Source organism: Nicotiana attenuata, chromosome 2 (assembly GCF_001879085.1).
Source record: "Nicotiana attenuata strain UT chromosome 2, NIATTr2, whole genome shotgun sequence".
NCBI classification, from domain to species: domain Eukaryota; kingdom Viridiplantae; phylum Streptophyta; class Magnoliopsida; order Solanales; family Solanaceae; genus Nicotiana; species Nicotiana attenuata.
In genome coordinates, this window is record NC_031990.1 from 63,998,046 (window position 1) to 64,120,050 (window position 122,005).

Consider the following 122,005-nt stretch of genomic DNA (forward strand, 5'->3'; position numbering starts at 1 on the left):
TTGTGATTCCCCGATCGAGGGGCGAGAGGTAATCTTTGTGAGTATGTTGGGCCAGTCTGGAGGACTTGAGGCCGGATCTTTGCCTTTGACTTGAGCACCGAGGTGCTGATTATGTGAGCAAGTGTTTCGAACTAATATGTTCAGTATTGTCCTTATTAGCCGGAATGGCGGTTGGATATCCATGTGAGGAGTATGTAGTACTGCGAGATGTATCTATGTGATCTTGGTAGTGACGAAGGAGTCTGCTGAATAATAGATGAGCTGTTAAGTGTTCGATTCCTATTGTGATTTGATGTGTAGTCCGAGTTATGGGCGCGTGAAGAATATTTTCGTGTCTTCTAGTTGGGGAGTGAAGGGCATTACGTGTGGCGGTATGAGTTCAGGCTCAGGAAGACTAAATGACTGTGTAATATGTATGACGGTGGAAGGTATACGGAAATACTAAATTGAGGCGAAGCAGGTGGGTTATCTCCTGCGGAGTGTTCTTAAGTGGTATGATCCTTATGTGTATGTTAGAAGATCCCGTATGTTATTTAAGGGTACGTGTTGTAATTTGAAAATTCGGGTCGCTCAAGAGGGTGGACTCAATTGATGTGGGGATGAATGCGAGGTTTGTAGAGGATTACAGCACTAGATGATCTGTTTTTTCACAAACTTGTACATGATTTGAGTTTAATCTCACTATGGCACTGTGGCATCATTAGAGCAAAAGTGTTATGAGTTGTTGAGTGTGTCCTGATATATGGCTTCGAGCCAAGTTGGAGAGGTTGCTGTTGATTAGCTGATTGCACGGTTATGTGCTATGTCGGTTCCGTTTCGAGGTATGCTGGCAGATCAGTTCAGGTTGCAGAAATTGAGCCGAGGATGGCACGAGTGAAGAAAAATTTTGACAAAGGTTATATTATGTTCCATAGGGTATGAGAATCACGAAATGTCTAGAGTTGTTGTTGGTAAAGAATGCTCGGTGCATAGAGCAAGAAGTTGCTAGGCTGTATTGGGATGAGGATCTCATTTTGCGGTATCGGAGTGCCAATAAGGCACTAGTGGTTCTGTTCGTTAAGTCAGGTAATTTGCAGTTGAATAAGAGTGAATGACTCTCAAGAATGGTTTATTGTGTTCAAGATTCTACATGTAACAAATCAGGTGTCTTAAGGTTGTGTATGTGGTCAGAGACTGTGTTTTCATTGGAAAGGTCAAGACTTGTGGTATTTTATGATAATTATGGGATTCTATGTATCAGTATCTGGAAAGTAAAGGTAACGAATTTAGATTCGCAGGAAGTTCTTCAGAGTAAAGTATTCTGGAATGTGGTATTTCTGGGAACATTTGAGAGAGTATTCAGTGGCTTATAAGTCTTAGATAGTGTGGTCTTGTGCTTGGGTCTCGTGTAGTGAGCCTGGGTTAAGGAACTGTGGTGCTACAGCAAGAGGGGATATCAAGCTGAAAATGAATCAGAAGGAAATCTAGATAAAGGAAGTAGCTTGTTAGTGGATCGAATCGGTAAGATAAGGATATGATTAATTCTTCGTATGTGTTCGAGGTAATGAGCTTTTGCAGGTATTGTGCAGCAAAGCTCTTGAGTTCTGACAGCTTGCTTAGCTTGGTTTGGATAGAAGGATTCAGTCCTGGCAGTTTAGCTTGTGCAAATGGAATTGGGAGAGAGTTCTTGTTGAGTTTTATCGTGGATTGGAGATGTATATATCTTCTATGGGCATGCGAAGCATGGAATGTGTAATGATTTTTCTTCTAGATGGGATCAATAGAAGTTCTTGACTAGTCGAGCGAGTAGATTTCTGTGGCTCGGAAGGGAGATAAAAGTTTTCATGTTATTCCTGGATGGTATGGTATATGCGGTATGTTGTAGAGGACCGAGACTGGCGTGTGCTAGGTTATAGTTCAGTTCTGAAAGGAAGTTCATAAAACCCTTAGGCAACGGGTAGCCTTAGATAATCAAGGAAATGGTACTGCTAATTGGAAAGGTAATGTGATTAAACCGATGATGTTTCGGTAGTGTTGCGACATTTTCTTGTTAGATCGACTGTTGATATCTGAGTTTGCGTGATGGCTCAGGGGAATGTTAGAATATCTTTCGTGGAATGACTGGGTACTTGAGGTGTAATATGCATTCATACTGTGGAATTTGGGATCAGGTATAGAGATTCGTGTGCTATATGGAGTTGGAGACTGGAAGTTCTCATGTACAGCCTATGTAGTGGTTGTGGATCGTGTGTATCGGCATTGTTTAGCAGTTATTGGGATTTGGAGGCCCGAGTGGATCTTTCTTTGCTTGGTATGTTAGATTTTGGATATGATGTTGGGATGTAGACTGGCTGTCTCAGTGTTGGGTTATTCCAGACTATTGTGCTATGGGTTATGCCGGAAAATGCCACAGGCTGCGTGGCGAGGTACATCGGATTATGTTCTAGCAGAGTGGTTTGTATTCCAAAGACCAGCGGACGGCTGGGAAGGATTGCTTTTTCTTGATTGGGATTTCGTGATGGATGTCAGTGCAGAGGTTTCTATCATTGATTCAGTTCCGGTGTTGGGGACTTTTCGGATGCGTTTCTTGTGGCCGGGCACGTTACCGGGCGAGGTTGTAGATTTCGATGTTGACTTGGTGTCGGGCACCGCATCGTACGGCTCCGGCAGGAGTTATAGTAGTGGAAGGAGCAGCTTCAGGCTTTTTGGTATTGAATTCGTTGACAGGCCGATGTGGCTACGTATTTAGCTTGAGTTAGCTTGGTTGGTCCTGAGTTGTATTGTTGAGGGAGAGGTTGATTCGATCGTTATTGAACTTGCTAGTGATCTGGGGAGATCTATGAGTTGCTTTTCTGTGCTGTGAGATGTCATGATTTGTTTGTTATAGGCACATGTGGTGCGGTTCTATTGGGGATTCATAGTGAAAGTCGAGCGGGTAGAGTAATGGAGTGTTGGCTATGACCTATCGGGTTGCGTGTCGTATGTTATTTGTTTCACCGTGAATGTAATGAATTGTTTTGGATCCAGACATCAAATTGTGCGTGGCTGTCGATTTTGGGCATAGTGACTTGAGTTGCTTCATGTGTAACAGATTTTGGTTAGGATCGCGCGTTGTAGCGAGGTTGCATGAAGTTATGACCTTTTGGGGTAGATTCATATGTTCTATTCTATGATGTGAGACGGGGTCTCAGCCTTGTGTTGTAATGGTATTTATGAGCTTGAGGTACAGCTCTTTCGTTTGAGTCATTTTCATGATTTGAGTATGTTCAAACCGTCTCTTATTGGTGCGTGTATTATGCGAGTTGTGGCTTAGGCCGGTGTTGAGGTGTCATATCACCAGGTGCAGTGTTGGACCTGAGGTGATCGTTGGGGGTCATTAAAGAATACGAACGGATTTGGTTTCAGCATGTTGGAAGGTTAATATCGAGGTTCGGCTCGGAAATCTGTTGTGGTATTAGTCAGAGGAAAGTGGCCTCGTGAATGTTTGATCTGAGGAATGGTTACGGTTTATCGCGTGTTTCATTTGTTGTTGGCAGTATACGAAAGTGTTGGAATAAGACTTTAGCTAATAACAGGGTTTTCTATCTGTATTTGGTTGTTATGGGTAACTACTGTGAATAGAAGTTACCGTTTCGAGTGTTTGGATTATGTGGTATATCATATGATCTCACCTGAGGTTGCAGGTGTGGGTTGTTACAGCTGGTTCAGGCTTATTCTGAGTATAGATGTGAGGTCCTGACCTTGTGTATGATTTCGGGAAGTGCAATGTGGTTCTACGGTTTATGGTATAGATGGACTGTGAAATTTCAGCTATATTGTGTTATCGGACCTATGCGAGATAGGGTGACGGGGGATCACCCCGGATATATGCTTGGTAAGGTCATTCAGCTATTGGTTGGCTTCTAGGACAACTCTGAGTACGCTCGAGGACGAGCGTTTATTTAAGTTGGGGGATGTGACGACCCGACCCGTCGTCTCATGTGTTATTGCTCCGTTTCCCCCATTTCATGCTTCTTCATGTTTCGTTATCGGTATGTGGTGTGTTAGAGTTGATTTGTATTGGTTTTGATAAGAAATGAGACACTTAGTCTCTTTAAGGAAAGCTTAAGTTGGAAAAGTCAACCGAATGTTGACTATTGAGTTAGAGGGCTCGGATGTGATTTCCGGTGATTCGGTTAGCTTTCGGGGATGATTTGTGACTTAGGAGTGCGATCGAAATTGATTTTGGAGGTCCGGTGTAGAACTAGGCTTGAATTGGCGAAGTTAGTATTTTGGCGAATTCCGGTTGATAGGTGAGATTTTGATCCGAGGGTCGGAATGAAATTTCGAGAGTTGTTGTAGCTTCGATATGTGATTTGTGATGTGTGTGCAAAATTCCAGGTCATTCGGACGTCGTTTGGTTGGGTTTTTGATCGAATGCGGGTTTCGGATGTTTTAAAAGAACTTAGGCTTGAATCCGATAACAATTGATGATTTTAGTGTTGTTTGATGTGTTGTGATGATTGGAACAAGTTTGGATAATGTTTTAAGACATATTGGTGCTTTTGGTTGAGGTCCCGGAGGGTCTCGGGGTGATTTCGGATGGCTAGCGGGATGAAATTTGAATTTGGAGACTTCAAATGTTGCTGATATCTGGTATTCTCGCTTCTCCGAGTCTTGGATCGCAGAAGCGGACCCGCTTAAGCGATGGGTTGACCGCAGAAGCGGTGAGAAGGCCTGGGCGCCTGGTTCCGCAGAAGCGTTGGTGTAGCCGCAAAAGCGGAATCGCTTATGCGATGTTGTGACCGCAGAAGCGGTTTGGTTCGAGAGTGGGATTTCCGCAGAAGCGGAAGGAATAGCGCGGAAGCGGTCCCGCAGAAGCGGGATGGGGACCACATAAGCGAAAGTGCTGAGCTGATTATTAAATATTTCCTCCGCGAGCTAGGTATTATTTTCCTCCATTGTTGAGCATCTTGAGAGCTTTTTGGGAGCAATTGAAGAGGATTTCGACTGGAGTTTATTGAAGGTAAGATTTTTGAGTTAAAAACATGTTTATTATGTGAAATTAACCTAGAAATTCAGGGAATTAAGCCTAAAATTGATGGACTAGGGCTTGAGTTTTTGATATTTCAATTTGGGATTTGACAGGTCATTTGAGCTCGGATTTGGGAGTTCTTGGTATGTATGAACTCGTGGCGAGACGAGGAATCCGGTAATGTGAGTTTTGTAATTTTTCGAGAAGTGGGCCCGGGGCTCGGGTTTTGCTAGTTTCGAGATTATTGCTATTTTTTGACTGTTTTCGATTGGGTATTGTCCCATTGGCATATTGTGATGTATTCGCCCTGATTTTGGTTAGATTCGACGCGTTAGGAGGCCGATTTGAGGGGCAAAGGCCTCGCGGGCTTGAGATTTCGCCCGTTCGAGGTGAGTAATACTTGTAAATGATATCCTGAGGGTTTGAAACCCCGGATTTGCACATCATAGTGTTGTATTGAGGTGACTTGCACGCCGGATATGAGCGTGGGGTAAAGCACCATTGGGGATTGTGACTTGGTCCGTCCCGATTGATGAAATTACTACGTATATGACTGAAACTACTTGTTATCATCATGATTTGGGCTGATTGCCATGTTTTGGGCTTCGTGCCGATTATTTGAATCCTTCAAGGATTGATATCACTGTTTTTGCATTACTTTGCATGTTATTTGATCTCGGTCCAGGGTTTTAATACTGTTTTGCAAATTCAGCCATTTTTCATGATTTGAAAACTTAAATGATATTTTACTGACGTTTTGAACTGAGAACTGCTATTTTATTATTGCCCAAGGGGCTTATGTGCATTTCTGGACTGAGGATGGATCGGGCTGCGCGCCGCAGCAGTGTTATAGTGATTTCTGGTATGGATGGCTCGGGCTGCACGCCGCAGCGGTGTTATATTGATATTGGGCTTGGGCTGTAGGAGCCCCTCCGGAGTCTGAACCCCCACAGTGAGCGCGGGTACCCAAATGGATCGGGCTGCACGCCGCAGCGGTCATATGCATTGCATTGCACTCATGCATTGGTTCCTGTTTGTATTACGTGTCATGACATTCAGCACTCTCATCTCATTGGCATCCATGCTACTTCTTGCACCGTGTACCAGACGCCCTGGTGTTAATTGTTTGTGGAGTGCTGTGCCCGAGGGGCTGACTTATGTGCTGACTTGCACTATCTGATTTCGCATTCATTTGCTTAACTGTTGGAAAGGATATTTTTAAAAGAGGTTTTAACTGAGCCCAGATATTTTCTAAAGGATTTTTATGGTCTCACTGTTTTTCTCAAAGATTTGCACTGTCCTATACAGCTTGATGGAGTGCTTTTACGTGATTTCTTACCGCTCAGTTATTATTTACTTTTATTGCTCACTGAGTTGGAGTACTCACTTTACTCCCTGCACCTCGCGTGCAGTTGCAGGTATTGTTCACCCGGTAGCGGGTTATTAGCTAAACGAAGGTATTACCATTGTAGCTGAGCAAGGTGACCGCCAGCGTTCGCGGCACCGGACTTAGTCTTTTGGTTCCAGATTTTATTTTGTATATTATTGACCCTGTAGTCGTGTTCAGACTTCTTTAGATGCTCGTGACTTGTGACACCCCGGTCGGGTTGTGTTGGGTTGTAAATACTGGTTATTATTGTCGTTAAGCTGTATTTATCTATTCATTTATGTTTAATAATTATTAAAGAGACGATTTGGGTTAGTTGGTTGGCCTTGTCTTCACGAGAGGCGCCATCACGACCGGGTTGGAAATTGGGTCGTGACACCTAATTACCTAAGCCTATGTTTGAGTAGATTATTGCGTTATGTAATAATATATTCTTCTTCAAAATTGTCTTTCTTTATTTGTTTAATTCCAAGGTCGATGCAGAGTTATCATGTTACACGGTGTTATTGACTTATTGTCCAAGTTGATTATTAGTATGTACCACGACAAATTCTTAAATATTAGTAGTTGAGTATGAATCCTTATAGAATTTGCTATCTACTGGATATTCTTTAAAGTTTTTGTTATAATCTCACTTAAACTGCACGACAGAGTTACATTATTGAAACTAATTTTAATTAATTGAAAGGATAAAAAAATTTATGTGTCAAGATAATCTACAAGAGTTAAAGCGATTTCGTAATTGGATTTAAAGTCATACGTATTAATCCATCCAAAAATTTAAAAATTAATTGTAATGTCCAAAAATTAAAAGAACTAACTTTAATTAAAATAATACCAATTTTCAAATGCACTCACGAAGGATAAAAAAATTGATCAATATTTTATTTTGCAATTGTGTGCTGCACGAATACTAAAACAATGTTGAACAACAAAAATATCATCAAAATATTATTCAAGTTCTATACTTTCATTCACATTAATCTCAACATAAATTTATTAGTTATTTTAGTAAAATAGAATGGAAATAAAGTTCTAATTAAGTACAATATGGGATTTTTAGTGCCTAACCAAGGATTAGCTAATAATTATCTCTTGGATTAGAAAAGTACATTAAAAAAACTAAAATCTATCATCGGTTAAAGTATATTAAACCTCCTGTACATATTTTTTATAAAGGAAACAATTATAGAAGTACAGTCGAGTACTTTCTCACTCAATTTAGCACGTATTCTTGTTTTTTTCTTATCTAATTTAGTGTATTCTTCATAGTATTTGAAATTTATTTGCATCTATTAATAGCGTATCAAGAAGATCTATATTCAAAACTAATTTTAAGGTGATATCCATGTTTCTCATTATATATTTAAATACTGTTTTGGATGATTTAAGTGAAAAATTTTAAAACTCTATTATTAGAGTTTAATGCTTGAAAAACTCATAAATGAATTTTAGGACTTGTTGAATTTTTTTGACAATTGATGATTGGCGTTCGTTGTAGGGGTGTGCATTCGAATCGGTTTATCGATAAATCGAATCGATTATTTGTTATCGAAATCGAAATCGAAAAAATCGAAACCTTATTGAAACGATAACGATAATCATATGTACAAATCGATAATCGATAAGTAATTATCGATAAGGGTCAAAATCGAATCGATAAATCGAATGCACACTGATCACGCCCAACTATGCCTTATAAAAAGGACAATGCGGTCGTTGCAAATATAACCCGAGTATTACGCCCAGGGTCGAATCCACAGAGAGTTAACCCATCAACCACTATCTTCAGACCCAATAATTCTTCAGAACCAGCTTCCCAAATATTCAAATCTCAGTTGAATGTTCTTTAACAACTACGCTTGCAAGTAATTAAATAGCTGTAAACTAAACTAATGAGGTTGTAAACAATTATGAGAAAAAGCTAAGGCAATGATTTCCCCTATTGATGGAATCCCTTCTGTTTATGCTCATACAAATTTACCAACACATCTCTATCAATCATGAACGCTAATCTTACCGTAAATCTCTCCCGAGTAATCACAATAATTTACTATTGCACTCTCCCGAGATACACTAGCTTACTTTATTTAGCACGATTCACTTTAGATTACACCCAAGGCTTCGTTACCCTAATCCCGCCTTTAAACCCGCAATTATAGATTCCTCTAATAATCTAGGAGTGGTGTTGTTCAACAATACCCTAAATATGCACTCTTTTCCAAGTTATGCACACTAAATAGGCACAGCTAATTGAGGATCCTGTCAATTAACTACAACAAACACGAAGTTGAACAAATAGAGATTAAACTAGCAATTTGTATTCACATAAACAAGAAGTTCATCACCCAATAGGTTCCATCAAAACCTTAGACAAGGAATTTAGCTACTCATGGCTATGGGAAGATAAACTAAGATTGAATTCATCATAAAAATCAAAAGTAAAGAAGAAAGACGTTTGGAGTATTCTCTCCCAATGGTTTTCCTTGCTAAGAAACCTTAAAAATCAATACATGCCTCTCTTGGGCGAAGTCTAATGTTTTAAATAGGGTTTAGGTCTAAAAATCCCGTGTTTTACATTTTAGTCCCTGAAGTTTTCGGCTTTCGCCGCGGTTCTGCCGCGGTCGCGGTCAAACCGCGGCCAAAAGCCTTCTCTGATTCTGAATTTATCCGCAGCTGTCTTCCACCGCGGTTCTACCGCGGTCAAACCAGTGCTCTGAATCTTCGGCCTGTTTTGCGTGGTTTACTTGGGGAATTTCACAGTTGGCCTCTTTTTCATCAATTTTTACTCCAAAACTGCTCCTTAGCCTTCCTTATACATATATCACCTGCAAATCATGAAAAGCAATAATAAGAGCATTTTGTTATCACTTTTAGCATTAAAACTACACAAGAAGGTGATTATTTAAGGTGTGATTATAGTCAAATTCACCTATTATCACTTCTGTTATCACTTTTAGCATTATCCCGATTTCTTCTATGTGTTAGTTTTATTATTTTACATGTTAGTTTGTAAATTAAATAATTATTTTTTATAAATAAATATTCACATATGGGTTCCAGGCTCCATATTTTGAGCCCAGTGAATTCTTCTATGTGTTAGTTTTATTATAATTTTATATGTTAGTTTGTACATTAAATAATTAATTTTTATTATTAAATATTCACATATGGGTTCCAGGCTCGATATTTGGAGCCCAGTAGCACCAATTTATCCTGAATTCTTCTATTTGTTAGTTTTATTATTTTACATGTTAGTTTTACAATTTTATATGTTTGTTNGTGATGATGTGTTTTGTTTTGTTTTATTTTTTTTATACCGTTGGAGTGTTGGTGGCATACATTTGATCCCTTACTTTAGTTTTGTTGCATGTGCTTGTTGACACAATTTTTACATTATAAATGGTGTTCGTCTTATTTTAGCTTCTTTTTGTCCATATTAGTTAGGCGCGTTTATAGCGATATACTTTCCGTGGAATCCCGCAAATTTTCTTATTGGTGTAATCGATAACCGAATCGATAAGCCCCCAAAATCGATAAATCGAAATCGAAAAAACCGAAACCTTATTGAAACGATAACGATAAGCATATGTACAAATCGATAATCGATAAGTAATTATCGATAAGGGTCAAAATCGAATCGATAAATCGAATGCACACCCCTAGTTCGTTGGGATGTCATTATAATATTGTGGTTAAAATTTGAAGCTCTTCGGTGAAGACTCGATCGATTTAGTAATATTTGTTTGCGAGTTAACATTCGTAGAAAATGCAATTCGATTTTTATATACAATATGTCACGATCCAAAATCCAATAAAGGTCGTGATGGCGCCGGACACCACTGTCAGGCAAGCCAACACCAAGAAGTTAATTAAATTCTCATTTTAGTATTTTTGAAATTATTTCTTTTTCTTACATTAAACAATAAACAATGAACTTCACTGAGTAAATAATAATGTCTTTAACAAATTTTCAATACTGAATAATCCCATATACATCCCAGAACCAGGTGTCACGAGTGCATGAGCAATTTCTAGGAAATAAAATGTAAAACAATAACTGTCTGGAATACAAATTGAACAGAAACGAAAATGCAATACTCTGAAAGAGACTCTGCTGGCTGCGGGTCGTCACGTGAGATGCAGCTCACCTAAGTCTCTGTATCAACCATGCTGCTGCGCCCAACAAGGACACTAGACATACATGTGTCTGTGAAACAAAAATGCACAGCAAGTGTAGTATGAGTAGGAAAACAACGCGTACCTAGTAAGTATCTAGTCTAATCTCGAAGAAGTAGTGACGAGAGGTCGACTTCGATACTTACTAGTGGTCCAATAATATAATAAGATTTATTAAAAATAATAGTAAACTCAAGGGAATTATGTAGCAAGTAAACAATCCTTTTGATAATAAGAGAATTTCCAAGTTCATATTTCCTAAATTACCAATTTATCTCAGGCCAGGGAGGCAATATCATTATTTATAATTTCAAGGCAAGCAATACAAGCATGCCCAAATCATGCCGAGGTCGTACGGCCCGATCCAACAAATATTTAAACTGTGCACTGCTAGAAGGTCGAATGGCGCGAACCATAGATGCATCTATTTAATCTGCCGAGGTGTTTGGCCCGTTCCACAAAGATAAACACATACAAACAGTCAATCAAGAATTCATTAGGAGACAATTATCCAAGGAAATGGAAATTTCTCTTTTAACAGTCAAGAAAGTGATGTTTAGCCTTTTAGAAATTCATTTACCAAGTTCGATGTGATTTAAGCATTCTAAATTGACAATAAGGTTGCACATATTACAAGTAAAGCATGATTTTGGGTCCTAGACTACCCGGACTTAAGCATAATAATAGCTACGCACGGACTCTCGTCACCTCGTGCGCACGTAGCCCCCATAAATAGGAACACATATTTAATTATTTTACCTATGGGGTTAATTCCCTCTTACAAGGTTAGAAAGGAGAATTACCTTGCTCCGAAATTCCATAGCTGGCTTCCAAGCCCTTCCGACGACTCAAACCGATACTCAACGCTCCAAAACTAGCCAAAAAAATGGACAAACCAATAAAAGTATACCCTAATACTTATAACAATTCAATTTATATAAATTCCCAACTCCGCTCGAAAAGTTGACAAAATTGCCCTCGGGCCCACGTGCCCGGATTCCGAAATTTTTTGAAGATACACTTTACCCATAACCTCACGAACTCAAATATATAATTTTACTCTCAATTTCATGCCCAAATTCGTGGTAAAAATCTAAAAATGCAAATTCTAGGTTTTTTCACCAAAACCCCAAATTTCTACCAAGTTCCACGTTAAGATCTATACATAATAGATGTATTTAACTCAAAACTAGTATAAACCACTTACCTCATGCTTGGTGGTGAAAATGGCACTACCAAGTTGCTCCAAATTTGGCTCCCATGGAGGAAATGGGGTTGAAATAAGCCAAACCCTCGTTTTAAAGAGACACACTGCCAGCCCCGACTTTCGCACCTGCGGTCACTTGACCGCTTCTGCGGTTCCGCAGGTGCAGCCCCACTACCGCTTATGCGGTCTTTCACCAGGCCCTCAATTCTGTATCTGCGGCTTCCCGCACGCAGGTGCCGTCCCGCTTCTGCGGACCTTGACCGCATCTGCGGTCCACGCCTCCCCCAGCAAAAATCCGCTTCTGCGAGTCCCTTCATGCTCCTGCAGTGCTCTTCACGCAGGTGCGGTTACACCAGAAGCCCAGCTGCTTTAGCCCTTCCTCAAATTCCATTTTCAATCTGTCAACCACCCGGAATCCACTCGAGGCCCCCCGGGACCCCGTCCAATCACACCAACCAGTCCCATAACATAACGCAGCCTTCTCGAGGCCTCAAATCACATCAAACAACGCTAAAACCATGAACCGCACTCCAATTCAAGCTTAATGAACTTTAGAACTTCAAACTTCTACATTCGATGCCGGAACCTATCCAATCACGTCCGATTGACCTCAAATTTTGCACACAAGTCATATTCGACATTATGGACCTAGTCCAACTTCCGGAATCGGAATCCGACCCCGATATCAAGAAGTCCACTTCCGATCGAACTTCTCAAAAACCTTCAAATTTCTAACTTTAGCCAAATGACACCAAAATGACCTATGGACCTCCAAATCCACTTTCGATCGCGCTCCCAATACCAGGATCACCATACGGAGCTATTCCTAGACTCGGAATCCCAAACGGACATCGATAACACTGAAATGCACTTGCACCAAAATTTATGAAATTCTTCCCAAAATGCTAACTTCCACAATAGGCGCCGAAACGCTCCCGGGTCATCCAAAACCTGATCCGAACATACGCCCAAGTCCAAAATCATCATACAAGCCTGCTGGTACCTTCAAATCCTAGATTCCGAGGTCGTTTACTCAAAATCAACCCTTAGTCAATTATTCCATCTTAGAGCTTCCGAAATGAGAATTTTCTTTCCAAATCAACTCCGAACTTCTCGGAATTCAATTCCGACCACGCGTACGAGTCATAATACCTGAAGTGAAGCTGCTCATGACCTCAAACCACGGAACGACGTGCTAGAGATCAAAATGACCGGTCAGGTCATTACACAATATTATTCCATATTATAATATTGTATATCAGGTGTGGAAATACTGTTGCAAAAAAAAAGGGTTATGCGGCTGTATACCTAAAATCAAGATTACATAAGTGCGATGTAATGTATTGGACTGTACTTTTATGCAAATTGCTCTTTAAGAACACTCATATTCCTGATTACATATGAAAGAACTTAAATCCTATTAGGTTGTCACGATCCGGATTTCCCACTCTCGGGATCGTGATGGCGCCTAACCTTTCTGAATGCTAGGCAAGCCAACATATAGAGATTTGATACGCTAACCACTAACCAATTCAATAAATAGCAGCAATTTAAACCAAAACAGATTAATGGAGTGCGGAATTTCATAATAATCCAATTCCTAATACACGACTGCCCAAAATCTGGTGTCACAATCCACGAACTTCTAAGAGTCACTATAAATACTGGCTGAAAGGAAATACAACTATCCTCGAATCTAAAGAAAACAGAAATCTAGGATAACTGGCATTATTGGTCTTGGACTGAAGGCAACAGCTCTGCTCGGGTTAACACGGTCCAGTACCGAAATCTGAACAGAAAGTGCAGAGTGCAGTATCTGTATAACCGACCCCATGTACTGGTAAGTGCCGAGTCTAACCTCGGCAAAGTAGTGACGAGGCTAGGACAAGACACATACATAAACCTGTGCAGTTAAGCGATATACGGGCATAATAACAAGTAATAAAAGCTAAACACGTAATAATAGGAGGGGAAAACATGCCGAGGGAAGTACGAGATCATGAGAATAGAACAGTAAAGAAACAGAACAAACAAGTGCACGGCATCACCCATCGTGCTTTTACTCTCGTCCCCACCATAACAAATGAAAGGAACAATGATAATGAATATAAAATTGCATAGCATCACCCTTCGTGCTTTACACTCTTCCTCACATGATAATGAATATGCAATGGCACGACATCACCCTTCATGCTTTATACTCTTCCTCAACCAAACAACAAAACAATAACAACCAGGCAATAGAATTATTAATAACAAGCCCCATTTCAATATATAATTTCACAACGTTTACCTCAACTTTGAGTCAATACTCAACCAATATCCAATTCTAGGAAAACATGATAAGATTTGCTCAACATGGAGAATAACCAGTTCAAGCATGAACAATACGAATAAAGAATATAACAACCACAAGAATAAGACTCACTCGCATACTATTACCCGACAACAACGCATAGGTACTCGTCACCTCACCTATACGTTGTACTCAACAATCAAACGCATAGCAAATAGGCAACAATATCTAATCCCTCAAGTGAAGGTTATCCACAACACTTACCTCGCTACCATGGCCAAACTCAAAGCTCAAATACCGCTTTCCCTTCTCATGAGCCTCCGGACCAATAGAATCTAGCAAATACCCACCAAACAATTTAATTTAAGCCCTAGGAACTACCCACGATTGCAAGGAATTCAATTTAGGACATTTTAGAAAAAGTCAACATCCGGGCCCGCTTGGTCCAAACTCGAAACTCGGACCAAAACCCGATTATCCATTCACCCCCAAGCCTGGGTATACAATTGGTTTTCGAATTCGACATCAATTTGAGGTCTAAATCCCCAAATTTCGAAATCCCTAATTTCTACCCAAAAATCCCCAATTCTATCATGAAAATCCTAGATTCTAGGTTGAAATCTTGTTATAATAAGTGAAAGATTGAAAGAAAAGAGTTAACAATCATTTACCTATGATTTGGGAAAGAAATAGCCTTTGGAAAATCGCCTCTTGAGGTTTAGGTTTTGAAAATTTAGGAAATGAATCAAAAATCTCGTCTAAGTCCCTTTTAAACAGCTGCAGATGTAGCATTTGCGACCTGAGCTTTGCAATTATGAAGCTCGCAAATGCGAAGGTACCATCGCAAATGCGAAGTCCTCCACACCTCTGCTGCCTTCGCAATTGCGAATGTAAGTTCGCAATTGCGAACATGATCCTCCGCAAAAGCGACAAAGTGATCACATTTGCGATCACTGTCCTCCCCAGTTTTACTTTGCAAATGCGAAGAAATCTTCGCAATTGCGAAGACTGCATGGCCCAGCTTCTTATCGCAATTGCGATGAAAGCCTAGCAAATGCAGAATCTACAGGGTTTGCAATAGCGATGCCTGATCTCGCAATTGCGAGATCAGAGGCCTGCAACAGGTTCAGTCATACCAGCAAATTTTCCTAAGTTCCAAAACACTTCGTAGCCTATCCGAAACCCACCCGAGCCCTCGGGGCTCCAAACCAAACATGCACACAAGTCTTAAAATATCATACGAACATCATCCATTGCATCATCGCCCACGTCCTCCCCCAATGGCACATTTCCAATGGGATCGTTGTTGAGAGCCATTTTCATACCTAAAATCAATTCAAACACTAAATTAGTGACTCTGAAGGAAAGAAAGACAAAACACACAAAAACCTAGATATACAACTAAATCCGTTTAACTCCCCGGCAACGGCGCCCAAAATTGATCTCGCCCAAACTCACACCACAATTAGGTAGTGAGGTGGTCGAAGCAATAATAAACCCAACACGAGTTGGGATCGAATCCACAGGGAGTTTGAATTTGAATTAGGTATATAACTAAAGTAAATGTATGATGTGCTCTTAGATTGCACTTCCATATATTCATTGGTTGTTTCTATTTCTACTTTTAACTAATGATTGCAAGTAATAAACTAGAAGAAAATGTTTTTAGTTTTGGTTGTTTTTCAAATGATAAAGGAATCTAGGGCAGTTACTTCCACCTAGGTGGCTACCTAATGGGTTGTAAACTATAGGGCAAGTTTAATTTATCAGGGTCGTGGTATTGCAACCACACGCAATTGCTCACTCTATACCTCTCTGTAGTTCGAGTGATTTTGCCCAATTTGGCTTCTCAAGCCCAAATGAGTATTGCACAAATCAAGTGATATATGCTCAAGTCGGGTCTTACTATCTCTAGATTGACCCTTTAATTGGGGCTATCAATTTCTTGATTTCACCCCAATTCCTTGTTAGCCAAGTTTTCTTAAACCTAGTCTCTCTTTCTCAAGCAAAGACTAGGCCAAAAAGGCATGAATCAATGTTTACAACCATTAATTCTAGCATTTAAGCATAGACAAGGCTAAATATCACTAACCAATCACAAACAAGCTCTAAAATTATATACCCATGAAGTACCCACACTAGGGTTGAGCCACAACCCTAGCTAAAGATTTAGCTACTCATGAAAAATAAAGAAATTCAAGAATAAATTAAGATGGAATGCATAATCATTGATTAAACAAATAAAATCTAGTGTTAAGAAGTCAATCTAATACAAAATTACTCAAAGAAGTAAAGAAAACCGCTCAGGTGCACCTCTGCAAACTAAACTTAACCTAAAAATGATAAAAATTACTACTTATATTAAGCTAAAAATATCTAATAAAAAAGCCCCTGCGAAGGTTGTGCGGCCGCATAATTCTGGTACGGTCCGCACAATGGGCTTCTACGGCCGCACAAAAGTGTTGTGGTCTGCACTCTTGGAACTTGAGGTCTTCTGCGATCCGCATAAAAATGGTTGCGGCCGCACAAAGGTCCGCACTCCGTAATTTTCCAGCTCTCTGAATCTCAGTCGTGCGGACCCCATAATAATGGATGCGGCTGCACAATTTCAGTGCGGTCCGCACTCCTTGAGCTGGCCAAAATGTAGTCTCTGAATCTTCTTCTGCGGCCGCACTAGAATTGTGCGGTCCGCACTGCTAGCCCTTTTTGCCCTTTTTTGGTTCTTGTTCACTTTTGACTCCTTTATGAGTTGATCTTGACTTCTTTAGCTCTCCCAATATTCATGCAAGTAAGAACATTGCGTTAATTTCTGAAAATAGCTTTAAGCTTTTTTGAGCTAAAACGCAATTGAAAAAGAGAAAATAAGCGGTCAAAATCCCTACTTATCAGCTTGGCTGGAGGTCATCGCAGATGCGGAGGAAGACTCGCACCTGCGAGTGAGCAAAAGCAGAAATTGTTTCGCAGGTGCAAGGGATCGACTGGTTAGTTGTGGTCGCAGGAGCGAAGAAGTTGCCGCAGATGCGACAATTTGTCCGCAAATGCGGAAAGTGCTGGGTAGAAGCTATAAAATCGAGGGTTTTTGTTCTTTCTTCATATTTTGAGGTGTGGGACTCAGATTGAGGTGATGTTTGGATCAAATTTCATCACAAGGATTGGGGTAAGTGTTCTACACTTGGTTTTGATTTTACTCCATGAATCTATCTTCATTTTTGGCAATTGGTTGATGAATTTTAAAGAGAAATTGGGGGTTTTAGCCTAAAGTTTCATGAAATGAATTTTTGAGTTTTGAACATCGATTCAGAGTCGGAATTGAGTGAAACTAGTATGGTTGGGCTTATAATTAAATGGGTTGTCGGATTTTGTGAGTTTTGTTGAGTTCCGAATCGTGGGCTCGGGTGTGATATTTGGCCGGTTTTGGGTTTTGATTAAGGATTCGATCTTTATCATTTGGAATTGTTTCCTTGGGCTTTATTTGATGTATTTGAGTTGGTTTTGACTAGTTTTGAGCCATTCGGAGGTCCCTAGACGCGTGATGACATCCTTAGAGCATCGCTTGGCTTGCTCGATATTGGAATTGGCTTTTTCGAGGTAAGTAACTCTTCTAAACTTAGTGATGAGGGTATGAAACCCCGAATTACATGCTATATGATTGATGTTGAGGTGACGCACATGCTAGGTGACGGGCGTGTGGGCGTGCACCCTGTGAATTGTGACTCTGTTGTTTTCATGGCACTGTTTAGTGGCCTTATTTTGTTGATATCTGTATTTTCACCATGTGATTAAGTAACTGAGCTATCAATCATGCTAGATATCATGTTTAGGCTTTATTTTGATATTGTTAGGACCCATAGTGGTCGTTTCTTACTGTCATCTCATTGACTTCATTGATATTTCGTACTCAGTCATATTCATGCATTCATATCATACCTCAGTCTCATTTGTTGTTTATTGATACATCATATCATTGTTGTCGGGCTAGTTTCATGACATTGTGAGCCCATGAGTGAGACTGGAGAGATTGATGACTGAGTGAGGTTGAGAGCCTGATTATGAGTGACAGTTATAGGATCGGGTTGCACGCCGCAACATGTTATATTGATTTATGCCTGGATCTGGCTTATGATAGCGCTTGGGCTATAAAAGCCCCTCCGGAGTCTGTACACACCCCCAGTGAGTGTGGTTGATTATATTGAGGGATGATCTTCCCTGGACATGGATCTTGTTCGAAGCATTTATATACCTGGAGATGGATCTTCTCCATGGGGCCAGATTTGCCTTCCTTGGTACTGAGTAACCGATGGTCAGTGATGTATATATTCCGAGATGGATCTTCCCTAGGCCGTATGGGCCATAAACAGTACCGAGTGGTCGAGCATGATGAGTGGAAAGTGTGAGACGGTGAGATTGAGTACTCTGAGAGTATGAATACATGATTCATCTCTGAGATACATGGCATTGGCATGCACACATGATATACAGGCATAGAGATGCATTTTACCTCATGTTGTACGGTATCATGTCATTCATGACTTTTTACACACATTGATATGTGGACATAGAGAGGTATTTCACACTTGCTATCTGGAAAGAAAATGAACCATCTAATTTATTGTGGAAAGGTTTTTTGGAAAAATTTACAGTTTTCAAACTATCTCATACTTTACGACGATTTCGGTAAAGGATTTGAGTTTTCATTGATATTCTTGAAAAGCGGAACTATTTTCGGAAAACTGTGAAAAAGCTTAGCGTTTTTATCTCTGAGTTACTTCCTTATTTATATTCTCTACGTTGTTATAAACTGCTATTGGTTATTGGTGTTGGACCCGACCTATGTTTCAGCTCGTCACTGCTTTCAACCTAAGGTTAGGTTTGTTACTTACTGAGTACATGGGGTCGGTTGTACCGATACTACACTTCTGCACAGTGTGTGTAGATGTTGGCTGCTGAGGTTGTTGTGTTCGATGGGAGCTGGATTTGAAGATGTACCTGCGTTCCTATTGTAGCTGCCTCTTGTTCATCGTAGTCTTAGATTTATAAAACTCTGTTTATGTACTTTTCAAACTGAAAATGTATTTACTTCATATCAGCTTTGTAAACTCTATTCTTAGAAGCTCATGATTTGTATTACCAGTCCTTGGGGAAATGTATAAGATTCAGATGATTTTCTTTGATTAATTGTCCTGTTAAATATTATTGAAATTGGATAGTTATTAGTTGACTTACCTAGCGGGTTGGGTTAGGTATCATTACGACTAGTGGATTTTTGGATCGTGACAATTATTATGTTATTATAATCTCCAAATAACTTGTTCCCAACCACACGACCTTGAGTGTCTTGTATATAAGTGTGCAAATCAAGTAGAACAAGAAAAGTAAATACAATATTGCTGTTAAAACAACGGAGCAGCTGATTTTCCTCTTTGATTTCTACTTTTTCCTCTTGCAAAACCAGAAAAGATGCTAATGGATCCAGACAAGCCTCCAGCATTTTGCATGATTTTAAGTAGAGAAGCTATATCATATATGAATAAAATGGTAATTTTCAATTTCTCTTTATTCTTTGTCTTTTCTTTTTATTCTTTCGTAAGTCTAAAAATTCTCTTCCAACTGATTTGTTAGATACTAATACCGTATGCTTTCATCAAACAAGAAGATTTTGGCCAAGACCTGCTTACTGAAATGGATGTAGATGGGAAGTTATGGAAAGCAAAGATAGTGAGGAAAAAGTCCAAATACGGAAAATGGCCAAATTAAGTTTGTAGTGCATTACAAACCGGAGGTGGGAGACATTTTGCTCTTTTTTTCTCATTGAAAAATATACGTTCCATGTCCTGCCCTACACCTAGAATTGTTGTGAAAATCTTCGTGAGAGGCAACTTTCTATTCATGAGCAACTCAGCAGTAGCTCATAAGAGGATAAGACCTTCAAGAAAAACAAAGAAAGTTAAAGTAGATACAGTAGAAATATCAGATTACGAGGAAGAAAGCATTGACGCATCCGGTGATGCCCGGCAACGGCGTCAAAAACTTGTTGCGACCAAAAATACTCACGCAAGTATACGTGGTCATCAAGTAATAGAGTAGTGAGTAGAGTATCGTTCCCACGAAAACTTATGATTAACTTTTGACTAATTCAAACTCAAATAATTTATTGATTCAAGAGATTTCTCACAAAATATATAAGTGACTAATTTACTACCTAAAACTATCAAGCAATGAAATAACTAGAAATCAACCGCAATACTTAAGCAATGTTGGATAACAATCAGTAGGAGAGAATATTCCAGGGTCACAGGTTTGTTTAACCAAAAAATTAGATTTTAGGTCAAAGCTTGAATTTAGAAGAACTCGGGTTACTGATAATCGGAAAAGTATATAAGAAAGAGATTTTGAATAATATAATCAGAAAGCAAATAAAACAAAGTATATTCCAGTAATTTTTTTCGTGTGTCCACAGTTGTTTGTGACTTTCCCTTTTATAGCTGTTTTGGGAATACAGATTTTTCCTTTGTCATAATAAGACAATTATGGGTAATTAACGATCTTAAATGTTACGTTATGCAATCATATACATTAAATACATATTCTCTAACGTTTCTAGTTTTTAATACTCATTAAATGTTGTATCTGGGCTTTTTTTTGCTGTCAGATTCATTCCTTGGTCTCTTCTCGATCTTTGACCCTTGAATGTCTTGAATAGGTACGAGCGTTGAATTATTTGTATGACTGCTCATGCCTTCTTCATTTAACTTGCTCGTATCTGTTGTTGCTCGTGTCTGTTGTTGCTCGTATCTGTTAACCAACCTTATTTCTTTGACTGTTTGACCAATATATACGTCATGACACGTCACCATATACATAAATATAATTTTCCCCAATACAGATAGTCCTCCCACTTTCCATTTATTCATCAGTTTGAATATTTGGGAAGTGGAATTCATTTAAAGGAGAATTTTTGTCACCATTAATGCTCTGACAGAGTTTGACGCTTCACTTATTACTTTCATTTAATGCACTAAACACGTATCATCTTCTTATTGGTCATATAATTGTATAGCACTTTCTTAGGCTTTCTTTTCGGCTTCCCTGTCCACGAAGTGTCAGTTATCATTATTATGGACTTTCCATCACTATACTCTTTACTTCTGAGGTCATTCATCGGTATAAATATAACTTCCATCTTTGTCTTCTACCATTTAAAGCGTATTGAACACTTTAATTTTTCAAAACTTTTATTCACTTCTTCTTCACTTCAATCTCCTTTGTCATGGCTTCTCCGAACCCTAACCCTAGAAGAACTCCTATTTTAGACAGCTTTCCCAATGCTCCCGTTAGGCATAGAAGAGGTGGTGGTGGTAGACTCCGTAGTTTGGGATCTGCCGTGGTGGTAGTTCACTCACACCTTCTTCTAGTTCTGGCCCTTCTTCTAGAACTGGAGGTTCCCATTCTCAAAGGTTTTCTTCCAGAAACAAAGAATCCTCTGAACCTTTACGCGAACCTTTAGTGGAAAAAATAGTTCTAACGGACTTATCTTTTTACCATGACAGGGAATCTCTCAGAACTCAAGTCGCCTCTTTAAATCGAGTTGATACTTATCCTTCTCAAATTACTGACCCTTTAATCCCCATAGTTCGTAGAGATTGTCATTGGAGTGATGATTTCCCTATCATCATTCCTAATCCAAATCAGAGAATCACCTCTTACATTATTGGATTTTCTTTTGTTTATACGTATCTCTTTACTTTAGGGTTTAAACCAGCCACTGATCCAATTATTCTGGATTTTTGTCGCTTTTTTAATGTCAGCTTGGGTCAAATTGGCCCAATTATTTGGAGGGCTGTCGCCTGCTTAAGGCACCTCACTAACTTGGCAGATGCCGAATTTACTTTTCCCCATCTAATTCATCTCTATTCCCCTAGACTTTTTCGCAACGGCGTTTTTACCCTAGCAGCCAGAAGCAAAAGGGTTTTGGGAATACAGATTTTCCCTTTGTCATAATAAGACAATTATGGGTAATTAATGACCTTAAATGTTACGTTATGCAATCATATACATTAAATACATATTCTCTAACGTTTCTAGTTTTTATACTCATTAAATGCTATATCTGGGCTATTTTTTGCTGTCAGATTCATTCCTTTGTTTCTTCTCGATCTTTGACCCTTGAATGTCTTGAATAGGTACGAGCGTTGAATTATTTGTATGACTGCTCGTGCCTTCTTCATTTAACTTGCTCGTATCTGTTGTTGCTCGTGTCTGTTGTTGCTCGTATCTGTTAACCAACCTTATTTCTTTGACTGTTTGACCAATCTATACGTCATGACACGTCACCATATACATAAATATAATTTTCTCCAATACAAGGTTAGCTAACAATCACGTTGCGTTCTTGGCTTAAAATGACTAATTGATCTATCTCGATTGTTGGTTGACAGAGTTGTATTACTCATAAAAATCCGTCGAGTTCTTACTCGCCTATTCAAGCTAACTTAATGCCTATATGTCTATGGAATTAAGACTATAAGAATGCATTTACAATTTCTGTATTTCAACCAAGCAAGGCAATTAGGTATATATCTATCCTAATTGCAAATCCGTTCCCCGATGCCCAGGTTCAATAACTTGCTCTATTTAATTCTATATGGAATCTAGAATTTTCACTTTCGAGTTCAACTCTAGATTCGTAGATAGTATTTCACTGTTAGCTACTCAGCAAAATAATTAAAAACAGAATTAAATAAACAACCCAATATAATAAACTCAAATTCATCAAATTAAACTTCAAACATCACATTCTTGTAGCACCCATGACCCCAGAACAATATCACATTCTTGTAGCACCCATGACCCCAGAACAATAGGGTTCTTAGCCACTCATGTTCATACAATCATCAAAAATCATGTTTTCAAACATAGAATCAATGATATTGGAAAAGGAATGGAAGAATTGATCAAATCCGTGCTCCCGAGTGATCAAACTTGTTCTCTTAACCTTACAACATATATCAAAATATCCCTACACCTTCTCGTAGCTTCGACCCTTTGAAACCCTAACCCCTCCGGCGAGTCACTCCTGCAAGGCACTCTGTCAAGGCTCTAGCACATCTCTTCAACCTCACAGAGCCTAGGGAAAGTAATATTGTGGTAGCGATGAAGAGTCAAGGTCTGGTTCTTTCAGGTTTCCCTTCTTGAAGGGCGTGCTTTATGGTGCAAGAGTCCCTTTCCTCTGAGATCCATGTAGCTGCCACCAGCTGAAGTGAGACCATCAATGTTCTCTCTGCTTGGGTAAGTTACCAATCTTGTTTTATTAAGATTTTATTTTGTAATTTATCTCTAAATTGGTGAATAAATTATTTGGTTAATATCCAATTAGGCACCCCTAACTGTGTGGGTAGAAAAAAGAATTGGAATTTTCAAAGTGTGTCATCTGATTCTGTTTATGGTATTTGCGAGCTTGTATGCTTGACTGATTTTTCACTCTTGAGCTTTTGGATTTCACTGTATTATGTCTACTTTGTTATTACATATTACCCCTTGTGCTATTTCAAGAGACGTTTTGAAGTAAATGGGTATAACTGTAGATTTAATTATTGGCACTATGTAGGAGTGAAGTATTTGTAGCGTATTGAATTGAAGTTTCAAAATATTTGGGGGAAAATATGCCCCATATTTGTTGAAGCAGTATTATAATTTTTAGGCTCACAAGTGTTTGAAATTAGTTCTCAATGAATTCCTTTGAGTGTCCTATACAAATAATGCTGCAATTGAAGAAAGGTTGAGTGCATATACGCATGATAATTTGTATTTTAAGCTTATTGTATTGATCATTCTATCTAGTCATTCATGAGACCAAAACTCAAAAACGAGATTTCAGTAAATGGGAGATTCCACCCACTTATAGTTCGCTGAAAATAGCACCAGTAAATTACTTCCTTTTTTCACTACTATGCATTAATCTGAACACGTATATCGCATTTCTTGGCATGCCAAAACTTATATTACCAGTGTGGTTGATGAAGAGGATACGGGAGAAGAAGAAAGTGATGAAAAAGAGATTAAAATGACTAATGAATGCTACTACGAAGATGGATCTTCAGATGTAGACATAGGTGGTGGTGAAGGCTAGTATTCCCCGAGAGGCAATTTATTTTCGAAAATAATACAGAGAGGAAAAGCTCTTGAGGTATCATGACCTTTTTTTAACTCTCTTTCTTGAGTTGTTATATTGGTGTTGATTGGACTACATGGATGTATGGAAATAACCATCTGAAATGCAAGGTTATTTCCATTAGTTGAGTTGTTATATTGGTGTTGACGAAACTATTATTTTGTTGTTAGGTTAATAATTTTTTAAATATTGTCTTATTCCAGCACTTAGTTCATCTCTGGGACTGCTTTGAATTTGCAGTTGGGAAGTTTTATTCACATCCTTGATCTGAATTGCATTGTTAAACATTGCAACACCATTTTGATTGCAATCAGTAATCTTTCTTTAACTGGCCGTACGGAGGGCCTTTAGTTCATCTCTGGGTTGGTAAATTTGATTTGAGTTATTTTTCGCAATAAGTGCTGACATATTTAAGGAGGGATTTGCAATCACTGATCTCTCTTCTAACTGGCCATATGTAGATCCTTTAGTTCATTCCTAGGACTGCTTTTAATTTGAATTTTGCGAAGCTTTATTGACTTCTTTGAGCTGGATTGCACTTGAAGTTTCAAGGTACTACTTAGATTGTATAATGTATGTTAAATTCATTTAAAAATTTACTAAATCATTTATTTTCATCTTTTATAGGTAGATCGGATGAGCAAAGAGTGGATGAAAGCGGCAAAAATATTGCTTAGAGTTATGGAATTATTTTGAATGTATCAAGATATTTTAGGAATATTTTATTTTGGATTTTCAATACTTTGAGAGCTTATGTATGCTTTTGAATTTTTAGACAATAGTATAAAGTTTGTTTTTATGGAAAGTCTAAATAAATTGTTGCAATAGCTTTAACAAATTGTTTGCAAGCCTTCATGAACCGTTGCAGTAGCTCCTAATAACTGTTGCAATAGTCTCAATAAACTGTTGCAGTAGCTCCTAATAACTGTTGCAATAGCCTCTAGTAACTGTCACGTAAACTCCTAATAACCGTCGCAATATATCATCTAAACCGTTGTTATAGCAGAAAATACCGTTCCCTAAAATGATATTGAGACGATTTCGAACCGTCCCATTTGACTAATTAACCGTTACAATAGATAGACCTATTGCAAGGGTTCCAAACCGTTACCATACATGGACCTATTGCAACAACTATGCAACCGTTGCACAAAACCGTTGCGATAGAGCTATTGGTACGCGATCAGATGTGACGGTCCCTAAACCGTTGCAATAGGTCTATGGTAACGGTTTTCGTATCTATTGTAACGGTTTTGCCACTGTTGCCGTAGATCAATTTTCTAGTAGTGTGTGTCGCGCCCTACGGTGCCCCATGCGGCGCGACAGTATTAATTTCTCAGAGTGAAGTTTTTTCATCCTCTTTTGACATCCAAACTTGGTACACGACCTCCGAACACGATCCCGGCTTAATTTATTGGGCTTTTACAAAGACTTCAAAGCTTCAAATTGATCGATTGAGCTCCAAATTAACTTTTGAACTCGAAATCACTTCCTGCAAGGCATAAAACACGTACTAATTGTAATTCACTATCATTTAAGCTCAAACACACATAAAATACAATAACTAGAGTGTAATACTATGACTAAAATACAGGTTTCTAGCTTAGCATCAGTGAGTCCAAAGATGGAAAAGATACATCCAATTTGTGGGGTCCATCCCATTGGTAATAGGCATGTGCCTATGATTACTTTGGCCCCGAGTTTGGAAATGAATGGAGGAAAATTGAAGCTCCTCCTGTAGCATTTTTGGAGGCTACGTATTTTCTCCTATAAAAGGAGAGATCTTTCACTTCTTTTAAACACATCAACAAAGAGAGAAAGAAAGAGTGAGGCATCACAGACAGGGTATAAGAAAATAGTCTGTGAGAAAAATAGAGAGTGTGAGAGATATTGTGGTGAGGTAGAAATATCAAAAGAGGGTTATCTCTTTTGAGTGTTGTAGTGATCTTTGGAGTATTCTACTCGGGCCTACAAAGTGTAAAATTCCTTGCTATAGTGATATCAGTTGCTCCTCTCGGGGTCGTGATTTTTCCCCTTATTCAGAAGGGTTTTCCACGTAAAAATCTTGGTGTCATTGTCACTCTTTTATTCTTGTTGATTACTGTATCTCAGTGCTACATTATTATTCCGCTTTTATTACTGTGAATATTATTACTGTGGGGGGATTTATTCCCAACAATATCATGCAAAATACTCCAGAAAGCGTGAGGAGGAGTCAGGTTATATCATGATCTCTTTATTAAATTTGGGGTATTGAAATTATTTTCTTATCTGTATCTGCATGGGAGTCGATGCAGACTTAGTTTAATTAAACAGACCATAATGAAAATAAATGATTCGTATAATAACTAATTAGTGAGAATAGATGTAATTGTTGTTATACTGTTAAGTTTGCTCAGTATTAATTAAATTTAAAAGTTTATATCTTTTAGTTTAGTTAGATACTTGTATATCAACGTGAACATAACTTATAAGAGTGAGATCCCTTAATCTGCCTTAAAAAACAAGTAGAGTATTTATCGTTGTACATTGATCAATGTGTCCTAATATACCAAAACAACTAGCTGGTTAGATATTGAGGCACTGTTAACTGATTGTTCAATAGATGCATGAGAATGTGTTAGTAAATACTGAATATCATTAATAGAAAGACAGGTACCGAAGAGGAGAAGGAAGCTGAGAGTGGAAGTGATCAAGAAGATGGTCCAAAGAAGAGAAGATGGAGTGTGATGAACTTCAAAGATAAAGCACCATCCTATAAAATGGTTGTAAGAAAGTCACACTTGACTTTATGGTAAGGTTGAACCATGATCTGTTCTCTTTCTTTGATTATTTTCTCGTTCATTAGGTAGATTTTAAGTTTTTACTTTCCCGAAATATAATGTAACATTGTTGGCCAAGTAAATGTTAGTTTTGAAGACTGATAAAGGAACCGAGACATGGACCATGTCCATCTTAGTGGAGCGTAGATATGAATAGACTCGAGCATGTGAGATGCACGTGAAGGAGATAGACTTAACTTGAAAGAAGTAATATCTCCTGATCCTGATCGAAAAGGTTGCATATTGGATAAGGAGGAGGACTCCTTACTCAAAGAGAACACGGTTTAAGAAAAGGAAGGAGTTAGAGGTTGAGATCAACTAGAACTCTTCCACCAAGGAAGAGTAGCATTAGAATTCTAGTCAATCTCTATTTACTAACTCTATAAATATTAGTGTTGTTCTCTTTTACATGCAACGCACATAAGCAGAAGTTAAACGTGAATTGAGAGCAAAACATCAAGGCAATTTTGCAAGCAATTCGTGTGTGATTCAAGCGTGCAAACCTGAAGCTACTTGAACCAGATCGAAGAACCAGTTCCAAGTGTCTATCTTTTATTCTAGTTCAATTGTAGTAGGTATTTTCATATTGTACCTTTCGGCTTTATCTAGAAGCAAGTGTATTAGGTACTCAGAGTTTTCAAGTTAGAGTTAACTTGAAGTTGTCGCAACAGTTGAGGCTGTGTGCTACAACGGGATTAGAGTTAATCCTAGGTTTACAAAAGAGTTTTTGTAAATGCAGTTTTTGTCTCAATGATTTTAGTGGAGAGTTTGGGAAATCCCTACTGGAAAGTAGGTCGTGGTTTTTTCACCTTTTGAGCCAGGTGTTTTTCACGTAAAATACTTGTGTTCTTTACTTTCTGCATTTATTATTTCTTCAATAGTAGGTTAAGGAACACATAGAAGAACCAGGTCCTTCCATAAATAACGTAAGCAAAAAATTGGTCACCACACAAATCACTCCCTCTAGTGCGGTTCAATATTAATTATCGGTGATAAATTATTTTGTCAACTAAAATTCATATTTCGTCACAAAAGGTCTTTTGTGACGAATTTCTTTTTGTCAAACTTTTGTCCCTAAAATACCGTCACTAATTGTATGCAAAGACAACTTTGTGTTTCGTCACTAAATAAAGTTATATTAACTGCAAAATCTTTTTTTGTCTCCAAATATGTAATATTTATGACGAACTTGTTTGTCATAAAAAGTGTAAAGATTTTGTAGTTAAAAACATTCTATCGTCGCTAAAAAGGTCTTTAATACTGACGAATCCAATTTGTCACTAATTATAATTTTAATTAGTGACGATGATGATTGTCTTTAAAGCTATGCATAATTTGTAGTTAAAGGAATGTGATTTTGTCACTAAATGGTTATGCTTTACGTACGAAAAAAATTCGTCTCTAAATAGATAAATTAGCGACAAATTTGTTTGTCCGAGAAGTCGGCAATTCCGTAGTTGAAACTATTTTTGTATCTCGACAAATGATACTATTTGTGATAAGACTAATTTGTCACTATATGTTGTCTTAATTAGCGATAATTTTAATTGTCATCAAATATTAATTAATTTGTAGTTAAAATATGTTTATATTATTATTATGAAGGCTATTTCCGGACAAATTATTTTGTCACTAAATGTTATCAATTTTGGGGGAATGAAATGTAGCAGTACGATTTACATTCTGTAGATTAAAAAAGATATTTTGTGACAAAAATATCCTAAAATATATAAATATTTAAAGATAAAAAAAATTGTGGCAAATTGTATATATATTTAGTGCTCACAAAAATAAAAGAGAAACGTAATATAAACATTCATACAAAATCAGATACTAATACATATGAAATTATTCTAAGAAAACATGTAAGTACAAACTCATTGGGTAAATAAAGTAAAATACCTAAAATATAAAAAGTCTAATTGAAATGTGGGAACAATCGTAAACTAAAAAAGACAAGCATATTGCTTCCTGTGCTAATGTAGCGTCCCTTATCTACAAACTTTCCAGACACTTTTGACACCTTCATATATACCTATATATACAAAAAAAAAAATTAAAATACGTCTTAATTTCATGATTTAAAAATTATATCTTCAAACGGAAATCAAAAACTAACTTTAATTAGTGAAGCAACAATAATAAAATGAGAAATAGATAGTAACTTCTATACAAAATCATTAACTACACGAAGANACAACACTTCCAACAATCGCAACAATCGCCGCCAATCCTGCAACAACAACTCCCAACCATGGCGACAGAATACTCGCTCCAATTCATCCATCCAGTGGCAACCCCAAAACAATAACCCCATGGGTGTTCTTCGTTGCCAATTATGCAACAAGATTGGCCACAGTGCAAATGTATGTCGATCCAAGTCACATGAATCTATACATTGATTCACACTTTTTTTGAACCGTATGCATCCAAAGGCGCATGTACGGTTCCTAAGGGATACAATTTTACCCTAATCAACCGACTTTATCGAGAAAGATTACTTTTTTTAGGCCAAGAGGTTGATAGCGAGATTTCGAATCAACTTATTGGTCTTATGGTATATCTCAGTATCGAGGATGAGACCAAAGATCTGTATTTGTTTATAAACTCTCCTGGGGGCTGGGTAATACCTGGGGTGGCTATTTATGATACTATGCAATTTGTGCGACCAGATGTCCATACAATATGCATGGGATTAGCCGCTTCAATGGGATCTTTTATCCTGGTCGGAGGAGAAATTACCAAACGTCTAGCATTCCCTCACGCTTGGCGCCAATGAGGTTTTTATTTGAGAGAAAAAAGAAGACTATGCCTTCGCCATATGAATACTAAGTAATAATAGCATGGNATAGATTTACTTTCAACATATTTTTTTAGTTATTTTATTCAGACAAAATGTGAGCACGTTGAAAACTATTATGTGTATGATTGATATTATGATATGCACTTGACCAAGCTTAAATATGCAGCTAATTGTAGATATTAATTTTAAAGTCCCAAAAATTTATATACTTCCTCCGGTCCACTTTAATTTATTTTTAAATGTTTTTACATATATTAATAAATTTACTTTTTAGCATTATCTAACAATAAAATTGACCATATTAACCTTAGTTTGTTCATTGAAAATATAACAAATACTCCTAGGCTCTTTACTCCAAGAGAAATTTTGAAATAAAATAGTTAATTCTTTCTTGGTATTTGAAAAAATTAAATATTATGCACCACACAAAAAGGCCAAAAAAAAATCAGTTAAAGTCTATCGAAGGGGGTATTTAAAATAGTTTAATTACAGGTTTAATAACGTAACTAAAATAATCGCATAAATGGGCGTACCAAGAATAAAGTTAGTTTAATGCATTGAGTACCTGTTACGTCCACTTAATTTGGAGCGTGACATTAATATTGAAGAATCTTTAAATAGATTAGATTGAGCAATAATATTATTTAATTGGAAGATACTTACTATTGGAACAACAGTTGTACCTAGTTGTTTTGGATTAGTTATTAGATTTCATGCTTATCCTTAGATTAGATATAGATTTAGAGTTATCCTTTTAGTCCATACTTATCATTCAGTTAGTTAGCTTTAGATGGTGTTTTGATTTGAATAAGTCTCCTAATTCAAGGAGTACTCTTAGTAAGACTTGTATTTAAACTGACCTTGGCATTCAATACACATACAGTTTTCCATCATATTCTTGAGTGTTTATATGGTATCTGAGCCTATACAACTCTAACGAGCACGATCCAATATTTTTTTTTCTTTTTCTTCTTTCCAATGACGAAAGATGGAAACACTACCAGAATTATCAATGCCGACAACACTACCGGCACCACAACCATCACCCAATTCAACCCTGCTTCCCAACTACCTATCAAACTTAGTGGCATTCACAATTTTGCCACTTGGAAAGCTCAGTTCTCCATGCTTATGCACGGCCATGATCTCTATGGTCACCTTGATGGGTCTACCCTGATTCCCACACCGAGCACTACGTTTGGCACCAATGCAACTCCTAATCCTACTTATACGCTTTGGTTCCGTCAGGATCAACTCATCCAGAACGCTCTTATGGCATCTGTTGACCCTACCATTGCTTCCACAGTTGCTGCTGCCAACACATCCAAACATGTTTGGGACTCCTTGCACACTACTTATGCAAACAAGTCCCAGACTCGGATCTTCAGCCTTCGTGACCAACTTGCACGAGTCACAAAAGACAACATTCCTATTACTGAGTACCTTCAGCGTATTCGGTCCCTCTCTTATGAACTTGCCACTGCGGGTGCTCCGGTTACTGACTCTGAAATTATCGTCAAGATTCTTAGTGGACTTGGCCCTGAGTTCCGTGAGATATCTGCTGCCATACGAGCCCGTGATACCACCGTCACCTATGAGGAATTGTATGAAAAATTGCTCGATCACGAGCTCTTTATCCGACATGAGGATGCTAAGAAAACTCTTAGTCCTATCACAGCGGCACTTGCTACTCACAACAAACAGAACAACACTTCCAACAATCGCAACAATCGCCGCCAATCCTGCAACAACAACTCCCAACCATGGCGACAGAATACTCGCTCCAATTCATCCATCCAGTGGCAACCCCAAAACAATAACCCCATGGGTGTTCTTCGTTGCCAATTATGCAACAAGATTGGCCACAGTGCAAATGTATGTCGATCCAAGTCACATAATCATTTTGAGGCCAAAGCCAATTATATCACAAGCTTCAACACTACTGCCGACCCGTCGATAGTGGACTCGGGTTCCACACATCATGTCACAACCGAACCTCATAACCTACAACCATATCACGGCAACGAGGATGTCTCTATGGGTGATGGTAACAAAATTCCCATCTCACATATTGGTTCTACTCAGTTAAATGCATCAAATAATGTTTTTAAGCCAACTCACACTCTATGTGCTCCAGCTATCAAACGAAATCTTATTTCTGTTTCTAAATTTTGTCAGGACAATCTAACTTCTGTTGAATTCTTTCCTTTTTCATTTCTTGTGAAGGATCTGAAAACGCGAACCCCGCTGGCACGAGGCCGGACCAAAAATGGACTGTATGAGTGGCCCAAATCACATCCACAAGGTCACATATCTACCACTTCAACTTCCCTGACCACTTGGCACCAAAGATTGGGTCACCCGCATTCTAGAGTTCTTGCATATGTATTGAATAAATTCTCGCTCCCATTTGTTGAGCGAGACAAGTTTCTTTATTGTAATTCTTGTCTGTCTAATAAAGCTCATCGGCATCCGTTTCACACATTAACTCTGGAAAGCTCTAAACCTCTTCAAATTATTTTCAGTGAATTATGGGGATCCTCTCCTGAGTTATCTGTTGATAAAAAATTATATTACTGTATTTTTGTTGATCAATACACAAGATACACTTGGCTCTACACACTTAAAAATAAATCTGAAGTCAAGGACATTTTTCAAAAATTCCATCCCTTGATAGAAAAACATTTCGATACCAAAATTCTATCGCTCTATACTGATGGTGGAGGAGAGTATAAAAGTCTTGAACCTTATCTCTCGCTTCACGGTATAGAACACCTTTCCGCTCCACCCTATACACCTCAAAGAGTTGCTCTTGTTGAGCGCAGGCATCGTCACATTATTGAAACTGCACGAACACTCTTACATGAGGCGTCTCTCCCATCACCTTTTTGGTCCTTTGCCTGTCACCATGCGGTCTATCTCATTAACCGACTCCCTACCACACTTTTAAACAATAATTCTCCTTTTGAAAAATTATTTGGTAGAACACCTGATTATGCTTCGCTAAGAATTTTTGGGTGTTTATGTTATCCATGGCTTAAACCATACTCTAAAAACCTTGAACCAAAATCCACCCCATGTGTTTATCTCGGTTTTTCATTGTCCCATCANNTATTCTATCTCAAGTAAATTATATCAATGAAATTCTAAGTGTAGAATTGATGTCTGATTGTAAAAGTGCTAAAACACCAATGAGTAACTCCGACTTACTCAAACTCAATGATGGGGCTGACCTTATAGATGCAACTCGCTATCGCCGAGTCCTAGGCAGACTTCAATATCTGTCCTTTACAAGGCCAGACATTTCCTACGCGATCAATAAACTGTCACAATTTATGCAATCACCATCAGACCTACATTGGAAAGTTGTGAAACGTGTTCTCAGGTATCTTCGCGGTACAATCCAGTTTGGCCTCCGAGTATCCCCAAATTGTGATTTTAATCTCCACATGTATTCTAATGCCGACTGGGCTGGAGATCTCACTGACAGATCCTCCACATCTGGCTATATTCTGTTTCTTGATCGTAACCCCATCAGTTGGTCTTCAAAAAAGCAGAAAACTGTCGCTCGCTCATCAACTGAAGCTGAATATAGAGTTGTTGCCGACGCTCTTGCTGAACTGTTATGGGTGAAAAACCTATTGCTTGAGATGAAGCTTCCTATCAAAGATACTCCCACAATCTACTGTGACAACATTGGTGTCACTTACCTAAGCGAGAATCCAGGCCTTCATAGTCGCATGAAGCATGTTGAGGTGGACTTTCACTTTGTTCGCAACCATGTTCAACAGAAGGGGGTTCAAGTTGTTCATGTTCATTCTGCTGACCAGCTAGCTGATACGCTCACCAAGCCACTTGCCAAACCAGCCTTTGACCGAAATTTGTTCAAGTTAGGCTTAGTTACACATCGCATAACTTGAGGGGGACGTATTGGAACAACAGTTGTACCTAGTTGTTTTGGATTAGTTATTAGCTTTCATGCTTATCCTTAAATTAGATATAGATTTAGAGTTATCCTTTCAGTCCATACTTATCATTCAGTTAGTTAGCTTTAGATAGTGTTTTGATTTGAATAAGTCTCCTAATTCAAGGAGTACTCTTAGGAAGACTTGTATTTAAACTGAGCTTGGCATTCAATACACATACAGTTTTCCATCATATTCTTGAGTGTTTATACTTACTACCTTTACGATATTATTTATTAATTTATTTATATATTATTAATATATTTTGGTAGGTTAATATGAAAAATAATTATTAAACTATGTAATTACACTTGTCCAACCAAACATAACTATTAGAATTATATTGTTATTACATTTTGGCAAACAAATAGGCCATTGTAATTACTATATTATGTAATACAGAGTGTGTAATTATTATCCTAGTAATTACATAGCTAGATAATTACACATGACCTTTTAAACAGACCCTAAAGAACCAAATTAAATAGCCTGTCTCCCGATATGGAGTTAAACAAACTTGATGCTTTCCAATAAGAACTTTGAATTGTGCTCAAAGTAGAAAAAAGTATTCCGAAAATTTCTAAGTAAAATCGGGATTTGAGTTTCTCGAACTTGATAATTTTTATAAGATGGTTGTTCCTATCACAAGTACAATTAATCTTAAAGTACCAATAAGTATATGTATCTTGCATGAATAAACTTAGACTTATAGTTAAATACGAAGTATGAGTTTATGGTTTTTAACTACAAACTTTTTTCGTAGCGAATATTTAGTGATAAAATATTATTGTGACTAAATTTTAAGTTAAATAGAGACAATAAAGTAATTGTCACTAATTGTTTGCACTATTAGTGACAAAAATTAAGGTCACAATTAAATATAAAATTTTATCGCTAAATTTTAAAATCTTTAACTACAAATTTTAATTCGTCGCTATAGTAATAACATATTTTTTGTGACGAAAATTTTTCGTGTCCAAAATTTAACTAATTTTAAGACAAATAGTGGTTCGTCGCTAATTGAGCACATCATTAGTGACAAAATAATACGTCATCAATAATTTTAAATTTGTGGCTAATATTACTCAATAAGTGGCGCCAAATCGTTTTCTGGTGGAAAATTTTAGTGGACGAAACTTTGCTACGAAATTTTATGTTTCGTCACTAAATGTATGTGGTTCATATATTTAAAGACGATTTATAATTTTTGTCACAAAAAGTGGATAATTAGTGACGAATTTTGTATTGTAGCTAATAGTTTCGTAGCTAAATTTCATATTTGTTGTAGTGATAAAACATCAAACATGATTGATGAACATATACTATCCCAATGATTTTCACGAAAAGGGCTGGTGTAATTGCCATGAAGAAGATGATATTGGTAAATGAAAAAGGAAAAGAGTGGGGAGTGGATATAGTGCATATTAGGTCAAGCGTACGCATAACAAGATAGCCAGTGTTCAGACTACTTCAAGTTGATTCAGGGCCGCCACACTGGACATGGTGATGATGTTTAACAGGTTCAAAAGATTCCCAGACCTAAATTCCTTGCAATAGGGCTACAATATGGATGGTTTATGCAGAGAATATTCATGCTATATATATGGATGGAATGAAATCAGAGAACCTTCGAACAAAGAAGCAGAGATGTGGAGAGCGTTGCTATAAATATTGCCTACATTATTTGTTGATGTAGGCAGTTAATTAGATACTTTGGGTTCTAGTTGTAGTCTGTCTACTTTATGGAAGAGAAGAAACCCTCCATTAGGAGGTGTGCTTCTACTTTCTTAAATAAATGGCATAGTATTCTAGTCTACTTTGTGGTTCCTCTTTTACAAGTTGTCTGCGCTAACTATAGCTTTCTTTTGTACTTTCAAACTTGGTGATTAATAAAGTTAGATTTAACTACTTCTTCCATCTCGATTTATGTGATAGTGCTTAGATTTCGAGAATTAAATGAGTTGTTTTTTTTATACATATGCTTTTAAATTATTAACTATTGTAATTTATAATACTTTCACATAATTTCTAAATATGTAAGTCTTATTTCTAAAAACTTAAACATTCTATGTTCAAATAAACTACCAAAATATGTAATAGTATAATAATTGAGGAAAACCAAAAAATTGGTCTTGGTGTAAGAATTGCTGGCTTGAGAGAGGAATTAGTACTTGGTAGTTAGTGGTATGACATCCACTTTTACTCCTAAATGAGCCCATTAAGTGCTAAACTACATCACTTCAAAAAGAAAAGAGTTCCACGAAAAAATAATTAGAGCAATCATCACTTATAGCCATGCGGAAAAAATTAAATGACAATCGGTAGCCACAAAATAAATCATACAATTAGTAGTCCAAAATCTATTACAAGGGCTAGCCCAAAACCACTGCCACTCTTCCCCTTCAAATTTCAAACTTTTCAACTCCGTAATCACTAGATGAACCACAGTTAAAAAAAAATCAAATACATTTCCCTATTTCAACTCCTTTTTAGATAATTTTTAGATAAAAGATAATTGGATTGACACTAATTTGCCTGAAACAAAATTTGAGAGCAATATGAAGCATTTGAGTGAACAGTCGCCGGTAACATCCCGAAAATATTTTTATAGGGTGGAGAATACGGTGACGTCTCAGGCGGATAATCTGGTTCTGTGTGTGAAATCGGTGACGAACCGGATTCATCCATACAAAATAGACTGTCACTATACAAAATATATACAAAATAGAATGTCATTATACAAAAATATACTAAATAGACTGCCACTGTACAAAAAATATGCAAAATAGACTGTCACTATACCAAAAATATATAAAATAGATATTTCGGGCTATTATGTTTGGGCCGGAGGGCCATTTAGTGTCAATGGGGAAAAATATGGGCTATTAAAAATTTTGAGGGGCTATAGAGGGTCAATTTCTCAAACAATTACCCCCTCTTTCACTTTTACTTGTCACGTTTCGCTTTTAGAGAGTCAAATTGACTAATTTTTTAAGCTAAATTGTACTCCCTCCGTCTCATATTAACAATCGTGGTTACTAAAAATAGTTGTATCAAATTATTTGTCATTTTAGAAGTTCAAGACAAAATTGATTGTTTTTTTTTTCGTTTTTACCCTTAATAATAACTGTTCTTGAAGATGGATATAACACATAAGTAGAATAAATATTTAATGAAGAGAGATTATATCTTAAGACATAAATAAGAGTAGAATAGTTAAATTCATTTTCTAATTAATACTTCTTAAGGGGCATATAAAAGAGAAACACGACACATAATATGACAGAGAGGGAGTATTATATTTTCTTAATATTTTAAAATTAGAATTTAAATATTCGAAAACTATATAAAAAGTATTATAATTTGTAATTTTTCTCATATCAATATAGTAAAAAAACATATATTAAAATATTGATCAAAATTTATGTAGTTTGATTAACCAAAATTAAAACATGACAAAGTAAAACTTAACGGAGGGAGTACTACTAATATCTCTAATGTGATGTTGATTTCTTTGTATTCGTAGAAATGGCGGCAACTTATCATGATGAACCAAAAGCCACTTACAAGTAATTTATTTGTCTCCTCGATCCCTGGGTTAATCTATCACATCAATGATCATAATATCTCTATTTACCTACCTATTAAGCATTAATCAATTAAGAAACAAAGAGAAGTAATTCTGTTGCTCTACTATCACTTACTCCCATTGGCAAATTACATCAGTCAGTCATGGCAGCTAAGCCCCAATTGCAAAGTGGTGAAGGCTCTTCCCATTGGAAATCTTCTACTGCTAAAATTGCTCAACCAAAGTTCTTCAAGATTATATTATCCCGACGTGAATGCAGCCATCTAGTAATCACTTTCTTCCTTCTTCTTTTCCTGCTATTTGTAATCTATATGTCTTATGTGTGTTGAACCTAAGATTTTGGTATACATGCATCTGCTATCATTTTCTTTTTGTATCATTTAGTTCTTCTTATTTCACCTGTAATAAATCCCCTCTTAGACTATTTGGGTGGAAGTTGTTTTGTTATACTTGAATGATTGCGCAATGAATGTGGACGTTTTTGTTAAATACTCAGTGTTTGACTTGCTACCGAATTTGAAGAAAAATAAAAGCTTTTGAAAATGAGCAACTTTATGAAGATATATAGTTCATCTTATAGGAATACGTTATTTTATTTTCACACACGTCTTGCTTAGATCGTCTGATATAGAAGAATGAAATCATATCTGTCTCCTAATCGATCGTACTCCCTCCGGTCCAAAATAAGTGATTTTTTGGCCTTTTTCTTGTGGTCCAAACTAAGTGATTTTTCCATATTTCAAGAATGAATTAATTATTTTTTTCCTACATTGTCCTTGGAGTAAATAGTGTTGGAATATGTGTTAGGAGTGTTTATGTGACATAGTAAAGGTTAATATGGTCAATTCTATTGCTAATTAATGTTAAAAGATGAATTTCTTAATCTGTGTGAAAACATCCAAAAAATCACTTATTTTGGACCGGAGGGAGTAAAACTGAGATTACTTACATCCAAAATATCCGCTAATCTTTTCTAGTTGGCCTAATTAGATTACTGTGGGTATTTTTGTTTTAGTAGTTAATTCTGAAAGAACTGAGAATACACTATGCAAGTATATTGCAGGATTTTCTCAAGAAAACAGGCACTACTATTTTACTGTGATTCCAGATGTATGAAACTGAGTCCAGATCTTCTTTGTATGCAGAGGATTCCGGAAGACTTTGCGAGCAGATATTGCAAGAACATGCTAAACCCTGTGTATCTTGAGGTTCCCACTGGAGAAGTATGGGAGGTTGAAGTGGTTCATTCTCAAGGCCAAATTTGTCTAGGCACTGGATGGCAAGATTTCAGCGATTTCTATTCAATAAGCTGCGGCCACTTTTTGATGTTTGGATACAATGCTCGTTCTCATTTTAATGTCACTATATTTGATTTGAGTGCATCAGAAACTGAATATCTATACAGTTCTGCACATGGTATACACACTCCCATGTTCCATTGCCATGAAACACGCCATGTACCAAAAAGAGACCAGTCCGAGTCGGATGATTCTGTAGAGATCCTGGAGGATATTCCCAGAAGCCAGAAAGCGAAAGCAATAATTCCTGATACGGTTGAGCATTCTGTTGACCTAGGCCATTGTCCGTTAGGACAGTCCAGCAAAAGAAAAAGACAAGAAGGGGATGCGGAGCATGATGTTTCAGTTGACGTGCATGTCAGAAGAATGAAGGTTGAGAAGTTGCAAGAGGATGTAGCTTCACCTTCTTTCACAAGAGAGGGCCAAAGTGAGTATTTTATCTGCTCTTTTTGGCTATGAACTGAACTGAAAAATGATAATTTAATAAAGTCTAAGTTCTATGCACTGACAGTGTAAAATATATTTACACAATCAAGTCACTTATTAGGTAATTGCCGGTAAATCTTTATGATAGGCATCTTAGTAACTCGATGAAATGGTATCTGCTTACTGTCACAGGTTAAACTACATTCATGGTGTAAAAAATCGTTACACTGCAGGTTGTATATAACTTAAATCGAATTAGTATTTACACAATGATCTTAATTTAATGTATGAACAAGATAGTAATGGATAAAGAGTGGGACATAGTATATCAAAGAGCAAAAGCTTTTAAATCTTAGAATCCATTTATTGTATCTTTTATGCAAACGATCATACGTCTACTTTCCTTTCAAACTGGTAAGCTACAAGCTAAAAATGAATATACTGAGCCATCTCCTTTGGCAGTCCATACCTTTGAAATTTGGTAGGAAGTATTTCCTCAAGAACTATGGTGATTTAGTTCTTCATGTTCCCGGCAGGGGAGGCATTCGTGCTGGACAACAAGTTAAAATTTGGTGATGTTTATATTTTTGAAGTTATTAAGGGCACCATGCTCGTCATAGATGTTACCAAATTTCCAGCAGCTGGGGAGCACACCAGTGTATGAAACAGATGGCCGAGAAGTGCCTGAGATTTCTGATAGTAAAAAAAAGATTTTCAAAACTGATAATTCTGTTCCATGTACTCAGCCCAAAGTAGTTCAAACCAAGAAATTAAAACAGCGGAGAGAAGTTTCATATGGTTTCAATTAAAAAATTCAAGAAGATAAAGTTGAAATCTCTCTATAAGATAGTCTGGAGTATACAAAAAGATCATAAGCTGACTTTTTAGTGTCCATTGTGCCAGTTAATTTTCTTGATGGTTTCGATAAAGTTATGTCGACTTGAATTTCTTCAGAACATGGGGAAGGCACTGAGATTGAGAATTCTGTTGAGATCTTGGACCATTGTCCATCAGTACATGGCAGCAAAAGAAAAGGACTAGAAGGGGATGGAGAGGATGATGTTTCAACTGACATTCACACCAGAAGTATCAAGGTGGAAAAGTCACGAGAGGATGTGGCTTCGCCTTCTTTCACAAGAAAGACTAAAAGTAAGAAACTTTTTATTCTAGCTTACTGGCTATGAGCGGACTTGATAACTGATCATTTACTTACACGGCAATTTAGTAGTGATATTTTGATTTTGAATTTCTGTTTGAAGAAAGCGGAGAAAGTTGCACGATGCACAACAAACAATCCAGGAGTGTTTATGATCAGAACAAGACAGTAACGGACAAAGAGAGGGATATAGCCTATCAAAGGGCAAAAGCTTTTAAATCTAAGAATCCATTCATTTTAGCTTTTATGCAACCATCATATGTCTCGTCACCGTACATTCTGGTAAGCTATAAACTCTGTGTACTTTCCAATACTCTGATCTTTATTCAATCCATATGGATCGCATAATTTTAAAATCAATTACTGATCCATCTCCTTTGGCAGTCCATATCATTGAAATTTGCTAGGAAGTATTTCCTTGAGAAATATGGCAATTTAGTGCTTTGTGTTCCAGGCAGAGGATCTTGGTCTGTCAAATGCACAATCGGACCAGGAAATGCTAAAGTTTTTTGGAAGAAATTCGTGCTTGACAATGAGTTAAAACTTGGTGATGTTTGTGTATTTGAAGTGATTAAGGGCAGTAAGCCCTTGATGGATGTTACTATATTTCTAGCAGCTGGGAGCATTCCAATGCATAAGATAGCTCGCGAAGAGACAGGGGTTTCTGATGGTAAAAACAAGATTATCGATACTGATAATTTTGTTCCATGTTCTCAACCCAAAATTGTTCACAGCAGGAAATTAAAGCAGCGAAGAGGAGGTTCATATGGTTCCGGTTCAAATATTAAAGGTGATAATTTGGATTCTTTATAGGACATTAGAAAACTTACATTATGTTCCATCTTATAGTAAATTATCTTGATCATATTGATGAAATTATATTGACTTGAATATCTTCAGAAGAAAATGGGGAATGCAGTGGGATTGAGCATTCTGTTGAGATATTGGGCCATTACCCGTTAAGAAAGAGCAGCGAAAGAAAAAGACCAGAAGGGGAGACAGAGGATGATGTCTCAATTGACATTCATACCGAAGGTATCAATGTGGAAAACAGACAAGAGGATGATGTAGCTTCACCTTATCTGCTTACATGACAATTTAGTAGTAACACATGGATTTTGAATTTCTGTTTGAAGGAAGCAGAGAAAGTTGCAGGATGCACAAGCAACAGTCCAAGGTGGTTTATGCTAAAAACAAGATAGTATTGAACAAAGAGGGGTCTATAGAATATCAAAGAGCAAAAGCTTTTAAGTCTGAGAATCCATTTGTTTTATATTTTATGCAACCATCATATGTCTCAAAAGCATACAGACTGGTAAGCTAAGCTAAACTTTATAGACTTTCCAATACTTTGATCTTCATTCAATCCATATAGTGCACGCCATATACTCAATTTACTGCGTCCATCTCTTTTGGCAGCACATATCGTTCTTATTTGCTAGGAAATATGTCCCCGAGGAATGTGGCAATTTATTAGTGCTTCGTGTTCCTGGAAGAGGGTCTTGGCTTGTCAAATATACCCTGGGTATATCAAAAACACAAATTTGTTTCTCTTGGAAGGCATTCGTACTGGACAATAAGTTAAAATCTGAAGACGTTTGTGTATTTGAATTGATTAAGGGTGGCTCTAAGCCCATTCTAGATGTCACTATATTTCGTGCGGCTGAGAGCAAACCAGTGCATAAAATAGATGAAAAATTGGCAGGGGTTTCTGATTGTAAAAACAAGACTATCAAAACTGAGAAATCAGTTCCATGTTCTCAACCCAAAATAGTTCACAGCAGGAAACTGAATCTTGAAAAGAAGCAGAACGGAGATTCAGATGGTTTCACTTCAAAAATTAAAGGTTATTGAATGGCTCGCTATAAATTATTCTGTTGTATACAGAAAATCATAGCTTTAAATTTAGAATCCACTAAAGGTACTTTCTTGATCGTTCAATGTGGTTGTGTTGGCTTGAATTTCTGCAGAAGAATTCAGTGAAGACACTAGGAAGCATGTGCAACAATCTAAGTCTTCTTGTAAGGGCAAAGCGGTGGACAAAGAAATGGTTATAGCGTATCAAAGAGCGAAAGCCTTTACATCTGAAAATCCATTCTTCATATGTTTCATGCATCCATCATATGTGTCTTCTGCCAGCGGCCGGATGCGATTGGTAAGATAGCTATTCTTAGGATAGCGACCTAAAGCTAATCCTATTTATTAATGATGAATCTTTTGTTATGTATGATAATGCATCCTTCAAATTGACAGTCCATAACACTGCCGATAGCTAGGAAATTTTTTGCCACTAAACATAGTGATGTGGTACTTCAAGTTTCAAGCAAGAAATCCTGGGCTGTAAAATGCATTCTTGGAACAGCAAATGCTAAGTTGACCTCCGGTTGGAAGAAGTTTGTGCTTGACAATAGCCTAAAAGTAGGTGATGTTTGTGTCTTCGAAAGGGTTAGTAGATCCAAACTTTTGTTCAATGTCATTATATTTACTTCTGCTGAAGGTATGTAAGATGGTTCCACTTGTTTAGTACTTTAAACTCCTATGCATATTTTGTTTAACTAGTCTATTTTAGTTGCTTGTTTTTGAAAGGGAGGAAACGATGTATATTATTCTCCCTAAGCACAACCTTAGCTTTTGGTGTATTTGAATTTGTAAACTTGAACTTGTTGTAAAGAGTTGAGCTTGCTCGACTCCATGTTGTATAGAATGCAGCTCTATGTGGTTGTATATAGCAATAATTTTAGGTCATTTTTCTTATGGAATAGTTTCACAGTTAAACATGCACATCTGATCATCTACAGGAACCTTCTTTAACAGGTTTTAGGTCATTTTTCTTATGGAAGTCGAGGTTTGTATCGGCTTATCCAGAACTAGTGAAAGTTTGAAAAATTGAAAAAGAATTCAGAAAGAATTTCAACAATTTTTTTTAAACAAACACCACATTGAATCTAGTTTGGTATTTTGGGGTAAACTTTCTTGAAGAATGCTTTATTTTTATTTTTTTTGGTCAACAGACGAAATTATATTAATTTAAGCGGTAACATTACAAGGAGCTTGTTGCAATACATTACTAAAAGTGTAATCAAAAGGGTGATCGTTGGAGTGCTCACTTTCAAAATAGGGGGCTGGTAGATGAACAAGGGCTTGAGCTGCAAAAGATGTGTCAAGTTCACAAGCATGCCCCCAAGTTGTCTGGGCTTGTGATCTTCACAAGTCTTGGGTATGCAGTTCCTTGTTGATCAGCCAAAAGATGTGGTAGCAAAAAGGTTGGTGGCTGGGTGAAGATTGTTGTGTAGTCTTGCACATTGACAGTGGTGCCATTCTGAGCGAGAGTATGTGCAACGTAGTTTTGCTCCCTGTATGTGGATAATCGGAGGATTACCTAGCTGCTGGATTAAGTACCTGCATTCCATTAACGTGGATGAGTAGTGTAAATTATTTTTGTTAAGCATTGATATTACCTCAGTAGAAACCACGTTCACTTCTATTGGTATTGATGAAGCCAAGCTAATTGCAAATCGTGTAATAATGCATTTAATTCCATAAAAGTGGAGTTACCTGTAGGTCTTGTACCCATGAAGCACCCATGAAGCCCAGTAAACAGTGTCCCATTGCATTGCGGAATACTACTCCTATAATATTTTTAGTTGGATTGTCTTTGGCGGCCCCATCAGTGTTTAATTTAATTTTACCTAAAGGTGGTGGGCGCCATTTGACATACATGTGTGTGTGTGTTGGTGCTTGTGCTTTTTGTTGAATAAGGTAGTGATATTCTACTGCTTGTGATAGAAAATTCTGTCTTGAAGGAGGGGGCTGTGATTGTCGTTTAAAGATATAGTGATTTTTGAGCTTCCAAATATGCCATACTATGTGTGGGATAAGAATGCGTGATGGCAAGTTGAAAGGGACGCTCTTAGAGTTATTGATTAACTGCTGGATGATTTGGATGGGTGTTGAGAGTAGGATGTCACAAGCATGTAAGGTAGTGGCAATCCCAATTAAGACCATATAGTGGCTGTGGTAGGGCATTGGAATAGAAGGTGGTTAATTGTTTCTGCACTTTGAAGACGAAGATTGCATGTATTGGATTGTGTGACATGTATATGGTGAAGGTAAGTAGCTGTGGCTAATCTTTGATGTGAGATTAGCCAAAGAAAATGTATTATTTTTGGAGGTAAATGTAATTTCCAAATCCAATTGTGTGCGTTAGGCTATTTTTGGTTCTTCTAGAGTATGATATAATAATTTAACAGAGAATTGGCTATTGGGAGTGAGCCCCCAAATGATCTGATCAAAAGCGTGGGGGTTAGTTAAAGTTGGAATATGGATTTGGTTGATCAATGAAAGGGTGTGTTCTGGAAAGACAAAGGATAGTAAAGTGGTATCAATTTGAGTGTTGATTATGTGGTGGCTGACTGTGGCATGTAATTCATGAGAGGTTAGTGGTCCCTGTATAGAATTTCGAAGGATAATATTTGGTCCAAGCCATGGCTCATTCCAGATGTTTATGTGCGTTCCTTTCGCAATATGCCATACTAAACCTAGTTGGCAATGTTTCCATTCTAGTTGTATATTTTTCCATGTAAGTGATGTGTTAGAGCCTTTTGTGTTCTTTTTATATTTATTCAGTAATAGAGATGCCCACAGGGTGGGTGGACATTTAAAAAGACGTCAAGCTAAGTTTCCTAACAGGGCATTGTTTTTAGTAGTTAGGTTTTGAATACCTAGACCACCTTGATGCTTAGGTTTTTGTACTACTGATCATTTAATCAAGTGAAGTTTCTTTTTGTGTTCAGTAGTACCCCAAAGAAAATTTCTTTGATAGCGATTCATTCTGTTGACTACTTGGGCAGGTATTTTGATGTATTGCATAACATGGTTTGGTAGTGTGTTTAAGGTAGATTTTATTAAGGTAGTACGTCCCGCCATCGAAAGCATATTGATTTTCCATCCTGACAACTTAGCTTTGAAGTTGTCTAAGATGTATTGAAAATCACGAGATGTTGGTTTATTAACAAACAAGAGAAATCCAAGATATTTACCAAAAAGGACACCCTCCCTCATGTTAAAAGAACTTAGGACAAATGATTTGTCCATTGGTGTGACATTACTGGAGAAATAAATTTTTGATTTAGTGAAATTGATACTTTGTCCTGATTTTTGAGTAAAAAAGAGTAAGGGTATCAATTATTGTGTGGACACTAGATGTAGTTATTTTGGAGGTAAGAGTAATATCATATGCAAAAAGTAGATGTGAGAATTGGGGACCTTTGTTGGATAATTTGATTACTTTCCATTGTTGATAATCCACTAGTTGGTGGATTTGTCGTGAGAGTCTTTCCATGAGATATAAAGGTAAGGTGATAAAGGATCTCCTTGCCTGATTCCCCTTGAGGGAAAGAAGAAAGGTGAAGGGTGACCATTGATAAGAATTGAAATAGAGGAGGTTGTGGTACAAGACATTATTAAGGAGATGATATTATGAGGGAAATTAAAGAAATGTAATGTTTCTTTGATGAAGCCCCATTCCATCTTGTCAAAGGCTTTTTCGAGGTCAACTTTAATCAAAAAATTTGCTACATGACCTTTCTTCTTACGGAAGTAATTTAGAATTTCTTGAACGATTATGGCATTATCCGAGGCTTTACGTCCTTTTAAGAAGGCAGATTGCTCCGGACTTATTATTTTATTTATGAAAGGTTTAATACGTTGCACAATTATTTTAGTGATTATTTTATAGATAGTATTGCAAAGCCCAATTGGGCGATATTGAGTGATCAGTGAAGGGTTTTTGACCTTAGGAATGAGGCATATGTATGTTTCGTTAATTTGAGTAGGTATTTGGCAAGTAGTAAAACCTCATTACAAAAGGAGACTACTGATTGGGCAACTTGAGGCCAATAAGTTTGATAGAAAAAGGGGTGTAAACTATCTGGCCCTGGAGCTTTAAGGGGTTGGAACAAACGAATAGCATGATGTATTTCCTGAGGGGTTAATGGGCGTGTCAAGATGGTATGATCCATGGCAGTTAGTGTATGAAAATCATGGTTAGGCTGTTTAATGTAGGAGCGGTTGTGTGAAGTGGTGAATAAAGTGGTGTAATAATTATTGATTAAATTATTTACTAGTGGTTGTTCCATAATCCAATTACCTCCTAGATCCTTAAGTGTTGTGATCCTATTCCTCCTCCGTCGTTAGAGGGTTATGAGATGGAAAAACTTAGTATTGACATCCCCTTGTTGAAGCCAATTGATTCTGGATTTTAATTGCCAAAAGTCCTCTTCCATTTTAAGCAGTTGATTAAATTCATCTATGAGTTCCTTTTCTAATATTTGAAAGAAATGAGTAGTGGGGTAACTAGGTGATGATTGAAGACCATTTAGACGAGCCAATAAGTTTTTCTGTTTTTTTAAAAATGTTCTCAAAAGTGTGTTGATTCCAGTTTTGGACATCTTCAGTGAAATCAGTAATTGCTTTTAACAAATATTTATTAGGAGTCCAGTGATTGGTAATAAGAGAAGGGAATGACGGGTGGGATGACCAAATGGTTTCAAATCGAAAGACTCTTTACATGGAAATTTTAGTTTCAATTGAAGGATTAACGGATAGTGATCTGAATGGGTTCGTGGAAGATGTTGTACATTGGCTTCAGGAAAGAGGTTAAGCCATTCATAATTACAAACAAATCTGTCTAATCGTTCCAAAATTCTATTAGCTAGGAATCGTTTGTTTGTCCATGTATATCTGCTCCCTCTAAAGCCTAAGTCTAATAAGTTACAATAGTCAAGACATTGGATGAATTTGTCACATCTTGAATTATTTATAGGGTTACCTCCATATTTTTCATTTGCACGAGTTATTTCATTAAAATTACCCCCGATTAACCAAGGCATATGGATATTATCATGCATGGTCATTAAATGAGCCCATAATGAAGTACGTGCATGCAAGTCATTTTTTGCATATATAATCGAAAATAACCAAGTAGTAGGGTTAGGAGGTACCTGAACAATAGAGTGTATGGCTTCTAGGGTCACCTCTATTTGATCAAGCTGAAGCAGTTCTTCATGCCATAGTAATGCGATACCACCTGAGTGTCCGTGTGTTGGTGCTTGTGCCATTTTTGTAAAACCAAACTCTTCCTTCAAGTGAGTATGGAATTGGAGATGAGTTTCCAGTAGGGCCACTAGGGCAGGTTGGTGATAGTTGAGTAATGAACGAAAATTTCTCTTGAAGTCTTGTGACTGAGCTCCACGAAAATTCCATATGATAAACTGCATTTGATTACTGTGGAGGGTGAGGGTGGTGGAGTCTGTGTTGTCTCCACTTGGGGCACTGTTGTTCCCAGTAATGAGGGGATCAATACTAGCCCGTACTTTCCTACCTCTGGGTTGTTTGTTGGACGGAGATTGAGTGAGCAGCTTTGGAGTTCCAGCGGGCACATGATGATCACCTTTCTTGCATATTGTTCTTTGAGGTCGTAGTATTTGTTGTTGTTGAGGAAGCACAAAATTGGCTGAGTTTCCCTTATGTCCTCCATTGTTGCTGCCACCTCGAGTTTCTCTATTTCGTCGAGTACGTTGGGAGTAGCTAGTGGTGGATGCACTGGAGTGGGTTGATATGGTGTTGCTTGTGCATGCAATGGAGATGGGATATATATGGTTGACCTTTGTTGTATCCATGGAACTAGTGAGTGGGTTGGAACTTGTGGTGGATAAAATGGTAGCTCCATGGGAGATGTTTTATTGTAGTATAGTGGGGGGAGCGGTATGTGTGTCTGGAAATGTTGCATGGACGAGAGTGGATGCATGACCCATAGATACTGGTTGTAGAGTTCCACCCCCATCCTCATGCCTTCTGTTACTACTATGCAATATCTGCTGGGTTCTGGAGCATGAGTATCACTTCCTGGCCTTCCACCTCCATCGTGAATGTGAGTGCATGTTCCAGTAGGCTCATTTCTATCCATGATTGAGGGTAAGCTTTTGTGGGTAGATATTGAGTGATGTAAAGTGGTGGTAGGTGTCGAGGTGGGTTGTTCCAAGGATGGTTGATGTTGCGATTCATGGTTATGGGATGGTTGAGGAGGGGTGTGTTGGAGTAAGAGAGTGTTCTCCTGTGTTGTAGGTTTAATGGTAGATGATTCATTTGGGTGTTGGTTAGTTATATGAGGAGGTTTTCGTGTAGTAGTAGGGGAAATATTTGGTGTTTTAATTAACGGTATGTTTGCAGGCTTGGGATTTATTGGAGTGGTCAGTGGGTGCAGTTGATTTGATGGTGTAATTGATGATAGTTTGCTGGTAAGGGTAATTTCACAGGGAGGTATTGCATGTGGCGTGGGTGATAGGTGTTGGGCTGAGTGAAGAGTGTGTTGGTTGGAAATAGGCTATTGAGTTGGTTGTGGGCTTGGGAAAGTCGATTTGTTAGGGCCATCATGAGTTTGGGTATTGGATTGTGTAGAAGTGGATGTTGGGGCTAGTTCTGACGGAGAAGGCGAGGTGGCTTCCATGTTTGTAGTCTTATCCACGTGGCTTGAGGTTGTATGGGATTGGGTTGACGTGGAAGGAGGAATGGATGCTTGGTGGCCTTTGGAATGGGTAGGCGTGCCTATAGTCATTTGGGTTGGGCTTTGGGTGGTTTGATCTGATTTAGGAGATATCGTGGTGGGCTTGGAAGTGGTTAACGTTGGGCTAGTTTGAGTAGTGACTGAGTCCATCATAGCAGTATCCGTATTTTCTTCAATTAGGAGTAATGTTTTATTATTAGAGAATTTTGGAGGGGTATGCATGTCTTTTCCTTTAGGAGAGGGAGTAGGGATTGGGAGTGATTTGTTAGAGATCTTACCTGTAGGGCCTATGTGGTCAATCTCTAGTGGCCCAGCCGTCTTGACACTGCGAGGGGGGTGACTAAGTTCCAGTGATTGATTTGAGCGTGGTGATAGAGTTCCTTTGCCGCGTGATGGACTTTTGTTTTTTGATCTTGTGGGGAAAGTGACTATTTTCCATTCGTTGTCAGTAGATGTAGGTGATGCGGATGGGGTTTGTGTAGCAATTGTGTTGATGTTTGGTGTGGACATTGTGGCTTTTGGAGTAGCTGTGGAAATGGGTGAGTTGGTGGTGGAGGCTGTAGGAGAGTGTGTTTGGGTGCATAAATTTTTGTTGTGTCCTAAAAGTCCACATAGTGTGCATAACATAGTGAGACCTGCATAAAGTATTTGTTGACGATGATTGCCAATGAATATGTGAGTTTTTACCGGACATTCTAGGGGGACTTCAATACATATACGTGCATATCTACCTCTAGTGGTTGTGGATGTGCACGTATCTAATTTAAGTAGCGTCCCATGTTTGGAGCCAACCCTATGTAAGATCTCAAGGTCATAAAATTCAGTAGGCAGCTCTGGTAGACGTATCCATATGGCTAAGTAGGTAAGTTGTGCATTGGAAGTTATGAACTTTGGTTCCTATTTACGTACCGATAGAAAATGGTTAAAGATGAACCAGGTAGTACGACAACTTCTAAAAAATGAAAAGAAAATATATTCCTAGCATTAGTAAGGATCGGTATTAACTGTTAAGAATAGGACGTGCATAAATGGTAAGACAACTTAGGAAACAGTTAATAAACAAATTTGCGGCTCAATAATATTCCTGGCCTAAAGTAAATTTTATTAAGATGCCTAAAGAAAATTTAATATTCATTTATTTGATTTTTTTTTTTAATTTTTGACAAGCGTTCTTCTTTTCTTGGATTGATTAGCGTTAACTCAATTAGTTCGGCGAATTGTTTATTTTAAGAACACTACTTATTTTATTTGGTTTTTTTTATTGATTAATAGAAATTTATTAAGAGTACTTTTTGATATTGTATTAAGTTTTAATCATTCTCTTTCTTTGAGTTTTCAGTAATTTGATTTATACTGATTTTCTTGTTAATCTATTTAAATTCTAATTTGAAAAGATAATAAAAATTTAGAACAGTTAAAACTTGATTTTGAAAGTTGATAACTTATTGATTTATATCAAAATAAATTAATCCATGAAAGAGTTTCACTACTTCAATTTACTTAGACGCTTGAAAACATGAGAAAGTATGAAAATTCATGTGCAATTCAAATTATTCAACGTTTTTTTTGACAGAATATTAGATGTAGACAATAAATTGCGTCGAGAAAACAAAATCAAGACCGAAAAATATTGCAACAATCGTAGTATTTTATTTTGAATATTTGAGTGTTACAATCTCTATGAATCCTCTGATTCTTCTTTCCAATAATAAATAAATTCAAGGGCCTTTGAGCTTGATCTTGAATCTATATTTGTTTCCACGAACGACGATCTTGTTCTTGAGCTTTAGCTTGATCGCTTGAACTTTACCTTGATTTGTTCTTCGTTCTTGAGCTTGAACTTGATTTGTTCTTCGTTCTTGAACTTGAACTTTATTTCTTGAACTTGAACTTGATTGCTTGAAGCTTGAAACTTGTAGAAAAATTTGCGGTGTTTGATCCACGAGCTCTCTCTTGCTTCTTGTTATAACTCCTGGTCCCCTTTCTGAGTTATGAAGACCCCTATTTACAGTTGTGGAAGGGAAGAGTTATGATAAGAACAAACTCTTTTCGACCAATCAAATTGAAGTGTGACATGGCCGCATTTGATTGGCCAGAACATGTCACTTGCACACATGGCACGATTTCATTGGCCTTTTAGTGTGACTTGGCATGCCTTGTCATTTTGACATGTGGCACAATCCTATTGGCTCTTCCATTTGACTAGGCGCGCCACGTCATTTGACACGTGTCACCAAACTAGGCCTCTAGGAAGATGACATTTTGGGCTTAATAAAGTTGGCTCATCTTTTTAGCCAAATTAAATGGGCTAGCCCAATGGATTAAGACTTATTTATTTAATCCATATATATTGGACTCATATAATTACTTCAATTATATTAGCCCGTAGTATTTATTGGACCAATATATCTTGAATTTAAAATATAATCCAAATTATTTCATGGATTTAATTTTAATAAAATTTATATGCCTACATTAGATGCATAGGAAGCAGAAAAAAAACATATGTACAAATATGAATTTGGAAGACATGACCTATAAAAGAAAATGTGGCTTTGCCAACAGATTATACAATTTTTTACACGTAAAGATTCATTATGCCCATGTCTCCTCCTTTAAGCTGGCCTATTTCATAATTCCTTCTTTCTTTTTACAAAGATTTTCTTTTCATTACAAGATTTAATATTTTTACAAAAATATTAAGACATAAAAATAATTACTAGTAATATTTATGTGTGCGTTGGTTGTGTGGGTGTTGGGGGGGGGGGGGGGAGCAATTTTTGAGGGGCTTAAAGAAAGGGCCTCACTTGCTTGGCCGTTGAGCCGGCCCTGTGAATATAAGAGGGGTATTATCACTTTTAGCCCGCGCCAAAAACTATTTACATTTGGTAGCCAAAAAAGTGTATGAAATTTGTATAAATTTTGTATATAACATACAAAATGTATGTATATTCAAAACATGTATATTTTTTCGGCTATTATTTTGAGAGCGGCTATATAATGTCATTTTCCCAATCAGAGGCGGAGCCAGGATTTTAAGTTTATGTGTTCGGGATTCTAATCGTTATAAGTTACTGGGTTCTAAATTAACAATGAATTTTTTTAAGACTAATACAAGGTTCGAACCAAAGCTATTGGGTTCGGTCGAACCCGCTCCCGACACTCTAGCTCCGCCCTTGTTACCAATATAAGATGCTCTCTATTAGATCTCTACATATATGACATTTGTAAATAGTATAGGCTCATATGTAAGTTTATCAAATATTCAAAAAGATTTTAGCAAGTGCAGTATGCACATAAATTGGGATAAAAAATGGAATAGAAGGTATATTGAGAATCATAAAAGCAAAAAAGTTATGGAATTATTGTAGACTATGATGTATATTTGTACTTTTTAATATAAGGAATGAACATGATTTGGGTCGAATAAAGAAAAAAGAAATGCTACGTCTTCAATTTGGGACAAACACTATAAACAATTTGGACTATTACGTTAGTTAACATCTTAATGACTTAGAAGCTCAGCGAGTTGACATTCATGATTCAACACAGAAGTCAGAACGTCCCTTCTTTCTTTTTTTTCTAAAACAAGTTCATAAGAGAAATGTTAAATTATATTTTGAATTAATATTTAGAATGACAATTCAGAAAAACAAATGGCGCCAAATTACAACAAGCGAAATATTCAATGTGAAAGTAATGAAAGAAAAAACATACAGTTAAGTAAATCAATTTCATGGAAATGAAACTAAAAAAAATAATATAAAAATATAATAGAACCTTTTGGGGGGAAATGGGAGGTTGACAATTAGAGGGAGGTTGACAATTAGAGGCAAAAAACATTTTCGTTTAAAATTACCAATAACGACTGAATATTAGAATATGAGGAAGTGAATGTTGACAGTATAAAGTTGTCAAGATGTGAGTGATACGAGTAGAGAGAGAAGCTCTTCCATCTCTCTGGTCTACCCTTTCTCAAATTCGTGTCACACACTCAAGTTCCCCTTGAATTCAAACCCTTCCAATTTAGATACTACCAAAATCCCCCCAAAACCATTGGATAATTTATAGCCCGTTTGGATTGACTTATTTTAAGTGCTTTTAAGTCATTTTGTAGTGTTTGGATAAAGTAAAAAAAGTACTTTTAAGCACTTGTTTTTAAGCTAAAATGACAAAAACAAGTCAAAAGCCAAAAGCTAGAAATCCTAACTATGGCTTAAAAGTTATTTTGACTTAAAAACTACTTAAAATAAGCTCATCCAAACGGGCTCTTAATACCAAGCAACTTAACCAGGGATCCAAACAACCTAGTAAATCCAAACGACTCCATTCCGGCTATTTTTAAAGAAAAGCTAGTTGGAAATGGGGAAAGAATTAATATCTCCACTGACCCTCTATCTTCCCTCATTCTACCAATGGACATTCAAGAAGAGGAGTTTTTCCCTCACCCAAAAGAGGATCATGAAAATCTATCTATCTCCGTCCCCATCACACTTGAAGACAAGCAAAAAATATACCATCCATGGAAATACTCCCTAATAATAAAATTTACATGCTAAAGGAATCCTCCATCAAATTCTGAAACAAAAAATTCAAGAACTATGAAAAATTAAAGAAAAATTTTCTCTCATTGCCTTGGTAAATGATTACTTTATTGTCAAACTACAAAATGAAGGAAATATGAACCATATCTCCAAGACGGTCCATGGTTTATCTATGGTTCCTTTTTATCTATTCAACGCTGGCAACCAAACTTCGTAGCCAAGAATGCAAAACAAATCCATACTGCCGTTTGGGTAAGACTACCCCAATTACCTACAAAATTCTACGATAGCCAAATATTGCAAAAAACTGGGGAAGCCATTGGAAGACTCCTAAAGGTAGACGCCTGTACATCTTCGTCCCTAAGAGGAAGATATGCTAGACTATGCATTGAAGTGCCAATGGACGAACTAGTAGAAAAATTTATCTTCATCGAAAGTCATAGACAACAAATCCATTATGAAGCGGACAATCATCTTTGTTAATCATGTGGTCGCTTGGGACATAGAACCACAGATTGTCAGGAAAAGCAAGTTACAACAAAGGAAACAGATTCTACATCTACGATTCAAACAAAGAAATCTCAGCATCAACCAACAGATTCACTAGACGAGGGATGGCAAACAGTCACCTTCCCACGAAGCAGGAGGCTTCAACAAAAAAAATCAAAAGAGGTTGATACAGGGATTCAAGAATCAGGTATTAATGCCAAGATAATCAATGCCACAATGGGTAAGTATTTTATTACTCAAAAACTTAAATATATTCTAAAAGTTTTTAATAATGATTTTGATAATAATCAACAACTAGAACCTCATCATTCTTCATCCCAAATCACCCCCAAAAATAATCTGATAGATGATTCTAAAAGTCCTCTAAATTCAGAGACCCAACAAGTGGTTTTAAGTAATACCACCTCTCAACAAAACCAAATCCATTCCAGTATATATTATTTGAACCGGGCTCGAAAAACAAATCCTGACAATAATCTTCTAAATCCACTTGAAGACAAAATATCTAATAAGCAAGACCACCCCTAATTAATCCTAATAACCAATCATGGGTTACTTTTTTAAACAATAATGATCATAACCTAGGTTTTAATCCCTCTACAAACGACAAAAATCTACAAACAAACAACCCTCCTTTGCATACGGAAGCATACTCGTCCAACCACACACACCTTTCATTACAAATGGAAAACAACCTTATACACGTGCCTAGCAAATCCCATTATATATCTCCAAATACGCTAAACCTCTCCGGTGACATGCAAATAGAGGTAATCATTCCCTCTACTCCAACCCATCAATCCTTATATTACCAAACCTCTTCTCCTAAAAATGCCAAGACTCCCACTAAACAATCGGAGAAGATTCCGACTAATTCAAATACTGAGAAACCAAAGAACTCACCTCATGGATAACCTTCCTCCCTTCCCCCAACAAATGCCTCCTTTCCTAATAGTTTATGCTCAACCACCTCTTCCACAGAACCATCACCCAACCTCTTGGATAGAGCTAGGTCTAATGGGGAGGGGGGTATCACTCCAAGTGAACATCAACGGGCAAGAGAGTATAATAATAATCAACACCCCACAATTCCTAGCACAAATTGTGTTCGATGGTCTACACTTATCAATGAGCAACTACTTGAATCACATTTGGGTGAACAACATCATGCAACCTCTAGCACCCGGGATGAACAACAATCTAGTCCAAACCATGCGTGCCCAATGGAACATGCCCCAACACTTCTCTCAAAATCCTTATCTCTCTCAGAACATGGGTCTAGAGCTACCCTTCTTCCCCCCCCCCCCCCCCCAAGAGTTAATTGCCCTAAATCCAATCTTGATGCCTTGGGAACTCCCTTAGAACCCCATGCAACAAGAAATTCCAATGAACCCAGGTCCAATGGACCAACAGGTTCCCCAACCCCATATGCCACAAGATATAGGAAATCAAGACGGGGGGGGGGGGGGGGGATGGAGTGGGAGATAGATCTCATAGAGGAGCTAATGGTAGAGTCTTCAAACCTAGACGAAGTAAAGGTGTATCTATTCAAGGAGAGGCAGGAGGAGAGGCTTATTCTAGCATGTCCACCTTCACTATTCAAATGCACAATAGACTTGAGGCCGCCCCAGGATCCCACAGTAGGGAAATTAGCCATGATACTAGTTCCCTCGTTAAGGAGGAACCCAGTATTCCTACAAGGAAGTCAGTACAATGGTCCTCCACAACATCCTCACCACCCAATGAATCGTGCTAAAAATATTATTATCTAGAATATTAGAGGAGGAAATAATGTAGAATTTAGAAGAAATTTTCACGAATTAATTGCCACTCACCATCCTTGTATGGTCACCTTACTTGAAACAAGGATGACAAATCACGGTAGTCTCATGAATGGATATGGTTTTTCGGATATGATAGAAGTCCCAGGAGAGGGACAATCAGTTGGTATGGCTGTGATATGGGATACTTACATGGTGAATGTCAACTATTTCGTCAAAAGAAACAATGAAATTCATGCACTACTTGAGGTAATCCCTTCTCAACAATCTTGGATATTTTCATCTATTTATGCAAGTACAAAGATTTCAAATAGAAACAACATGTGGGAAAATATTACAAATATTTTTGATAATTATAAAAATGCTTGGCTATTGGGAGGGGATTTCAATGATGTTCTAGTAGCAGATGATAAACTAGGGGTAACCTTATAAATATAAGAAGGGCTGCCAAATTATGGAATATGATTAATTACTGTAAACTAATGGACCTAGGCTTTAAAAGTTGTAAATATACCTGGTCAAATTACAATAAAATAAGCAATAACCGTATTATGGAAAGATTAGATAAAGTACTAGCTAATGAAGCATGGGTAAGGATGTTCCCCAAAGCATCCGTAATTCACCTGCCAAAAACCCATTCGGACAACAATCCTATTCTTCTAGAATTAATTCCTAAACAGGCAAACACCCTTACAAAACCTTTCAGACTAGAATCTTATTGGTGTGGCCACCGTGAATTTGGTAGCATTGTTAAAGAGTGTTGGCTTGACTCCAACTTTGTTGTAGCCTCTACAATTTTTAAGAATCGTATTATTGATTGGAAAAATATAACATTTGGAGACCTTTTTAGAAAAAAGAAAAAAATTCTGGCTAGGTCAAAGGGTATACAAAATTCTAGCTCCTATGGCCTGAGCACCTTCCTTAATAATCTAGAAATTACCCTCAAGTCTGATTATAACAATATCCTAAAAATGGAAGAAGACTTTTAGAAATTACGCTCTAGAATAAACTGGCTCAATGAAGGGGATTTGAACTCAAAAATTTTCCACATTTGTGCCACAAATAATAGAAGAATTAATAAGATTGTATTTCTCAAAGATATTGAAGGTATCTGAATAGATGAACCACAAAAAATCATGGATCACACCCTCAACTATTTTGAGCAAATTTTTACTACTGACCACATCTATTCCAATTGGTCCGCTATTAAGACTGACCCACGTAGTTACAAAATTTTTAACTTATGTTCCTTAGATAATCCATTATCTGAGTCAGAACTCAAAAAAGCAATCTTCAATTTTAAACTGTTAAACCAGATGGTCTCCACCCGTTCTTCTTTAAAAAATATTGGCAACACCTAAAAACCTCTGTCACACATCTTTTCCACCAAGCCTTTGAATCAGGCAAACTCCCAGAGGGGATAAATGGAACTTACCTCTGTCTTATCCCAAAAATTCTCAATGCAAATAATTTAAAAATTTTCTGACCTATTGGGATATGTAACACAATTTACAAAATTAAAAACCATAGCCAATAGACTAAAACCCTTTTTAGACAATATAATTTGCCCTTACCAAGCTAGTTTTATCAAAGGTAGACTAGTGATAACGCTATTATTATTCAGGAACTAATGCTTAAAATGCACAAACAAAAAGGAACAAATGCAAATTTGGTTCTGAAAATAGACCTAGAAAAGGCTTTTGACCGATTAGAATGGTCTTTTATATACAAAACTCTTCGTCATTTTAATTTTTCTCCAAAAATCTCTTCCTTAATTATGTCTTATATCACAACCAGCGAGATATCAATCTTAGTCAATGGTAGCAAGAGTAATTTCTTCTATACTAGTAGAGGTATTAGGCAGGGAGACCCCTTATCTCCCTATATTTTTACCTTTTGCATGGAAATGCTTTCCATTCAGATCAACCACCAAGTTGATATTGGTATTTGGTCTCCCATCAAGATGGGAAAGAATCAATGTCAATTATCCCATCTATTCTATGCAGATGATCTGACTCTAATGTGCAAGATTGACAAAAAGTCCCCCAAAACAATTCTCAATTGCCTAAATTCTTTTTGTAAATTGTCAGGCCCAAAAATTAATTTCTCAAACTCTCAAATTATTGTCTCCAAGAACTCCTCCACTCATACTTCGAAGTCTTTGTCAAAACTATTCAATATAAAAATTAGTAATAGTTTTGAAAAATACCTTGGTTTTCCAATTACAAACAACAAGCCTAGACCTTCCGATTACTAGTTTATCCTTGATAATATGGCAAATAAATTGGCCTCCTGGAAATCGAATTTTCTTAATATGGCAGGGAGAGCAACTCTTGCCCCTACTTCCCAAAACAATATTCCTAACCACGTCATGCAGTATAACTACCTTCCCACTAGAATTACCAAACACATTAACAAAATACAGAAAAATTTCATCTGGGGAGCCACTATGAACTCAAAAAAAGTTCACCTAGTCTCTTGGGATACTCTGACAAAGGATAAAAACAAAGGGGGGCTTGGCATCCACTCAGCAAAAGAAAAAAACCTAGTAACCCTGGCTAACCTCTCCTGGAGACTCATACATAACTCTAAGGTTCCTTGGTCAAAAACTCTTACCTCACTTTATGGCTCCTCCACTAATTTAAAAAATACTTCTTTTATTTGGAAAAGTGTAGTAAAAGGGTGGGAAGTTTGAAATAAAAGTTTAAAATGGATCCCACGCACAAATTCTTCTATGAACATCTGGAAAACAGACTGGATCCCTAAAGTTTCTTTGCTAAGAAATCAATTAGAGGGACCTCTCACAATACCTATCAACAACCTTACCATCAAAGACATTTGGACTAATAATAAATGGAATTTATCAAAAATTTCCTTTGACCTTCCTCAACACATTAAGAATGACATCTTCTCAATCCATCCTCTTCATAATGCTTATGACTCTTGTTACTGGGAATTAACGGGAAATGGAATTTTCTCATCAAAAAGTTGCTACAAACTAATTCAACCAAATGAAAACAACTCTGAGGATTTTAAGTGGATTTGGGATGCTCACTGCACAAATAAGATATATTTTTTACAGTGGAAATGCCTTCACAATAGGCTGCCCACACGCTCATACCTTAACCATATTGGCTTGAATATTGATCCTTTATGTCCTGTGTGTAAAAGGGAAACTGAAACCATTGAACACATTTTTACAGCTTGTAAAGCAGTTATGCATTATTGGGCAACATTGGGTTTAAGTTTCTATACCAGTCATAATGGCACACACTGGCTCCATAAAATTAAAAACCTAAATTCTTTCACCCCCCCTCCTTACCTTAAATGGGAGGATCTTTACCCTTTAATGGCTATTACTAAATAGTAGGACATTAATTAAATGAATATTCCCAAATAATATGGAATTAATTAAATGACTATTCCTAAATATTAGAAAACTAATCAAATGACTATTTTGTCCAGTGTGAACTCTATTTTTAAAGGGTTACGAATAATATTTCACTAAGGGTCTTCGTGCTTTTAATACAGTATAGATATGGATTATTTTCTTATTTGTAGGGAAAAAAGTCATATATGTCCCTCTACAGCAGAAAATGAGCTGTATCTACCCCTCGTTTTAGTTTCTTAGTATAATTATCCCTACCGTCATACTTTTAGATCGTATTTTCAATCCACTGTTAAATGACTTGGTCCCATCTTTAAAAAGGCACGTAACTGACCTTGATTGGATAAAAAAGGCCCCGCCCATTTCTAATAAAAACCCACCCGACCCGCACTAATAACCGACCCATTCCGAAAAGAAAAGAAAAAAAAAAGAAAAAAGAATTGAACCCATTTCACCCTATCTCCTTCCCCTCTTTCCCTCAAAGCATAAACACCGGTTTATAAAATGTAAAACATAAACGGGAGCTTAGCACTCCAGTTTCAATAAATGGACCTTGTTGTTGATTCCAAATTTTGCTATGAATTCTTATCAATCCAATATTAATCCCTTTTGAACAGATTTTGTGAGTCTTTGAACTAAGTCTTGAAGAAACTAAACAATTAGTGTAGTATGAATAGGTTTTATATTATTATTATGCTAATCATTCTTGATAAATCTTCTGATGATTTCTTTGTGAAAATTAGGTCTCTAGAAAATGAGGATATGAAAATGTCGTGATAGCTTTATCTTAGCTTAAGTATGAAGTGAAAAACTAACCTAAACATCTTCTAATCAGCCAAAATCCTACTTCTACGCTATAATAAGTCCAAACTCCTTCAAAGATAATCTCGTTGTGGTCGCAAGGACATATTGATACTGGTAGGCGGTAGCACTAGAGGAGTCAAATAGATATGATAGCTTCATATAGTGTTCTATGTAGATGTAAATAACATAGTAAACGAAACTCATTATTGTCACCCTTTTTCGGATCAGGCATATACTTGTGATCTAAAAGGATTTTTTCAATTAAAGTAAGTTTTTGAATAGGGATTCTTTTATTTAATTAGGAGTCGCCACTTGTAATTGAGTTTTGGTATTCCAAGTCACTCTTTATTGAATCCCTAGTCAAATAAAAAGTTTGACTCCTTATTTATGGTCCGTAAAAACAAATGATTGGGTAACGAATTTTGTTGACCGCAAGGAAGGTGTGAGGCACCCTCAAATCTTATGGTCCTAGCACGATTGCTTTATAACTATATTTAACTTGAAATTAATTTTATATACTTCTGTGCTTTGTTGGATTTGTGTTTTGCCTCTTATTATTTAACTAGATGGCCCGAGCCCATGCTGTGCATGGGCATAAGCCCAACATTATTGTACCTCGGCATTGTTGTACCAAAAAGGTTCATACTTATTTCAATTGTTTAGCATAATAATCATGTGCATATAAAGAAAACATATAATCATGCTGATTAGATATTTACATAATATCTCCATACAATGTACATTCATTTCAGTAATTATGTCATACACAATATGAAATATGCAAGGGCAACCGTACAAAAGAAATTGCACTTCTTGTAAAAGTCAGTCACTCAATAGAACTTCATTGCTATAAGCCTTCTTTTTGCAATAGTATTTGATGAAAGTATCAAATTCAGCCGCATGTCCAATTCCGAATTTTTAGATTCTCTGGGAACAAAGAAGAGGAAAAAGATGTTAAACCTAGGTAGAGCAGGTGACCATACTTTTAGTATTTTGCTAAAAGTTGAATATACAATTTTAATAGAACTTTATCCCAGATGCAGAAAAATATGAGTTGAATTGCAAAAAAGCATGTTAAAATTGCAGGTAAATACACCCAAAAAAGAGCAAAACCCGTAAAGCAAGTGCAGAACACATGAATGAAAACGCATGGAGTGCAAAAAAAGTGCAAAATGCAGGAAAATCTACCAAAAAAATTAGAAGAATATGGTGCAGAAACCGAAAAGTAAGTGCATATTGCACAAATATGGAGCAGAAACTGACAATAATGTGAAAAACAGAACAAAATAACGCAGGAAACCCCTCCCCACAAAAAAAATCAACAATTGAAACTTTGTTGGGAAGGTAAACTTGTAGGAATCAATACTAACAGAGTATGAGAAGAACTGTTCTCTGGAATGAGGGTCAGTGGACATTTTGTATCAGTGGAAACTTGTCCCGCTTCTCTTTTCGCAACTGGTATTAGCTATGAAGTTGAGATCCTTCCCCTTCTCTCCTCCCCACTTGCTTGAGCCAACAGTGATTACTTGGAATTCGCCCATGAAGTAAAATACCAGTTATGGATATGTTTTCTGAGAAATACTTAAGCCATCCCTATACGAACACGTCTGTCCAAGAACCTCATTTCCTTTTAGTAAGAGCTCATTTCTACAGTATTATCTCTTGGTAAAGTTGTCTACTCTTATCTACAGATATTGAAAGAGGAAGAGGAAATATTATTGATTAAAAATTAGTCGTTTCATCTTGACTGGCTTGAAATTCTTAGATCAAAAGCTCAACGTCCGAGGAGATATCTGCAAAGGGTTTCTGTATTTTGTATACTGCATGTTTGAGAGTTTGCTCTTTTTGTGGAAATAAAATATGTGATCTTATAGAAGTCCATGATTATATTCAAATATCAGTTGAACTACACTATCAGAGTTATAATGTATGAAGCTTAATGCCTCCGTGAAGGAAACTATGAAAAACTTTAGAATTATCATCACAGAGCCTAATAATATTTGGACCCTGTCTCATCCAACATTAAGAACCTTTTAGATTGAACACAGCATCTCTGGTAACCAACTCTGACAAACTTCATGGTGCAATTACATTATGTGTGACTTAATAATTTAATGCTTTGACTAAAAGTCCCCTATCTCTCTTTTTAGTTGCTTCAATTCTATAGAGTCTTTATCTCTCCTATATGTAGATTGTGAGATTTATAATACTCTAACCCTTTTAACCAAATAAGAGAGTTAAACAGTTTGAAGGGGGACACAATACAATACCTCATGGTTTCCATTTAAATGAACACATCAGGTGTTTTGCTGTCCTTGCTAAGCATCTCAAGAAGTGTATCGATCGCTTGCCACAAAGATTTATGTCAAGAGCTTCTTTTAGCACCTTCAAGCCACTTCTTTTCTGCTAATGGTGGGGTTAGCTGCAAAAATAAAATAAATTCAACACGACTTCACTAAACTATATAGCTAACAATTGCTTGTTACTTTCTATAACAGTGTGAAAATTTAACATGGCTTAAAATAGTATTCACTAAATTGTTTAAATGTCTAGATTATGCAGTAGCTTTAAAGTGAACTCCACACAATGACCTCACAAGAGATGGCACATATATCAACCAACGAACAGATTCAAGAGGATAAGCAATCTTTCAAGTTTATTCCAGAATAATCAGGATTCGGGATAAGAGATGACGTATAGGTTCTGAAGCTAAACTATGAAGTTTAGCATCAAGGTTACATATTGCTTATTAAGTGACATCGTGGCTGACACCTTCTCAAGCTCAGATATCTATTCTGCAATTATAGGTTGCACAAAACAATTGTGAGCTATGATTGATGTAGAAATGGACTCTTAGAAAATAAGAAAGATATTGAAGACAGAGATCTTTGCTTCTAGAAAATTAATTAGAAAATCTTTGCTTCCAGATAAAATAGATATGACTATAGCTAATGAAATGTGTAGCTATTTGCAGCCTGATAAACACCTTCATTACTATCTTGTTTCTTATTTTAATAGTGAAAACTCTTAAATAGATGCAAGTTCCATTTGTTCCAATTTCCGGCCATCGATGACAGTTTCACGAACCCAAGAACCAACAGAATCTCAGTTATTTTCACAATAACCATCCTAAGTTTAAAAAGATGTCTGCATAACCTCATTGTCAATGAAAAGAAACAGAGATATTTATTTTAACGATTTTCTGGCACGAATTAGATTTCACACACTGATGCAAGCGCTTTGACAACAAGCATTCGCGCTTTGGCATCTCTATAATTTCACATACTATAAAGCATAATTGTCCATCAAAGAAGAAATGTGTACTTCGTTTCTTATCAGTATCCAGTCAAAATAGAAGAGGCACCTCTTAAAACCTCAATTTCAAGCTTCAGAATGATATGTAAACTATCATTTAGCTAGAAACTTAAGCCTTTACTCCCCATAGCCACAAGGTAAGCAGGAGTAATGGACTTTACTGCTCACTATTCAATTTATTAACATTGAGTAAGTGCCAATATCAACAGGTTAATATGGTTTTATCTCACCTTTTGCATTCCCATACGACGCTATATTCCCATTGATTGCGCTAAAGAAAAAGGTCAAATGAGATGTTTTATTATTAAGAGATTATTATAAAGATAATTCAACTTCTGCATCAATTACATTAAAGTAACTACTCACGTTGATGTCACATTAACTTTCGTTACTCAATTATATTTTTTTCCTTTTTCTTTGTTCTATATTAATTGCCTTAAGTAGTAATGTACCCTTTCGTATTCTAAGTGACACAACCACATTCAAGTTAATTTGATCTAACAATGAATATTTCTTCACAAACATCCAAATTAAATTAATAGAACCTTCGAAGAAAGGAAAATGGATATAAAACTGAGTATTGCTCCCCCAACATCATTTTGTCGGCAGATCCTACAATAAGTTTAAGGAAGAAATAACTAAATTAATCTAATAATACACCTTAACCAATCAAAATGAGTGGCAAAAAAGTCTAACCTCATAACTGTGACATTTAGCAAAGTTACCTAAGTAAATTTCAGGAATTCTTCAGACGCATGATCCTTGAACTTTTTTTCATCTTGGTGAATCGCTTCAAACTCAGTCAAAAAGCTACTAAAAGCTAGTGAGCTTTCCAGCTCTCTTTCCATAAACTTCAATCCTGTAAAGCCAAAAACCAGTCTAAATAACATCATATACATATTCTTTTTCAAACACAATCTACTGATCTAAATCCACGCCAACAATATTGTAGAAAATACTAACTAAATCTTTCTTAGGAAACAAGAACACAACGTAGGGGTATACCTTGAAAGAAGCAACAATGTCTCATTTTGGTAAAAGAAGATTGATTATTCCCCAGATTTCCGGTTAACAATAAGGCCCTTATCATTGAATCACACTCTTGTACCTCGCATTGTTGAGCTATTTTACCACCAATGTTGAAAATAAGCAAGATAAGGGCAACCAAAATTATTGATAGAACATAAATGCGTGCATTACTGACCTTTGAGGATTTCGTTCATATAGCCTTTATTTTAATTGAGTTCCTTTCAGTGCCAGTTTTTACTACCAAATTGACACAAAATATTCAGAAGTAGACATGCATAAGCAGAAAATAATATAGTCAGGAATGAAATATCTATAGATAGTGAAAAATTAAGAAATAATATTGTGCATATCTTAAATACAACATAATTTTCTTACCTTCTGAGTTATGGTAAATACTGCATTCAAAATCTCACTATTTGAAAGGTTATACAACACATTGATAGTTGACCCGGCATTTTTTTCCAATCTGTTTGTCACCAGCATCAACATCATTGCTAGGGCTCAAAAAAATTCAATCGTCCCTGAATCTAGAAGTCCAGCGATTTAGTTTTATCATTCTATAATATTTTACTGCATAGAGAAGTCTTTTAAATAGAATTTATTTTACATTATTACAGGTCCACCATACTTGGCCAAGAAAAAGATTAATTGGTAGACAAAAAAAGAATCATCAATGACAGCTTATTAACCATCTCAACTTTAATACCATGGTCAATTACCAAACACAACAAATCCAACTGAAATAACAAGAAAATGCAAAACGCTACTATTGCTTCTAGCCTTCTATAAGTATTTCTACATTTGTATAACTTTTATGAAAAATGTTCCCCAATTCAGAGGAATGTAAAACTTTGTATAGTTGAAGGTAGTCCTAATTTGCTCAATAATACAAAAGAGAAACAGAAGAAATTCTTACCAAATAATTTTGTGTTGTTTCAGGCATATCGCCGAACACTTTGGATTCATCAGTTTGCACAGTTTGAAATCTCATCGTCTTGAGTCAAAATTGAAAAATAATCGAAACAATAAATAAAATAAGAGTAAAAAATAAAAAACAATTCAGATGGAAAGTATTATTAACTATAAGATATATTAGATTTACTGAAAAAAGAAACACAATGAAAGTATGTTTTACAATAAAACCGATATTATCACCATTAAATCTTTGGTATTGTAGCACAGACCCACTTACTTCCTAACAAAAAGACATAAATACAATAGATTTTTTGCACTGACATTTCGATTTACAGTTAGTAATTAGTTCAAAAAGACGAACAGATATCAACGATGAGTAAGCCAAAATAATATAAGCTTATATGCACCAGGTACAATCTCAAACATGCATGTGCACATCAGATAGAGTAGACTTACTGACATGCATATAGAAAATCAAGCTAGAAATTATGCGGAAGAGTAAGAAAACTAAAATTGAAGCAAAAATAGATAAACTTTTAAAGGAATTCCGAAGTGAACGGCAGAAATCACTGCAAGAAAGGCAAAAAACAGGGGAAAACTTACCAGAAGTAACGAATAAAATAAAAGCTAGAAAATTAGAAACCGAAAATGGATAATTTGGGAAATGATACCCAGAAGCGATGAGCAATTATCAGATAGAGGAAAAAGAAATATAGAGGAGTTGAAGAAAGATATGAAAATGTTCCTTGTAACCTAAAACATACAGAAATATGAAATTTGCAGGTGCTAATCAGTATAAATTAACTTCCGACATTCAACTGAAAGAACTCACACATGCAAGACATAAAATGTAGAAAGCATAAAGAAATCAAGAGAAAAAATAGGAAAAAAAAAAAAAGAAAGACCAAGAGGAATCCAGCATAAATAGAAACAAAGACATGAGGAAATTTTTTAGGAAATCACTTTAATTGTTATTACTAACAATCCCAATAACAAAGAAAAAACGTAAAATTGCTCTCTGTCGCTGTAAATTAACACATGCATGATTGGAAAAACATAGGAAAGACAAATAATATTTATCTCCCTGCCTTTTTCTAGTGAGAAACTTGAAAAGCTACAAATGAAATCCAAAAAGGAGTACCAAAAGTTAAAAAAAATAAAAAAATAGAAAGGCAAACAGAAGAAAATTAAACGGAAAGGAAAAGAATCTAGCAAAAATTTACCCACAAATTAGACAAAATGGAGAACGTTGAAACCCAGATAGAGACTCACGAAATGAAATAAACCATCAAAGAAATGCACTGCTAGAATATAGAAGAGAAATAGATGAATGAGAGAGAAAAACCATTGAAATTAAAGTGGGTAGAAGACCGTACCTTTTTCAGTGAAGAAGATAAAGTGGCTGGATAGTAGACAATGGAAAGTGTAAAAGAAAGGAAATAAATGGTAAAGTAAAAGTTGAGCACGTGGAGAACAAAAGGACACATGTGGTCCACTTTCAATGGGTCTTGTATTAACATAATAATGGGTCCAGTCCAGGTTCTAGAAATATTCATGTATCAAATTACCAAAACACCCTTGGTCGTCCAAGGAACCTTTGCTTATTACATAGTTATTATGTCATGACCACACCACGTAAACGAATCCGTGATCAACACTTGATTTATTAATTTATCATAATCGTGCTATACAAGAAAATCCGCAATCGATAAATAATTGTTTATGCCTTAAACTTTTGAGATATTATCACATTTTACGGTTGATGTGAATTTAACTCTGGAATTCTATTAATAAATGTTAGAACTACGCTACGCAATCGAATGTGTAGTTACGACAAAGGTTTAATAAAATTAATGTAACGGCCCGACCGGTTGTTTTGAGCTCTAGCACGTTGTTTGGCGGTTTGCGGCCATGAGTAGCTTCACTTCGGGTATTATGACTTGTACGCGTGGTCGGAATAGAATTTCGGGAAGTTCGAGTTGATTTGGAAAGAACATCCTCATTTCAAAAGCTTCAAGTTGGACGAATTGACTAAGATTGGATTTTTGAGTAAACGACCTCGGAATCGGAAGCTAAAGCTCCCAGCAGGTTCGTATGATGATTTCAGAACTTGGGCGTATGTTCAGATCGGGTTTTGGATAACCCCGGGAGCGTTTCGGCACCTATTGTGGAAGTTAGCATTTTGAAAGAGTTTCATGAATTTGGGGTAGAGGTGTATTTTATGTTATCGATGTCTGTTTAAGATTCCGAGTCTGAGAATAGCTCTGTATGGTGATTCTGGTATTGGGTGTGCGTCCGGAAGTGGATTTGGAGGTTCGTAGGTCATTTTGGGGTCATTTGGCTAAAGTTAGAAATTTGAAGGTTTTTGAGAAGTTTGACCGGAAGTGGACTTTTTGATATAGGGGTTGTTACATCCCATATTTTCGTACATGAAAGTACTCCACAAGTAAATTGATGAAAGCTCGGAAATGAGATGTTACGTCTCGCATTTTCGTACGTTAATGTTCCGTCATAAGTTAATCGACGTAAGTTCGGGAATGAGATTTTCTTCAGATTATAAGCATTATGCTATTTCAAACACGTGATGAGTAAATTCGTAAAGGTAAAAAGGTAAGCAAATAGAAAAAAATGAGTTCGTCAAAGTTTGGAAATTCGGGATAAAATACGGTCCAAGGTATAATACCCCGTATTTATGGACTATTGCCATACAAGGTACCATATGACCATGATAGTATGATGTGTATTAAAAATAAGTAGCATTTTAAGTAATTTGAGATAATTCTTGATTACGTGAGTAATTGGTTAATTATTGATTTAATGAAAAATTAACCATGTAATTAAGGATTTGTGGATAATTGTAGGAGGAGACAAAGCCCTCTCCCCCCGTGGCAGCAAGTAGAGGAGGATTAAATATGACTTGACTTTGGACAATTAGTTAAGATGACACATGGATAATCTTCTAAGACAGTCCTTGCGAACACATAGAAGAGAATGCATAATACTTATCCCTATATTTGTCTTGAATTAATACCAAATTCATTTGATAAGTAAGTTATACAAAATGCAAAGCCAAGAACTCTTATCTTGAATGAATACAAAGAATCCATTTCGTAAGTGGGTTATACAAATGCAAAGCCAAGAACTCTTATCTTGAATGAATATATAAATTCATTTGGCAAATGAGTTATACAAAATACAAAGCCAAGGACGATAGTTACTCCATAATATAATAGCAATGGGATTTTTCGATTCTAAGGAAGTACGGTGTAATCCTTCCCAAGAATATCACACGAATTTTTCCCTACTCCAGGTATGTTAAAGCTATCCCTTTTTTGGCATGATCCATATGATACAAACGAAACGAGCAAAGGCACAACTTCCATAAATGAATTCCAAAGAAGCCTATGTTCTTGATTCCCCATGTATCCTATTATTCTATCATTTGTTCATGGGTCTCAGAAAATACATTAGTTGATAAAGTTTATTTCATGATATTAATCAGAGGTATAATGGTCTTATGACGTGCCGAGAGATTTTAATGACGTACTTCTCATGCATTGCAATCATTTATACATGTACATTGACCCATGACCAGATGGCGTTATATACGCATATTTATATGTATATATATGTATATGGGATATGAGAAAAGGTTACGGCATTATATACGCACCACCACCTGATCAGCTGGTATACGATGATGATTTTGCCCACAGTGGCCGAGATGTTATGAACACATGTACCTATGCACGACATGACATTCATACACATATGCATGACACTATAAGTATTTCATGATTTACAGAGTTATCCAGACTTACAGGTTAAGTCATTTAATCCATGTTTCTTCTATGTCTTTTATATACTTATTTATGTGCCTTACATACTCGGTACATTAATCGTACTGACGTCCCTTTTGCTTGGGGATGCTGCGTTTCATGACTGGCGGTCCCGATAGACAGGTCGAGAGTCCTCCAAGTAGGCTATCAGCTCAGCGGAAGATGTTGGTGCGCTCCATTTGCTCCGGAGTTGCTTGTTTGGTCAGTATGATTTAGATATGTATTGTTTGGAATGACGGGGCCCTGTTTCGACCTTTATGATAAGTATGTACTCTTAGAGGTAGACAGATGTCATGTATACAGATACTTGTATGGCCTTGTTGGCCTATATTTTAAATATATAATGGATCACATTGACCTTATAGGCCCGTATGTCACAGGTATGAGTTTCTACATCAGGTGGGTCGTTCTATGTTGGGTATTCCCTCATGTTTACTCTAGTTATTTCATGACGCCCCTTCTGGACCACTTAGCTATGATGATGTAATAAGAAAGATACATTACTTTGGTACTCGGTTGAGTAAGGCACCGGGTGCCCGTCACGGACCATCGGTTTGGGTCGTGACAAGGGTCTTCCGATTTTGGAAATTGGAGTATGCCCGTAATATCGAATGTACTTGTGTACAGAATTTGAGGTCAATCGGCCGTGATTTGATAGGTTTTGGCATCGAATGTTGAAGTTTGAAGTTTTAAAGTTCATTAAACTTGAATTGGAGTTAGATTCATGGTTCTAGCGTTGTTTGATGTGATTCGAAGGCTCGACTAAGTTCGTAATGTGTTTTGGGACACGTTGGTATAATTGGTTCAGGTCCCGAGGGCCTCGGTGGATTCTGGATGGCAAACAGATCGATTTTGACTTGAAGGAGGAGCTGAAGGGGGTTCTGGTTGCTGGTGTAACCGCTTAGGTGGAAGCTTCATCGCAGAAGCGAGGCAGTGAACCACAGAAGCGGCTGGGAGTGAGTGGGGCAGAGGCCACAGATGAGAAGGACTTTTCGCACCTGTGTGATCGCAGATGCGGTCTTGGCAGCGCAGAAGCGGACTGGGGCAGCTGGGGGCTTTCTTGCAGAAGCGGAATGCCGCCGCACCTGCGGAACCGCAGAAGCGGTCCAGTGATTGCAGGTGCTAAAGCCGGGGCTGGCCAGTGTCATCTTTAAAACGAGGTTTTGGCTCTATCTCACTTCATTTAGCCCATGAGAGCCGATTTTGGAGCATTTTTTGTTACACCCCATATTTTCGTACATGGAAGTACACCATAAGTAAATTGATATAAGATCGGAAATGAGATGTAGCGTTCCGCATTTTCATACATTGAAGTTTTATCGTAAGTTAATCGACGTAAGTTCGGGAATGAGATTTATTTTGAGATTATAAGTATTATGCTATTTCAAACAAGTAATAAGTAAATTCGTGAAGGTGAGAGGGTAAGCGAACCGAAGAAAATGAATTTCGTCGAAATTTGTCATTTTGGAATAAAATACGGCCGAGCTAAAATGCCCGGTATTTATGGACTAGTGTCATACAAGGTACTACATGACCATGATAGTACGGTATATAAAGTGTGCTAAAATTAAATAGTATTTCAAGTAATTTGAGATAATTCTTAATTAAGTGGATAAGAATAATTTTTGGGCTGCCACATGGCATTAAGCCAAGCCAAGTGGCATGAATATGCATGATGAGTCAAAAGGCTTAATTTGCCACATAAGAGTCTTATGGATAACCACCTTGGTTGATGTCTTAGTTGGGGAATGTGAATTAAATAAAATCAGCCACGTTACCAAATACTTTTCCCTAGTAATACCATTACAAATTAAAGAAGTAGTGATAATCTAGTGCTACTCCATTTGTGAAGCAAGCTAAAGAACATGGCTTTATTCACCATTTCACATTCAGTCATTCTTTCACATATTCTGATTGCTTTAGTTTGTTTCACCAACCCATGCTTCAGCTTCAGAGCTAAACATTTTAATTCTAACGGAGGAATTCTCAACAAATGAATTCGTTTGAATTTAACAACGCTACAGCAGTGTGAGACGCAATTCGGAGGAAGCACGGTACAATCTTTCTCAGGAATATCATACAGGTTTTTCCCTAATTCGATCCGCCGTTATGTCTTCTTCACAAAAGACATGTGTTAGAGGAATTGTCAAGAGAATCGGTCCAGGTATGTTAAGGCTATCCCTTATTTCTTTTGGCATGATCCATACGACGCGAACGAAACGAGCAAATGCACAACTTCCATAAATGACTCTATTCATAGAAATACTAGGGGTGTCTATATTCTTGATTCCCCATGTGAATTATTATTATATCTTTTGTTCATGGGTCTCAGAAAAATACGTATTCGATAAAGTTTATCTGACAGGTATGTTACTTTTATGACATTCCGAGATAAAGTTTATCTGACAGGTATGTTACTTTTATGACATTCCGAGGAATCTTATCGTATTTCTTATGCATTTCATACATTTATACATGTACATTGACCCATGACCAGATGGCGTTATATATATATATATGTATATATATATATATATGGGAAAATGTTACGGCGTTATATACGCACCACCATCTATCAGCTGGTATACGTTGATTATTTTGCCTACAGTGGCCGAGATGATATGATGGGATGCCCTCAGAGGCCTGATGATGTTATGAAACATGTATGCACGACATGACATTCATACGCATATGCATGACACTATAATTATTTCATGATTTGCAGAGTTATCCAGACTTACAGATTGTATCATTTACTCTATATTTTTTTCATGTCTATTATGTATTTATTTATGTGTCTTACATACTCGGTACATTATTCGTACTGACGTCCCTTTTGCCTGGGGACGCTGCGTTTCATGCTCGTAGGTCCCGAAGGGTCTTTTGGATAACCACCTTGGTTGATGTCTTAGTTGGGGAATGTGAATTAAACAAAATCAGCCACGTTACCAAATACTTTTCCCTAGTAATATCATTACAAATTAAAGAAGTAGTGATAATCTAGTGCTGCTCCATTTGTGAAGCAAGCTAAAGAACATGGCCTTATTCACCATCTCACATTCAGTCATTCTTTCACATATTCTGATTGCTTTAGTTTGTTTCACCAACCCGTGCTTCAGCTTCAGTGCTAAACATTTCAATTCTAACGGAGGAATTCTCAACAAATGAATTCGTTTGAATTTCACAACGCTACAGCAGTGTGAGACGCAATTCGGAGGGAGCACGGTACAATCTTTCTCAGGAATATCATACAAATTTTTCTCTACTTCGATCCGCCGTTATGTCTTCTTCGCAAAAGACGTGTGTTAGAGGAATTGTCAAGAGAATCGGTCCAGGTATGTTAAGGCTATCCCTTATTTCTTTTGGCATGATCCATACGACGCGAACGAAACGAGCAAATGCACAACTTCCATAAATGACTCTATTCATAATAATACTAGGGGTGTCTATATTCTTGATTCCCCATGTGAATTATTATTATAACTTCTGTTCATGGGTCTCAGAAAAATATGTATTTGATAAAGTTTATCCGACAGGCATATTACTTTTATGACATTCCGAAAAATACGTATTTACTCATATGATTAATTTAAAAAATAATTGAATTGGATTCTCTTGCTAAATAATTGATTAAAAAATTTAATTATTTGTTTTTAACATAAAAAATAATTTATTCTGTGTTGATTCAGATCTTAATATTATTTCATCTCTTGTTTTAAATATTTAACCTTAATTATAATTTTATCCACCATAAATTTTATTTTCAAAGAGTAAAAGATTGATATGACATTTCACTTTTAGATCTTTATGCTTGTAGAATCATTAGTAGTATTGACTCTTACCAACCATTTTTTTTTCTCTTTCTCATACATTTATATTCTTAAATATTATCTTAGTTGTTATTTAATAATTGGGTATTTTTTAATATTACACGAAAAATTGATTAAAAATATTATTTGAGTAGGAAAATAGTTCAAATATAATATAAAAATATATTACCGTGGGGGTATTTTTTTTTTCTCAATTTCAACTCTTTATGCAGTCCATTTAATATTACTTTTATTTTTTTTGGTATTGAACATTATGGAGTGGTAATGTATTGCCAATACGGATGATTCTTATGAAATTGATTTTATTAAACCTTTCTACATATTTTTAATAAGAATTTAATAGACAAAATTATTAATTTTAAAATATTAAATATTAAAAATTAGCATAGAAGGTATTGTAGTCCAAAAAATTGGTTAGTGCAGTTAGGTCCTTTCCCTATGAGTTATTCCGTTTAATATTTTAGGGCTATTTTGGCATCTTAATATTGTATTTATGCTTTTATAATGATATAGGCTATCCTTTTTCTAAATAGATTTGGACAATACAATACATTCTCAAATTAAATTAATAATAGGACATTATAATACGTTTTCAAATTAAATTAGTAATAAGAACTTTTAAGAAGTATATCCTAAAAGTAATAGGATTACATGACTAAAGATATTTACTTGTTCAATTTCATATGAATTAGACAGCCCGAAAGTATTTATAATAATAGAATTCCTAAAGGTAATCATGTAGGATTCATAACGTGTACTATTATGTCCTAAAACTAAAAGGATTATAAGGCTCATATCTAGAATTCCGATTATGTCCTTTTATTATGAGTTATTATGCTTAATATTGTAAGGTTATTTTTGTAAACCGACATTGTATTCATGCTTTTATAATAACATAGATAATTAAAGAAAACCAAAAATTTGGTCTTGGTGTAAGAATTGCTGGTTTGAGAGATGAATTAGTACTTCAGTACTTGGTAGTTAGTAGTAGTATAACATCCACTTTTAATCCTATAGTAAAGGTATACACCTTATTTATTATAAACCAAAATTATTTTAAAATATTATTTTCTATAACTACCTTTTATATTTAATAGCAAAATAAGTATTTATGGTATATACTACCATTGAGGCATGAAATAAGGCATGAAATATGCTATTTAAGTCTTTCCTCTCTCTTAGACAGCTGGACATACCTATTTTTAAGGTGATTGTCGTTACTGTATTCATGAATACATGACGCGAATACATGTGAATACATGCGCGTACAACTAGACTGCCTTGATTTTAGGCGCTTTTTATTGCTGTATTCATGAATACAGCAGATCGACGCTTTTTGCTATTGTATTCATAGATACATGGCGCGAATACATGTGAATACATGCGCGCACAGCTGGACTGTCATGATTTTAGACGCTTTTTATTGTTGTATTCATGAATACAGCAGCGCGACGCTTTTTGCTGTTGTATTAATGAATACATGGCGCGAATACATGTGAATACATGCGCGTACAGCTAGACTGCCTTGATTTTAGGCGCTTTTTATTGTTGTATTCACGAATACAACAGCGCGACGCTTTTTGCTGTTGTATTCATGGATACATGGCGCGAATACATGCACGTACAGCTGGACTGTCCTGATTTTAGGCGCTTTTTGCTGTTGTATTCATGAATACATGGCGCGAATACATGTGAATACATGCGCATACAGCTGAACTGCCCTGATTTTAGGCACTTTTTACTACTGTATTCATGAATACAGCAGCGCGAATACATGTGAATACATGCGCGTACAGTTGGACTGCCCTGATTTTAGGCGCTTTTTGTTGTTGTATTCGAAAATACATGTGAATACATGTTCGTACAGCTGGACTGCCCTGATTTTAGGCGCTTTTTGTTGTTGTATTCATGAATACAGCAGCGCGAATACAGCGAGCACACTACCGTAACAACTGGATAGTAGCTATAGGAAGTTAATAGCCAATCTTAATTACAGGAAGTTAAGAGCCAGTAAACAGTAGCGGTTTCCGAAAATTCCTCTGTTGAAAAATCATTACTAATTCTATACTAATATCTTCAATTTGATGTTAATTTCTTCTTCATAGAAATGGCGGCAACTTATCATGATGAACCAAAATAAGTAATTTATTATTTGTCTCCTCGATCTTGGGTTAATCTATCAAATCAATGCTCATAATATAATTTTTAGTTGCCTCCCACTCTGCACTCCATTAAGCAATTAATTAAGAAGTAAAGGGAACTAACTCTGTTGCTCTATCACTTACCATCTTCTTCAATTGGCAAGTCATGGCTGCTAAGCCCCAATTGCAAAATGGTGAAGGCTCTTCCCATTGGAAGTCTTCTACTAACATTACTCAACCCAAGTTCTTCAAGATTATTTTATCCCAACATGAACGCAGCCGTCTAGTAACCAATCTCTTCCTTCTTCCTTTTTTTCCTTCTTTTGCTGCTATTTTGAATCTATGTCCTATGTGTGTGTAGATGTGTTGAACCTAAGATTTTTGTGTGCATACATCAGCTATAATTTTCTTTTTGTATCATTTAGTTCTTCTTATTTCACCTGTAATCACATGTCTTGACTTCATGCTAAGCAAATTAAGACTGAGATTTAGATCCTATGAGTTCTTTAGAAGAGAGTCTGAGATTATTCTTTCCATGTAAACTCGTTAATTCAAGTATCACAAATTCACAATATAAAGGAAAAGCAAGAAATAAGAGTGATGTATGCATTTTTGTCTACACTTCCTCCATATCATTTGCGTGATAGTGTTTGATTGGCCACAGAATTTTAAGGAAAAAATAAAAACCTTTTAAAACTTGCAGTCTTAAACATCCTATCCTATGACATTTTTGTGCATTCATTTCGGAACACACTAAAAAGAAAATAGTGTCACATAAATTAAAATGAAACAAAGCAGTAAATTTTATTTTTCCAATTTGAATATGGGCAATGACTCTGAATTTACAATTTAATTTCTCAGGGCTAGTAGTTCAGATCATTAGAAAACATTTGTAGGTCAGTGCTGGCAGTGATACAAAATGAGAAATAAGTTATATAAAAGTTGGGAAAAGAGTATAATGAAGAAACTAACAAAGGCTGTTAACAAATTTAGGCCTATGATTTTGTATGAGTTACAGGAATTCATGGTCAATTTTAGGTCTAGACTTCTATGAAAGAGTAAAGTAGCTACATTAAGGGGAACAGTATGAATGAGCAACTTTATGAAATTGTTAATCTTATTGGAATACATTAGTTTATTTTCCACATCTGTTGCTTAGATCGTCTGATACAGAAGAATGAATTCATATCTTCTCATAATCTATAGTAAAATTGAGATTTCGCAATTCACAGGTTAATTACATCCAAAAATATCCGCTATCTTTTCTAGTTGGCCTAATTAGATTACTGTGGGTATTTTTGTTTTAGTAGTTAATTCTGAAAGAACAGAGAATACACTATGCAAGTATATTGGAGGATTTTCTCAGGAAAATAACAGGTATATTTTACTGTGATTCCAGATGTATGAAACTGAGTCCAGGTCTCCTTTGTATGCAGAGGATTCCGGAAGACTTTGCGAGCAGATATTGCAAGAACATGCTAAACCCTGTGTATCTTGAGGTTCCCACTGGAGAAGTATGGGAGGTTGAAGTGGTTCATTCTCAAGGCCAAATTTGTCTAGGCATTGGATGGCAAGATTTCAGCGACTTCTATTCAATAAGCTGCGGGCACTTTTTGATGTTTGGATACAATGCTCGTTCTCATTTTAATGTCACTATATTTGATTTGAGTGCATCAGAAATTGAATATCCATACAGTTCTGCCCATGGTATACACACTCCCATTTCTTATTCCCATGAAACACGCCATGCACCAGAAAGAGACCAGTCCGAGTCGGATGATTCTGTAGAGATCCTGGAGGGTATTCCCAGAAGCCAGAAAGCGAACCCAATAGTTCCTTATATGGTTGAGAATTCTGTTGAGAACCTAGACCATTGTCCATTAGGACAGTCCAGCAAAAGACAAAAACAAGAAGGAGACACAGAGGATGATGTTTTTGTTGACATGCATATCAAAAGAATGAAGGTTGAGAAGTTGCAAGAGGATGTAGCTTCTTTCACACGAGAAGGCCAAAGTGAGTATTGTATCTGCTCTTATTGGCTATGAACTGAATATTCTGTACAAGTTTAAGTTCTATACACTGCCGGTGTAAAATATATTTACACAATCATGTAATTAGGTAATTACAAGTAAATCTTTATGATAAGCTTCAATTAGTAGCGGGGTTAAATGGTAACTAATCTACTATCACAGGTTAAACTACACTGATGGTGTAAAATATCTTTACACTGGCAGATGTATATAACTTAAATCCATTTAGTATTAACAAAATAATCTTAAATTTCTATTTGAAGAAAGCTGTGAAGGCTGTTGTACGCACATGCAGCAATCCAAGAATGTTTATGATGAGAACAAGACAGTAATGGACAAAGAAAGGGCTATAGCCTATCAAAGAGCAAAAGGTTTTAAATCTAAGAATCCGTTCATTATATCTTTTATGCAACCATCATATGTCTTCTCTCCATTCAATCTGGTAAGTTACAAGCTATAAACTGACTGATCTTTCTTGTTCCATCCTGCACAACGTTAAAATCGATTTACTGAGCTATCTCCTTTGGCAGTCCATGTCATTGAAATTTGCTAGGAAGTATTTCCTTGAGAACTACAGAAATTTAGTGCTTCGTGTTCCAGGCAGGGGATCTTGGTCTGTCAAATGCACTTTCGGAACAACAAATGCTAAGATCTTCTGGAAGGCATTCGTGATGGACAATAAGTTGAAACCTGGTGATGTTTGCGTCTTTGAAGTGATTAAGGGCGCTAAGCTCTTGATGGATATCACAATATTTCCAGCTGCTGGAAGCACACCAATGCATAAAATAGCTGGAGAAGTGCCAGGGGTTTCAGATAAATCTGTTCCATTTTCTCAATCCAGAATAGTTCAGACCAAGAATTTAAAGCAGCGGAGAGGAGGTGCATGTGGTTTCAATTCAAAAGTTAAAGGTGATGAAGTTATTCTCTTTATAAGATATTCTGAAATATACGTAATGATCAGATACTTACATTTTAGCGTCCATTGTACAAGTTAATTTCTTGATAGTTTTGAAAAGGTTATATTTACTTGAATTTCAGCAGAACATGGCGAAGGCACTGGGATTGAACATCCTTTTGAGATTTTGGGCCATTGTCTGTTAGGACAGTACAGGAAAAGAAAAAGACTAGAAAGGGATGCAGAGGATGATGTTCCATTTGATACTCACACCAAAAATATCAAGGTGGAAACGTCACAGGAGGATGTAGCTTTGCCTTCTTTCAGAAAGACCAAAAGTAAGATAGTGTTTACTCTGACTTACTGGCTATGAACAGAATTGATCATCTGCTTACATGACAAATAGTAATACATAGATTTTGAATTTCTGTTCGAAGAAAGCGGAGAAAGTTGCAGGATGCACACGCAACAAACCACGATTGTTTGTGGTAAGAACAAAGCAGTAATGGACAAAGAGCAGGCTATGGCATATCAAAGAGCAAAAGCTTTTAAATCTAAGAATCCATTCATTATATCTTTTATGCAACCATCATATGTTTCTAAACCATATAATCTGGTAAGCTATAAGCTATATACTTTATAGAGTTTCCAGTATTCTGATCTTTAGTCAATCCATATGGATGCATGCTGTTATACTCAATTTACCATATCCATCTGTTTTGGCAGAACATATCAGCCACATTTGCAAGGAAGTACTTCCGGGATGAATATAGCAATTTTGTACTTCGTGTTCCAGGCAGGGGATCTTGGTCTGTCGAATGCTTCCTGGGAACATCAAACGCACAAATTCGTTCTGGTTGGAAGGCATTTGTGCTGGACAATAAGTTAAAATATGGAGATGTTTGTGTCTTTGAAGTGATTAAGGTCACTAAGCTCTTGATGGATGTCACCATATTTCCAGCAGCTGGAAGCACACCAATGCTTAAGATAGCTGGAGAAGTGACAGGGGTTTCTGATAGTAAAAGAAAGATTATCAAAACTGATATTTATGTTCCATGCTCTTCTCCAAAAGTAGTTCACACCAATAGATTAAAGCAGAGGAGAGGAGGTTCATATTTCACATTTTTAGCGTTCATTCTTCTAGTTAGTTTTCTTGATCTTTTCAACAAGGTTATATTGGCTTGAATTTCTTCAGAAGAACATGATGAAGGCACTGGGATTGAGAGTTCTGTTGAGATTCTAGGCCATTGTCCATTAGGACATGACAGCAAAATAAAAAGACTAGAGGAGGAGACAGAGGATGATGTTTCAATTGACATTCATGCCAAAAGTATCAAGGTGGCGAACACACAAGAGGATGTAGCTTCACCTTCTTTTACAGGAAAAACCAAAAGTAAGAAAGTGTTTACCCTGGCTACTAACAGAATTGATCATCTGCTTAAATGACAATTTAGTAGTAATACATTGATTTTGAATTTCTCTATGAAGAAAGTGGAGAAAGTTGCCGGATGGACAAGCAACAGTCCAAGAGGGTTTACGATAAGAACACGACAGTATTGGACAAAGAGAGGAGTGTAGCATATCAAAGAGCAAAAGATTTTAAATCTGAGAATCCATATGTTATGTATTTTATGCAACCATCGTATGTCTCGATACCATACAGACTGGTAAGCTAAGCTAAACTTTATGGACTGAGAATCCATTTAGTGCATGCCATTATGCTCAATTTACTATGTCCATCTGTTTTGGCAGGACATATCATTCTTATTTGCTAGGAAATATCTCTGGGAGAAATGTGGCTTTTTAGTGCTCCGTGTTCCTGGCAGGGGATCTTGGTCTATTAAATACGTCCTGGGAAAATCAAAAACAAAAATTTGTTTCTATTGGAAGGCATTCGTGCTGGACAATAAGTTAAAATTTGGTGATGTTTGTGTATTTGAATTGATTAAGGGCACTAAGCCCATTTTAGATGTCACTATATTTCGTACAGCTGAGAACAAACCAGTGCATAAGATAGATGGAAAATTGCCAGGGGTTTCTGATTGTAAAAACAAAACTATCAAAACTGAGAATTCAGTTCCATGTTCTCAATCCAAAATAGTTCGAAGCAGGAAACTGAATCTTGAAAAGCAGCAGAAAGGAAATTTAGATGGTTTCACTTCAAAAACTAAAGGTGATTGAATGCCTCGCTACAAAGTATTCTGATGTATACAGAAAGATCATACCTTTAATTTTTAGGATCAATTAAAGGTACTTTCTTGATTGTTCAATGTGGCCGTGTTGGCTTGATTTTCTGCAGAAGAACTCAGTGAAGATGCTGGGAAGCATGTGCAACAATCCAAGTCTTCTTGTAAGGGCAGTGCAGTGGCCAAAGAAATGGTCTTAGCATATCAAAGAGCAAAAGCTTTTACATCAGAAAATCCATTCTTCATATGTTTCATGCAACCATCATATGTGTCTTCTGCCATCGGACCGATGCAATTGGTAAGATAGCTATTCTTGCATATATATCTTAGTGACATAAAGCTAATCCCTGATTATAAGGATTATCACTGTTAATTAATGATGAATCTTTCGTTCTGTATAATAATGCATCCTTCAAATATACAGTCCATAACGCTGCCGATAGCTAGGAAATTTTTTGCTACTAAACATAGTGATGTGATACTTCAAAATTCAAGCAAGAGATCATGGGCAGTAAAATGTAGTCTTGGAACAGTAAACGCTAAGTTGACCTCCGGTTGGAAGGAGTTTGTGCTGGACAATAACCTAAAAGTAGGTGATGTTTGTGTGTTCGAAAGGGTTAGTAGATCTAAACTATTGTTCAATGTCATCATATTTACTTCTGCTGAAGGTATGTAAGATGGTTTCACTTGTTTAGTACTTTAAACTCCTATGCATATTTTGTTTAACTAGTCTATTTTAGTTGCTTGTTTTTGAAAGGGAGGAAACGATGTATATTATTCTCCCTAAGCACAACCTTAGCTTTTGGTGTATTTGAATTTGTAAACTTGAACTTGTTGTAAAGAGTTGAGCTTGCTCGACTCCATGTTGTATAGAATGCAGCTCTATGTGGTTGTATATAGCAATAATTTTAGGTCATTTTTCTTATGGAATAGTTTCACAGTTAAACATGCACATCTGATCATCTACAGGAACCTTCCTTAACAGGTTTTAGGTCATTTTTCTTATGGAAGTCAAGGGGGAGAAATTCATAAATAATCAGATTTACGAGTGGTCATTCAAAAATAGTCACAGTTTTAAAAGTAATCGAAATTTAGTCACGTAAAGATAAATCTGAATGAAAACACTGTTCAAAATTCGGAAAATACTCCAGTATATTATAATGGAGTTCCAGCATAAGTATACTAGAATTTGTCTGCTTTAAGGAAATCATGTTTTCATAAACTATATATAGAACTAAAAAGTTTTTTAATACTTATTTTTCTATTTTGTGTATTAGTACATGACGTTAGTCTCAATTAAAAAAGTCTCTTAACATTAATAAATTAAAGTTTTTTCTCCCAACGAATTAGAGTCACGTTCTTTGCTTTTTTAATCCTTATATGGAAATTTGTTTGAGTAGCTAAAAGCTAGTAGTTTCCATGAATATAAAATTCTAATTGACGTCTAATTCCTAAATGTTTGAAAAGTTATAAATAGTACAATTTTATCCAATATGTTTAGAAAAATTGTTCAATATTTTATGGGAAAGAAAATAATATGGATTCCCGTATATCTATATGTTATTATCCTACTTGAATCTCAAAGTGCTTAACTATGTACACCTGGAAGTATTTAAACCAAAACATGAGAGTACTTAGAGTGCAGAAAATTATAGTTATAAATGTTGGGAAATATTCTACCCTATAGACGCTGCAAAATTTCCATATGATGGTGGAAGAAGTCGAAGCAACACATAAATATCACACAATTTAATTTATATCAATGATATAAACACCGCCCAAATCAATTGTCTAAGGACATAATCCAAATCGATATCAACAGAAAAAAGGAAGATACAAAATATTCTATAATATAGCCTGCAAGCATTTTATTATTCAACAGTAGAAGGTACTTCATCAAATTTAGAGAAAGCGGGACTAAATTGAATTCAACTTTAAACTGCACTAAATATATTTATATTCGATCGATTTATTCCTTTAAATTCGGAAGTAGAATTTATTTAGAAATCTATTTTTATTATGTTTACCAAAATATCATATAGATTTATGTCAAGAATATTGTAAGTAACATTTATCCTTCGCGCTCTTTTATAATCGGGTTTTCGTATCCTTCTTTAGTGAGAATTTTGATAATTTTAGAATTCACTACCATATTATCGGCTTTCACGCTTGAAATCTCCAACTTAAAAGTAAAAACGTCTTTGCATGTAAAATCAATAGACACTGACGTATTATATGGTATAAACTTAAAGTTTTTGGCACTCTTCTTGAGGAAATTTACTGTGTAATAAAAAACAAACAACATTCTTGGCATTGGCAAAAATTCAAAGTAATACTAAACTTTTAATTTCAATATTCATAATAATATTTTGCATAAGAATATAATTAAGCTAATTAAAGAATCAACTTAATTTTAGAGAAAATATTAAGCTAAAAATAAAAATTCTAGGAGCATCATAATGCGTGTCATGTTTAATCTTTAGAAGAAAATGATTCTCTTCGTTTCCCTCGTCTTGTAAAACATTGCATCATAATGTTAATTATGTTTTATTCTCGTGGGTTTTTGAAAGAACCCTAATATGCTTGGTTAAAGGGTGCAGAAGTCGGTATACATGAGGTATCTCAAATAGCTGAGAAACTGAATTTGATTAATATTAGAAGTCCATGATAATCGTAGTGTTAAGCATAGTTTAAAATATCAGTTTTACCCTACTTGATATTATTCGTCAATTAATATCCTAAGGATATTTTGGTAAACTAATATTATATTCATGCTTTTATAATAGTACTAGTTACTATGTACGTGCGTTGCACGTAAATATTTAGTCAGAACTTTTATGTGAAAGAACAACTAAGTAAATTTAGTAACCAATTATTTACAAGATGATATGATCATTATAAAGTTATTAACGTGATAAAAATACAACTGTTTAAATGCTAAAAACTAATGTTATTATATTAATAGAGTACTTGAATTCAAAATGATATCGTCTTAACTTATAAAGACGATCAATTTAGTTAAGTTAAATGATGTCCTATTTATAGTGTATATTTAGTGTGGTAGTATCATATATAATACTTCTTTATAGAGGACATTCTTGGTGTATATTTTCTTCTATAACTTTGGCTTCTCCATCTCAAAAGTTTGTCCCTCTTTGAATCACCTCTATAAAGTATTACTTTTCACAATTGTACTTTGACATATTTGTGAGGTTTGTAATTGAGAGTTATGTCAAAATTAAATTATGTCGATATAACCCGAGTAAAATTATTATTACTTTATCATATTCAAAGCAATAAATATTAATCAAACAGGTGTTTTGATAAATCAAGTCCATGATTAATTAAGATATATATATATATCTGCTTCCCAAAATAATATCAGATAAATCTTTCTTTTTGTATATATCTATAATATTTTTTAGCTAGCTAATGCAATAATTTTCAACAAAGCAATCAATTTTGTATTTTGACCTAAATTTAACCATTTTATACTACGTGATTATTTAGTAAATTGCAAAGAATTTTAGTTTTATACATTTTTTCATCAAAATGATCACCCCGCTCATCAAATATAACAAAACTAATATTCATAACCATGGGAGAAAACAATTACATGTGGCACCGATTAAGATGATTTGTTTTCCTTAACATATAGTATAACATTGAAAAGTTTTTGTCACAATTTTTTGAACATATATAAGAGTAATAAAATATACGCTAATTACACGAATCACAAAATTGCGTCGAGTTTACAGCTTTTTACTTGAATATATTCAAAAATTACGAAGAAGTATAGGATAATTTTAAAATTCATTCCACGTCGTTTGAGTTAAAATAATTTAAATTTTTCTGGATAAATCTCCACTATTTAAATATTTACTATCAAGAATAATTAAGAATTACGTGAACATGAAGAATAGTTACATTTAATTATATTACTCTATTGCTCTAAAAGTATCATACGTATCCATCAACAGATCAATACCTTAAACAATACAAATATTTATTTTATAAGAAAAAAAAATTATTATCTAGAATAAGGTAAATATGAAAAAGATAGATAATTTGAAAAAAAACTTAAATTCATAAATCCAATATCTTCAAAAGGAATCAAGTACGCGTATTGAAGTAAAAATAAATAAATTAAAGAGCACAATCTCATTTGTACTATTAGAACCACTTTATTATCATGTAAAAGAAAATATTCGTATTAACTTGCCCCTGTTTTTTTAATCCGTTAAAACTAGATTTTATATATTTTAAAAAATTATCATTTAATTTTTTCGTATTATTTAATATTTTAAAAATTAACTCAATTTATTTGAAATATGCAGTAACTCCTAATATTTAGAAAAAAGATACTAACTTAATTACGTTTTAGCTTTCTATGAACTATATACAAATTAAGACTTTAAAAGGATAGTAAGAATTTTTAACATTGTTTAAAATGTTATAGATGTTTTTAGAATCTAGTAGTAAATTTTTCTTTTACTACGTGCCTTTCGTTTAGTACTTACCTTGTTTATGTAAAAGATTTGTAATTACAAACAACAATTCTTTGAAAGAAAATTATGGACGTACTTTTCTAATTTAAGTAGGATCAACGTTGTAGGGTCGGCAGATGTATACTTTAAATCGAAAAAGAATTCCATCATTAGGTAATTTACCATTTAAATCCTTAAATTATACAAATATTTAAGGGCATAATAGTCGATCAATGTTTCAGGGATATTTTAGTCGTTCAACATTTAGCATAAATTATTCGTGCTTTTATAATAATATAGATAGATAGATAGATAGATAGATAGATAGATAGATAGATATAGATAGATATATTATTTTCTTATTATTTAGTTTTAAAGAAAATAGTAGGGAAAAAAGTCATATATGTCCCTCTACGGCAGAAAATAAGCTATATCTACCCCTCATTTTAATTCTTAGTATAATTATCCCTACCGTCATACTTTTGGGTCATATTTACCTTCCACCGTTAAATGACTTGGTCCCATCTTAAAAAAAGGCACATAGCTGACCCTGATTGGATAAAAAAGGCCCAGTCAATTTCTAATAAAAACCCACTCGACCCATACTAATTGTCACACCTCCTTTTTATCCGAGGAGGATATAAGGGAGTTTTTTGTGACGATCCAAAGGGTCATCACCTGTATTCCTACTCCCTCTGTACTTCTGAGGCCCTGAAAACCTCATTTGGGGTTGCCTCGAGTTGTGCGCGCAGTCCGGGCGCGTAGCCGGAAAGCTTAAATATGAATTCTATGTAAAAAAATTGATGAATTTCGATCTTAATATGATTAAAGTTGACTTTGGTCAACGTTTTGGGCAAACGGACCCGGACCCGTGATTCGACGGTCCCGGAGGGTCCGTAGGAAAATATGGGACTTGGGTGTATGCCCGAAATCAATTCCGAGGTCCCAAGTCCGAGAAATAAATTTTTATGTGAAATTGTTTTCTGAAAATAATTAAGGAATTGGAAAGTGGAATTTGATTAAAAGACTGTGGTATCGGGCTCGTATTTTGGCTCCGACGCCCGGTACAAGTCTTATATATGGTTTAAGCACTTGCTGTAAAGTTTGGTTGAATTTGGACGTCGTTTGACGTGTTTCGGACTTAAAACTCTAAACTTGATGTTTTATGAAAAATTGGAAGGAAATCATGGGTCTTGAGGTCTAATTTGATGTTTATGATGTTGTTTGGGCGATTTGATCGCACGGATGAGTCCGTAGGATGTTATTGAGTTTATGTGTATGTTCGGTTTGGAGCCCCGAGGGCTAGGGTGAGTTTTTGAGTAGGTCCCGGGAGGTCTTAGACTTAGAAAATAACAGATGTTGCAGGTTCGGGAATTTGCAGGCTCCAGCGCGCCCGCGGTCGCCTTAGCGCGGTCCGCGTGGCAATGTTCAGAGAGCCAGTATTTCCAGGTTAACCAGCGTGGCCGCGTTCCAAATCAGTGCGGTCCGCGCTGGAAGATTGAGAGAGTCGGGGGGGGGGGGGGGGTTGGTCCATTCCCTCAGCGCGGCCGCGTGCCAAATCAGTGCGGTCCGCGCTGTGTGGGTTCAGAGAGTGTGAAATTCCAGCTCCTCAGCACGGCCGCGGTGCACTTTTGCGCGGTCCGCGCTGAGTCTTCAGAAGGGTATATAAGGTCGGGATTTTCAGTTATTTTTCACTTTTTCAAAACCCAAAACACNAGACACGGTGCAGCGTGGAGGTGCCACGAAGGTGACCTTAGATGATGATAGTGTTTTGAGATTGCAGGGGCGAGTTTGTGTGCCCAATATCGATGGGATTCGAGAGTTGATCTTAGCGGAGGCCCATAGTTCTCGGTATTCTATTCACCCGGGCGCCGCGAAGATGTATCAGGATCTGAGGCGGCATTATTGGTGGCGTAGGATGAAGAAGGATATTGTTGCATATGTGGCTCGATGTTTGAACTGTCAGCAGGTTAAGTATGAGCATCAGAGGCCTGGTGGATTGTTTCAGAGGATTGAGCTTCCCGAGTGGAAGTGGGAGAGGGTTACCATGGATTTTGTTACTGGACTCCCGTTGACCCGGAAGAAGTTTGATGCGATTTGGGTCATTGTTGATAGGCTGACCAAGTCAGCGCATTTTGTTCCTGTTGCAACTACTTATTCATCCGAGAGGTTAGCTGAGGTCTACATCAGAGAGATTGTTCGCCTTCATGGGGTGCCGGTATCTATCATTTCGGATGGGGGTATGCAGTTTACCTCGCGCTTCTGGAGAGCAGTTCAGCGAGAGTTGGGCACCCAGGTTGAGTTGAGCACAGCATTCCATCCTCAGACGGACGGACAGTCCGAGCGGACTATTCAGATTTTGGAGGACATGCTCCAAGCTTGTGTTATTGATTTTGGAGGTTCGTGGGATCAGTTCTTGCCTTTGGCGGAGTTTGCTTACAACAATAGCTACCGGTCGAGCATCCAGATGGCTCCTTATGAGGCTTTATATGGTAGGCGATGCCGGTCTCCGGTTGGATGGTTTGAGCCGGGAGAGGCTCGGTTGATAGGTACGAATTTGGTTCAAGAGGCCTTGGACAAGGTCAAGATCATTCAGGAGAGGCTTCGTTCAGCTCAGTCTAGGCAGAAGAGTCATGCAGATCGTAAGGTTCGAGATGTAGCTTTCATGGTTGGTGAGCGGGTATTGCTCCGAGTGTCGCCTATGAAGGGCGTGATGAGATTTGGGAAGAAGGGAAAGCTCAGCCCTAGGTACATTGGCCCGTTTGAGATTCTTGATCGAGTGGGAGAGGTGGCTTATAGACTTGCCTTGCCACCTAGCTTGTCAGCCGTGCATCTAGTGTTTCATGTGTCCATGCTTCGGAGGTATCACGGCGATCCAGCCCACGTGTTAGATCTCAGTACTGTTCGGTTGGACAAGGCCTTATCCTATGAGGAGGAGCCGGTAGCTATTCTGGACCGGCAGGTTTGTTAGTTAAGATCCAAGAGTTTTCCTTCTGTTCGTGTTCAGTAGAGAGGTCAGCCTCCTGAGGCATCGACCTGGGAGTCCGAGTCTGATATGCGGAGCCGTTATCCCCATCTTTTTCCCGACTCAGGTACTCCTTTCTTTTGTCCGTTCGAGGACGAACGGTTGTTTTAGAGGTGGAGAATGTGACGACCCAAAGGGTCATCACCTGTATTCCTACTCCCTCTGTACTTTTGAGGCCCTGGAAACCTCATTTGGGGTTGCCTCGAGTTGTGTGCGCAGTCCGAGCGCGTAGCCGGAAAGCTTAAATATGAATTATGTGTAAAATTTGATGAATTTCGATCTTAATATGATTAAAGTTGACTTTGGTCAACGTTTTGGGCAAACGGACCCGGACCTGTGATTCGACGGTCCCGGAGGGTCTGTAGGAAAATATGGGACTTGGGTGTATGCCCGGAATCAATTCCGAGGTCCCAAGTCCGAGAAATGAATTTTTATGTGAAATTATTTTCTGAAAATAATTAAGGAATTGGAAAGTGAAATTTGATTAAAAGACTGTGGTATCGGGCTCGTATTTTGGTTCCGACGCCCGGTACAAGTCTTATATATGGTTTATGCACTTGCTGTAAAGTTTGGTTGAATTTGGACGTCGTTTGACGTGTTTCAGACTTAAAACTCTAAACTTGATGTTTTATGAAAAATTGCATGGAAATCATGGGTCTTGAGGCCTAATTTGATGTTTATGATGTTGTTTGGGCGATTTGATCGCACGGATGAGTCCGTAGGATGTTTTTGAGTTTATGTGTATGTTCGGTTTGGAGCCCCGAGGGCTCGGGTGAGTTTTTGAGTAGGTCCCTGGAGGTCTTAGACTTAGAAAAAATCAGATGTTGCAGGTTCGGGAATTTGCAGGCTCCAGCGCGCCCGCGGTCGCCTTAGCGTGGTCCGCGTGGCTATGTTCAGAGATCCAGTATTTCCAGGTTAACCAGCGCGGCCGCGTTCCAAATCAGTGCGGTCCGCGCTGGAAGATTCAGAGAGTGGGGGGGTTTGGTCCATTCCCTCAGCGAGGTCGCGTGCCAAATCAGTGCGGTCCGCGCTGGGTGGGTTCAGAGAGTGTGAAATTCCAGCTCTTCAGCGCGGCCGCGGTGCACTTTTGCGCGGTCCACGCTGAGTCTTCAGAAGGGTATATAAGGTCGGGATTTTCAGTTATTTTTCACTTTTTCAAAACCCAAAACACAAGAGGCGATTTTCCAAACGATTCTTCTTCTCCAAAACGATTGGTAAGTGATTTCTAACTCATTTTCTTTACTCCTTATCATCTTTAAACATAATTTCAAACTTCAAAACAAAGATTTTAATGGGGAAATTGGGAATTTAGGGTAGAACCTAGGTTTTCTTAAATTGGGGGTTTTGGACCTCAATTCGAGGTCCGATTCCAAAATAACTTACATATTTGAGTTCATGGGGGAATGGGTAATCGCGTTTTGATTCGAACCTCGGGTTTTGACCACGTGGGCCCGGGGGCGCTTTGGAAAATTCATTTTTCACGCATTCAAATTGATTCGATTAGCATTTGTTGATACATTCGAGTAATATGTGACTAGATTCGAGCGGTTTGGTGGTGAATTCGAAGGGTAAAGCTATACTAGAGGCTTGAGTTGAGTTTGGAGCATTTGAGGTAAGTGTTTGGTTTAACCCTAGCTTGAGGGAATAGGAGTAGAGTCTTATTTGTTAATTGCTATTTGTCGAGTACGGTGTATAGGCATGGTGACGAGTATCTATACACTGGTGTCGAGCATGACCGTGGGTCCTAATTTGCTAAATTATCGAATTTGTAATTGTTATTTATGAGGAATTGGTTGGAAATCCTTAACACTGAGCCAGTAATTGTTGAGACTAAGTGGGGATGTAATTGTGTTGAGTAGAGATTGAATGAGTTTGGTTACAGCTGGTTCTCCCTTGCCGGGATAGTTTATTATATTACGTTGCTCCCTTGCCGGGATAGTTTATTATATTACATTGCTCCCTTGCCGGGATAGTTATTATAACATCTTTCTCCCTTGCCGGGATTATGCTGTGCATTGTGTTGAAGGAAATGGGATCGTGTGGCACGCCGACCACGAGTTATTATGAAATGGGATCGTGTGGCACGCCGACCACGAGTTATTATGAAATGGGATCGTGTGGCACGCCGACCACGAGTTTTTATAAAATGGGATCGTGTGGCACGCCGATCACGAGTTAATATGAAATGGGACCGTGTGGCACGCCGACCACGAGTTATTATGAAATAGGAACGTGTGACACGCCGACCACGTGATATTATTGTAATGGGAGCGTGTGGTACGCCTACCACGTGATGTAAGGAAATGGGATCGTGTTGCACGCCTGCAATGAGAGGAAATTGAAATAAATGAAAGTGGTTTGTTTTCCTTTATTCTGTGTTAGAAGAAATCAGATGTAGTTTCTCTTGTTAATCCTGATATTCCGTTTATCTGTTTCCCCATAAGCATGTTCCCCCTTCCCAGCTTTAATTGCTTACGTTCCGCTATTATTTTGTTGTACTCGTATATGTATATCTGCACAGGTTTATCTGGTAGTCTGGTCTAGCCTCGTCACTACTTCGCCGGAGTTAGGCTAGGCACTTACCAGCACATGGGGTCGGTTGTGTTGATGCTACACTCTGTGCATCTTTTTGCACAGATCACAGTACCGGAGCAGCAGCTTTTGGACAGCAGTAGGAGCATTCGGGAGCTGACTTCAGTCCAGGGACATTCGAGGTAGCCTTGCTGACGTCCGCAAGCCCAGAGTCCCTTTCTATTTTATTCAGTTTGTTATCATTTGTACCGAAGCAAACAGTTTTATGTTTCGTTCGAACCTTGTATTTAGTATTCTCTAGACGTTCGTGAGTGTTGCGACACCAGTCTTGGGTAGAGAATTTTGTTAAACTTCCGCATTTCTTTCAGTTAAATATATTTGAGACTTCCGTTTTATTATCAATGCTTTATTGCTTTCTAATATTGACGATGTTCGCTAAGAGAGGTAATTGATAATTGGCTTGCCTAGCTCCTATTAGTAGGCGCCATCACGACTCCCGAGGGTGGGAAATCCGGGTAGTGATATTTTTCCAATTAAAGTGACAATAATCGAAATGAGATTATTTTATTTAATTCAGAGTCGCCACTTGGAATATTTATGGTGTCCCAAGTCACCGGTTTATTTTAAATCCCAAATCGATGAAATTGACTCTTATTTATGGTCCGCGAACACAGATGACCGGGTAAGGAATTTTGTTAATCCGGGAGAAGGTGTGAGGCACTCCCGAGTTCCGTGACTTTAGCATGGTCGCTCAACTATTAATAATTGACCTTATTATCTGATTTATTACATGTTTTAAACCTATTGTGCATTTTTAAACCTTTAAACCGCTTTTAATTATTTGTTGAATTATTTCTGGAACAAGTTACGATTGTTGTACACTTGTATGTTTTTATACATGTTGCGAACCGTGTCACGGGATTCGTGCCCACAATTTACAACAAGTGTATTCTATTATTGTTCGAAGTTATGGTCGGGTCATGAAATGTACACTCGAATTGGGGATTATGTATCACAACTATGCCACGGGAACCGTACCCATAGTCACGATGGTTCATTATTAATCGCGCCTAAAGCAAACTACGATGTTCATAAGATTATTTTTCTAAGGTTTGAGATTATCATAAAAGCAAAGGATTTATGGAGGGGAAATTATAGGGTAGTCAAGAAATATTTTAGCCATAAAAAGCATTGGCAAAGTTATTCACACTTAGAGATATTCGCGGCTTACTACTCTATCTTTGAAATTATGAGACACTTATCTATTATGGAAGAATTGACTAACCATTAATCCATTAACTAAAATCATTGGGCTTAACAGGTTAAACTTGTCCAAACCATATGTCGCTGAAACAGAATCTCCCATATAAGCCCATATTCTATCATAGAGACTACCAATCTTAACTAGTTAATGCTTTTTTTTGGAAATCTTTCCTACTTCTTTCTTTTACATTTCTTAACGAAATTTGCTCGAATATTGTAAGACAGAGGATTGGGCTTTAACGTCAAGCCCATAGCACCAAACCTTTTCACTGTCAAATCGTTACTCTAATTGTAATTGCATCACACTAATTTGACAAATTCATCACTGATTCTGTCATACTTATAATAGTAATATAAATTAATTACAATAATCAAATTCAACATCTATCTAATTACAATAGATAATACAATGCATTCATACTCAGTATTACGTAAAAATCCTAAAAATGTATATCTTTCGACATGGGCAAATTTAGACTACAGCTGTTTGAAACATTCTTGGCACAATCTTTTGGCTTTGGGGGTTTACAAATTTGACCAATCAATGGTCAGATCCATGAACATCCGCCATATCTGTGGCAACAATGACCTTTTCTGTTACACATTAACACAGATAATCACCCAAACAACATATTATAGATGTGTCAAATTCTGAATTCATGCTTAATCAAAGAGATCTAGAAACTAAAATTAACAGAAGAAAACCATGATTTCTCAATTTATCCTTACGTCTGCGTAGAAGAAATGACAACAGATACATTCAGAGAGAACTTGCATGAGCTCATTTGATTTAACAACAACCTTACATCAAGATAAGTGAACAAAAGTAACAAATAGCCCAGTTAACGAGTCAACATGGCATGTGTATTCGACTTGAACTAGACAACTGAACCAGATTTCAACCATAGAACAAAGATGGATCAAATTAATCCTACAAACATCATAGAGCACATAGAAGTAAGCATAAACAAAGTATCAACATGTTTATTCTGTATTTCTACATTCATGAGGGTTACAAGGAGAGAATCTCACATACCTTTTATGAAAGATAGTCAATAAATGCCTAATAAAGGCTTAAAACTGGAGGAATAGATCAGCAAGCTCAAAAACAACAACAATCAAGCATGCAAACAGCAAAGAATAACCCCAGAATAAACTTCAAACTTCAATCCAAAATCATCTCAAGAAGGATCAGAAATGAATGAAGAAAACCAGAACTTCTTACTGATATCTAGGAACTCTATGTGTGTTTTCTGCTAAGAATGCAAGAAAAAGGAAAACGCAGGAGTTTTCTGTGTGTATTCAGAGGATTCCTTAAAGTGAATATGCTGATGAATGTGTGTATGAGTGAGTGAGGGTCTGCCTCCTTATATAGGCTGTATAAGGATAAGCATATATTCTACCCTAAAATTCAGAAATGTCAGATAGTACATCATATTTTTTAACAGATTTGGTACAGCTGTCTGTCCTTTTATCCAATTTCAGCATTTTCACACCAAAAAGAGGGACAACTGTCCAATACTAGAACCTTCGGATATTTTTACCTAAAGTGTATCCATTTTTACTTCCAAATTAACCCATTTAAGTTCTGCTTAACCCTAGTTTCTGATTTTCTATGCCCTAACTTTCCTTATTCTCTTTTAGACCTCTTTTGCTTTTGTTAATTACAAATAGCCACCCAAAGAATTGAACAAGCTCAAACAAACTGAATTAACAAATTACTTCCGTTCCCAAACATCCCTTTTAACATTTTAGTTAATGATGAATGAACAAAACCATATAGGTAAGAATAAAAATAATAATGCAAGAGCAAAGCTATTTAGAAACTAAATTATTTTAATACCTAATTAACCTAAGATTGATTGAACTAACAACTCATGCAATTAAACTAATTAACAAGTAATTAAACTAATTAGGCTATTACTTCAAACAAACAGGCTTAAAGGTGTTTAAGGCTAAACCTAGTCATTGGATTCTAAACTAAGCATTGATTAATCCGAAATCATGAAATGACCTCAATTAAACACAATGGCCAAGCACATGCTAGTCAGAAGAGGAAGAAAGAAAGAACAGAAGAAAGAAAAAGAGGGGAAAAGAAAAACAGGTATACCTAACACAGACAACAGGGACGACTGGCTTGAAAGGACTCCGGCGAACCCGAAAATCTTCGAAATAGACCAAAAAACGCTAATCAATCGTTCTCGTCGAAAAAGATCAACTAGCGTAGGTTTCGATCAAATCGAGTCTTGAAAACTCAGAAAAAATTAGGAAAAAAAAGGCATGCTAGGGTTTCTGTATTTTTCTAGATCTGGATTTGGAGGAATTTGGTGGGGTTTTGGGGCAAATTGATGGTAGATATGGGATGAGGAGATTACGGTGGTTGTCTGGTGTGAATTTGGGTGGTATTGGAGGTGGTCCCCCACCGTAAGGCGATTTCCGGACGGCGGAGGCGGTGAAGGGTTTGGGGGTGGCTAGGTTTAGTCTGGTGAGGAGAGAAATGAGAGGTCTTTAGGGTTTAGGGCTCCGTTCGGACCGTTATAAAGGGGGTGGAGATCAGTTGTGAGCAGTTGGATCAAAATGATCCAAAGGCTGGGATTAGGGGAAGGGGGAAACGACGTCGTTTCGAATAGTGAGGGACTGGGTCGGATCTCTAAGTGTTTGGGCTAACTTTTGGCGGATTTGGGCATTGTTTGGGTCATTTTAAGCTTTGGCCCAATTTTCACATTTCTTTAATTCCTTTTGTATTTTCTTCTTTCTTTTTTATTTTAAATCCTATATTAATTAATTTAAAAACCTAGATTAGGCCCTAAATCAAATCTAAATAATGAAATAAACCTAATTAACTATTTCTGATATTTGAACAATTAATTAACTTTAAAACTAATGGAGGAACTTACTAATTTAAAACTAGAAACTAAAAATATAAAAATGAACAATATTTTTTGTGATTTTTAATTAATAAAGCAATTAATTAACATTTTAATCCTAAAGTACAAACACAAAACCTAAGATGCAATGCATGAAATTTTTGACATTTTTGTGGTATTTTTTCATGATTTTAAGGATATTAAATGTGCACAAAATGCAAACAATTAATTAAGAAAATCCTACAAAATCCTATAAAACTAAAAATAATCTAGAAAACCTATTTTTAAATTTTTGTAGGAGTATTTGTAGTCGGGCAAAAATCACGTGTTCACAGCTGCCCCTCTTTGCTCGGAAACATAAAAGTTTTTGGGCAAAGATAAAATGAGCAATTACGAGCGATTTTTGCCTGTTTGGATACTCCCTGGGAAGCATTTGAAAAAGTTTGACCGAACCTTGCTTTGGAGGTTGCCTATATATCCTTGGTTATAAAGGAATCAGGTCAGTGTAATTCTGGAAGTTTTGGTAGCTGAGACTACCGAATAGCTGTGATTTCACTGTTGTTGCTGCTGTTTCTGCTTGATGAGCTCCGTATTACACCAAAATCATAATGAAAAACTAAACTAACTAAGCCTATCAGCTACAAGTTACAAGATTCCTATCTATAAACCTTCTAAAGCTTGATCTTGAGTCTTGGCTGGTTCTTCCTGCAGACTCTGATCTGAATCTTGATGCTTGTTAGCTGCAAGTGCTAGTTCATTCTTCTTCAGCTTTTCGGATCAAGGCGGGACATGCAAAGCTTGTAACTTCAATCATGTCTTGAGCAGTCCACATCTTTCTCCACTTCTCCACTTTGAGTTCACTTCTTTTTCTTTTCTTCTATTTCTTTTATTCTGGATTGAGACTTATTCTTTTGGTCGTCTCGAACCCTGTGTCTCGAGGTATAACCTGCTCAGACACCAAAACAAACAAACAAACAGAATTTTTCTGCCCCAGTTTTCACTAGGAAAAATTTTGTGAGTTATTTGTAAGAAACTCTATACTACTTCATTATTGAAAGCGATAAAGATCAGGATTGTGTATCCTTGGGAAAAAAGATTAGGGAGTGGACACCCTGTATACAACAACAACAACAACAACAACGACCCAGTGAAATCCCACTAGTGGGGTTTAGGGAGGGTAGTGTGTACGCAGACCTTACCCCTACCACGAGGAAGTAGAGAGGCTGTTTCCGAAAGACCCTCGGCTCAAGATAAAAAGACAAAAGGAGACAATATCAGTAACACCATAGAAATTCATAGGAAAAATAAGAACAACATGAAAGTAAGAAGAAAGATACAAAGTAAAAACGAAATAATATCCCTACCAAACTAGTCTCTCAAAGTAATGACGTAAGGCAAGACTCAACTACCTCCTAACCTTCAACCCTAATACTCGCCCTCCACATGTTCTTTATCTAAAATGAAATTAACTAGGGGTTGGAGACCCTAGATTTGAGAAATAACCAGGTTATGCTGGCCTCAACTAGGGAGTGAGACCCTATGTTGGAAGAGTCATCAGGTTATGCTGGCATCAACTAGGGAGTGGGACCCTATGTTGGAAAAGTCATCAGGTTATGCTGGCATCAACTAGGGGTGGGACCCTATGTTGGAGAAGTCATCAGGTTATGATGGCATCAACTAGGGAGTGGGACCCTATGTTGGAATAGTCATCAGGTTATGCTGGCATCAACTAGGGAGTGGGACCCTATGTTGGAAAAGTCATCAGGTTATGCTGGCATCAACTAGGGAGTGGGACCCTATGTTGGAAAAGTCATCAGGTTATGCTGACATCAAAAAGGGAGTGGGACCCTATGTTGGAAAAGATGCAGTTAGGGGTTGGTGACCCTATACTACCATGGCTTCGAACTTTTCTTCTTTTCTTTCTTTGGATTTCACTTTTCATTTTTATTTAAGAGAATGAATAAAGAATTTGGAGGGGACTTTCCTTTTGGATTGACTTTTGCTACAGAACTATTTTGGTCTCTGCGTATTTTGCTTTTATCGCACTGCTTCTTGCAAGGTTGCTTTGAATTGCACCTGTTTTTCCCTGTTTTTCCAACAAAGAACAATTTGTCAGTTTGAAACGGTAGTTGGTTTTGTGGCCTTGAGCATTTCAATCACTTGATCTCGGCCCGTCTCTTTCAATAAAGATCTCCATTGCTTGCTTGCTTTCTGGGAATTGGTTTCATTCCTAAACCCCGGGGATCTTGACTTTTGCCAAACTTTCACATGATGGTTAACCCGTGTGGTACTTGGCCTTTTTCCACCTTATTTTGCCTTTATGGGCATTTGACTTTGATTTCCTTTCTTTTCAAGAGTTTTTGACTCCGAAGCATCGGCCATCATGGCCAGTCGAGGTCGACTTGATGCACCTGCTGAGGCTAGGTGCCTTTCTTGAATATTGGCTTTTTGTCAAACCAAACCCTGTAAACCAAATCTTGCCATCTTTTCTTTATTTTAATTTGGAACAGAATTAGGCAGAAAGGGATTCAAAGAAAAATAAACATTGGACAGGATAATAAATTTAAAACGAGAGGTGTCCCTTTCGTGGAAAGGAAAAAAGGACTTATCTGGAGTACATGCGGACTTCAATGAACATGACATGCCTCTTGGATTGGATACGCGATCTGTGTAAACCGTCTAACTCTCATAAACCCATCATAACTCATACCTCAAAAACCGAGACCTTGCCAGGACTCTGTCGATACCGATGACTTTGAGGATCCCCTTTTCGATCAGTGGTGCCCTTTGCGGGTCTTCACCAGCTGACTTCTCTCACTTATCTTCTCACTGTCGCCTTATAGTGCTCTTTGCGGGTTTTCACTAACAAGACTCTCTCATTTCCAGTTTCTCTACTTACTATCGCCCTATGGTGCTCGTGTGGGTTTTCACCAATAAGAATCTCTCATTTTATTTCTCTTATTTGATTGCATCAAATCCGAGTAACCACATTCTCCAATTTTGAATATCTTTACCGATTGATCGGAAGGACTTGAACAGGATTGAATTGAATTACAACTTTGGAACCTTTCAGGCGAAACCATCGCCGGTCATTGTAATTTCTGCCCTAGTTTCAACTTGGGGATATATGGATTTTTGTTTTGGTGTGACTGAACCCCAGCGAGAGGCTGCCTACGTATCCTTTCGGAATCAAGTCAAACATAGTTCAGGGAACTTTGTTTTTTTACCTGTTTTTTTCTTAAACAAACATTTTCGAGTTCCAAAAAGGGTAATCAAAGAAAAGTAACCAGAATCAAAGGGTTTGCAAAGGGTTAACAGTGTTTGGGTAGCGAGAATGAAAGCCTTTGTCATCCCAATCGGAAAATATTAGTACCGCAAAAGGGTTAAACATAATACCTTTTGACCATATCTGCATTGATAGTTATTTCGGGGTCATTTCCTTCAATGTCTCCCAAGTACAATGCCCCTTTTGGCAACAGTTTTCTTATAATGTACGGACCTTTCTAATTTGGAGCGAACTTTCCTTTTGCTTCCTCATGATGCTGGAGAATACGTCTTAGAACAAGCTGCCCCACTTCAAAGCTTCTAGGCCGCACTTTCTTGTTGTAGGCACGGGCCATTCTTTGTTGATACAACTGCCCGTGGCAGACTACGGCCATCCTCTTTTCATCAATCATGGTTAACTGTTCTAAACGGGTCTTGACCCATTCATTATCCTCAATCTCAGCTTCAAAAATGATTCGAAGAGAGGAAATCTCAACTTCTGCAGGTATTACAGCTTCAGTGCCATAAACCAATAAATAGGGTGTTGCCCCAACTGATGTGTGCACGGTTGTGCGGTATCCTAACAATGCAAAAGGCAGCTTTTCATGCCATTGTCTAGAACTTTGAATCATTTTCCTGAGGATCTTCTTGATATTTTTATTTGCCGCTTCAAGATCACCATTAGCTTTGGGTCGATAAGGAGTAGAATTTCGATGCATGATCTTAAATTGTTCCCATACCTCCCTCATCAAACGACTGTTCAGGTTTGCAGCATTATCCGTAATGATAGTCTTAGGAATACCAAAACGACAGATAATGTTGGAATGCACGAAGTCCACCACCGCTTTCTTGGTGACGTCTTTGAAAGTGACTGCTTCAACCCACTTTGTGAAATAGTCAATGGCAACTAAGATGAATCTGTGCCCATTTGAAGCTTTCGGCTCGATTAGCCCAATGACAATAATAGTACAAGTCCGTATGATGTTTTTAGACTTGTGTCCATGTTTGGTTTGGAGCCCCGAGGGCTCGGGTGAGTTTCAGATAGGCTCCGGGATGTTTTAGACTTGAAAATTCTGGTGTTTTTGGCTTCAGCTGTCATCTGGTATCTTCTTCTTCGCGTTCGCGAAGGGACTCCCGCGAACGCGAGGAGTAAGTTGGCCTGTAGGAGAATTCCTTCTACGCGAACAAGAAGTGCTGGTCGCGAACGCGGAGCATTGGAGGCATTAGCCTTCGCGAACGCGACCAGGCTATCGCGAACACGAAACAGTGGGACCTGGGGGAGGGGAAGATAACTCATCGCGAACGCGGCACATGGCTCGCGAACGTAGAGGCTGGGAGGAGTATGCCTTCGCTAACGCGAAGGGTTTCTCGCGAACGCATAGGCCAGTATGTCCATAGCTTCGCGATCGCGACAGGCCTCTCGCGAACGCGAATAAGGCCTGTCTAGTGATTTTAAAACAGAACCAACACGGGATTTCTTCAAAAATTTCACAATTCTTACATTAGAACTCCACCTAGGAGCAATTTTGAAAGGGATTTCAACACCAAATCATATGTTTGTATTCTTTAACTCATTTTCTTCAATTTCCATCAATACCATTAGATTTCTAGCCCTAAATCTTGTTCTTTCATAGTAGAATTAGGGATTTTTGGAACAATTAGTTTTTTTATAAATTGGGCATTTAGACCTCGATTTGGGGTCGGATTCCGGAACTAATTACATATTTGGGCTCAGGGGTGAATGGGTTGGTCCGAACCTCGAGTTTTGACCAAGCGGGCACGGGGTCGGTTTTTGACTTTTTGGGGGAGATGTTGGGAAACTTATAATTATGTATTGGAATTGATTTTTTTAGCGATATTTGATGTTATTAAGTTAATTATGGCTAGATACGAGTGGTTCGGAGGTGGAAACTAGAGGAAAAGCGATAATTGAGCAGTGAGTGGCCTGTGGATCGAGGTAAGTATTGTGTCTAACTTTGACTTGAGGGATTAGGGATCCCCGACTTAATTGCTATGTGAAAATCCATGTGTGTGACGTATAGGTAAGGTACACGAGTACCTATGCGCCGCCAAATTATCTGTTTAGCCTGTTTTTTTCCCTGTTCTTAATATATTGTCTTCTTGTCTTAACTGCTGCATGCTTATTGGTGTTTCCATGTTTAATGGCTTCTTGTTAGATGTTATTCTTTTTATTGAAGGTATTAACTATTCCGTAGTTTCATTGTATTATATTATTGGTTTAAGTTGGTTTATCGGTGTTTCATGGTATATTTTGGTTGGTCTCGCTGTGTAGTATTAATTGAGTGTAGTTTCATAATTGTATAGCTTCTGTTTGTTTTGGTTTGAGGATTAAATATTGTGGAAGGTTTTGAGCTAAATTATGAAATTCATGTTCTTATTGTGTGATTGGTACTGATATGGTGGGATCGATTTGCGCGCCGCAACAGGAGGAATAAGGGTGATATTGAGGAGGAATAAGGGTGAAATGCTATTGTCTGGTGGGATCGGGTTGCACGTTGCAACAAGAGTAATAAGGGTTGTATGTTGAGGAGAAATAAGGATGAATTACTATTGTACGGTGGGATCGGGTTGCACGCTGCAACAGGAGGAATAAATATGGATTGAAATGGAGTAATAAGGGTGAATATTTATATTGATATTTGTTATATGGTGGGATCGGGATGCGCGCCACATCAGTTTATGTGTTTACGTACCTTTCTTCTACTGTGTAAGTTATTCTGTAATTTGGCTTTACATTTAAAGATTGGTTATAGCTGGTTACTGATGAGACACCGGAATTCTGTATTCTTTCCTTGCCAGTTACTATTTTTTTGTTCCGTTCTTCTTTCTGTTTCATTATGCATTGAATACAGGTTATATTGTAACTGCCCCGCCGTAGCCTCGTCACTACCTCGTCGAGGTTAGGCTCGGCACTTACCAGTATATTGGGTCAGTTGTACCGATACTGCACTCTGCACTTTCTGTGCAGATTTTGGAGCTGGTAGTGGCTGATCGAGAGGTCGGTTGCAGACATTTCATCCAGGCGACCCAAAGTTGTCCTGCTGGCGTCCGCAGGCCCTGGCGTCCCCTCCTATGTTTCTACATTCCTGTTTTCTTTTCTTTCGAGACAGATGTAATTTCTTTCAGATCAATGTTTGTAGATATTCATAGTATATTCGTGGATTGTGACATCAATTTTTAGGTAGTAACAGTTATGGTATTGTTAATAGTATATAGATGACAAGTTAATTACGTATTTCCGCATTTATTTCAACTTGATTTAGTTTTGTTAACTTCAATCTATGAAATGCAAAGGAAAAAGATGAATAAAACTCTAACGTTGGCTTGCCTAGCGAGTGCGATGTTAGGCGCCATCACGGTCCCGATGGTGGGAATTTCGGATCGTGACACGTTTATTATACACGGTTTGAAGGAGTGTAAGTGTTCAATTGATAAATTGTTAAGTTTGGACACCGGCATGACAAAGTGGCACAAGTATAGGTACCATTTAGGCTATTCTGCCTTTATAAAAACAGTCATTTTGAGTTTTTAGCCATGACCACTTATTAATCAAACTAAATTTACAGAAATAACCACAAGGCTACTCTTACAAATATAGCCACTCAGAATAAATCTCAAGGAGCATACTCATGCTAATCAAACACCAAGCATTCAATACATCAAAAGCATGAAACAAATGCGATGAATCGCTATTACCATTGATTTTGTATAAATGTACAAATTTGGCCAATCAAGTGATCAGATCTGCAAATTTTACCTCTTCAGCATTTCAACACAAGATATAATAACATTTGGTAGGAAGTTCATATGCAGCAATACTCGGACTTTAGCATGGTACGAAATTGAGAACCATTAAGTAATAGATTTAACATCCATTCATTTCACATATAGCATTCATTTATTTGTCTCCTCGATCCCTGGGTTAATCTATCACTAACTGTGTTGCCATCATCTTCAATTGCTCTACTGTATCACATACCAATTAGATCAGTCATGTCAGCTAAGCCCCAATTGCAAAGTGGTGAACGCTCTTCCATTTGGAAATCTTCTAGTGCTAAAATTCCTCAACCAAAGTTCTTCAAGATTATACTTTCTCAACATGAATGCAGCCGTCTAGTAATTACTTTCTTCCTTCTATTTGTTTTCCTTCTTTTAATTTGCTGCTACTTTGAATCTATGTCCTCTGTGTGTGTGTGTGGGGTTGTTGAACCAAAGATTTTTGGTGTGCATCCATCAGCTATAATTTTCTTTGTGTATCATTTAATTCTTCTTATTTTACCTGTATTCACATGTCTTGACTTCGTGCAAAGCAAATCAAGACTGAGATTTAGTTTCTTTGTAGGTTAACAGAATCTACATGAGTTCTTAAGAAGAGAGTCAGATTATTCTTTCCATGTTAGTTGGTTAGTTCAAGTATCCCATGATAGTGTTTGATTGTGAACGGAATTTTAAGAGAGAAAAAATAGAAATTTTTTGACACTTGTGATCCTAAACATATTTTTGTGGCTATAAAAGCATGACATTAATTAAATTGTTTTCATATATAGAAGGTGTATCCTTTTCAGAACATACTAAAAATAAATAGTGTCACATAAATTTAAAATGAAATCAAGTATTAATTTTTATTTCTCCAATTTGAATATAGGTTTCCGACGACTCTGAATTTACAACTATTTCTTTTGAATAAAGAGAAATACAATTTAACTTCCCATGGCTAGTAGTTGCAGATCCATTAAAAATACTTGCGCGTCAGTGCTGACAAAATGAGAAATAAGTTATATAAAAGTTGGAAAAAGAGTAGAGTGAAGAAACGAAACTAACAGACGTTGTTATAAATTTAGGCCTATGGTTTTGTATGAGTTATAGGAAATCATGGTCAATTTTAGGTATAGACTTCTGTGAACGAGTCAGGTTAAGGGGTTAAGGCTTCACTATTAGTATGAATGAGCAACTTTTTGAAGATATATTGTTAATCTTATTGGAATACATTATTTTATTTTCATACATCTGTTGCTTAGATCTTCTGATACAGAAGAATGAAATCATATCTTCTCCTAATCTATAGTAAAACTGAGATATCGCAATTCACAGGTTAATTACATCCAAAAATATCCACTATCTTTTCTAGTTGGCCTAATTAGATTACTGTGGGTATTTTTGTTTTAGTAGTTAATTCTGAAAGAACAGAGAATACACCATGCAAGTATATTGCAGGATTTTCTCAGGAAAACAACAGTTATATTTTACTGTGATTCCAGATGTATGAAACTGAGTCCAGATCTTCTTTGTATGCAGAGGATTCCGGAAGACTTTGCGAGCAGATATTGCAAGAACATGCTAAACCCTGTGTATCTTGAGGTTCCCACTGGAGAAGTATGGGAGGTTGAAGTGGTTCATTCTCAAGGCCAAATTTGTCTAGGCACTGGATGGCAAGATTTCAGCGATTTCTATTCAATAAGCTGCGGGCACTTTTTGATGTTTGGATACAATGCTCGTTCTCATTTTAATGTCACTATATTTGATTTGAGTGCATCAGAAATTGAATATCCATACAGTTCTGCCCATGGCATACACATTGCCATTTCTTATTCCCATGAAACACGCCATGCACCAGAAAGAGACCAGTCCGTGTCGGATGATTCGGTAGAGATCATTGAGGGTATTCCCAGAAGCCAGAAAGCGAACGCGATAATTCCTGATATGGTTGAGAATTCTGTTGAGAACCTAGACCATTGTCCATTAGGACAGTCCAGCAAAAGACAAAGACAAGAAGGAGATGCAGAGGATGATGTTTCTGTTGACATGCATATAAAAAAAATGAAGGTTGAGAAGTTGCAAGAGGATGTAGCTTCACCTTCTTTCATAAGAAAAGACCAAAGTGAGTATTTTATCTGCTTTTATTGGCTATGAACTGAATAGGAAATCGATATTTAGTAGTATAAGTTAAGGTTGTGAAATTTATTTGGTAATTGCAAGTAAATCTTTATGATAAGATCAATTAGTAACTCAAAGGAGTGGTAACTAACCTACTAGCATAGGTTAAACTACATCGATCTATTTACTATTAACACAATTATCTTAATTTTCTTTTTGAAGAAAGAAATAAAGGCTGCAGGATGCACAAGCAACAATCCAAGAGTGTTTATGGTCAAAACAAGGCAGTAATGGACAAAAAGAGCACTGTAGCATATCAAAGAGCAAAAGCTTTTAAGTCCAAAAATCCATTTATTATATCTTTTATGCAACCATCATATGTATTCTCTCCATTCAATCTGGTAAGCTACAAGCTATAAACTTTTGTGGACTTTGTGGTGCTCTAATCTTTCTTTATTCCATTTTGCACTATGTCAAAATCAATTTACTTAGTCATCTCCTCTGGCAGTCCGTAGCGCTGAAATTTGCCAGGAAGTATTTCCTTGAGAACTATGGCAATTTAGTGCTCCGTGTTCCAGGCAGAGGCAGGGGATCTTGGTCTGTCAAATGCACTACCAGAGGCACAAATGCTACAGTTTATTCTGGTTGGAAGGCATTTGTGCTGGACAATAAGTTAAAATGTGGTGACGTTTGTGTATTTGAAGTGATTAAGGGCACTCGGCTTTTTATAGATGTCACAATATTTCGCACAGCTTGGAGCACACTAATGCACAAGATAGTTGGAGAAGTGCCAGGGGGTTCTGACAGTAAAAGCAATGTTATCAAAACTGATAACTGTGTTCCATGTTCACAACCCATAGTAGTTCACACCAAGAAATTAAAGCAGCGGACAGGAGGTTCATATGGTTTCTACTCAAATATTAAAGATGATAAAGTTGAATTCGCTCTATAAGATAGTCTGGAGTATACATACAGCTTTTGTTGTACTGGTAATATTATTGATTGTTATATTGCCATGAAATTTTTCAGAAGAACATGGTGAAGGCACTGAGATTGAGCATTCTGTTGAGATTTTGGGCCATTGTCCGTTAGTACATGGAAGCAAAAGAAAAAGACCAGAAGGGGAGGCAGAGGGTGATGTTTCAATTGACCTTCACACCAAAAGTATCAATGTGGAAAACACACAAAAGCATGTCACTTCACCTTCTATCACAAGAAAAACCAAAAGTAAGAAAGTGTTTACTCTTTCTTACTAACATAATTGATCATCTGCTTACATGACAATTTAGTAGTAACACATTGATTTCAAATTTCTGTTTGAAGGAAGCGGAGAAAGTTGCAGGATGCAAAAGCAACAATCCAAGGTGGTTTATGCTAAGAACAAGACAGTATTGGACAAAGAGATGTCTATAGCATATCAAAGAGCAAAAGCTTTTAAATCTGAGAATCCATTTGTTATATATTTTATGCAACCATCATACGTCTCGAAACCATACAGTCTGGTAAGCTAAGCTAGAAATTTTATAGACTTCCCCAATAATCTTAATTCAATCCATTATACTCAATTTACTGTATCCATCTTGGCAGCAAATATCACTCTTATTTGCTGTGAAATATTTCCAAGAGAAATGTGGCAATTTAGTGCTTCGTGTTCCTGGAAGAGGATCTTGGCCTGTCAAATACGCTCTGGGAAAATCAAAATCAAAAATTTGTTTCTCTTGGAAGGCATTCGTACTGGACAATAAGTTAAATTTTGGAGACGTTTGTGTATTTGAATTGATTAAGGGCGGCACTAAGCCCATTCTAAATGTCACTATATTTCGTGCAGCTGAGAGCAAACCAATGCATAAAATATATGCAAAATTTGCAGGGGTTTCGGATCGTAAAAACAAGACTATCAAAACTGAGAAATCAGTTCCATGTTCTCAACCCAAAATATTTCACAGCAAGAAACTGAATCTTGAAAAGAAGCAGAAAGGAGATTCAGATGGATTCACTTCAAAAATTAAAGGTGATTGAATGGGGCTAGCTATAAAGTATTCTGATGTATACAGAAAATATACCTTTAGTTTTTAGAGTCCACTAAAGGTACTTTCTTGATCGTTCAATGTGGTCGTGTTGGCTTGATTTTCTGCAGAAGAATTCAGTGTCTTCACTGGGAAGCATGTGCAACAATCTAAGTCTTCTTGTAAGGGTAGTGCGGTGGCCAAAGAGATGGTCTTAGCATATCAAAGAGCAAAAGCTTTTACATCAGAAAATCCATTCTTCATATGTTTCATGCAACCATCATATGTGTCTTCTGCCATCGGACCGATGCAATTGGTAAGATAGCTATTCTTGCATATATATCTTAGTGACATAAAGCTAATCCCTGATTATAAGGATTATCACTGTTAATTAATGATGAATCTTTCGTTCTGTATAATAATGCATCCTTCAAATATACAGTCCATAACGCTGCCGATAGCTAGGAAATTTTTTGCTACTAAACATAGTGATGTGATACTTCAAAATTCAAGCAAGAGATCATGGGCAGTAAAATGTAGTCTTGGAACAGTAAACGCTAAGTTGACCTCCGGTTGGAAGGAGTTTGTGCTGGACAATAACCTAAAAGTAGGTGATGTTTGTGTGTTCGAAAGGGTTAGTAGATCTAAACTATTGTTCAATGTCATCATATTTACTTCTGCTGAAGGTATGTAAGATGGTTTCACTTGTTTAGTACTTTAAACTCCTATGCATATTTTGTTTAACTAGTCTATTTTAGTAATTACTTCTGTTTGTTCAACCTTGGGATCTCTGATTTTGTAAACTTAAACTTGTTGTAAAGAGTTGAGCTTGCTCGACTCCATGTTGTATATAAATGCAGCTCTATCTGGTCGTGTATAGCGTTATGCTAGTGAATTTTATTAACGATCAAACAAACATAGATAGCGTTATGCTAGTGATGGACACAGTCATATAGCAACACTTTCACTGTTATACACACACATCTTATCCATTGCTAGAGAATTTTTTTTGGAAATTAAAAAAGAACTCGAAAAAGAAAAACTCAACTTTTTTTAAACAAACACCACACTGAAATCTCCTGTTTGGCCATCTTGGAATACACTTAATCAAGATAGTATGATATGTCATCTTCTCAAAAATCAAAAGTAAAATATATTTCTAGCAATAGTAAGGATAGGTAGTGTTAACAAGGGGGCAATGTGGCAATGCATAAACGATAAAAACAACCGAGAAAATGGTTAATAAACAAAATAAAGTAATTTACGCTTTATATGATCCTCTCGATTAAGATAAAATCTCCAGTAGTACTACAACCATCATCTTACACCCTCTTGGTGGACTGTGTTTCGATCATAATCGACAACTTTAACATTCGGTTAATCTGTATATTTTTTAAATTTGTAAACAGTATAGACGTGTATCAAATATTTCAAATGAATTTAGAGTGAGGATTCAGAAAAACAAATGGCACCAATTTATAATAAGTGAAACATTTTAAGGTGAAAGTAATGGAAGAAAAAACGTACAGTTACGTTAATCATTTTCGTGGAAAGGAAACTAAGAAGGATGATTACAAAAAGAGGATAGCGTCTTTGTCGACACTTTCGAGATGAAAACATTGTTGTTCTAAAATTATCAATTTTATTGGATGTCCCCGAAGGGACTTTTTACAATTACCAATTAACAACTGAATATTGGAGTAGGATAAGTGAATGTTGATAGTATAAATGTCAATGCAAGAGTTTTGAATTCTAGAAGTTTTTTTCAACATTCCTTGCCCTATTTCCCATGCATCTCCATCAACCCCCACCACCCTTACCCCCCACCCTACCCATCCCCACAACCGACCCCTCACCCACACCCTAAAATAGAAATATTATTTAGATTACTTTCTTTTCATGTCGTTAGCAAAGTACTTTTTTTTTTTTTTTTTTTTTTTTTATCTCAACAAAATTAGTATATTCTTTTCATGATGTAGAAAAGATAGTTTCTTTCATTTCAACAAATGAGTAGAAATAACAACATGTAGTCACTTTAAAGAGCTACTATTTAAAAATTAGCCAATGCGTCCTGAATTTCAATTTTCAGTTTAATTTTTCAAGACAAAAATATCATGAGTTGTCCTTATGTTAAAATTTTTTAATTTAAAACTTCAGGACAAAATAAGTACTGGCTAATCTCTAAATAGCATCTTTGAAAACGGCTATCTGTGCACTTGCCCCACAAAATGAGTAATTTCTTTTCATGACGTAGAAGATGTATTTCTTTCATTTCAATAACATTATTAATTTTCATATTGTAGACAAAATATTTTTGTTTCGTTTCAACAAGAAAAAGAATATTTTTTTTAGTTGTGGAGCTCAAATTTCAACGTTGTCCATGTGTAAAAAAGTAAAACAGCACATTAATTCCTTTAGGTATGAATTTTTTTAAAAAAATCTTGAAGAAAATAGCATCCTGAAAGCGTTGGATATTTGGATAGGCGAGTGGAAGGGAGGGGAGGAGCACAAGAAATATGAGGATTTGGGAGAACGGAGGAGGGGGGAGATGGTAAGGAGAGTAGCATAGAAAATTATTTTACTAAAGAAATATTTTCCACCCTCTAACCAAACACTAAAAAATATTTTCCGAAAAAAGTTTTTCACTCACCAACCAAACATGAAAAAATAAGTGATAAAGCCACTATCTCTTCATACCAAACACACCCTTAGAAAAGAATAATTTTTATCCCAAAATTTATTAGTTTGTCCAAATATCATGTTTCTTATTTTTGTACGTTGTTTATGGAAAAGAAAAAAATCTTTAATTATAAGAATATTTGTCTAACTTGTAGCGCCAAGTGAAAAAGGAGAAAAGTTATTTTTTCTGTTACTTTGAAAATAGTTGTTTCAACTTTAGCCACTCGAATTTTTTATATATATTTATTTCTCATCAAATAAATGGTATCTTCTTTTGAAAATCTTAGATATTCTTAGTATAATATTGGAAAATTTCATTGTTATTATTTAAACAAGCATGAAATGTATGTTTGTATATTTGGTCATATGCGCATTCAAATATATAATTATTGGAATAATTGTTCGAGATTCAAATAATTGTACGAGGACTATTTCCCCTCTGCATTATCAACCTCCAATTTTATTTTATTTTTAAAATGAATAGATGTGTCATCATTCAACTTCTCTGAAATTTCAAGTACGTAGCTAGGGCCTACACGCTTCATTAAATATTGCATATTGTTCCGTTCTATGTGGTATTTACTTTTTTATTAATTTATTTCAAAGGAATGACAACTTGTTAAATATAAACAATTTAATAGATATTTACTTTTGATAACATTCTTTTCTAATTATATATGTGTCGAGATATTTTTAGTCTTTCTTTTGTTCCTAACTCCTAAGTTCTGTTCAATCAAACGAGTTCACCTAATTATCTAAAGACCCCACAATTGGAAGTGACACGCATGACACAAATGGATGTATGAAGATGAATCGCATACCAAGCATATCTATTCCTTCACAAAGGACTGACTCCTTTTTTTTTTTTTTTTTTAAAAAGTTTGATATTAATTTTTTTCACTGAAATTTTAGAATCCGAAACCTAAATAATGATTTTTTGGACTTGAGAGGCCAAAATAAGTGGAAAAAAGGGTTGAGTACCATTTTATATATAGTGCACATTTTACATACGCTATACTTTAACGACCAATTATCCCGTTATTACATACGCTATACAGAATATTACGGCTGTCATGATCGTTAAGACTATAGCGCATGCGTACATCGCATATATGACATGCGCTATATGGACATTACACGCGCCTTTGTTGCTTATTTAAGGCCGAATGTTCATTCTTGCAAATATCATTCTTAAGTGAATTTGAACCAATTAGCCTTTTATTTTCAGCATCATTTGTACATCCCTTCATCTTCATCAATATATTGGAAGTTCTATTTGAATATTGCTACGATATCTGGTGAGCATAAAATTAGGGTTGCAGTATATTAGGGCGGTGAGGCTGTGGTGGAGAATAACTCGGTACACTATAGTTGTTTTTTATAGTGTATTGTTAAGGTGCCACTCACATTGAAGTACCACAAATTGGTATCTCTGATTTAGTAAGAGAAAGAGTGTGAGTAAGCATTCAGTTAATCTTAAGATAACCAGAAGATAGCCGCGTTCACTTACTCCACAAGGTGTAGTTTGTTATGATGAGTTTAACATCTACATGATTTTTTAAAGACTCCAGATGAACACATGGATGTTTTTGTGTTAAGCATGCTGGAAATGTACGTAAAGTCCGAAGGAGTGAACAACACTGATATTCCGCAAACTACGACTAACACTCAACCATTCGGTGGTGTTTCAAAGCTGTTTATCCGAACATGTTTCGTATAAAAGATTCTGGCCGGATCTAATGTTATCTCCGCGGGTTAACGAGGAGCGAGGACATAATTTCTCGCCAATACAACAGCATGGAGGGTCGCCAAGTTTACATAATTCACAATCCGAGTGGTAAATTGTAATTTACCTTGTTGTAGTATAACTATTGTTTTATATATAATAATAATACTAACTCTTATATCTTTCTTAGCGGTCACCGACCAGATATCAATATTACAAGTTATGAATCAATCAACAGTTACCTACTTTTGGAGCGATGGATCATGTTGGTCCATCCTCGAGTCATCAACAATTTGATAATGTGCGTTAGAGAATATCTACAAATTATGAATGGTACGTTTAAGCAGTAAAGTTAATATATTATGTTGAGATTTACAAAATATTAATTATTTAATGGTTGTGCGGTGAAAATGAGCAACATGACGGTCTTTTCCTATCTCAGTTAGGCGATAATGTTATTTTGAATCAGGATATGGCAGATGCATAGAGTGAGAAAGATGACAATGAATATGATAACAATGCTGATGAGTCAGGCAATTAAACACCCTTCCCTAATGAGAGCAATGATGAGGAACAACACTTCACAAATGAGAGCGATAATGAGCAACCGGATTTGACGATGGAGCATGATGCCACCACTTAGCATGCTCCGTATATGAAGAATCCACCTACCGTTAGACCAACGGTACGTTTAAGCAGTAAAGTTAATATATTATGTTGAGATTTACAAAATATTAATTATTTAATGGTTGCGGTGAAAATGAGCAACATGACGGTCTTTTCCAATCTCAGTTAGGAGATAATGTTATTTTGAATCAGGATATGGCAGATGCACAGAGTGAGAAAGATGACAATGAATATGATAACAATGCTGATGAGTCAGGCGATTAAACACCCTTCCCTAATGAGAGTAATGATGAGGAACAACACTTCACAAATGAGAGCGATAATGAGCAACCGGATTTGACGATGGAGCATGATGCCACCACTTAGCATGCTCCGTATATGAAGAATCCACCTACCGTTAGACCAACGGTGTAGAGTCGCATGTGCCCTTTCATGCAAGGGAGATGTTACGACCCTAAACCCGGACCCGATCGTGATGGCGCCTATCGTGAAACAAAGACAGCCGACACAAACCCCCAATACCAATTTAACAGTTATAGTGATTCAATTAAGTCATTAACATTCTATAAATCCCGAAATAAAAGTGAAATAGGACAATTTGCGGGAATAACACAGCCCGACATCGGGGTGTCACCAGCCATGAGCATCTAAACATCTGTCTAAGAGTATGAAAATGACTACGCAGTCTATTACAGAACTAATGCAAGGAAAGTAAGATAAGAGGGAGAAGCACTGGGCTGCGAACACCGAGCAACTACCTAGTGTACTCCGAACCGCCTGCTGGAAGCAATCAGCACTCGCTAGCGGGACCCGAGGCTCCTGGATCTGCACACAGGGTGCAGGGAGTAAAGTGAGTACGCCAACTCAGTGAGTAATAAAAGTAAAGGCAGCTGAGCGATAAGAAAACACGTAAAACACAACAAAATGCAACAAAGAGGCAGTATAAAACCAATTCAATGCAATAAAACAGAAAAGCTTGTAAAACACCTTAGTTCAGTATAAGCTTCTTTAAAACATCTTTTAGCAGTTAAACAAGTGGATGAAAAGTAGTGAAAAAAGATAACACATAAAATCAGCCCCTCGGGCAAAGTACCAATAGAATCAGCCCCTGGGCTATCTCAACATCACTCGTATTAGCCCCTCGGGAAATACCATGGAACAACATCAGCCCCTCGGGCTCGAACATATCTCACACTAGGTACTTGCGCTCACTAGGGGTGTACAGACTCCGGGAGGGGCCCCTTACGGCCTAAGCGCAATATCAAGCCATCTCGTGGCATAATCAAACAGGCTCTCGGCCTCATATCAAGCCACCTTGTGGTGTACAACTCATGCCCTCAGCCTCATAATCATGAATCAACACAATATCGCTGCGGCGCGCAGCCCAATCCAATACTAACCTCACAATTCAGGCCCTCGACCCTACTCAGTCTGAAATCTCTAAAAGGCCACTCGGGCACAGTAAATTATGATACTCAGCTCAAAATATCATTTAAGATGTCAAAACAGCATAAACATGGCTGAGTTATGAAAAACAATAGAATATAGCATGACTGGGTACAAGTTTAAAGTCAAAACAGTGAGGAATAGTAGTAAAAATCCCCTAATGGTCCAAAACAGTTGGCACAAGGCCCAAATATGGCATTCTGCCCAAAACATGATGATAGCAAACAGTTTTCAATCAAATACGTAGTAAAGTAGTCATTCGGGACGGACTAAGTCACAATCCCCAATAGTGCACGACCCCACGCTCGTCATCTAGCGTGTGCGTCACCTTAAAATAGCACAACGATGTGAAATCCGGGGTTTCATACCCTCAGGACAACATTTACAATCATTACTCACATCTATCCGGTCCAAACTCTAGCCCGCGATGCCCTTGCCTCTCGAATCGACCTCCGGATGCTCCAAGTCTAACCAAAATCAGTACATAACCATCAAAATATGCTAAGGGAACAAAGCCCACCCAAAAGTAATAAAAAAACCATGCAAATCCCGAAATTAATCAAACCCGATCCCCGAGCCCACGTCTCGGAATTTGATAAAAATTACATTCCTTATCTCCCCACGAGTTCATACATATCAAAAGTACTAAAATCCAACCACAAATGACCCCTCAAACCCTTGCTCAAAGGTCTCCAATCTGCGGTTTTCACTAATGCGCCCACTTTCGCATCTGCGATCAAGAAGCCGCATCTGCGCTACCCCAGGTGCGATCGAGCAGCCGCTTCTGCGGTCCCAGCCCGACATGGCCAATTCCGTACCTGCGACCTTCTGGGCGCTTCTGCGGCCCCGCACCTGCGGTCCCCTAGCCGCAGGTGCGGTTATGACAGCAATGGGACATCTTCAACTGCCAAAACCAAACTCTAATCTTCCGTCAACCATCCGAAATCATCCCGAGGCCTCCGAGACCTCAACCAAAAGCACAAACAAGACATATCCACTATTCAAACTTATACCAATCTTCAAAACACCTCAAACAACATCGAATCAACCAAAATACATCGGATTCAAGCCTAAAGTTCCAAAAATCTTCCAAATTATGCTTTTGATCAAAAAGTCTAACAAACCACGTCTGAATGACCTGAAATTTTGCACACACATCCCAAATGACACAACAGACCTACTGCAACTTCCGAAATTCCATTCCGACCCCTATATAAAAATCTCACATATCAACCGGAAAATGCCAAAATTCCAATTTCGCCAATTCAAGCCTAAATCTACTGCTGACCTCCAAAACACGTTCCGATCACACTCCTAAGTCCCAAATCATATCTTGAAGCTATCCGAACTTCGGAATTCATATCTGAGCCCTTTATCACATAAGTCGACATCTGGTTGACTTTTCCAACTTAAGCTTACTCAAAAGAGACTAAGTTTCTCAAACCTTACCAAAACTATTCCGGATTCGAACCGACTAACCCGATACCACATAACACGGATAAACAAAGCATAAAGAAGTAGAAATGGGGGAAACGGAGCTGTAACTCATGGAACGACCAGCCGGGTCGTTACATCCTCCCCCTCTTAAACAAATGTTTGTCCTTGAACGAGTCAAGAAACATACCTGAAGCCTCAAACAGGTGAGGATATCTGCTCCGCATCTCCCGCTCGGTCTCCCAGGTAGCCTCCTCCACGGGACGAACTCTCCGTTGCAGCTTCATAGAAGCTATATCCTTCGACTTTAACTTTCGAACCTGACGTTCCAAAATAGCCACTGGCTCCACATGATAAGTCAAATCACCATCTAACTAAACCGTGCTGAAATCCAGAACATGAGATGGATCCCCAATATACTTCCGGAGCATAGAAACATGAAATACCGGATGTACACTCGACAAGTTGGGCGGCCAAGAAAGCTCATGAGCCACCTCCCCAATCCTCCGAAGTACCTCAACAATGAACCGAGGACTCAATTTACCCTTCTTCCCAAATCTATTACACCCTTCATGGGTGAAACCTTCAACAGAACCTTCTCACCAACCATGTAGGACACATCCCGAACCTTCCTGTCAGCATAACTCTTTTGCCTCAATTGCATCGTACGAAGTATCTCCTGAATCACCTTCACCTTGTCTAAAGCATCCTGCACCAAGTCTGTACCCAATAGCCTAGCCTTACCCGGCTCAAACCAACCAACTGGAGATCTACACCGCCTCCCATACAAAGCCTCATATGGAGCCATTTGAATACTCGACTGGTAACTGTTGTTATAAGCAAACTTTGCGAGCAGTAGAAACTAATCCCATGACCCTCCAAAATCAATGACACAAGCGCGCAACATGTCCAATATCTGAATAGTGCGCTCGGATCCGTCTGAGGGTGAAAAGCTGTGCTCAACTCAACCCGAGTACCCAACTCTCCCTGTTTAGACCTCCAAAACTGTAAAGTAAACTGAGTGCCCCTATCTGAAATGATGGAAATGGGGACACAATGCAAACGAACAATCTCACAGATATATATCTCTGCCAACCGCTCTGAAGAATAGGTAGTACATACAGGAATGAAGTGTGCGGACTTGGTCAGCCGATCCACAATCACCCAAATAGCACTGAACTTCTTCGAAGTCTGTGGGAGCCCAACTACAAAGTCTATGGTGATCCGCTCCCACTTCCACTCTAGAATATCCATCTGCTGAAGTAAGCCACCCGGTCTCTGATGCTCATATATCACTGCTGACAATTGAGACACCGAGCTACAAATCCCACAATGTCCTTCTTCATTCTCCTCTACCAATAATGCTGTCTCAGATCCTGATTCATCTTTGCGGCACCCGGATGAATGGAATACCGCGAGCTATGGGCCTCCTCCTGAATCAACTCCCAAAGCTCATCTATATTGGGCACACATATCCGGCCCTGCATCCTCAACACCCCATCATCACCAATGGTCACATCTATGGCATCATCGTGCTGAACTCTGTCCTTAAGGACAAGCAAATGAGGATCATCATACTGTGGCTCTCTGATGCGATCAAATAAGGAAGACGGAGAAATCACACAAGCCAATACTCGACTGGGCTCCGAAATATCCAACCTCACGAACCGATTGGCCAAGGCCTAAACATCAACTGCAAGAAGTCTCTCCCCAACTTGAATATATTTCAAACTCTCTATACTCACTGCCTTCCGGCTCAAAACATCGGCCACCACATTGGCCTTCCCCGGATGGTACAAGATAGTAATATCATAATCCTTTAGCAGCTCCAACCATCTCCGCTGCCTCAAATTGAGATCCTTCTGTTTGAACAAGTTCTGGAGGCTACAATGATCAGTAAACACCTCACAAGACACACCATACAAATAGTGCCTATAAATCTCCAATGCGCGAGCAATGGCAGCCAACTCCAAATCAAGAACAGGGTAGTTCTTCTCATGAGGCTTCAACTGACGAGAAACATAAGCAATAACTCTACCCTCTTACATCAACACACACCCAATACCAACTCTCGAATCATCACAATACATGGTATAAGAACCTGAAGCTGATGGCAATACTAACACTTGAGCTATGGTCAAGGCAGTCTTGAGCTTTTGAAAGCTCTCCTCACACTCATCCGACCACATAAATGGAGCACCCTTTTGAGTCAACTTGGTCAATGGTGATGCGATAGATGAAAATCCGTGAACAAACCGGTGGTAATAACCCGCCAAACCAAGAAAGTTGCGAATCTCTGTGGCTGAGGACGGTCTGTGCCAACTCCGAACCACCTCTATCTTCTTCGGATCAACCTGAATACCCTCATTGGACACCACGTGCCCCAAGAAATCCACTGAACCGAGCTAAAACTCACACTTGGAGAACTTTGCATGAAGCTTCTCCTCCCTCAATCTTTGCAGCACAACTCTCAAATGCTTCGCGTGCTCTGACTACGTGAATACACCAGAATATCATCATTAAAATCTATGACAAACAAGTCGAGATAAGGCCGAAACACGATGTCTATCAAACGCATGAACGCTGCTGGGGCATTGGTCAGCACAAAAGACATCACCAAGAACTCATAATGACCATATCTGGTTCTGAAAGCCGTCTTAATAATATCCGAGTCCCTGATCTTCAGCTGGTGATAATCTGAACGGAGATTAATCTTGGAGAACACTCTCGCTCCCTGAAGCTGTTCAAACAAATCATCGATACGAGGCAAATAATACTTGTTCTTGATTGTTACTTTGTTCAACTGCCTGTAATTAATGCACATCCTCATCGTGCTGTCCTTCTTCTTTACAAATAGAATAGGCGCACCCCAAGGCAACACACTAGGCCAAATGAACCCCTCATCGAGGAGTTCCTGAAGCTGCTCCTTTAACTTCTTCAACTCCGCAGGTTCCATACGATACGAGGGAATAGAAATGGGATGAGTGCCCTATACTAGATCAATACCAAAATCAATATCCCTGTCCGGTGGCATGCCCGGTAGGTCTGCAGGAAACACATCGAGGAAATCTCTCACAATAAGAACAGAATCAATACTAGGAGTCTCTCCACCGACATCCCTCACAAAGGCTAAATAAGAAAGGCAACCCTTCCCAAACATATGCTGGGCCTTCAAGAATGAGATTACCCTACTGGGAACATAATCAGTCGAACCTCGCCACTCAATTCGTGGCACACCCGACATAGCCAAGGTCACTGTCTTAGCATGACAGTCCAAAATAGCACTAAACGAAGATAGCCAATCCATGCCCAATATCACATCAAAGTCTACCATACATAACACCAACAGATCCACTTGGGTATCCAGACCCCCAATAGTCACCACACATGATCGGTACATATGGTCTACAATAACAGTATCGCCCATTGGAGTAGATACACGAACAGATGAAATAAGAGACTCACGGGACGTATCCAGATAACGAGCAAAGTATGATGACACATAAGAATAAGTGGAATCGGGATCAAATAACACAGAAGCATCTCTATGGCAGACTGAGACAATACATGTAATAACAACATCTGAAGCAATAGCATTGGGTCTAGCTGGAAGTGCATAGAAACGGGCCTGACCGCCACCTGATCGACCTCTCCCTCTAGGGCGACCCCTAGCTGAATGACCTCCACCCCTAGCTGGCTGGGTGGGTGGTGGTAAAGTAACTAGCGCTGAAGCCAATGGCTGACTCCTCTGTTGAGATGAACCCCCAAGACAACGAGGACACTGCCTCCACATATGACCCAACTCTCCACACTCATAGCAACTCTTGGGTGCTGGAGACGGGGACTGAAGGGAACCCCTAGCACGAAAATGACTAGCAGATGCACCTAGCATAGAAGAGCCCTGAACTGACGGAGCACGGGACAAACTCTGGGCTGGAAGGGCACTGAGTGATGACTGGCCCTGATGAGAACTGTGAGAACCATGACCCTATGACGCCCCACGATAACCTGGGCAAGCTGACTGAGCATGCCTGAATGGACGGCCTCTGCCGTGCTGAAACTAACCTCTCGAAGGCGCACCACCATAACTACCAGATCCCCGAGGCCTCTTGGCCTCCATCTCATCTCGCTCCTGGCGACGAACTGACTCAATCTCGCAAGCAATGTCGACAAACTCCTCAAAAGTAGCACCAGACACCCTCTCCCGGGTCATGAGAATACGAAGCTAATACGTGAGGCCATCAACAAACCTCCTAATCCTCTCTCTCTCTCCATAGGAACCAACCAAACAACATGACGACCTAACTCTGAGAACCTCATCTCATACTGCGTCACAGTTATCTCTCCCTGATGCAACCACTCGAACTGCCTGCGTAGCTCCTCTCTGCGAGACTGTGACACATATTTCTACAAAAAGAGAACGGAAACTGCTGGCAGGTAAGGGGTGCTGCACGAACAGGCCTACGCCTCTCATAAGCCTCCCACCAAGTGAAGGCAGCTCCAGAAAAATAAAAGTAGTGAAAGCGACCCCGCTGGTCTCCAAAATACCCGTTGTACGAAGAATCCTCTAACACTTGTCCAAGAAACCTTGGGAATCCTTGCCCTCTGCACCACTGAAAGTCAGAGGCTGAAGTATACCAAACCTTTCCAATCGATGATGCTCGTCCTCTGGCATAGCAGGATCTACATAGCCCTGAGCAGCTGCAACCGGCTAGGCTGGATGTGCCCCCGGTGTTTGAAGTCCCTGCACGACCTGCTCAGGTGTGCGAGCGGCGGGAGTCTGAGTGCCTCCCCCGACCTGAGAAGTAGCTGTGGCTGTAGTAACTGAGATCGCCTGAGCTAGGCTAGTGCATACCGATAGAATCTGAGCCAGAGCCTCCTAAAGACCCAGAATCACAATGGGCACAGCTAGTGCCTGAGCTAGTGCTACTGGAGTGTCCACAATTGGGACCTAATCCTGAACTCGGGCGGCTGGTGGATCTGTAGGTGCTGCCCTAGCTGCTGTGCGGGCCATACCCCTACCCCTACCACGGCCTCGATCGCATCCTCGGCCTCTAGTGGCCACAACTGGTGGTACTGATGGTCGTCCAGCCTGATCAGTCACCCGTGTCCTCACCATCTATGAGAGAATAGAATATCAGAAATTTAGTACTCGGATCAACAGATTCGCACGATAAGAATTTCAAGAATATGAAGTTTTTCCTAAAGGTTCTGCAACCTCTCGAGGATAAATACAAACGTCTCCGTATCGATCCGCGAGACTCTACTAAACTTGCTGTTGATACCCAATTTTTCCCTATATATTTTTTAATATGCATAAATACCTTCAAAATAGCATATATATGCATATATAAATACACAAGGGTTTTATAATTTTTCCATAATTTTACAAATTTAAATTGATTTATTTCCTTCCCTTTTACTCATAAAATCCCCAATAATTATCCCTCAAATTATTGTTGTGGTGATTTAGTCATTTAATTTCTATATTTATGCCAAAATATGGTTAAAATATTTTTTTAGGCATTTTTATAATTGCAGTTTGTATTTTTAAAACTAAATTGCATAAAATTGCAACCCCATTAATGTATAATTACATTTATATGCATAAAATCGACCTTCTATATTTTTAAAATGTTGAAAATCTATTTTAAACCATTTTAGTACATGAAATTATTTTTTAGAAATTATTTATTATTTATTATAAATTATAGGGAAAATTGGCTATTTAAAATATAGCCAGATTTGCACTTCAATTTTAGCCAAATTTTAACCCAACCCCAGCCCAATTCCTAATCAGATTACCCAACCCAGGACTCAATTACCCCTATCCAACCCAAAGCCATATTAAATCCTGGCCGTTGATCTAAAAGATCAACGGCCTTCGTCCGTTCTTACCTTTTTTAACTCTAAACGACCCCTAACCCTAGCTCATTCTTCAGAGACCGCCGCCTCTGTATTCTCTCATCTCCTCTCCTCTCAACCCAACCCTAGCCCCTTTAACTGCCGACCTCGCTTCTCCGGTCTTCTGCGGTGATCTCTCTTCAAATCCTAAGCCTCCAATGGCTCCTCTAATGCTATGCTTGCCTTCTCTAAGGTCTTCAAGGGCCCCAGGCCACGCTGATTTGCACCTAGGGTTCGTTACTTGTCTGTTCTTGGCTACTCCGGTGTGATTTCGAGCAAAATCACAATGTATTTGTCACGATCCTTGGGATTCTAGAGGTTCTTTCATCTCTATTTGGGTTTCTTCTAAAACCCTAATTTCTGCCTACATCTCCTAGATTTGTAAGATTTTAAAACGATTTGAGTTTGTTTCTTTGGTGTTTTACACTATCCTTGGAACTCTTTACAAGAACCATGTGATTTCAAGTGTTTTCGTCTTCTTCTAAAATTAGGGTTTTCGAAACTTCTTCTAAAACTTTGTTTAAACTGGTTTTTTATGTTTAAAATTCTATTTTCTCGCGTACTTCGATTGATTCTGTGAGTTTACTACCTCTTCAACTTGCCTATGTTGAAAGCCCTAATTTTTTCCTAGGTTTCTTCGTTTTATTTTGTGACTAGCCTGTTCTTGTTTGAGTTTCTGTGACTATCTCACTTCGAATGTGTTTCAACTGAGTTTCTTATGCCTAACTTATATCACCTCTGTATGTTTGGGTTCATCTTGACTGGTCAATACTTGCCTCTTTGCTTGCTGTGTTTGGTTATTCCTATTCACTCTTTTTATATGCTAAAACTCTCTCTTTGATTGACTCTGAACTCCTTGTTTCTTGGCTTGATTTGAAAACTTCCCTGCAGACTTTCGATTTTTTCTGTTTTAACTTGTTTACTTGTTACTCTCCTTAAATCAGTGATTTCGAATCCCTGATTCCCCGACTTACTATGTGCTGATTTTCGATTATTTCCATATTCTGCAACTTTATTTTGTTTTATTACCTTATTTGGTTAATCGAGTATTTTACTGATTCTTCATTAGTTGTTTCCTTAATTAAACCCCTATGTACTTACCCCTAATTGCTATTGTGTACCTTATGCTCTACTTGATTTCTTTCCTTAATTATTTCTGCCTATTACCGTTGGTTGATTACCCCTTAATGAAAGGGGTACTTGCATTGATTTGATTCTGATTAGTACTTGGTTCCATAATTACTATATTACTATGATTCTTGCCTTATTTCACCTAATTTTCGAACTACTATATATACACACTCTCTCATTAACACAAACACACGAACACTTTGGTTCAAAAAAGCTCTCTCTCACACTTAAACTTCCTGCCCTCTCTTTTGTGCTGCTTACTATTATTCTAAGTTAGCCGGCTGCCAGCCAAGGCTAACTATTGTGCTTTCCTGCTCCTTCACTCTTTTGCTGTCACTTTACTGGTATGTCCTGATTTCAATTTAAGTCTCAAAAAACAATATGTTTCTTTTTCTCCTCCAGTTCATCATGTTCATGATTTGTTTCTACCTATGTTTCTGCTGTTCGACATGCAATTGATCTCTTTATATTAATTATATACTACCCCTTAGACTCAGCATGTTTATGAAATGTTAAACCCTCTAGCGTACCCCAATATGACTCTCCCTTACTAATGTTCCATGCAAAGTAGTTGGCTATCTTTCAATGACCTGATTCTGCATTAAGTCTTGGGGTTCCTTAGCCCTTTAGCATGCTGCTGATTCTATACTTAAGTGCTACTATAACTGTGTGTTTATCTATGTGTCCCCAAATCCCTNCTAATTCCTAATTGAAATACCCGACCCAAACCCTAAACCCGCCTACCCGACCCAAAAATAATTAAATCATGGCCGTTGATCTAAGAGATCAACGGCCCGTATTAGCCCTTTTTAATTCCAAAAGACCCCTAACCCTAGCTCATTATTCAGAGACCTCCGCCTCTGTATTCTCTATTCTACTCTCCTCTCTCAACCAGTCAACCTAACCCTAGATCCTTCAACCGCCGACCTCTCTTCTCCGGTCTTCTCCGGTGATCTCCCTTCAACTCCTAAGCCTCCAATGGTCCCTCTAATGCTATGCTTGCCTTCTCTAAGGTCTTCAGGGGCCCAGGGTGTCACACCTCCCTTTTTTCACACACACCCCGAAGGAGAATGCATAGGGTAGTTTTTCCATTTAAAGTGACATTATTCGAAATGGGATTATTTATTGATTTTTAGAGTCGCCACTTGGGATAGGACGGGCTTTTGGTGTCCCAAGTCACCGATTTAATTTACATCCCAGATCGAGGAATATTTTGACTTCCCAATTGGAGTCTGCGAACCAGAGATTCTGTGTAAGGAATTCTGTTGACCCGAGGGAAGGTGTTAGGCACCCCCGGATCCCGTGGTTCTAGCACGGTCGCTTAAATTATTACAAATGGCTAAAAATCTGATTTTATACAAGTTCAAACCTATAGTGCAATTTTATAAATTATTTACCGCTTTTAATTTATTTTTACGAAAATGAACGCCGTTTAAGAGCGTGTTTTCAGATCACGTCACATGAAATGCACCCGGATCCTCAACACCTCTTATTCAACGTTTTAGGATTTGGATTTGGGTCGCATGAAATGCACACCCGACTTTAGGAAGGTAATTTTATTAAAAGACGCGCCTAGAGCGACTAACGTGTTATCAACTTTATGGGGCCATGGAAATTCGCTAAAACGGCACGCCCAATTGCTAAAATATTTTAATATAGT

The 122,005-nt window shown here is 37.3% G+C and overlaps 4 protein-coding genes and 2 long non-coding RNA genes across 16 annotated transcripts; 5 read left to right on the forward strand and 1 right to left on the reverse strand.

Moving 5' to 3' along the window:
* Positions 22,852–25,057, forward strand: LOC109211613. The gene is made up of 3 exons (XR_002065746.1): positions 22,852–23,347; positions 24,068–24,245; positions 24,858–25,057. It is a non-coding gene; the product is annotated as an uncharacterized LOC109211613 (long non-coding RNA).
* LOC109220370 (putative B3 domain-containing protein Os03g0621600) lies at positions 37,553–40,174 on the forward strand. Its single transcript, XM_019384837.1, has 4 exons — positions 37,553–37,675; positions 38,555–39,134; positions 39,670–39,791; positions 40,088–40,174. Exons 1-4 carry the CDS (start codon positions 37,553–37,555, stop codon positions 40,172–40,174), a joined length of 912 nt encoding a protein of 303 aa, XP_019240382.1.
* Positions 40,536–43,568, forward strand: LOC109220377 (B3 domain-containing protein Os11g0197600-like). The gene is made up of 8 exons (XM_019384843.1): positions 40,536–40,571; positions 40,674–41,079; positions 41,190–41,324; positions 41,426–41,604; positions 41,709–42,135; positions 42,260–42,444; positions 42,543–42,734; positions 43,515–43,568. The coding sequence occupies exons 1-8, from the start codon at positions 40,536–40,538 to the stop codon at positions 43,566–43,568; spliced, it is 1,614 nt and encodes a 537-aa protein (XP_019240388.1).
* On the reverse strand, positions 60,562–64,636 carry LOC109211620. 4 transcript variants are annotated; one of them, XR_002065751.1, is made up of 8 exons: positions 64,599–64,636; positions 64,399–64,460; positions 64,200–64,295; positions 63,891–64,053; positions 63,740–63,806; positions 62,150–62,301; positions 61,250–61,486; positions 60,562–60,806 (listed from the first exon to the last, which is right to left on the reverse strand). It is a non-coding gene; the product is annotated as an uncharacterized LOC109211620 (long non-coding RNA). The 4 variants fall into 4 exon arrangements; XR_002065754.1 differs by having other exon boundaries at positions 63,920–64,053; positions 64,399–64,626; XR_002065750.1 differs by having other exon boundaries at positions 64,399–64,626.
* Positions 74,989–80,956, forward strand: LOC109211634. Of its 3 annotated transcripts, none has more exons than XM_019375187.1 (12): positions 74,989–75,234; positions 76,385–76,961; positions 77,242–77,420; positions 77,509–77,887; positions 78,017–78,211; positions 78,290–78,489; positions 78,600–78,981; positions 79,069–79,266; positions 79,362–79,540; positions 79,626–80,046; positions 80,173–80,357; positions 80,484–80,956. In XM_019375187.1, the coding sequence occupies exons 1-12, from the start codon at positions 75,115–75,117 to the stop codon at positions 80,733–80,735; spliced, it is 3,267 nt and encodes a 1,088-aa protein (XP_019230732.1). In that variant the 5' UTR covers positions 74,989–75,114; the 3' UTR covers positions 80,736–80,956. The 3 variants fall into 3 exon arrangements, with proteins under 3 accessions (XP_019230732.1, XP_019230742.1, XP_019230738.1); XM_019375197.1 differs by having other exon boundaries at positions 74,990–75,234; positions 78,311–78,489; XM_019375193.1 differs by having other exon boundaries at positions 74,990–75,234; positions 78,020–78,211.
* LOC109211655 (B3 domain-containing transcription factor VRN1-like) lies at positions 101,163–106,277 on the forward strand. Of its 6 annotated transcripts, none has more exons than XM_019375218.1 (10): positions 101,163–101,352; positions 101,505–101,634; positions 102,814–103,396; positions 103,615–103,793; positions 103,901–104,288; positions 104,422–104,619; positions 104,716–104,894; positions 104,980–105,403; positions 105,530–105,714; positions 105,841–106,277. In XM_019375218.1, the coding sequence occupies exons 2-10, from the start codon at positions 101,512–101,514 to the stop codon at positions 106,090–106,092; spliced, it is 2,511 nt and encodes an 836-aa protein (XP_019230763.1). In that variant the 5' UTR covers positions 101,163–101,352; positions 101,505–101,511; the 3' UTR covers positions 106,093–106,277. The 6 variants fall into 6 exon arrangements, with proteins under 6 accessions (XP_019230763.1, XP_019230770.1, XP_019230776.1 ...); XM_019375225.1 differs by having other exon boundaries at positions 101,510–101,634; XM_019375231.1 differs by lacking the exon at positions 101,505–101,634.

Coding starts and splice junctions, on each gene's coding strand:
- LOC109220377 (XM_019384843.1), top strand. CDS start 40,536: ATGCAACCATCATATGTCTCGTCACCGTACATTCTG. Junction 40,572..40,673: donor TCTCGTCACCGTACATTCTG/GTAAGCTATAAA, acceptor CTCCTTTGGCAG/TCCATATCATTGAAATTTGC. Junction 41,080..41,189: donor TTCCGGTTCAAATATTAAAG/GTGATAATTTGG, acceptor GAATATCTTCAG/AAGAAAATGGGGAATGCAGT.
- LOC109211655 (XM_019375218.1), top strand. CDS start 101,512: ATGTCAGCTAAGCCCCAATTGCAAAGTGGTGAACGCTCTTCCATTTGG. Junction 105,404..105,529: donor ATTCACTTCAAAAATTAAAG/GTGATTGAATGG, acceptor GATTTTCTGCAG/AAGAATTCAGTGTCTTCACT. Junction 105,715..105,840: donor CCATCGGACCGATGCAATTG/GTAAGATAGCTA, acceptor TCAAATATACAG/TCCATAACGCTGCCGATAGC.
- LOC109211634 (XM_019375187.1), top strand. CDS start 75,115: ATGGCTGCTAAGCCCCAATTGCAAAATGGTGAAGGCTCTTCCCATTGG. Junction 78,982..79,068: donor ATTAAAGCAGAGGAGAGGAG/GTTCATATTTCA, acceptor GAATTTCTTCAG/AAGAACATGATGAAGGCACT. Junction 79,267..79,361: donor TTTTACAGGAAAAACCAAAA/GTAAGAAAGTGT, acceptor TTCTCTATGAAG/AAAGTGGAGAAAGTTGCCGG.
- LOC109220370 (XM_019384837.1), top strand. CDS start 37,553: ATGGCAGCTAAGCCCCAATTGCAAAGTGGTGAAGGCTCTTCCCATTGG. Junction 37,676..38,554: donor GACGTGAATGCAGCCATCTA/GTAATCACTTTC, acceptor CTTTGTATGCAG/AGGATTCCGGAAGACTTTGC. Junction 39,792..40,087: donor CAGCTGGGGAGCACACCAGT/GTATGAAACAGA, acceptor GAATTTCTTCAG/AACATGGGGAAGGCACTGAG.